At 37.9% G+C, this 121,896-nt stretch overlaps 1 protein-coding gene across 2 annotated transcripts; it reads right to left on the bottom strand.

Moving 5' to 3' along the window:
* Positions 1–399: 399 nt before the first annotated feature.
* LOC109108725 (steroid hormone receptor ERR2-like) lies at positions 400–79,094 on the bottom strand. Of its 2 annotated transcripts, none has more exons than XM_042742850.1 (7): positions 79,032–79,094; positions 51,459–51,880; positions 40,058–40,174; positions 25,380–25,490; positions 16,646–16,807; positions 6,490–6,759; positions 400–3,166 (listed from the first exon to the last, which is right to left on the bottom strand). In XM_042742850.1, exons 2-7 carry the CDS (start codon positions 51,865–51,867, stop codon positions 2,922–2,924), a joined length of 1,314 nt encoding a protein of 437 aa, XP_042598784.1. In that variant the 5' UTR covers positions 51,868–51,880; positions 79,032–79,094; the 3' UTR covers positions 400–2,921. The 2 variants fall into 2 exon arrangements, with proteins under 2 accessions (XP_042598784.1, XP_042598785.1); XM_042742851.1 differs by lacking the exon at positions 79,032–79,094 and adding an exon at positions 75,583–75,645.
* Between the last annotated feature and the right edge of the window lie 42,802 nt (positions 79,095–121,896).

The following is a 121,896-nucleotide window of genomic DNA, read 5'->3' as shown; positions in this document are numbered from 1 at the left end:
GTTTTCTGGGAAGTGTCTGGCCATTAGGAAGCCAAGGAGAGACATCAGCAATGCAGAGGGAGATTGGACCTGGGGTGCGTTTCTCATATGATGACAAATCTCCCTGCTAACAATGCAACTAACTAGTCACTGTTTCCCGAAACTGTATTAACATGGTTCCACCTGTTGTTGATAAAAAAATAAGCCTGTCACACTCAGGTGGTGGAGTAATAACAACTGCTAACCGATTCATTCAAGATTGCAAATAAGATGTGGTCACATTTACTGTTGTTTTTGCGAATTTTTTTGATAATGTAGTGAGGAATTTGAGTTATTGAGATTCGTTCAGGATTATGTGTTTTTTTTATTAGTGAAATTTAAATTTGTTTTTTCTCACACAAATTCACATGTGCACTTCATACATCTCTATACTATTGACAATGGACCTTTTCTGCTAATTTCGATAATGTGACGCACTTTTTATGTCAGATCATTATAGTTAATTTATACAAAAAACAGAAAGCCATTCGCTTTTTAAAATCAAATTAGTATGCAGTGCGTAATAGGTTTAAATGGATTATTATAACTATTTGTGATTCCCATTTGATGTTTGATTTATCGTGGGCTACTCTTATGAGGTTTGCTTAAACTTTAACTTACATGTACGCTCTTCAAAATGCAGCTGATTATTGTCTAACCTAAATTATGTGCTGCAGCAGTGACGCCAAAACCCTGAAGACTAATTCGCCACAGATTTTCCAAAGGGTTTTTATCATGGGATTTTTCAACATGAGAAAAATGTATGTGGTAAATTTAAATTGACAATACTTGGACGTTTTGCTCTACAATGTAAATTATACACACCCAGAATGAAAACATTAAGGCAATTATGTTTATTTTTTAAAATGTATGTTTGCAGTATGTACATAAGAGCGTTTGGAGGCATGAGTGTGTGCAGTTAACATTGGAGAACAAAAAATCCACGTATCATGAATTAAAAAAAACCCATTTGAAAAACCTGAAGCCTGTGATGTCACAACTGCACAACTCGATTGATTTAAATGCAATGAAGGCTATAGAATTCACTGCATGTTTTCTTGCCTAATGTGCAAATTGAGTATGATCTATTGAAGTCCATGTCATACCAACAAAATGCTTCTAACCGCTGGTCAAAAGTTGCTGTTTGCAAACATTTGGTTTTAAGAAACACTAGTTATGCACATTTTGGGATATCACAAAAAAAAAAAAAAAAAATCACGCAAGATGTGCATGAATTCTAAGAATGCACATAAAAAACATATGCGAAGTAGGATAGACTTCTTATCCAGTAAGAAAACATGCGCATAAGCTACGATAGAAACACCTTTACCAAATAAATTCTTTAATGCGCATCAAAACAGACTTGTGACTTTGTGATGGGACAGCATAACTGTACCAACCAGTGGACCGATCTCATTGCACAGCATCTGAAATGCTAGGTTTGTCATTCTAAAATGCTTGCGCAAAGTCTCGTCAAAGTGCTTTGCTATAATTAACTGCGTTCCTAAACAGCATACTCCAAAAATAAGACATGACCGCATTTCGTCTGCGTGCTCTAAAGCTTGTAATTTATTGTATACAGAAATGATTATATACAGTGCCTTCTCCTACTGCAGCAAATTCATTTGTTGTTGGTGATATTTAGTTAATCAAGAAGTGACGATTTTGTACTCTTGAACTCACTGGATGCTTTCTTCACAAGTGTTTTAAGGGATATTCCAGTTTAATTTGTAACACTGGATGGAAACATAGCTACTGAATCGCTAAACTATGTCGGTAACGAGCATAGCTGCTTTTGGGAAACGCACCCCAGGACACAATCGAACCCTCAGTCCTTCAGTATCGAATCCCGACAGCGCCACAGTTCACTTCAAGTAAATGACATCATTAGCGTCCGCAGACGTCTCGGTCCACTCAGTGACACTGCTGCTGTTTTCACAGCTAATGCTTCTCGGGATATTCCTAATGGATAACTCGGACTATGACCACACTGCTGTCAAGTGGATCTAGGGGTAATAAGCTGTTTATAGGGCCGGCGAGATCGAAGGCCATTTCTGAAGTGATGCTATTGTGTCAACATGAGGTCAAACACCCTCCTGTTCAATCTGCTGTCCACTTCCAAGACCTAAAAATAAAGCTGGTGATAAAGACCCGCACCTGCCGCCCACCTTCATTCAGATACATGGCTATAAAAGCAGATGATGACGGGCACCTCGTTTCCTCTGCCGGTGGCTTAACAAGCCCAAAATAGGCCAGTTGACATACGGGCATCTGATTGTTTGAACACGGAGCGTCCTGGACGTCTGCCACACGTCGTAAATCCTTCAATACCTCCACCCGACTACATTTAGGCCGACACAGAAAAAAGCAGTACAGTGCAACTCAAGAGGTGGCGCTCCTCATCGGCTCGATTTATTGCTGAGTTACTAGAGTAAGCTGACTGAGATCCCGGATGAACGCGTCACCATCGCCGTCCTCCCAGGATTCAAGAAGAGGTATTTTCAAGGACGTCAGCAAGTTCACATTTAGGGAAGAACCGGCAGCAGCTTCCACGTCCAGCCTCGGCCAAATCCTGCCATGAATATTTACAAGTCCTCAAGGAGTCCTGGCGTCGTCCGAGGGCCGGACTGAGGTTGTTGGCGACACGTACAGAGAGTTAGCGGAACAAAAAAATGACTACTCGCTCTGAAATGACTTACAGTGTCTTCCATCATATATAAGCACAGATCAAGAACAAAAAGCATCACTGTACAAGTACATAGTATTTGTTATAGATTTTTAAATTATTTTTCCATTTATATTTATGTTTTAAACCAAGTTATTATTTTTTCAGGTCTTTAAAAACGTCTCAAGCCGTCCTCCGCAGTCTCTGGCCCCGATGATGTCACTCGACGAGCGGCCAATCAGACCTTGGCCTCCAGCATCTCCAGGAAGAGTTTGTGCATGGGCACCTTGCCCTGCATCTTGATGCTGTAGAAGTGCTGGATGGCCTTGGTGGCCGTCTGCCGGAGCAGCGGCAGCGTCATGAGCAGCTTCCCCGCCCGCCGAGGGTCTTCTGTGTGCTGACAGCTCTCGTAGTCCTGCAGCGCTTCGTGAAGGGCGTCCTGGAGCTTCTGAACGGACTCCACGTCCTCTATGTGCATGGAGTCTGTCACCAGAACAACAAACATCACACATGCTGAGTACAACACCCACACAGCCAATATTTCTATATACACCAAACAATATAACTGTCTGACGAAGTGTAAAAAGTTATTTTTCAAAGTACATTTTACAAGAAATACCATTTCAGTCTTTCTGCTTTGAAATGACACTTTTTTTTACCATTCATTGTGTTACTTGTCTTTTTTTTTCAACTGCTTGAACACATTTTCAAAACTTCAACCAAATGCCTCACATCTCTCACAAACTGAAGCACACACAAATATCACAAACATCTCAAAAGCAAACATCTGCAAACACCTTTGCCGTAAAATTAATTACCTGTTAGATTTTTTTGTGTGTTGTGTTTTGCAACAAGTGTTTTATGGAATTGAAAACGGAGTCGAAGGCGGAGTGTGATGAGTGGGGCGTGGCCGAGAGCCGTGGGAACGGAGCCCGCCTCCTTCTTCCCGAACTCACGGCGACTGCTGCGCACAAACAGAACCAAAACTAAATAAAGTCCTGGCCTGGTCCTCTCTCGTCTTACACTGTTGTCACTCCTCTTTTATCCTCCCAGAGCTCCTCCGTGGGACTCTCAGCCCTGCCCCACTCGTCACACCGAGAATTAGTGTATGGTTTTGCAGATCTGGTGTGTGTTTCTGCTGTTTGAGTGTCAGCTTTCAGACATTGTGTGACAAGTGAAGATTTTGTGTGTAAGCAGTAAAAAAACAAAAATAAACTAATTATTTGTGCTATTTCTTTGAAATTATTATTAATAATAGTTTAACAGATATTCACATAGAAAACAGCTATTTTAAATCGTAATAACATTTTTTACTGTATTTTTTGATCAAATAAATGCAGCCTTGGTGAGCAGAAGAGACTTCTTTCAAAGCACTGAAAATTCTTACTGATCCCGAACTTTAGAAAAATAGTGTTTATAAATACTGATATAAAAAGTATTTATTTGACAATGTTTTATATTATAAATGTGATCCATGCTACTACTTAGAGAATCTATATGTCAAGTTATTTATCATGTCAATAATTAATAATGCACACAACAGTGCACAAAAAAGAAAGTGACTGTCTTAGTATTTTTGTAATTTTCCAATACAAATATCTAAACATTTTTAAATTAAGATACATTTACTTGAGATGTACAAAGTCTTGTTAACTGAAAATATATATCAAAATTAAGTGATTTCATCCATAAAACAAACAAACAAACGAAGAGTCAGAAAAAAAAACACTAATTCAAAAAGAGATTATTTTTCTGACTCTACTTGCTATTTATCTATTTTTTCCTGTTTTAATCATAAACACACTTAATTTGGATTAGATTTTTTTTTTTCAATTAATAAGACTTAATATCTTGTCATTTTGCTTTTTTGAGGAAGACTCATGCTTTGCAGTGTGAAGCTGAGAGACAGACTGAAGGCCTGGACTCGTGTGTGTGTGTGTGTGTGTGTGTGTGTGTCTGTGTCAGGTGGAGGCTAAAAAAACACATCTGAAGAAACAATTTCCTTGCAATCCATCAGAAAGAGGCTGTCGATACGATTGATAAACTGCTAATTACAAAATCAATGGCTATGAATTTTCACAGCTGTCAGACAGCGGCAGTCCCGCGAGAGCCATCGGACAGAGCGCGTCTCTCTCTCCCGTCGTCCCTCGCGCCCCGAAGCCCACCATCAGCGTTTTCATCTCTCAGCCAGACAAAGAGAGACAGCGGACGAGACGGCAGAATAAAACGAGGCGGAGCGCGGGCCACATTGATCAGGAGAGGAGAGGACGGGGCCTGCCTTCTGAAGAGCCAGCTGTCGATACAGGCCTGTGTCTTCTCCCCCGAACGCTCGCTGATACTCACTCCATTCGACTTTACACATTTTATTGACAGCCCTGGTGTTCCTAATGAAATGCTGAATTTATCTGTGGCGGCTGGGCCCCGTGGCTACCGTCAGAGAGAAAGAGAGAGACGGGGAACGCGGCCACACGGAAGCCGTTCAATTAAAAGCTTGACGGTCTCTCACGCTCTTTCTTTCCCTTCATCTTTACACGAGCTGCATCCGTCCACGGGACTCATGCACTGACTGTATGTGTGAGTGTGCTCGAGTGTACTGTACTGATAAATAAAGCACACAGTCAGAAAGCATGCACCGCAAAAAGAGGCTTATCTTGCTTAGTATTTTTGTCTTGTTGCTTGTAAAAATATCACAAAATTCTTATATAAAGATACATTTACTAGATAAGAAAAATTACTTTTTTTTGGTGGAGGTGGGGGGGGGGTCTAAAAATAGCTTAAAACAAGGAAACAAGACTATATATCTAATGTCCTTTTGCTAATCTAGTACATGCATCTTGATTTAAGAATTGTTTTTTAATATTTTGACTAAAAATAAGACCAAAATACTAAATTAGATCAGCTTTTTTTTGCAGTGATGCATACTGTACACGGCAATTTGGCATAACAGAGTAGAATAGCAACTAAAAATAAAACATTACAGTAGCTATTTTGGTTTTGGCTTGTATGTATTTTAAGTGAAAGATGATATTAACAGAAACAGCCAGTGTAAAGCGCTGAGATTCTCTGTGATTCCTCTCTGTTACTGTAAATGTAAATGTGATGTGGTGACAATGTGCTTGTCTGTGAACTTTTATTTTGTTACTATTCATCACTTATTTTAGTTATCTGAAATGTAGCTTTACTGATTTTCTGTGCAGTTCTTGCCTAACAGTGAAATGTGTTTGAGAGGGACTAAAACATCAATCAAAATAAAATAATAAAATAATCTCAAAATCACAAAAAATGTGACAGTTGGTTAGGTTAATTTGCTATAGAAAAACCAAAAATGCTCATCAAGACTGCATACATTGTGAAATATTATTATAATTTAAAACAGCTGTTTTCTATGTGAATCTCTGTTAAAGTGTAATTTATTTCTGTGATGCGCAGCTGTATTTTCAGCATCATTACTCCAGTCTTCAGTGTCACATGATCTTCAGAAATCATTCTAATATGATGATTTGCTGCTCAAGAAATATTTCTGATTATTATCAGTGTTGAAAACAGTTGTGCTGCACAACATTTTTGTGGAAACTGTGATACATTTTATTTTTCAGGATTGACAGATGAATAGAAAGTTCAAAAGAACAACATTTATTTGAAATAGAAATCTTTTGTAACTTTATAAATGTTTTTACTGTCACTGTGGATTAATTTAATTTCTTGCTGAATAAAAGTATTAATTTCTTACTGACTCCAAACAATCGAAAGGCAGTGTGTGTATAAATGTAAAACAATCAAATCAGTCAATCTAAAGCGGCTGATACCTGAGTTGGCGAGTGCGATGGCCTTCAGCGTGACGAACTCCTCCTTCTCCACCTTGAGTTTCTTGTACTTGCGCACGAGCTGTAGGATGGACACATAGAGGTCCAGCAGGCCCGTGAGCCGCGAGTGCTCCTCGTCCATCACATAGTCCTCCGCGTACACCAGCTCGTCCTCGTAGGGCAGCGAGCGGAAGACGATGCTCAGGATCAGGATCTCCATCCATGCGCTCTGCAGTAAACTCATCTGGTCTCCCAGAGACAGGCTGGAGAAACCTGAGCAAGAGACAAGACATTCTGTACTCAATGTACTGAGTGAAGACAAGATACTGTATACACACACACACACACACAGGGGCAGCCCGGGGCTAGTTGTCACACATGGACATAAGCAGGAGGTTTTCAGTCACAAAGCTGTTTTCTTACAGTGGTTTAGTGTGTCTTAAACTGGACATTTGTTGTGAATTCTGTCCTGCAAATTAATTCAGAATCATCATATTTTTGGTTAATTACACATTAAAACTGCACTACATATATTAAAATCATGCTTCATAATTGATTTACTGTTTGAATGTTGTTAAAAGGTCTACAATTAGCTATTTAATGGCAGATTTGGTTGTGACAACTTACCCCATATAGTGTGACAACATGCCCCTCTGTAAGTTACAGTGTGTTAAATGAACAAATATCATATTTCTGATCAATAATGATGCAAATGTTTGATATTGCTTGGTATAGTGCTCCTGTAGCTCAAGTGGTAGAGCATTGTGTTACGAAGCGCAAGGTTGGGGGTTCGATTCCCTGGGAACAAATGATAGGGAAAAATTTATAGCCTGATTGCACTGTAAGTCGCTTTGGATAAAAGCGTCTGCTAAATGCATAAATTTATTTTGATGTCAATGTTTGAAGTTTTGTTTCAGTGTAGAGACGTTTATGTTTGTGTGGGTTATTTGTTAACTAAAACTTAAACAGAAACTACATTTAAAATCATGAAAAAACATTTTTGTTATTTGGAACAAAATAAACATGAACTAAATTAAAATTAAATATAATTATTTCAGCTAGTTTCCAAGGCAACATTTCTCATTTTAATATAGTTTAACTTAATGCACTAAAATAACTAAAACTAAGACTGAAATAAAAATTAATAAAACTATATAGATACACACACACACACACACACACACACACACACACACACACACACACACACACACACACACACACACACACACACACAAACTACTACTAGTACTAATATAACTGATTCAAAATATTAATTAAAACTATAATAATATCTCAATAATACTAAAATAGCACTGCTCCTGGGTTCCTCCATAAAGGAAAATATTATGCAAGTCAAACATTTAGACGTTATAAATACATTTAAATAAAACATTAGTATGGTGTTTATGATATTTTGTTAGATAAATGTAATTTGGAGACAAAACTGTCTCACTGCAATGCATGAGAAACCACACACAGATACAAAACATGCTTCATTTCCCCACCAGCTGTGTTTAATACAGAAATTCCAGAGTCACACATATTAAAACAGGATAAGGGCGTTATGAACGTGTGCTCCACGAGCCGTTTACACATCACACAATCGCTCCGATGATTAAAATGATTGCTTTACAAGTGGACTAAAGCAGCGCTATCTGCTCCGCTCACCATTAAAGAGCTGATAGATTACAGTATTGATCCACTCGCCCGCCACACCTGACCCCCAGCGCTCATATGAATGCAGAGATGAGCGGGCGATGTCTATCTGCCGCTGGCTGACGCTCGGGAGTGTTTGTGGGCCGAGAGACAGAAAGAGCCGGAGGAGAACAAGAAGGCTGCAGAAAAGAGAAGCTGAGTGTTTAATTTCCTTTATCATGCGGGTGAACAGCGGCCGGGCGTGCTGGAGGATACATTAATTAACAGATTGCCATCAGGACCGAGGGGCCCCTGACAATGTGAAGAGGGATCAATAAGGGCCTCGCAATGGAGGTGCGGGATGAACGGGAGCCGCCGGAGATCAGGTTCATACATACAGTCAGAAACACTTCACGCTACACAAAATGTGAAATGTGGGGAAGACTTAGATGATGGGTGGGTAATGGCTTTGTTGTGGTGAGATTATTAGTGGTGTGATTTTTTGTGTGAATGCCACACGTCGATCACGGCCTTCTTTTACTGGAAGGTCATGATATTAAATAAGAAGGAAACTTATAAGACATAATTTTAATCAAATACTATTTCAGTTTTGCTACTAAACAAATTTCATGTTTAATTAATTGTATTACTTTGATATTGATTATTTGTGAAATTAGCAATTTCTTGTTTTAAAAATGTTTTCTTTATCAATGTAGATATTATACAACGGATTGTTATAATCCAAAATACTGATGAGTCGCATTTGAACTCGTGATGATGCATATTTTATAAGAAATCTGAAAAGTGCTACATTGCTTGAAAAAACCTTATGGTTAGACTATTAAACTATATTACTCAGGGGAAGAATTGTTTATTCTGATTTATTAATATTAATAAATATCAAGTTATTTTTATATAGTGTTTTAAACAATACAGTTTTTTTTCAAAGTAGCTTCACATTAGTAAACTGGAAATTAATTGTTCATGTTATAAAATTCATCAAGTAAGAATCAGCTCTACAGAAGACAACAGCGTCATTATTCAGCTGTTTAGTTGATTGTTGATTCAGTTCAGGTTAATAAAAGTGTTGATCTTACAATGTTAATGCCATTATTCAGATCAAGTTTAGCTCTTATCCGATAGCTCAGTTTCAATAATATTACTGAATATTACTATTAATTGTATTTTGAACACAAAAATACAAAAAAAATACTATATATAATGTTTGTTTGCGACGTGGCGGTTTATGAAGCTCTGCCTCAGAGTGCTGACTTCCCTTCAGATGAGATCTGCTTTATAAACTCTGCTTTGACAGGTTGTTTCTCATGTCCACTTACTCATGTTGAAATGTTTGTGAAATCTCGGTTTTTACTCTGCCATTGTGATCTATCTTAAGCACTAGTAAAAAATGTAATCAGTTTTTAGCTTGTTTTTATGCAGCCTAATAAAATTCACTGCTGGAAACATCTTCTATAACAAAGACAAGCTCGGCCATCTCCCCGTGATATATTTCACGCTCGCTAAATCAAAGCCAGCACTTCTGAAAACAGACAAAAGCCGAAACCTTCGCAAAAAGGATTTTTATGACTCTGGCAGCCTTTTACAAACAAAATAGCCATAAAAACGACAAGTTTTAATCTGCCTGCATTAACAAGCTTATATTTGAAAATGTATCCCTGTCAGTTTATGGCTCTGGTCTCCTCCTGATGGTTTGTTGGTGGAGTTTGTGTGAGTTTCACTGTCAATCAACAACCTCTATCCAATGAACCTCTACATGACACTGAAAATAACAATACATCATCCGTAAGACATCTGCATTGTGCCAAAGTATATGTGATGGATAAGTAGGACATCTGTGAATGTAAGGTGATTAGAGCACCTTATTCTCACGGGAGAACATTTACAAGTCATATGATGAAGTCACGACCCACCGGCCATTAAATAAACACTTCATTTAAGGCACGCGCCCACAAACTTGAAGACATGAAACTGATATGCTTTAGAAATCAAAGTACATAAACTTGAATTACACATAAAGATCGGCATGCGTGGATTGTTTGTACGTTATTACTGCATCAGCCTTTACTGGGATTTCAGATTGAAATATCACTGCACACTTTCTATCATATGCCTTCACTTTTGACAGGAGCTGCCTTCTGTCTGCTTTTTCGTCTTGTTTGTTTTAATAAAGTTGTGTTCCTGTGGCTCAGTGGTGGAGCATTCTGTTAGCAGCGCAAAAGTTTCTGGATTCGATTCCCATCGGCTAAATGCATAAATGTAAATAAAGACAAGATTTCAAAGAGGAATAGAATACAATTTGAACTAATATATATATATATATCACTTTACTTCTACAGTTGATTAATCAACTATATGTAAGTGCTGCTGAAGTGGAGGAAAAACACCCAGTCTTTAAAATGCATAGAAATATAAATGTATATGTATTGACACTGGCTTAATAAATAATAATATCTTAACGAACCCGTAAAAAAGGTTTGTGTGAAGGTCAGAGTGCAGAAAACATCCTGAACTCACTATAAAAGCAGCAGAAGTCTGTGGACAGTCTCCACTGTGATGAAAACAAAGGTGTGTGTGTGTGTGTGTGTGTGTGTGTTTGTCTGATTCCTCTACATTCAGCATGACATCATCAGCTGGGACCCAATCAATACAAGTCTGCTCATAAATTACGCTGCTCCATAAATAATTTCAGCATGCGAGCATTGAGCTCATGCGTCTGTCTCACCTCATCTCAACACAGAGCACAATCAAATAAAACCTAATAAAAGCTTACAGTCCGAGTGTTTATGTCATTCCTGATCTCTGACTGCAAGACCACGGTCAAATCAGCCAGAGAAACACTTCTACAGTCTTATTAGGTTAAACATGTCTAAAATATATATGATATCACATCTTAATAATTTCAAAGATCTGCTTATTCAGAAGCAGAAAAGGTATTACAACATACAGCAAACTTGAAGTTAAAACAGATGTCATAATTCATAATCTTATTGTTATGCAAAAGGTTAAAATATTTGTCTTCAGAATCTTCCTTCAAAGCAAATAAAACTTGCATTTTATTTCTAAAAACATTTTTTTCTCTTGTTATGCGTTAAGGCCTGTTCATACCAATGACGATAACTATAAAGATAACGATACAGATATACAGTAGTTCTAAAAATCTTTCTCAATATAAATGAATAGCAGAGTTCACACCACAGCTATAACGGTAAAGAAACAGAGAAACAATATTGTTGGAATCGCTTTCAGAACAATATTTTTCCAGCTGATGAACGATAAAAACATTGACATCCAATCAGAATCCATCCACGAGGTGGATACGCATGCGCTTAAGAATAAACAGATCTCGTCCGCTAGAGTCGACGCTTATATCGTTATCTTTATAGTTATCGCTCTTGGTGTGAACGGGTCTTTAACGTTAAAAGAACATTCCATTTGATCATTTTGCAAACATTATGGAAACCTCACTTCTGAATGTTCTCTGAGTATTCTGAAACAAGTAAATACATTTAAAAAATGTCAGAGAAATGCCCAACTAAACTGTTTCAATAAAAACATTCCACAAATATATAAAAAAGTTTTTTTGCGCTAACATTTTGAGAACACAATTAAAAAACAGTTAACTGTCAACAAATGTTATATTAATGTTACTTGAAGAACGTTTGTTCATAACTTTGAGAGAACCTTGGCAGAACATTAGCCAAACTGCTGCGAGCGCTCCCTGTTAGCTGGGCTTCTACAAGTCCTTCAGCTCTTCTACTGTGACGTGTATCATGACTCGCATCACAAGTGCAATACTGTACTAGGTGAGTTAACAAGCAAGTTTACTACATCAGAAAAGAAGCCATATATATATATATATATAATAATAATAATCTGCCCATGTAATCATATTTTGTATGAAAAGGAATAAAGCATGTTGTTGTTTTACTGTCACTAGTGTTCATTTCAGCTGGAACCTGCAGTGAATTGTATACATAGGTATGTTTTTGGAGTTTCACAAAAATTAATTTTTTTCTAATGAGCCTGCGTTGTCCATTACTGGGGTACAATGACTTCTGGGTGCCGTTTCATGTTGACTTTAAATGAAGATCTATCTGTTTAAATAACGATAAGTGTCCCATCAGAACCCAGTGCGGGGCTAGAGATCATTTGGTCATTGAAGCATGAACGATATGACGCTTTGTTCTGTTAAATACAGTAATATCCTTGTCTTAATCTGCTTCCCCTGACCTCCTGACCGGCCCGCACCACTGCGTACTCGTCCCCAGAGACACCGCTGGGCCTGACATGAGCCGCTCAGCCTGATGACAGGCCAGGAATGAGGGTTAATCAGTCACGTAATTACACAATTTATTTCCACTGCTAAACAGATTCTGTGGTTAATGAGTAGCCGTGTAGTATTGACGGACCTGACCCTGCAAAACAGCTTCCTCAAGGGATTGACTCGTGAAGTCTTCTGTGTGTCTTTAGTTTTGGATTACAATTTATGATGGAAAAAATTAACGGAATGGAATTATGTGAAAGGGAAAGTACGTAAACTATGAAACACTTGGACAGGACAAGTTCTATTAAGGCCCCTACATATATATACTCACGGCAAAGTTATTTTTCGTTCCTCGCTTAGGGTTAAAAGGAAATTTGAAGTATCAGCACCAAGGACCCTTGGTAGCTCATAGGTGTTTACCAAGCGGAGCTTTCAAACCAAGCAGATCTTTGTTGGTGCACATGACAAATTTGTCTATATTTAATTTATCGGCCGGCAGTTTTCGCTCCATTACAAGGAGATTACAAAGCTCGAGCTGGATCAGCCCCGGCAACACAGTAAGGAGATTTCAACGTTTAATGACAATGAGAAACAGCAAACCCAAGCCAGGGAAGGAGAGATGGGCGGATACAAGCACAATCACTGTATGCACGAGGGGAATTATCTGCCGTCATGAGTTCTGACGTGATGCCTGTTAAATTTAGGCTTGATACTTGTGGTTTAACTGCATATGCTTTGTCAAACTGTTCATCATCAACGCCAGTCCAATAAAGGTGTCCGCTAACAACTTCTGACTCAATAATGGATTGAAGAGAAAAAATATTCAGACACAGGGTTTGGTGGTGGTTACATTAGTGAGATTTCAGGGAAAGGCATAAAAGGTCCATTTTAAATAGTGTAGTGATGTATGAAGCACAGCTCCAATTGAACCCATTGCGAAATCTGCAACTTCAAAGGAAATACCCAGTTTACTCGTACTAAAATGACTGGATTTTGCCCAAATCTTTATTGTGGGCTGTGCATCCTAACTGGAATAACACCTCAAACATATGTCTGAAATAACACATTTTCAATTAGATTTTTTTAAACACTTTTCGCTATTGACTGATTCATGAATCCTGCATTTTGGGACTGAAAAACATTATGCAGTGTGGTCACATTTACCTTTTTGTTTTCTGCACATTTTCATGTTAAAAATCCATTCATTTCCATAGAAATCTGCACAGGAAATTTGCATGAGGTTGAAAAATTTCGCAAAAGGTTCAAGTTGAATTCACTGCATTGACCAACAGAACTTGTTTTAAAAGTGACTTCTGTGTGAGCTGTTTCATACACAACTACACCAGTGACATCAAAGAACGTCTTTTATTCACAAAATGTCACCAAAAATATGTGAACCACAACCTTAGGATTTGGAATGGGATAAAGGGGCAAAAATGCAAGGTCTCAAAACCTGTAGGAGTGCTTTTGATGCCATTGCAAAAGACACGAGTGCAATGATAAAACACACCAGTCATAGAAAAACAATGGAAAGTAGAGCAATGCAATACAGAACGTGTTCTGTCTGAATTTTTCCTAATGATACCTTCTTTTTCGCAAGGGCCTTGGGAAAACAACAAGATGTGCTTCATACATCACTAAACTGTTGACAAAGGAGTTATATGACAACACCTTTAGGGTTTGCACGAAAGGGGGTATTGTACAACACAATGTGATGATGCTTTTCTTTCACAAGCATCTTCGCAATAGGAAATAATGTTAAATCAGAATAACGTTTTTTTGAAAACAAGACAGCTATCATGGCATGTGACTTCCCACATGGACACTGCAGGTTGGGAAACAATTCCACACATCCTCACCGCAGAATTCCCCGCTGGAAAAATCCGGCCCTAGGAGTCAGGGGTCCGGAGGCAGGTGATCACCAGCTGTCTAATGTGACTGGTCTGACTGGTAACGGAATGTAAAGCCTTATTCCAAACCTCATCTGACAGCTCCTGTTGTCCAGAACACGTCCAGATCATCAGGCACTCGTTCTGCTGCTCCAGTGTGAGGTAAGCCATCACATTACACACGGCAGCTTCGTCCGCTCGATCATGTGGGTTTTTGTCACTTGCTCTAGTAGAGTTTAGCTCGTTTGCATATCCGTGAAGCGACGTTAGTGTGAGTGGAGGGGAACTCCAGGACTTAGACAGAGTGAAATGCGATCCGGCCAAGAACAAGAAGCTAGTGCATGTATGTCAAAGGTCTTTAGCACCTTAGCAGAAAAAAAGCTGTCTGTCAACATGTTCCACACATCAGCTTTAATGAGTCATCACTAAAACTATTTACAGTGACCTCCTCTCTCTGCCGTGCCAACTGGAGCCGGGACATTCGGAGGAGGGTTTAATTAACAATTAATCAACTGCTGATTCGATATGGCCTGACCATACCAGGAGGCTGTTTACAGCCGTCTACTGACAGATGAGATGGGAGTCTGAGAGCTCTGTCCTAACATGCACTATAAAAGGCTTTAAATACGATTGTGCTTTGGACAGGTGCGAATGGGGACCTGTGAGTACAGAAGACCAGTGTGTAACGCATGCACACTAATAATATTAGTGGAAATCTCATCTGAAAGACATTTGATGTTTGCCTCCTTCACTTAGAATTAGATCACCTTACAACACCTTAAGTCTCTTGACTTTAGTGAGTCATCTTAAGGTACAGATTCCAGTCTATGTGAAATGCTGTGACATTTTGATAACATGCAGTCTTAATAAATAAACATACAGGGTCAGTTTTGATTTGAGTGGTGTCTGTGGTAAATAATCACAGCATCACAGCTCTGAATCACAGCTGATATACTGTGTATTAGTGTATTACTGTGTACAGCTGAATACTGAATTGCTTAATTTGAATGCAATAAATATGTGCACAATCAAATGTATTAATTTTGTCAAAAATGAGACAGATTGCCAGTAATAACAATGTGCATTAAGAATTTTCTCATCCTAAATTGAAGATAAACATCGCTGATGAAGCAAAGCAAAAATAAATAAATAAATGCATACAATAAATAAATAAAAGTAAATAAACTAAATAAATATAAATAAATAATTATGAAATAATAAATTATAACAAAATCAAAAACAAAACAAAATACTTCTGAAAGGTACACAGAACTGACAAAGCAAAGTAAATAAATAAATCATAATAGTAATAATAATAATAAAACAGAAAGCAAAACAAAATAAAAAAAGTAAATAGAAAAACAAAAATAAACAAATAAAATTCAAACAAAACAAAAATGCACTGTGTGTGTGTGTGTGTGTGTGTGTGTGTGTGTGTAGCAAAACAAAACCTACATTATGATGTCATCAGGATCAAATGTCCTCACAAGTATAGTAACACCAGTAATTTTTGTACTTATGTTTTTTTTGTTTTGGCTTTTTTTTTGTCCCAATGAGGAGACAAGCTTATAAATCACACAGAATATAGTGTTTTGAAAATCTACAACTGCCTGTAGTTTTGTGTGAGGGGTAGAGTTAGGGGAAGGGGACAGAAAATACGGTTTGTACAGTAGAAAAACCATTACGTCTATAAAGAGTCCCTGTAAACCACATATGCCAATGTGTGTGTGTGTGTGTGTGTGTGTGTGTGTGCACGCGCTGAGGAGCACTTTGAGGAGACTGTGTTTTTGGGTCAGCAGTGATCCAGCCGGCTGTAAGCTCCTTGCTGAAAGGCTCTCTGTGCTGACGCAGCGCTCTGTGTGTGTGTGTGTGTGTGTGTGTGTGTGTGTGTGATTAAGGGGGTGAACATCCTCCTAATCTCCTAAATATATAGCACTTCAACCAGCTAATGATTAGCATCTTCCCTAAAAACACAACACAGATGGACGGCACTGAGTCAGCATGTGTACGCAACAGTTACTTTCCCTTTCTTTCTTTAAAGTGTCTGATTTTACCTGACACAGAACGAAACACTTTCACACGTGCAAAAAAAAAAAAAAAATTAATATGAATGAATTATGGATGACTTTATTTGATTTTTTTGTGTTTTTGTTTATTATTTGATTTTAGATTTTTTTTTGTTTTTTTTATTATGAAAGGTCGTAAAACAACAGTAGAATTCAAGAAGCTGAAGTGTCCAGCTTTACCCATTAACTTCATGGCCCCTATTTATTTGTTAGTAAATAATAATCTGAAATGCTAAATATTAATTTGGACAAGCACATGCTTTCTGCACTGCCTCACTGACCTGGGATGTGTTTGGCCCAGCCGATGATGACCACCAGCTCGCGGTCGGCCAGGTCACACAGTGTGGTCAGGGCTTTGATGTCGCTCTCGGGCATGGTGGGGTCCGGCATGGCGTAGATCTTCTCCGGCTCCGCTACCAGCAGATGGGACACGATCTTCGTCACTGAGGACGAGGAGGAGGCACAAACAGAGTTATTCTGATATCACTCCAACACACGATAAACAATATAACATCACTTACTTGTTTCAGCTTCACTGCAGAAATATTCACATACTAATCATAATATGTTTTCTGCGATTGTGTGTTCATATTCAAACTCATTAATAAATCATTATTATTCATTATAGTATATAAAAACTTTCATTTGTCAGTCATGATTCACTGATCAGCAGTTTATGCAGCTTCAATGCCATTGTTTGTGTGTACTGACAAACATTAATAAACCATAATAACACATTATAAAAGCTTCCAACCTGAAGTTATTAATACAAATTATGGTTAACTGATAGGGGTGTAATGATTCATCGATATGGATCGATACATCGATACGATGTCTGATGATACGATGCATCGATGCCACACGTAAAATATTCGATATATGTAGTATAAATATAAAGTATAAGCACCTTTTTTTGCACTGTCCACATTTTCACATAATGCCCGTCTATGCATTATCGCCAACGCGTGCATTCTCACTCAAACTCACGTATCAGGACTCGATATAAAGACTGCCCGAAGGCACAAGGTGAAGCATAAAAGACGCTCGGGATTGTTGGTGGAACAGTCAAGCGCTGTGTGAGAAGTTTTCAGTTTTCACACTTCTGAAGTGCAAGCACGCACACAGACAGCCGCGTCTAGACTGCGCGAATACTAAATCTTCCGCTTTTTGTGCATGGATGAATAAATACAGACAAAATTAAATCTAAATGCACGTTTTGGCGAATATCCTAGTAAACACAGTCGTTAGGCATATGTCTTAACGTAAACAATTGGGAAAGAAAAGGCATGTGTATCAGTATATTAAATCCATGCTTCGTTCTTAAAGTGAAAGCAAACTAATAATAAATCTAATGCTGTCAAAGAAAAATACAAGTGCTCACTGCTCCTGACTAAATAATTGTTGCAACATCAAAAAATTATTAATCTATATTTAATTTATAGAGTGAAAACTGTGCAGTTATTTTACATTTGATTAGCCTTTTACATTTCTGTAGTGCACCTGGAAATTTATTTTAGACTGAGCTAAAACCTGAAAAGCACTGTTTATTGACTTTTGTCTTTGTTCTATTGTAGTTATTTTCTTCTGTTATTGCTTGTAATTTTGTTATCTGTAGAAAATATTTTTAGCACTGAGCCCATAGTTGCAGCCAGAATTGTTTTTCCTATTGTTTATTTTCTTTATTATTAAAAAAAAAATGTGTAGGCCCTTTTTTTTTTTGTTAATGTCCCAACTGAAGTACAGAATGTAAAAATTTCAGATACATGTTCTTGTTATATATTTTGGTTGCATTTGTGTTTTATTAAAAATGAAGATGGTTGTTTAAAATAGATATAAAATATCAAAATATCGATATATTGATCCATATAATCCTGTATCGAATCGAATCGTAATCGTATCGTAGAATTTTTTGAGGTATCGAAAAATATCGTATCGCTGGGTATGAGAATCAATATTGTATCGTATCGTGACGAACCATCTGATTTACACCCCTATTAACTGATGTGTAGTTATGCATATTAATGGTGTTATGCTTATTATAAATATAATATAATGTAATATGTAATAAAATATAAGCAATATAATATAATCTTGATATAATGTTTGTGTGATTTACTGATGAAAGTTTAGAATTATGATGAATGTTTGAATGTTACAAACATTTTCAAAACTTTGCCTCTTTTTTCAAAACTTTACACACAAATCCAAGAATTGCACACACAAAATGCATTGAATGCACTGCATTCAAAATATCAAAAACACATCTCAAAAACAAACATTTGCAAACACTTTTGCCATAATATTAATTCCTGATAGATTTCTGTGTTAGATAACGTCTCGGTTACGTACGTAACCCTCGTTCCCTGATGGAGGGAACGGAGACGTTATGTCGAACGACATATGGGGTCTCACTTGGGAGGCCAATCATCTCTGAGTTTAAGAGAAAACGCCAATGAAAATTGGCTAGTGGATTTAACATACCTGAGCCACTCCCCGTGCCTACGGGTATAAATAGGCGACAGGTGCATCCACTCATTCAGGTTTTACGCTGAGGAGCCGAGAACGTGTCCCGGCAACAGCGAATGGTTCAAGGTTGTGGCATGGGGACATAACGTCTCCGTTCCCTCCATCAGGGAACGAGGGTTACGTACGTAACCGAGACGTTCCCTATCTGTCGGTCACTACGAGTTATGTCGAACGACATATGGGGTCCTATGGAAAACGCCACAACCTGAACACCGTCACAACCCTGTGGCGCTGCAATTGTCGACAAGCCGCAGCGTGTCACAAAAGCTACGCTTAAGGTCGTGACCTTCCCAAAGCCCCAGCGCAAATTCACTGACCTTGGTACCGAAGGGTACCAAAAGGGTGAGTACATCGCTGCTGGAGAAGGCCATGCTGCTGTTCCGTCCACAAAAAGTTTTTTGGAAGGGATTTCAACCTTCAGTGAAAGATTGCTTCAAATCTTCCTATTTGTTCTTTCAGCTTGGCAGAACGATGGGGAAGCGGGCCTTAGGGAAAAAGGTCGCTACAGAGACCACATCCTACACGTAGGGAGGTGACATGTGGAGATGCTGATATTGACTGACCCAGGGAGAAGTTCTACATATGGAATGGGTCTCTGAGGCAGGTCCTACCTTGGAGTAGGGATGGAACAGCTGCCAGAAGAGACTGACAGAGCGGGTCTGTCAAGGGAAGACACGGGTTTACCAAGAGGGAAACCTTACCGTGGAAGAATACACATATGGGATTACCCGTAGGGAATCAAGCCATATGGACACCTAGCCCAGTACAGGGGCTGACCGGAACTCCGGGCATGCTAACACCAGTACTGGGCCTGGCGCCAGACTGCTCCGCCAAGTCTGACCGCCGAGGGTGCTGGAGGATGCTCGACCAGGGTACACCAACCGGGGAACTCTACTGGGAGAAGAAAGGCGCTCGCATCCCCGTGTTAGGGGGAATGGCGCAGCAAGCGTGACACCGAGCCAGTCCTTCCCGCCAATTACCTGTTACCCAACACACGGGAAGAAACTGGGTCTACACGAAGGTTGTAAAACCTCGCAAAGGTGTTAGGTGTCGCCCAGCCCGCAGCTCGACAGATGTCTGGCAGAGAGGCGCCGTGCGCCAGCGCATAGGAGGAGGCCACACTCCGTGTGGAGTGGGCCCTCACCCCCAGGGGGGCACGGCTCGCCTTGGGAATGGTACGCCAAGGCGATGGCATCCACTATCCAGTGGGCCAACCTCTGCTTGGAGACAGCCTTCCCCTTCTGCTGACCTCCAAAGCAGACCAGGAGCTGCTCAGAGCTTCTGAAGCTCTGGGTGCGGTCCACGTATATGCGAAGCGCTCTTACGGGACACAGCAACGCCAAGGCTGGATCTGCCTCCTCCAGGGGCAGCGCTTGCAGGTTCACCACCTGGTCTCGGAAGGGAGTGGTGGGAACCTTGGGCACGTATCCAGGCCGGGGTCTCAGGACAACGTGAGAGAGTAGGCCGGCCCGAACACAAGGCACTCTTCACTTACCGAAAATGTTTGGAGGTCCCCGACCCTCTTGATGGAAGTGAGCGCGACCAGGAGCGCTGTCTTGAGAGACAGGAACTTAAGCTGGACTGAATCTAGCGGCTCAAAGGGACCCCCCTGAAGTCCAGCCAGAACAATAGAGAGGTCCCAGGAGGGAATTAGGGGGGTCCTAGGAGGATTTTAACCTTCTGGCACCCCTCAGGAACCTAACGATCAGGTCATGCCTCCCCAGGGACCGGCCGTCCACTGCATCGTGATGGGCTGCAATGGCAGCCACATACACTTTCAAGGTGGAGGGTGACAGCCTACGCTCCAACCTTCCTTGCAGGAAAGAAAGCACGACTCTGACCGAGCATCTCCGGGGGTCTTCTCGGTGAGAAGAACACCAATTCGTGAACAGACTCCACTTCAGAGCATAGGCCTGCCTCGTAGAGGGGGCTCTAGCCTGAGTGATAGTGTCTACCACCGCCGGTGGCAGATCACTTAGGTCTGCCGCGTCCCATCCAGAAGCCACACGTGGAGGTTCCAGAGATCTGGACGCGGGTGCCAAATGGTGCCCAGCCCCTGAGAGAGGAGGTCCCTCCTCAGGGGGATGCGCCAGGGAGGGGCTGTCACGAGGAGCATGAGTTCCGAAAACCAGGTCCGGGTTGGCCAGTAAGGCGCAACCAACAGGACCTGTTCCTCGTCCTCCCTGACCTTGCACAGTGTCTGTGCGAGCAGGCTCACTGGGGGAAACGGATACTTGCGTAGAGCCCGAGGCCAGCTGTGTGCCAGTGCATCCATGCCCAGGGGGGCCTGGGACAGGGAATAGTACAGCTGGCAGTGGGAGGACTCGTGGGAAGCAAACAGATCTACCTGGGCTTCCCCGAATCGACTCCAGATCAGCTGGACCGTCTGGGGATGGAGTCGCCATTCCCCAGGGAAAGTGAGCTGTCGTGAGAGCGCATCGGCTGCACGATTGAGCTCCCCTGGGATGTGGATAGCGCGCAGCGACTTGAGCCGCGTCTGACTCCAGAGGAGGAGATGGCGGGCGAGTTGAGACATGCGACGTGATCGTAGACCGCCCTGTCGGTTGATGTACGAAACAGCCGCAGTGTTGTCCGTGCGGACCAACACGTGCTTGTCCAGCAATAGAGGACGAAACCGTCGTAAAGCTAGATGCACTGCCAGCAACTCCAGGCAGTTGATGTGCCAAAGCAGTCGAGGTCCTGTCCAGGACCCTGAAGCTGCCTGCCCGTTGCATGTCGCGCCCCAGCCCGTTTTGGAGGCATCTGTTGTGACAACAACATGCCGGGACACTTGTTCTAAGGGCACGCCGGCCCGTAGAAAGGCAAGGTCCGACCAGGGGCTAAATTGGCGGCGTCACATCGGTGTGATGGTGACACGATGTGTACTGCGGCGCCATGCCCATCTCGGGACTCGGGAGTGCAACCAGTGCTGAAGTGGCCTCATATGAAGCAACCCGAGCGGCGTGACTGCGGCTGCGGATGCCATATGCCCCAGGAGCCTCTGAAAGTGTTTCAGTGGTACCACTGTCCTGCCTCTGAAGGAACTCAGGCAGTTCAGCACTGACTGGGCACGCTCGCTGGTGAGACGTGCCGTCATACTCACCGAGTCTAACTCCATACCGAGATAAGAGATTCTCTGCGCAGGGGAGAGCTTGCTCTTCTCTCGGTTGACCTGAAGCCCCAACTGACTGAGGTGCCGGAGCACGAAGTCCCTGTGATCGCACAAACTCCTCTCGGGACCGGGCCATAATGAGCCAGTCGTCGAGATAGTTGAGGATCCTGACGCCCACTTCCCAAAGTGGGGCAAGGGCGCCCTCCGCGACCTTCGTGAAGACACGGGGAGACAGGGAGAGCCCGAAGGGGAGGACCTTGTACTGCCATGCCTGACCCTCGAATGCAAAAACCGCAGAAACGGTCTGTGACGAGGGAGGATCGAGACATGAAAGTACGCGTCTTTCAGGTCGATCGCTGCAAACCAGTCCTGGGGCTGAACGCATTTGATAATGCGTTTCTGCGTCAACATCTTGAACGGGAGCTTGTGCAGGGCCCGATTCAAGACTCGCAGATCCAGGATAGGTCGAAGGCCACCGCTTTTCTTGGGTACGATGAAGTAAGGGCTGTAAAAACCCCGTCCTCATCTCGGCTGGAGGGACCGGCTCGATTGCATCCTTCGCCAGGAGGACAGCAATCTCCTCGCGCAAGACAGAGGCGTCCCGGACTGCCACCGAAGTCTCGAGCACGCCATTGAACTTGGGAGGTCGCCGGGCGAACTGAATCGCGTAACTGAGTTGGACCGTCCGAATGAGCCAGCGTGATGGGTTGGGCAGCGCAAGCCACGCCCCCAAACACCGTATAAGTGGCACCAAAGGGACAGTCGACATACCCGCAGTGGTGCAGCGATGGGGAGCTGTGTCGGATGGCCCAGAAAGCATCGCGTTCCGAGTCATCACAGCCACACTCCCCGTGTTCCCGGAGGAACTGGCCAGAGACGCGTGGAGAGGCGTTGCGTCTCCGAACCGCGACCTCTTGACCCGCTGGCGAAGGGGGGCGTCGTGGGTGAGAATGAGGAGGCAGTGCGTCGCTCATCGTCAACCCACGAGCCTTGCAACTCGGAGGAAAGGGAAATTGCTCTTTTATTGAAAAAGTGGGTGCCGCCGGCCGTTGGACCAGCGGCGGAACAGAAAGAAACGTAAACTGAAGATTCTCCACCCGGCCCTCCTCCGGGGGAAGGAGTGGCGCTGTTTCCGCCAACTCCTGAAGAGCAGTCTCCCACATCTCCGAGTTGCCCGTGTCAGGGCCGCTTAGTCGTCTTCCTCGAGGACTTCGCAGCAGGGAGTGACACGGGGGGCGCCGCTCTCCTGCGCGGGGCTCGACGCGCCCGCCTCGAAGAACTCTCAGCACGGGGCAGAGCTGGTGTGGAGGACGCAGGGGGGCGCCCACGGCGACGAGCAGGCTGAGGCGCTGCCCGCGACGGAATGGTGGCAACCGGAGGATCACGTCGGGGCAAGATGTGTTGGATGGCCTCAGTCTGCTTTTGCACTGCTGAGAAACTGCTGGGCAAAGTCCTCGACAGTGTCGCCGAACAGGCCTGCCTGGGAGATGGGAGCATCAAGAAAGCGAGCTTTGTCGACGTCTCTCATCTCGGCCAGGTTTAGCCAGAGATGGCGCTCCTGGACCACTAACGTGGACATCGCCTTCCCGAGGGACCGCGCCGTGACTTTCGTCGCCCGTAAGGCGAAGTCAGTCGCCGTGCGCAGCTCCTGCATCAACCTCGGGTCGGTACCACCCTCGTGCATTGCTTTTAGCGCCTTGGCTTGATGTACCTGCAGGATAGCCATGGCATGCAGGGCAGAGGCAGCCTGGCCTGCAGCACTGTAAGCCTTGGCAGCCAGAGCCGCCGACAGCTTACAGGCCTTGGACGGGAGACGCGGACGATTCCTCCAAGTGGCGGCGTTTTGTGGGCACAGGTGCACCGCAACCGCTCTCTCCACCTGGGGAATGTCCACGTACCCCCTGGCTGCCCAGTCATCGAGGGTGGTGAGGATGGAAGAGGGAGACGAGCGGCTTCTGGCCGTAAAAAGGGGCCGTCCACGACTTCGTCACCTCTTCATGCACCTCCGGGAAGAAAGGAACCGGAGCAGAACGCGGGGTTGTGAGCCGCGCTCCGCGCCGAGAAACCAATCATCCAGCCGCGAGCGTTCAGGGTTGGGCGGTGTAGTCACCTCCAGCCCGATGCTCACGGCTGCCCGGGCAAGCATGGCTGACAACTCTAAGTCAGATTCGGCAGTGGCGACAACACCCGAGGGGGGCAGCCCCGCCGAATCCTCATCCTCAGAAGCCGATAGCCCATCCCCCGATGCTGCAATCGACATCTGATCCTCGGGCGGCGCACCGAAATACACGCTGGGGCCGCCGTGAGACGGCTCAGCAGAATCAATCGGCAGCTGCACGGGACATGCGCTGCGGGAGGAGTGAGAGGTCCGTGGGGCGTGGCCCGGCGGAGAAGCTCTCACTGTCACCCTCAGATCTCCCAGAGCGCCAGCCGGCGGTCCTCTGCTCGAGCCAGAGAAACCGGGACGGGTGGCGACAGAGGGGTCTGCTGCACTCCCCTTGAGGAGTGAGAGACGCGATCGCAGTGATGCCATGCTCATATGCCCACAATAGACGCATGAGTCATCCACGAGCGCTGCCTCAGCGTGTTGGACGCCCAGGCACTGCAGACAACGCTCGTGACCGTCAACCGCGGACAGGAAACGACCGCATCCAGAAGGACACGGACGAAACGGCATCTTGAAAAAGACGCGAATCGTCCGTGATTTGCTCTTTTAGGAACTGCTCTCTTAGCCGAAGCGCCCAGGGGAATCACTGCTGCAGGGACACCGCTGTAGTGCGCCGTCACGCCGACCAGGAACAGCTCTCCACAACACAAAGATGAAACGGCTTTGTAGTGATATCCCATCAACTACTCGGCTCCGAAGCAAAAATCTGAATGAGTGGATGCACCTGTCGCCTATTTATACCCGTAGGCACGGGGAGTGGCTCAGGTATGTTAAATCCACTAGCCAATTTTCATTGGCGTTTTCTCTTAAACTCAGAGATGATTGGCCTCCCAAGTGAGACCCCATATGTCGTTCGACATAACTCGTAGTGACCGACAGATAGGGAACTGTGTGTTGTGTTTTGCAAAAAGTGTTTTATGAAATTGAAAACTGAATTAGTGAGAATTAGTGTATGGTTTTGCAGATTTGGTGTTTGCTTCTGCTGTTTGAGTGTCAGCTTTCAGAAACTGTGTGACAAGTAAAGACTGTGTGTGTAAGCAGTTGAAGAAAAAAAAAACTGTAAGTGAACATGTATTGCATTCACAGAAGTGTGATGTGTGTTTTTTTTTTTTTTTTTTTTTTTTTTTATTTATATGAAATGTGTGTGTGTGTGTGTGTGTGTGTGTGTGTGTGTGTGTGTGTGTGTGTGTGTGTGTGTGTGTGTCCTCACAGGGTTTTTTGGCTGGCAGTGGCAGTGTGAGCCCCAGGTAGGCTGTGTTTCCTGCATCCATTCTCCTCTTGTATTTCTGTCGGCCTCCTCGTACGCGATCTAGCCGAACACCTGATCAAACACAAACAATACGTCACACACATAAACACACTTTAAAATCAATACACATTTAATCACATCTGTGAACAAAATGCTGTTTTGAGTTTGAAGAGCATAAACTTATTATTATTATTATTATTTAACATATGAAGAGTAATGTGAGAAATCAAACAACCAAAGCCATTTAAAGATGATTGCAAAGATTATGTCTGTGTCAAAGTTCTGTAACACAAATCATTTAAATCATGTCATCATACAGATATGATTTAATGCAACATAATAATATGAGTATATTATTGATATACAGTATTGATATTATTGCTCTACATCATGCTTGTAGGAGATATGGGCACAATTGTAATTTTATTATTTTTTAAAAATGTAATTTTTAAAATCGCAGATTTCAAAGCAGTGTTCAATACTGTAAATAAAAGTCAAATAAATTGTTACTTTACTGTTTACAGTAATCTATCAGGACTTTTGTTGTTGTTGTTGTTGACGACTGATTAACGAAAAAGCACATACAGTATTTTCAAAAACTTGTTTTACTTGACATAAAATAAACTTTAATTGCTATAAAACATTTAAAAAAAAAAAAAAACTTATTTTATTTTAGCTATTTGCCAAGGCAGCTTTTCTCATTTTTATTTAGTTTTTGATGTACTAAACAAATTAAACCAGAAATAAAATGTAATACAAAACATAGACATTAAAAAACTTAACACACAACAAAATTACTAAAGCATTGACTAAAAAACATAAAAAAACACAACACACAACAAAATGCCTAAAACATTAACTAAAATGGAAATATAAAAATAAAAAACAAATTTTATAATATTAATAAGAACTATAATAGTATGTCAATGATACAAAAATAACACTGAAAGATATTAAAGTGGAAGTGAAGCAGTCAGTTAAGTTAACATTATTTAGTAAAGTGATTTCCACTTTGATTAAACAATATATAACAAATGTGATTAATGTAAGCATTTTAAAGAAAAAGGTATGTTTTGTTATAGCTTTTGGAGTTCACTCTGATGGCCAGTGCAGTAATATAAGCATTTCTTTACATTTTCAAAACACAAATGTTATTTTAACACACAAATAATTTGGTTTTCACCATAATGTGGATGAATATTGTACATCAAACTCTCTATATGTTAAGTTTTGATCATGGTATCCCAAACATTGTTTTCATAATGCCAGGTCAGTTTAAATATTAAAGTGTTTAAGCCATTTAATCGTGAGACAGCACAGAATATATTTCAATGTGGTACTTACACGCTGTGATAGATCTTTTCTGAAAGAGATTTAAATGAGTTACTCACGCGTTGTGATAGATAATTTTTGTTCGCACTGCCGCACACACACACACACACTTTTTTTTTTTTTTTTTTTTTTTTTGTGAGACAACACACACACACAAACAAGCCTCTATAGTAACAGTACCAGAATGTAAATAAATAATTTCTCCTTTAAGGGAAATTTAAACCGAGGAAAGAGCTGACAGATTCACCAACACAAAAACTTGTGAGTCCGACAGACGCTAGCGAGGGATCAGCGGGACGAGCTGCTGCGCTCTCAGCGTGTGACGGAGGTGTCAGGCCTCCATATGTGAACACTGAGTTCCTGCCGCACATCTAAACAGATGAATATTTAACACAGGGTCAGTGAACTCACAGACGGACCTGCTCATTATTAAGCTTATCAGCAGCACCGCCGAGAACGTTTATATATTTATATACAGCATCAGCCACAAAACTGGCCAGTTTCCACCATAAAACAATAGATATGTATAAAAGTACCTAAATCAAACAAATGTTATTGAAGTTTAGCATGTTTGTAACACACATGCTATAAACGCCACACTAACACCTTATTTATTAGTCAATTATTTGATAAGAAAGCTTTTACATTTGTGCATTACTCACCACTCCTGAACCTGTAACACTTGACCTGTATGTTTATTGAATCTATTTCGGACAGATGGACTGTACATGCAAACCAAAAATCAAGCTCTAAATCGAAAAACTGGGCTGATTCTTGAGAACTGGGAAAGATAACTGAAACTGCGACTTAAAAGACCAAAGGTTTATGAATTAGCAGAATTATTGTGGATTAGTATGTTAAGCATGTTGTGTTTTTATTTTCCTCACAAAATGATATTTTTAGCTTAGTCTATTGAATTTTTACTATAATCAGACAGGAAATCTTACTGTGTTGAAAAAAAAGACAATATTTTTAATCATAAATTTTTTGATGAAGCATTAGTGTTATTTTATATATTTTATTTATTTATTGCAAAATATTAATAGGACATACAATTAAGTATTTTTACTAAAACAGTATATTTATATTTGTTTGGGGCTGACATGTCATGGTTATTTTTTTCATTGTACATTGTACAAAAACTATTTCAATATTTCTACTTCAAGTGTTACTTGCTTTTCTTTGCAATTAACTAGCAGTTTAGCAAATGTTTGTAGCAATTGCCAAAAATACACTGTATGGGTCAAAATTATAGATTTTTCTTTTATGCCAAAAATCATTAGGATATTAAGTAAAGATCATGTTCCATGAAGATATTTTGTAAATGTCCTACTGTAAATATATTAAAACTTAATTTTTGATTAGTAATATGCATTGCTAAGAACTTCATTTGAACAACTTTAAAGATGATTTTCTCAATATTTAGATTTTTTTTGCACCCTCAGATTACAGATTTTCAAATAGTTGAATCTCAGCCAAATATTGTCCTCCTAACAAACCATACATCAATGGAAAGCTTGTTTATTCAGCTTTCAGATTTATAAGTCTCAATAATAATAATAATAATAAAACAAGACCTTTATGGCTGCTTTTGTGGTCCGGGGTCACATATAAAACTCTGTCATCACATACTATATTTGATCCAAAAAACGAGCAACCAGTTAAAGTTCCCTGGCGGCTAAATGATCTCATCCCTCTACAACTACTGTGTCAGAGAAGGTTTGTGTGCCTCTACAGCAAATTACACTTCCACAATTCTCCCTGCTCCCTCTTTATTGAACATTATAGAGTGTGAGATTAGAACAGAGACGAAGGAGAAGAGAAAAACACTGAGTGGAGGAAAGCAGCCAATAATCAGCCGACTAATGAGAGCGGTGGCGTAAGCGCAGGACACTGTTGCATCATTTACAGACAGCGTAACTCAGATGCAGTGACCGCAGTCTTAAGAACGTTCATCTGACTGTATACGCTTTGCGTTTTAAACATTTCCCAGAAATGTACAACTTCAGAATATGAACTGCTAATTGCATCTGAATTATAATGTCTATTTCATCAAAAAGTGCAACAAAGAGCGGCGACAACAAACTGCATTATCTTTTTAGAAGCCAAATCAGGAGATTTCTTCTCCTTACACAAATTATTTGATTCCCTAGAAACAGAAATCTGATTAGGATTGTCTTTCAATTTCCTGACACTGACAACCCACTAACCTAATTACCCGCTGGTCCCCGTGGTCCTACTCTTCCTCGCAAACTCCGGGAGATCATTTGATGGTTGCTAAGTCGCAGTAAAATCTCATTTCTCCTAACTACAATTTTAATATTTTTATTGATAGTCACAGACGGTGGGGAGCAAGATTAAATGATTTTGAATTATGCTAAAGATTGGATTGACTAAACACACCGTAAATATAATTTAAATCTGGCCCAAATGGTTTGACTTAACAAGCTTATTATTACAACATACCTAAAGGACATTACTTTAGTGCTAAACAAAGGCATATTCTCATTCTTTGTCACAGTCTTGTTGCTGAAATTGTCATGCCGACAAATCTTGAATATAATGCTAATGTTACTAACGTTAAATAGATTAAATACAAAATGGTCTAGTTTTGCTCATGAAGATGGAAAATGTCCATGTTGAAACTAGTTTCAGCTGGTTAAGTTAGTCTCCCCAAACCATTTTAAAACATCAAACTAGGTCAGCTAAAACCGGCAAACCACTTCAGGCTGGTTTAAGCTGTTTTTTTTTTCTTCTGTATTGTATATGCTTTTCTCTAAAGATCTTGTGGACTGTGATTCAGATGGAGAAACGCTCCGTGTCACATGCTGCCGTCAGCCATTGCAAAGCCGTTGTGAAGATTCAGAGGTACATAGGTGCCTGTTTTAATTAGAACAATAACTGTCATAATTAAACAGATGCTGGCAGGAATTAAACCTTGGCACTCTCTAGTTTCCCGTTACACCCGGAGCAAGAGGGGTCAGTGTGAGAGAAAGTGAGGGAAAGAGATGAAAGAAAAAGGATGATTTGTAACGCCTTTAGATTGCAACCTCAACTGGTTCAATCAGTACAACATGTATTGTGAAATTACACCTATACAGTCAAATCAGATCAAGAACGTATTCACAGTTTTATCTGCACTGTGAATTAGGTTTTGTATGTATTTTGTGTTAGTGTTTTTAAATTGTTAAACAAATGTTTGTCTTCAAAATGTTTTCCCTGCATTGTGAATTAGAGGATGAAACTCATTCCAATGCAAAACATATGTTGGTCTTCATAATTTTTTTTTTTTTTTCTCGCTGTATGCGGAAGTGAAATGAGTTATGAATGCCATTTCATGTTAATGTTAAGACAATGAGAGCACAGAATGCATCTTTTGGATGAGTTCATTTGCTGCTTACGCCACATGAGAGGATCTGTCTGATTTATAATGGATGGATCAGTGTATCATGAGGTCTTTCAGACCCTATAGTATTTTAAGGAACAATTCTCACTAAATCGCATGCATATTACTAGCATAGTGGCTGTTTATTAGTACTTATAAAGCACATATTAATGCCTTATTCTGCATGGGCATATTTTAGATCCCTTAATCCTTAAACCTCATACCTAAACTTCACAACTACCTTACTATTAATAAGCAGAAATTTAAGAGTTTATTGAGACAAAGGTTGTGGTTAATAGTGGGAATGGGACCATAAAATAAAGTGTGAACAAAGTGCAGTGTGAACTGGATGATTAATTAGTTAGTATAAGATGAAGTTTGAGAGTTTTTTAATGTGAACTGGATGATTAATTAGTTATTTTTTTCTGAGGGTGAGGTTAATGTGTGTTTTAATTGTTTTTCATTGAACAACTTTTTCTTTCTCACTGTAGTTGAATGTGGAATTTCTCATGCTCCTCGCGCCACATCACAGGATCTGTGTGATTTGTAATGGACGGTGTATCATCTTTAGATCACAACCTCACTGGTCCAGTCAGTACATGTATTGTAAGGTTACAGCTAAACAGTCCATAATACAGTTCTATTATAGAAAGAGTATTTTTCACAGTTTTTTGTAAGTTTTGTGTACAGTGTGTGGTTGATTATTAGTGTTTTATGGTGGTGTTTTTTGAGGAGGATAATGATTGTTGTTATTCCAAAAGAAAAACAAATGTTTGTCTTTATAATGTTTCATTAAACAAGTAATAAATAAAGAATTTTTTTCCCACCAGTATTCAATCACAATTTGAAAGCCCTACGTTGGGCGCCATCTTTTCTGTTTCTTGCTGTAGTTAAGTAAAGTAAAATGAGTTGTGAATGCCTTTTCATATTGACAATAAGAGCAGTGAATGCATCTTTTGGACGACATGCATGAAAGGAATGAACGGCTCAAACTGGAATATCTTCAATGAAACATGAGAGCAATGTATTTCTGAAACCCAGTGTGTTTTACGGCGCTGACCGCCGCTAATTCACAGCGAGCGGATCTCGAATGTCGTTCCTTCAAAGTGAGCGTGGCGGTGTGGGAGAGAGAGAGGGCTTAGAGCCAGCGCGGAAAGCATTTGAGTGTGGATTAGCCCTCGGGCCAGTGACTGCGAGAGGGCCAGCTGACCCCGGGCTCCTTTTCCTCTCTCAAAACAACAATACCCTCTTGAGCAAAGCCCCCAAAAAAAGAGCCTGTCCCCACTCCTATCAGTGGTTCGCTGGACTTGGCAGGGGCCCTTATTTTTGGTTGTCTCACCTGTTCATCTGGGCGAGGGGAAAGTGTCAGCGTGGCTGGGATGGTTGGCAGTGCCTCGGGGAGCTTAGGCTGACCCGTTTTTAGCTAGGAAATTCACAGGGCCGTGTCCTAAGGCCACGGTGAACTCTACCTTTCATGGCTGCCGACAACCCCCATCTGAACTGGCCTCGCGTCAGCACTATTTCAAAGAGCCCTGCGTTTGGCAGCTTGGCATTTTTCCTCAAGAACGGTGACGAGAGATACGGCGAGCCGACCGCAGAGCTGACATCTAACCCAAAAACACCTGTGCCGTGGCTTCTTCTAGCACGGCCGGACCCAATCAGGCACTCTTCCCAAAGACGGTGCCAACAAAGGAGGAAACTCACGCACTACAATCCTGCCAAAGGACAACTGAATGTTGCTCGCTGTGGGTTGATGCAGTTTCTGGAAAAACTTAAAAATCTGACCTTTAGGAGTACAACAACTCAAAGGGATACCTTTACCCCTGCAATATTCATAGTGGTACCTTAAAGGGTTATTTCACCCAAAAATGAAAATTATGTCATTAATTGAAAATGTATTACGGTATACTGTCCATGTCCAGAAAGGAAATAAAAACATCATCAAAGTAGTCCATGTGACATCAGTGGGTCAGTTGTGAACGCACTCACAAAAACCCAGAAGAGAAGACAATGCTGAATAAAGTCGTAATTTTTGTTATTTTTGGACCAAAATGTATTTTTGATGCTTCAACAAATTCTAACTGACCCTCTGATTTTCTGACCCTCATTTTCAATGGAGGGTCAGAAAGCTCTCGGACTAAATCTAAAATATCTTATACTGTGTTCTGAAGATGAATGGAGGTCTTACGGGTTTGGAACGACATGAGGGTGAGTAATTAATGACATAATTGTAATTTTTGGGTGAACTAACGCTTTAAGGGGACATATCAATACTCTATAGTACTAATATGCACCTTTTAGGGGTAGAAAGGTACAAAGTTGTCCCATTATGGGTACTGGCCCAGTGACAAGCTCCTAAAAGTACACATTTTGGGGAATGGGGTATTTTTCTTCTGAAAATTTCTTAAATTCAGCAGTTCTGTTTTTGAAAAATTAGAAGTTGTAAACAAGCATCTGGAACACTTGGAGTGGGTATGTTTTTTAATTGTGACTGTTCGATGATCAGTACAGCATGAGGGCACACTTAGAAGTTGTAAACGAACAAATTTACAGTTCAAGTCATAGAACTTTTCAGAAAAATAAAAAGTATTATAAACATATAAAGTCTTTCAGCCTTATAAATGATTATGCATTACACGTGATTGGTCTGAACAAAAGCGGCAGACGGGCTGAATGAAAATGCAAATTCACTTATGGAAAAGAAGAAATACAGTGGTTACCCCATACACAAAGCAGCGCTATGCTTAAAATGATTAGACATCATACAGCGGCAATGCCATCAAAAACTTTATAAATACAGTTAGTTCCCTTCAGATATACAACTGTCTAGTGGCCTGACTCCTCTGATGGCACATGAATGGCGTATTTTTAATGTCAGAAAGGTGATGATTTACAGGTATGTTCTGAGATAGATCTGTCCAGCGGAAAAGTGTATTCTACATCAAAATGGACTCTGTTTACTTCCTTATTTTTTCCTGCATAATCTCAACATGTTGGCGCACATGCACCATCCACCAGGCCAGAGCTCCAACATCTACACATCATATCTCATTGATAATCTCTTTTTTTTTTATCAGACCCAGCCATCCTTCCCCACACAGATGATTTGACTCATGATCTATTGAATTCAGTACGTGTCTACACTTTTTTTAGACTGTGAGTGTGTGTTTTGTGATCATCTGTCTCCCTGTAGAGATGATCTACAGCGTGTCGTCCTCGTCCAGCAGTGATCTAGGCTCTCTGGTGGAAAACACATGTTCACGCCTGCAGTAATCCTCTCACCTGTTCAGATGAGGCCTCAAGGTGTTCAAGCCTGTGGTAATCACACACACACTTCACACACACACACATGGTTAAAAAAATAGGGTTTATGTATTAGGGTATCTGTCTTAAAGGAATCGCTCACACTAAATAAGCATTCAGTCATCATTTATTCACACTCATGTCCTTCCAAAGTGTTATGTTTGGCAGAATGTCCAACAAACGTGGAAATAAGAGGCAAGATTAAAAAAAGACACCACAGATGGATCGCTGACTAACTTTATCATGGTGTCTTTTTGTTCTTTTTGACAGAATAAATCACTTTCCACTTTCATTGTATTTCTTTGCGAAGAACACAAAAATATAAGGTCAGAATCACATGAGGGTGATTAAATGAAAAAATGTTTTGAATAAACTAACCATTTGAACTTATTGCTGGTGTGTATATAATGTCACCAAACACCAAAAAGTGCAACAGATATTCTTCTGATGTCCAAAGCCAATATATCAGACACATACTGAGGCACGTCGTGCAGGATTGCTAATAGTGCACTGCTGTTCAGATTAAGGTTTATTTGTTTGTCCAGCGGACAAACACATAATTCTCTATAGATTTTAAGGCAGATGGAAATCAGACGTCTAGATGAGGCTTGAGAATGTGAGAGATGTGAGTCTTGTGGGTTAAAGAGTCTTTGGATTACGTCAGTGTAATCTCTCAATAGTATCAGCTCCTTTCTTCCCAGCTCCGATTTGCTTCCATTGATCAGAGGAAAAAACCTGTAGTCCCTGACATCTGAGTCCTCTTATTGATCACTTCCTGTTCAGGACTATGCAGTAAATCTCACGACTGAAAACATCCTGTGCTCACAATACGGGTCCTGCGCGGCTGATAAACTCTTTAGTTTTATCAGGTTTGAAATGATTCTTCTATCATTACTGCTTAAAGTCATTTTTCTCTCCTCTGTACTACTCACTTAATTATGGGTGATAAATACACCTGTGAATAAGCAAACAAAAGAAAAGTCTAAAGAGCACATTTAGTAATAATCAGCTTGTTTATGGGGAAAATAACTGTTTATATTCACACATAGACAATAAAACACCTCAAGTACTGGAAATAAACCAATGTTTCTATTAATTTTTACAATGTTGCTAATTATGCATTGGTTTATTAATATCTTTTTTAATAGTAATTTCTTTCCCCTCAATAGTTAAGAACACAAATTTGTCTCAGGTACAGTTCAGGTACATTTATTTGATCATAAATACAGTAAATACAGTGATATTATAATAATCTAAAATAGTGGTTTTCTCTGTGAATACTGTATTTGTTAAACTGTATTTTATTCCTGATTATGATGCTGAATTTTCAGCATCATTACTCTAGTCTTCAGTGTCACATGATCTTCAGAAATCATTCTAATATGATGATTGCTTAAGAAACATTTTTGATTATAGTTTTAGTTCACGCAGGTGCTGTCCTGTCCTGTAAAGTCATCATTAGGTGGGATGTCTGCATTGAGCACGTGACCTTCGCTCATCTCACAGCCACTCAGCCGTGGCTCCTGTCGTACGGTGAGGGTAGACGTGGACAGACGTGACCCTCTGCCTCTCATTTCCCTGTTGCCTTGAAAGGCCTGATTGATTTGGCGCTCACGTAGAGTCGGATCGGAGACAGACAGTGACCTTGCACTTGAGGAGGGACGACGGATGGCCAACAAGATGCCTGTTCATGTCATCGTATTCATTTGTGCAATGTATAAACATATTTTTATAATGCTGTAAAAGCTGGTTTAACTCTCAACACTAACACAGAACTGAAGTGGTTTTGCAGATGCTCAGTAACGTGTGGACTGACAGTGAGAAAGTGTTTGAGTAGAGGTCAAACCCAGCCAGTGTGAAAGATCTTGTGTGCTTACACAGAGCATCTAAGTCATGTTTAGTGCAGTCTAAAGTTGTCCTATTGTTGTCCCTAAATAATCCGTATTCGTATTATACCAGGGCTATTATCTAGACACAAAAAGTAATTGTAAAATAAATGTAAAAAAAAAAACAAAAAAACAAATCCATCTAATACAACTAAGCATAATATATTAAAACTTTAAATATAAACTATACACACACACACACACACACACAATCTAAAACAACTATACATATATATATATATAATTCCATCTAATACAACTAAGCATAATATATTAAAACTTTAAATATAAACTATATATATATATATACATACTATTTATATAATATTTATTGTTTTTATTGTTATTGTTTGTAGATGAGTATATAATTTTTTTATTTATTCTTTAAAGATTTATTATTTTGATTATTAGTTTTATTAAGTTTATATAAAAATATTGTGCAGCACAACTGTTTTAAGTTTTGATAATAATCAGAAATGTTTCTTCGAGCAGCAGATCATCATATTAGAATGATTTCTGAAGATCATGTGACACTGAAGACTGGAGTAATGATGCTGAAAATACAGCTGCACATCACAGAAATAAATTACAGTTTAACAGAGATTCACAGAGAAAACAGCTGTTTTAAATCCTAATAATATTTAATATTTTTTACTGTATTTCTTGATCAAATAAATACAGCCTTGGAGAGCAGAAGAGGCTTATTTCAGACACATGCACTGCACATGCACTCTATTTTTTGCCTCGACACAGGTGATTCATTTCTGACAATCCCTCCCTATTTTCTGGGCTCTTATTCCTGCAGATAATATATTTGCATTAATTTTTCATCAGCGAGTAATGCGATTCATTCTCGGTGTCTCGGAGAGATTCCGTTACTTCATTCAGCTCCATATAGACGGAAGATCTTTCACAGATGGATTGTGGGTGAACTACACACATTACATTACAGACCTGCTTCAAATCCAGCCTGGACGCACATGCTCTTACGTTACTCCTGCATGCACATCAGTGTGCATAAAAACATGCATTCACTGCATTAACATCAATGCAATGAGAAATGAAAAAAAGGGTAAAGTAAGAGAGAAAGAAATATCTGCGAGCGTATTTAATTGTCACTTATGTCCCACATGGCAGGACTTTAAAAAAGCATCCTCAGGAAGAGAGCTGAGATGTTCTGAAAACATTTAGCAGATCAATACATCGGGGAGAGAGCGTGTGCTCTGGGACAGAAGCCTTTCCAGTCGGAATACTGTTACACTTCTATTAGTCAGGTGCACGGATCGACCTATTCAGCATATTTCTGTCTCTCTGCCCAACAGGCGCAATTATTTACTGCATGTGAGCGCGACTCTCGTGCCAGCAGCCCCTCAGGTCCAGCACTCTGACACCAGCCAACAACATTTACGAGTCTAACATGGCTTGTGTGTCTCTGGCAAGCGCTGCGCTCGGCTCTGATCGCTGTCCTGTGGTTGATGCAGTCAGTACAGACCGTGTGACTGATTTAAAGGCCAACAAATGACATTACAAAGTAAAATGTGACCTAATGAAAGACCTGCTGAGGTGAATGGCGAAACGTACTTCACACATGTACATTAAGGAGAGCGATACGCAAGCTCAATCTCAAACACTGGCATGAAAATAATCGAGAATATGATTTGTAATGAAGAGCAGGTACAGGCGATAAGTTCAGCAAAAAGATGAAAAACTTAGATGAAAAACTTAAAAAAAAAATTATAAGAAATGTTTTTGTTTTAGTTTTTTTTTTTTTGTTACAGGAGTATATCGATCGATATATCGATATTTTGATATTTTATATCTATTTTAAACAACATATACATTTTTATTAACTCACAAATGCAACCAAAATATATAACAAGAACATTTATCTGAAAATTTTACATTCTGTACCTCAGTTGGGACATTAACAACAAAAAAAATAGGTCTACACATTTTTTTTTTTAGTAATAAAGAAAATAAACAATTGGATTAACAATTCTGGCTATTCTATGGGCTCAGTGCTAAAAATCTTTTCTACAGATAACCAAATTACAAGCAACATAGACAATACAACAAAGACACAAGTTCAATAACAGTGCTTTTCAGGTTTTTCAGCTCAGTCAAAAATAAATTTCCAGGTGCACTATACAGAAATGTAATAGGCTAATCAAATGTGAAATAACTGCACAGTCTTCACTCTATAAATTAAATATAGATGAATCATTTCTGATGTTATAACGGTTATTTAGTCAGGAGCAGACAGCATTAGATTTATTATTAGTTTGCTTTCACTTTAAGAACGAAGCACGGATTTAATATACTGATACACACGCCTTTTCTTTCTCAACTGTTTACGTTAAGACATATGCCTAACGACTGTGTTTACTTGGATATTCGCCAAAATGCGCATTTTGATTTAATTGTGTCTGTATTTATTCATCCATGCACAAAAAAGCGGAAGAGAGCTCGATTTAGTATTCACGTGGTGCGGCTGTCTGTGCGTGCTTGCGCTTCAGAAGTGTGCGCTGAAAACTTCTCACACAGCGCTCGACTGTTCCACCAACAATCCCGAACGTCTTTTATGCCTTTTATGCTTCACCTTGTGCCTTCGGGCAAGGGCAGTCCTTATATCGAGTCCTGATACGCGAGTTTGAGCGAGAATGCACGCGTTGGCGGTAATGCATAGACGGACATTATGTGAAAATGTGGACAGTGCCAAATAAGGTGCCTATTTATATTACAGATATCGATATTTTACGTGTGGCATCGATGCATCGTATCGTCAGACATCGTATCGATGTATCGATCCATATCGATGAATCGTTACACCCCTAATAAAAAACTAAGAAAAATGACAAAAAAGCAAAAATTACTAAAATGAAAACTGAAAATATAAAAGTTAAAGTTAATTTAAAATATACTGTATATAAATATTAAAATAACACTTGTTGATGGTTTTTGAGGATGTCACAAAACCTGTCCATGTTCATCTGTCTGATTTAATGACAAAAGATGAATTTTTGACATCCAGTCTTCAACGTCAACAACATAAGATAAGAGACGTGTTTCTCCTCATTATAAAACAGATTCTTATTTTCCTCTGCACGACTATATGCCCAGTCTCTTTTAGAATCTGTGAATTCAAGAAGTTTCAATGGTCATATGATGTGATTTCAATTTTTCCTTTCTCTTTGGAGTGTTACATGCTCTTGGTGCGTAAAGAAGATCTGCAAAGATGCAAAGACTAAAGTCTCAAATCCAAAGAGATATTCTTTATCAAAGTTAAGACTCTGCCACACCCTCCTAAAACGGCTCGTTCTAACACACCCCCACATCTCTACCTCACTGTGTGGAAATATTTGCGTAATGCCGCCCAAATGTTCACGCAAAGAAAGAAGGTGTTGTTTCAGTAACACAGTTAGTGTTGAAGCAGTCATGTCAGGGAGATGTGTGTGTATCTAGGAGAAAGCAAAAGCACTTTATTTTGGTCTTCCGAAAGTAGACGCATTTAGGAAGCTTCAAGATTACTTACAACAGAACAGCAACACATTTTATGGATGAGCGTTTCATGAATCTAGGAGAGGAGGTAATTCTGACTTTGCTACGACAATCTGGCACTTCTGAATCAGCTACTGTAAGTGTGTTTTGTTATTAATTTAAGTATTTGCTATTGACTGTTCAGTCGTGATTATGGAAAGGGGCGTTACATTTCCGACGAGTGCTTGCGGTGTTCGGCCAATCACAATGCACTGGGTCAGTTGGCCAATCAGAGCAGACTGCGCTTGTCAGAAGGAGGGACTTTGTAGAAAATGACACTTTTGAGGGAGGCGGGGCATAGAGGACCTACAATAATGTACAGTATTTGAAAAATAATGTGTTTTTTTTAACAATTAAAGCATGTCAGCATATTCTGTTACACTAAATACACAAAATAATGATCTTTAAAAAAGCATCATATGACCCCTTTAAGAACTCAATCAGATTGTTGCATAAATAAATCAAAGCAACACATAATTTGCATAATTTGATTTTAAGGTTTGGTGTAATTATGGATAAGGTCAAGAAAAGTTTTGGAAAAGCCCTTGACCGGGATTAATCCAACCCTAAGTGAGATACCCTTGTACAAAGCTGAATAAACTGACCAAATATCTAGATCTAAGAAGAAACTATACTAATATAGTTTTTAGAAATATTTTGAATTAATTATATTTACATATTTTTTCTTCTATTTTTAAAATAAGTTAACATTTTAGTAATTTTTCAAACTTTAGTATTTGGTGTTTTATTATTAATTTTTAATAAAATAAAACAGAAATAAAATAAAATAAAAAAAGTTTTATTATTATTATTATTTTATTTTTATTTTTATTTTTTTCAGTTAAAGTTATTTTCATTTCATGTTTCATGTTTAAGGTTTTAGTTAACAATAACAACCCTAGAGCAAATGTTGATAAAAAGGTTTAGAATATTAAACTAAGTGATCTGTTTGAAATCATGTACTAACCAAAATGAACATTTCACTTTTGGTGTGATAGGGCTTTTACATTTGCCAAAAATAGACATATTTATATTAAAAACAAAATAACAAGCCCAGCCCAGATAAGAAAAAGTAATGCAAAAATAATGCAATGCATTACTTTCCATAAAAAGTAACTAAGTAATGTAATTAATTACTTTTTAGGGAGCAGCGCAATATTGTAATGCATTACTTTTAAAAGCAACTTTCCCCTCACCTTCCTTCAGCATGCCCACTTTCAAGCACTTCATGAAGCGGCACGCCTGACAGGACTTGCGTCTTCTTTTCGTGATCTCGCACTCATTGGTGGCCGGACAGCTGTACTCGATGTTACCTGGTGAGAGACAAAGAGAAAAGTGAGGTTCTTTCCACTCGCAGGATGTCGCTCCCATCTGCCCATCCAAAAATAACCCAACGAAAACAAGCTAATGCAGGAGAGTTTTATAGCACCACTGCATCCATCAAAGCGATCAAAAGAACGCTCTATAAATCACTTTATTTATAAAATCATCTTTTACTCAATTTGATAAATTGCCTGTGGCCGCGAGACACTACAGAACAGGGACAGCGTGTGCTGCAAAGATGAAGAAACATGAGCCAACAAAACAGATGAGACAGGATTGAAAACAAAAGATCCCAGCGTGCTTTCAGTGCTTCCATTCGAAACGCACCTCGCCAAATTACATTCACAAATTCAGGCTCGGCCTGCTTTACATAATACCTGACCCAAACCGAGGCCGGTTCTGCTGCTCGCTCGCTATTTACATAGAGAATAACCAGCTACTGATACATTATTCAAGCTGAGCGCTTCAGCTCTTCATACCTGCACAATAAAAGAGCCATTTGAGTCGCATTGTGCAAGTAACAATAGGCAAAGTGCTTGATATACTCGGCCATTCTGCTTGTGTCCGTGTACATTTAACTGTGGCAAGGCATTTCAATTAGGACATGTATGGGTAATGGCAGGAGCGATGGCTAAATGCAGAATGACAGTCGTCAGACAGCGCTCTTGTTCTCGTGCGAGCGTGTGGTTTGAATGTCTATGTGGACGGCGCTCACTCAATTTATTCAGGCTTGTCTTGATCACTGAAGACGTTGTGCTGAATAAAAACAATATGCTCTCTGACATATACTGTACGGCTGAGGAAAATAATACTGAGGAAAATAATACTGTGTATATATATATATATATCAATCACACATGATGTAATTAAATATATATTTATTGGACATTATATTTACCATATTTGAACAAAATAATTTGAAAAATAAAAAATGATTTGAACTTCATGAAATAAGTAACCTGTGAAAAAAAACAGATTTTATAATTTAAAGAGCAACTTTTTAATGCAATTATAGCATTTTTAAATTAAAAACTGTTGGGATCTCCTGTGCATCTGCAGCACTGTTAAAATGAAAGTTCCTTTTCCGATATTATCGGCCAATGCCAAAAATAATAATAATAATAATAATAATAATAAAAAATTATCAACTACCATTCAAGTCAAGTCACGTATTTCTATAGCACCTTATGCAATACAGATAGTTTCAAAGCAGCTTCACATCAAAAAACGGGAAAATAAGAGTGTTAATGTTGCAAAATTAATCAATTATGAAAACAAACTGAATTTCAGTTGTAAAGCAGCTCTACAGAAGAAAATAAAGATGTCATGATCCAGATCAATTCAGTTCAATGTTGATTCAGTTCAGATCAATAACAGTGTCAAGTGTTTTTATCCAGCTGAGTCAATTAATGTGTAATGTAATCAGATTTTTTTTAAGTAACTAGTAAAGCAATGCATTAATTTTAAATTTACAATGATACTGAGTTACATTTTCAAATAAGCAACACAAGTTACTTTGTTTTCCCATTTATTCACTGAGAGTGTTGAATGGAACCGTGAGTAAGTGCAGAGACAGAGATACTTCCTTTAGACTGAGGCTTATTCATTTCACTTTTGGTATAAAAATAAGCAAGCCCAGCCCAGGTGACAGAAAGTAAAGCAAAAGTAACACAGTGCATTACTTTCCATAAAAAGTAAATAGGTAACGCATTTAGTTACTTTTTATGGAGTAATGCAATATTGTAATGCATTACTTAAAATTTTAACTTTACTTAAAATTTAAACTTTCCCCAACAGTAGTTGATAGCTTCAATGTCCAGTAATATGCAATTTTTATCTACTCGGCCTGACCACTACAGATGGACCCATACTAACCCCCCCCCCACCCCCACCCACTAAAAAAAAAAAAAAAAAAAACTTGGGGAGATTATCATCCTTGGAGGCCCTCCGTAGGCCTAACTCGGGAACTGTGGCCCTCCATGAGCTTGACTTGGGGACTGGTGCCCTCCTTGGGCTTGGCATGGGAACTGGCACACTCTGAGATTGGAGCCTTCTCTGGGCTAAACTTGGGGATTGGGGCCCTCGCTGGGCTAAATTCGGGGACTGGAGCCTTCTCTGGACTAAACTCGGGGACTGTAGGCCTCACTGGGCAAAACTCAGCGACAGGACCACTCTCTAGGCTAAACTCTGGGACAGGACCACTCTCTAGGCTAAACTCTGGGACAGGAACCTTCTCTGGGATAAACTTGGGGAATGGAACCCTCCTTGGGCCATTCTCGGGAACAGGAGCCCTCCGTGGGATATACTTGGGAACAGGAGCCCACACTGGAGCGAGCTCTGGCTGGGATGAAGGCTGTGAACCGTCTTTTCCTCTTCAACCTCCTCCCTTGGTTGCGGGTGAATTGGGCGGCCAGCGGGCTTGAGAGAGCCGTGGCTGGCAGCTTGACAACAGCGCAGTAGGCGGCCCTGACACGGGAACGGCCGGCTGGCTCGACACCGGAAGATCCCTTCCCTCCACCAGTTCCTTGGTGTCAAGGAGGTCCACGGGGCGACGGTAGTTGGCCCCAAGCCAGAACAGAGAATTGATGGTGGCGTCATTCCAATGCCGCAGCAAGCCCACAGAATTCCCAAGCGTACTCGAAGAAAGGGAGATCCCGGTGGGCTAAGGGTGGTGAACCAAGTGGCTATCTCCATCAACATGGGGAAAATGGAAAACAAACACAGGGAAAAAAGGCTCTGCTCACTTTCAGTCTTGGTGGTATTCTGACACGGTTGCACTACTGTGAGGAGTGCAAAGCGAGGAATGAAGGAGACAAGTAGTACATCAATCGAGAGACTATAATGAATACAAGGGAACACAGGAAACACACGTAGCACTAGGATGAATATTACCAGACAAAGAACTCAAAACAGGAACCACTTTAAATATACAACTTAATCAGGGTAAGACAATACACAACTGAAATCAAATGAGAAACAATCAGGCAGCAGTAACAGGAAGAAAACCAAATAAGAGACGAGGAAGGCACATGAGAAGCAAAACACAAAAAACATGGGACAGAATCTAACAGTTGAGTTTTGCAAAAAGTGTTTTATGAAATTAACGACCGAGTCAAAGGCGGAGAATTAGTGTATGGTTTTGCAGATATGATGTGTGCTTCTGCTGTTTGAGTGTCAGCTTTCAGAAATTGTGTGACAAGGAAATATTTTGTGTGCAAGCAGTTGAAAAAACTGTAATGAACAGGTCAGTAAACCTCATAAATAGAGGCTGCAGATGAAGCTTCTATTTCAGTGTTCTTCTGCTCTGAAATCTTCCACAAACGCTTCCATCCCCCATTCCCAACTTATGCAATTATGTTAACATTATTGCACAGATCAAGTAGAGGGTCCCAAGATGTTTTAAATAATTAGAAATTCCCCCTTTTATCTGGGTTATACAAATCAGTATGCAAATGTAGCAGATCTCTTTGGGTTTGGGGTAAATAAAGGTGTGAAAATGAATGTGATAAAGTCTGATCGCTCCTCTTCCCGTTTTCCCATTTGTTGTCACGATCAACTAAACAGCACTAATCAAACACATTTCCTGTGCATTTCCAGATAACAGATGCTTTTGATTCATGGTTTTCCCACAACTAGAATGTGCAGCGACTCATTCCTCCTTCATCCTATCATATTTTCTGGAGAAGGAAAGGCTGAGACTTCCTATTCTGGGATGCGTCCCTGAGGGATCATTACAGCAGGATGCTTCTTGAATTGCAGTGTTGGTTAGTGTATCTTGGACGTCTGATTGGCACTCCATCAGGAGACTGACGGCTCTCATTCCCTCTCAGATACGCTGCTAGCCTCACGTAAACATGCTTCTGACTATCAGCATAAGGTCTGGTCCGCATCGCAGCTTATTCTGGCCTCAAAACATGTCAGACAGGAAGAAGCCAGGATAAATCACCCTGAGGACTAGACCTCATGCCAACTAGGGCTGTCATGATTATGAAATTTGGCTGACGATTAATTGTCTAAAAATAGTCACGGTTATTGTGATCAATTGTCTGTTTTAGGGCTTTCATTATATAATTGTGATTAATTTAAGGGTTCAGTAAATAATTATGATGTTATCATTTAATCTTTTTTAAATTATTATTTTTCAGTGTAAGATTACATTTAGTATTCCAAATTCTAAGAATCGGCCAATACAAAAGCACAATAACTGGGTTTGTCTTGAACAACCGCGGTTAGATCAAATAATTGCAATTAGACGGTTATTTAATTATCACAACAGGCCTAGTGCCAACAGTGACTGATATGTTAATCAAACAACCACAACTGGAATGAAAGACTGGTCACTTGTTTTGGATACTTTGGTTAGGGCTGCATGATTTGGGGAAAAATTCAAATTGCGAGTTTTTAGAATTTTACGACTATAAAATATTAATAAAATGTTTATTATTTTTATGATTATTATTAAATATTAAACAAAATTACTATTATAATATGTAAAACTAAAACTGTCAAATAAAAAAAAGTTTATTAATTTTGTATTTAAGAAAATAATAATATAATAATATAAATTTTATTTAAAGTATAACTGTAAATTTACAATAGCAATATTTATGGCTGCATGATTTGGGAAAATCTAGTTGCAATCTTTCTGATAATTGTGATTGTGATTAAAAATGAAACAAAATGTTTATATACTGATATGATTTAAAATACTAATTAAAATAATAACAATACTTAGGAAATATTAAAAAACTATAAAATACTATATATAATTAAATATTAAACAAAAATACTATTATTATATTCTACTGTAAAATAAACAAAAAATATATTTATTTTGTATTTGTATACAAAGTAATAATGTATACTAACTAGTGCCATCAACAAAATTAACTAATCACACATTTTTTCCTGAAATCAATTGTGATTAATCCCACCTAATGATAAAGTTTTTTTATATACTTTTATATTGCAATAACTTCACATTCAATCTTCAAATTAATGTACAAACAACATAAAGACTGTATATTTTTAATATTTGTTTAATGGCAACTTTTTTAATGATTGAAGGCCGGTATCACTGACACCAATTAATACTGATTTCCCTATAAAAAAAAAAAATCCCCCTAATATTTAACCATTTACTATAGCCATTCAACATTACAATTAAGAGCTATCAATTTTAACTATAATTAGACATTAAAAATTATTTCTAATTTGAAGTGAACTTAAAACAATCCTCACATAACTCCATTATAATAAATATCATATTTAGATACATGTGCCCCTCAGCAGAAATATACAGAAATTGAATAAAGTTATAAAACACTAAATTCTAAACCAAATACAGATTAATCCTTAAAGATATAAAAGTTATTGATTTGCTATTTTTTATTTTATTCTTGATACTGCTTGACACCAAGCAGTTGGTTATTAGGTTATTTTGGCTGCTATTTCTTTCTTTATTTTCTCTCATTTGTATTTACCTTTTCTGACCCATTTCAGTGTTGATGAGTTGAACGAGTTGAATCCGGTGTGTAAGATGAGGGAGTCTTCAAAAGCATTTCAGAGACATGTTCTTAATGTAACTCATATATAACATATTACATGCATGCACAGGTTTATGTCAGCCTTAATTGCCTTTTTGGTAACTTCATGCCTTAACTGACCATGACATTCCATGCCTGTAGTTTCTTTCACGATTTGATATGAATTGATACAGACTACAGTGCACGCCGGCACCTTTGTGTGTGCAATTCAAGATCACAGTAGCGTTTCCGCACTTGTTTGACTCGCGCCTGGAGCTGAAGTGAAGTTGGAGTGTCTGAAACGTCTCCGGTTTGATGTGCTAGTAAAGACATTCTGCGAATAAATAAATGCACTATTTGTCAAGAAAAAAGAAAGAGAAGGAGCAGTCATGAGTGGGGTGGCCAACCCTAGCATCTGCCCCTGCGTTAATGGCATTAAATAATTTTAACGCATTAAACTGAAAAAATTATTCATTCAGTCTTCATTTTTAAATTTTCAAACGTTAAACCATCAAACCATTATTTTAAGTGGAAAACACTGGATCATGTGTAAATGAACACAGCACAACAATTCCATGGTATGTTTGTGCAGAGTAAACGTTAAATATAAACAAAAGAAAAATTTAATTCAGATGTAGTAAATAGTTCAAATTTAGATTTAATATAAAGATTTTATTTGCAAACAAGAAATGATGCAATATGGAGGACGAGCGTGCAATCGCTTCAGAAACCTACTCCTACTCAGAAATCCTATAAAAGTTATAATCTTAAACTAAAAAGTCTTGGTACTGGAGAAGACAAAGTTTTTTTTTTATTTTTTTCTCAACATTTATCTGCTTTAATGTCTTTGATGGTTTTTCAGGACTGGTGCCAGGCCATGGTTTGGGGAGAGACTCGGGTCAAGTAAGTAAATTACAGTAAAATGGAAGGTCTTCCTCATCAAAATCTAACCTGACTTTTACAGGCTTACTGTCAGCCTCGATTACTTCATAGAGGAAAGAGATGGTGCTTTCATACACGTTTACACCTGTGTTGAGAATGGGCAGCAGATCGGGGTGAGTCACGGCGGTCAGGAACCATCATGTGATCAGAGATGTTAATTTAGACCGCCTCTCACTGATGGACATAGATTTAGCAGGTTGAAGAATCAAAATAAAGATGATTATGAGTTTAGAGCAAAACTGAAAGAAAAACAGTGCTTTCTGGTCATTCAACACGTTTAGTGAAAGCAAACTATAAAATCATTTCAAAAAGTGCACACCCAGCTAACAGGGAATGTTCTCAGAATGTTCTGCCAAGGTTCTCTCAAAGTTATGAACAAACATTCTTCCAGTAACATTATTAGAACCTTTGTTAGGTTATCGGGTCTTTAATGATGTTTTCAAAAAGTCAGCACAAAAATGCTATTTATACAATGTTCATGAAATGTTTTTCTAAAACCTTTTTTAACAAGTTTCAGATGGTTTAGACAATATGCAAAGGTAACTTTTGTAATGTTTGAAAAATTATAAAATTGTTTGTTAATGTTTTTATAGCCAAGAAAAATTATTTAGTTTCAACCTCCATATACCAAAATATTTTTCAAAATGTATTTCAGGGGCAAGAAAATACATTTCTACATTTCATCAAAGAAAATACATATCTTACAGATGCTAATTGTTATGTGTTCACGTGTTATATACAACAAAGAATTTCTACAAATCTGCTGAAATATACAGAGGGAAAATATATATTTTCAAATGCTTTTAAAAAATATATGATATTTTTAAAATATATTTTCAAAAATATGCAAAAAAAATTGTAAATATATTTAAGCACATATTTGGTATTTTTTTGTATATTTTGAACTACTTTGAAAACATAATTTCTTTTTTTTTAATATTTTTTTTTTTTTTTTATTGTTTTTTTTTATTGATATATGGGTTTCTTTTTTCAGTATCAAATGTAGTATTTTAAATATATATATAAGCATTTATTTGGTTGTTTGCATGTCGGACAAAATTGGGGTAATGGGTGAAAATCTAGCTGCGTCGATCAGTTTATTTTTCAGCTGACATTGCGTTGAAAAAATGAAGTGTGTTAATGTGTTCACATAACTACACACACTGTCGACTCATTATGCGTAATGAGATTATGCATGTAAACACACTCAATGTCTATTCAAACAAGAAAAAGAGTCAGTGCTTTGCTTAGCCTTATTACATGCGTGATAATTGTTTTATCACTATATATGGACTGAAATTCTTGCAGTTCATTGTTTGTTTAGCATTGTAAGACTAAGGAAATTTGGTTTTGATTTAATTTAATGATCAATAGCAAATACTCACAGATCACTTGACTCAGTATTAGCATGTATAAGATACTTTTTAGACCTTTGTTTCCATTTTAATCATACAGTACACAGTATTTATTATACAGACATTTATATTTTTCTGTTTTCTGACATGTTCAGACGTTTGGGGCTGTTTGGTCATTCTCCCTGTTATTTACTTTCTTAATCATGTCTGATCCTCATCTCTTGTGCCTCTTGTCTCGTCTTAAGTCAGAAGCTCCACGTCTGCCCTTTTCTTCATGATCTCAACCTGCCCTCTTTCTTCCACTTGTCTCTTTCTGCCTAAAATCCTCCCTCGTTCATCCAGAGCCGTGCGTCTGCTTATTATGCCATTAGTCGTCCCGCTCCGGCACGAGACAAAAACCAGTCCCTCTTCAATCTAAAGAAAGTCCTGGGTTTCTTCCCCTCCTTCCTGAAATTACCCGGCGACGCGTGCCTGCGTTTCTAATTGCGCCGGCCGTCCCCGGAGACGAGCCCCTCCCCCCGGCCTAATGAAAAGCCTCGGCCTTAATTACTCCTGCTGAACGCTGATTGTTATTGACAAAACTCCTGTGGCTCGGACAAACGGCTCTAGATTAGCTCCATTACAGGCAGCGCTCCAAGAGGAAGAACACAGCGATAGAGGGGGAAATCACCATCTGACAATACAGAGTGAGGAGGAGACGTCTGAGACCTCTTCTCCTCTTAATTGTCCAGCTCCTCGTTCTTCTCAAAGTGCTCATTTGTTCAAGTGTCTCATCGCGGATGCTTTTGTGCATCTGTCGGTGTTTAAAGCTGGACTCTAAATATGTGTTTGAGGGACGCCGTGTGTGTTCCGTCAGCAGTAGGGATTTTTGGACAACTGCTTTGTTTGTTTGATTAAGTTAGGTAGATTGTTTAATGTTTATAGAAGGCAGCCAGTAACAACGAGTGTGTGTTTAAACACTGAGAGCTTTGAGAGTGGAGTCATATTTATCTCCGCGGTGATTAATAATGCATGCGTTATGTGGAAGATGCATAAATACAGTATAGATTTAAGCCTGAAAAGTCTAACATATGAAACAATAGTTTTAAAAACTTTTTTGTTGTTGTTGTTGTTGTTTTTTAAATAGAACAGAACCTTTAGATAAAATATTTAAAACAAAAAAGTTTGCATGTTTGATCCATCAGGTTTTTATGGCTCATATAGTCTGATATAGTGAGAATATGGAGGGAACAAACAGCTCAATTTTATTCAGAGACTCAAAACGAACAAAAATATGCTATTTGCTGCAGATGCTGATATTTATATGATGAAATTCTGCTGCTTGTGATGTGAATCAGTGAGATCTTTATAACAGTAGAGCAGACAGTGACATAAAATGATCTAAATATCAGTGGTCACTCTATATCTCCAGTAATGTGTCTCAGTGAGATGAGATGTAAATGATCCAAACATATAATGCAGTGATCGAGAGATGAAGAAATAAAGTCTCCTCAGAAGATGTGAGATGTTCTGGAGGCTTGTGAAGATCATTCCTCCGCTGAGGAACAGTGAAAGTAAAGCTTCTGGAAACAAACGCTACTCAAAAGATCCTGATGATCAGATTTGAGACTCTAAAAACATGATTGATGGAGAATCAAGTAAAGTCCAGTAAGAGTTCATCTGGAGATATTACTGCAGTTATTCTGACCTTTACTTGATCAAAATCACTCAAGATCTGACACCAGAAGCAGCAGCTGAAGCTGATTACACTAAAAGAGCTTTTACTGCGGCTGTAAACTATCAACCAGACGACAGAAGACATGGAGGAGATTGAGTGTTTAACAACAAAGATCATTTAGAAATTTGTTTTAAAGGGTTTACAACTAATCACTCAGCCAACAATAATATTCTTATCTGTAAGTGTTATATTTCATGTGAGTATTTCCATTTAGAATGGTGTGTCCTATACGTGAAACCTCAGATACTTTATTAATGCATTCATGCGTTTAGGCATGTGTGCCAAATATATGTCTTGTGAGCATTGGGAAATGTGGGGTTTTATGCAATTAATGGATTAATGAATGAAGAAATTACATGAAGAAATACATTAACACTCTTGATGAGCGAGATTTCTACTTGCATGCTGTTGAAGTCCTATGAAAGCAGAGCAGTGCTTTGCACACACACACACACACACACACACACACACACGCACACACACACACAGAGTCCATGTGATTAGTATCTGGTTCAGAACACACTGCTCCTCTTGTCTGTGCCAATCCAATCTGACAGTGTGATGCTGCATGTCTGCTCTGACCTGAACATCACGCACCTCTGCATTACAGCGCTCAACTTGCTCTGCACTCAGCTTAAAACATACCACAGAAAACACAGAATCTGTCCGTAGGTTTTACTAACCTGATGGTTTTCTGTATTTATATTTCTTATTGCCAGTACCTTTGTTAAATTGAATTTTTTTTACAAAAATAAAAATAGTTCCAATTAAAGCCACAGCAGACTGGTTGTGAGTCTCCAGTTTTGTTACTGAATGAATGAGTTGATTCAGTGACTCATTCATAAAGACAGTCACTAGCTTTGTTTCCGAATGAATCAGCTGTTTGAACAAATCAGTGGAGTGAATGATTCAGTGTCTTACTCATTAAGACTTTTAGTTCCATATTTAGAGTATAATTTCATAAATAAATAAATAAATAAAATAATAGCAAATAAAAATAAATAGTTTCAAATTTCAATACCCATTTTTTTCCTATGGTGAATCAAAATGTTTCTATCTAAAGCTACTTTTTTGTAATGTTTATCAATTTAACACAAAAATGACTTTAAGTGTTCTTTTGGGGGAAACTTTTTTTTTTGCCAAAATCAAATTGTGTAATTTCATTTCAGTAAACATTTTTTTTTCAAGCAACATGAAGACCACACTGGTCTTGGATTTTATTTTTTATTTTTGCTTTCGGCCAAAATGAGACACAACGTGGACCAGACTTTGTACCATTAATCAGTGTGAAACCTTTTGGTTTGTCCATTTCTTCTGTGCTGTAGTGAGAAGAGACAGTGATGTAAAGACGCTATTTCATCCGCTCTTGCTGTTCTGGTCAGTGTGGTCATCTTATCATATGTCTCTGTAACAGTAAACCTCTTATAGGCGATCAAATGGATTGATTACTGTAACGTCACTGCTGGCGCCACACCATACATCACCATGTCCATGTCATGATAATGTCAATATGCACATTGTCTTTCTATTGACAGTTGGCCATGCATGGTTCAATGCTTCTCATTCTCAGATCATGTGATGAAATAAGTTTATAGTGACATATGTCTGAAGGTTTGCTTTACATGAAAATATGAGTGATGTTTGCGCCCACTACTGATAGAGTATGAAACACAGACACAAACATTTTCTGTAAAGCTGCTTTGAAAAGGCCTAAACGAAGATAAACTTGAAATACCTTGTATTGTTCTCTTGAAGAAGGCCTTGCAGGCTTCACAGGAGGCCACGCCGTAGTGATACCCTGACGCAATGTCTCCACACACCAGGCACAGGCGTTTTGGGATGGAGTTGAGCATGTATTCGCACTTGATGGAGCCGGGGTCCTCCAGTAACGTGCTGGAACAGTCCTCGTAGCGTTTGCGGCAGGCACTACCCGCTGCGCTCAGCGGCCCACCCACCGTGAACATTGGCGGAGAGTCCAGGCCGTTGGAGTGGCTGTTGATGGCGCTGCCGTAGCCGCCGCTGGCGTCCGAATGTGCGCCGGGACTGGGGTGGCTGGCTGTGTCCACCAGAGAGGACGGACTGGAGGGCTCTGTCTTGATGTAGGAGCCACAGCTGGACGTCATGTGCCGCTCCTCAGCAGCCATCCTGTTCAGCAGCCTGAAACACACACAGCGGCGTGAGACGCAGGACGCAAATGGATAAAAGCTGTATATTTGTATTGTTTTTATATTATTGCTATCGCATAAGCAAATCAAATCAGGAGAACATCAACATAACATCAAAATTAAATACAGAGTTCTGGTATGAAACTCTAGATGGCGCAATAACTCAATCTGACATAATGACATCATTATCATGTCGCACAGCTGATTGGTTCTCTCTTGTATCAGTAGCCAATGAGCTCGCTGCTCAACATTCAAATATATACTAGTGTTTCTTTCAGAAACCCTCCACCTTCCCCAGCTCCACCTATATAGATCTGCTATGGGGTAATCATGTATGCTACTTGGAGTTATTCTATATATGTTATATTTGCAGCAGCAGTATTTCTTACATGCTCACAGCAGCAGCAGCAGCAGCGTAGCAGATCTATTTCGCCAAGACCAAATATATTAACATTGTCAGGTACATTACCATGCCAATCCCTCCAAGAGTTGTCATGACAGAACTGGTTTTACTCAAGTCTAAAATAATATTTAACATCACTGATCCCATATGCAACAATTTATACCAGCAAAATACATGTTTATAAGTTAAATCAGGTAGAAATAGTTCTTTAAACCTAATAGCTCTTCCATTTTGATCCAGAAGAGATACATGTAAAAAATAAACAAATCAATAATAAGGGAATGAAACAAAGGACCCTTAAAATATACAGCATCATTTATTTGTTTGTTCATTCATTTGTTTGTTCAAGAGATGTAACTATTTAAACAAAAATGTGTACAGGTTTCATGTTCGGGTCATTTTGGACCCGGTATCATCTACAAAGTTATATTAATGTAAAATAATAATAATAATAATAATCTATTTCAGTTTTTTAATTAATAAATAGGGGTTAAATGCAGTAATAGCAGTGACATATAGAAAATTCACAATCACTAATTAATAATAAGATTCTGATCAGATACTATATGGTTTTAGTTGAAAAGTATTGTTATAACTGTTTTATAAAATAACAATTCTTCAGGTCTGAAATGGACCCAGAATGCGAAAATAGAATATAGATTTTGATTATAGTGTATTATATGATAAATGTAATATATAGATACATTTTTCATTTGAAAACCAGTAAAACATTGTGAAAACTGAAAAAAAAAAGAAAAAAAGAAATTCCTTAAACTAATTCCACGTTTTTCTTTTCTTTCAATTAAAGCAAAAACAAAAACTCTGTATTGTTGCAGAGAGGTTACATAACTGAATTTATTCAGCAACCACAATCGGAAACAATATAGTCAAGACCCATGTTTGGCTTTATTACAGTTCATCAGTGAGGGACTGATTGCAGATTTAGTGCAAACGGCAGTGTGAAAGAAAACAGACTGGCTGTATCACACTTTCATTTGAGCAGAATATCGCAATAGACTCCAACTTACAAGTTTGTAATGTAGAGAGAGTGTGTGTGAATGGTTGCCAGGTTGGGAAGATTAAGTAAACCACAGGGCAGAAAATATCTAGAAAGTGTCGATTTAAGAGAAAAGATCTGATTGGTGGATTTAGACTCTTGACATCTGGCAACCCCAAGTGTTAAAGACATAGTGGAGGCTTGTTACCAATACAAGATTATGGTAATGTCAAATGAAAACAATGTTTCCAGGATAAATAACTAGTCCAAAATCACAGGAAATTAAGCAGATAAGCAGAAATTATGATTGTGATCAAAATACGATTCATTGTGCACCCCTTAAAAATGCTGCAATTTGAATATGGTCCTTAAAAATAACAATTTTAGCATTGCAAGTTTAAAAACTATATTCAATTTATTTATCAGCATAAAACGCAAACTTGAGGAAAAAAGAAAACAATATAATCTAATGAATCTGATGAATGTAGAACAATCAGACAGATTCACACACTGTGTTCAGGTGTCAGTGAATAGTGAAGGGTGCGGCATCAAGGATATCTTACATAAACACTAATGTCTCTCACACTTTCAGAACATCTGAATATTTACCTTCTTAGTTAAAGATGTTACGATAGTCGTAGCAAATCAAAACTCTCCAATATTGCCCTAAATGGCATATCAATACCAGAGCAGCAGATGATGGCATATCATCTGCTGAAAATTATTTGAGATTCAGCTACACTTGAAGCCTTTATGTATAATACATTATATAGATTTAATGCTTTATAATTGTTTCATAAATAATTGTTACCAAAATAAAACACATGTGAAAATGAATAGATAAATATTATAATGGATTATAACTGTGCTTATAATTATTCATGGGATCATACAACATGTGCATTGCATGTCATAATTAATGCATTAAAATAATTTAATGCATTATATGTAAATGTTTGTGTTACAGCAGGATTCTGGCAGAATGAATAATTCCATCTTCTGAATGCTTCACATTTATAGACATCACAAACATGCAGCGAATTGAACACAAGCATTTGAAATAGACAGAGCCTTATGTATTTGACTCCAGCCTATAAATAATTAACATTACAGAGTGTAGCAGGGGTCATGATGTGGTTACACTCAGCTTTTTTAGCTGTGAAGTCCAGGGCCAGGAGTCCAATGGATTCGCTAGCATTAATAAACCTGAGCTTTCCTTGATCCCATACAAATCATGTCATCAGGCCAAAACTCTGACGGACAACCAGCCCTGCATGTCAGTCTAACACTGCAAACTAGGGCTGGGTAAAAATAATCGATATCTCGGTTTTAATCGATTCTCATTTTAACAAAACAATATCGAGTCTTAAATCTCAAGAATCGATTAGTCTAGCCTGCTTTCAGTTAAAGAACAGGACATTGAAAGGCTCTTCCCATCCAATATATCACAATAAGCATTGTGCTTTGGTACTTTTAATATGAAACAAAGTCTCAGATTTCAAATTCTGTCCATTGTTTTGCAATATTCAAACAATAAATGTTGTTTTGGCGCTGTTTCATGTTTCTGGCGCACGTGAACAGATCGTCTCCTCCACATTAATACCAGCTTCAGCTCAAAAATAAACATGACTAAACATCCGAAGGTAAGTTAAAAGAAAGAGTACAACTTTACAATCCGTATCCTGTCTCATGTAATCACTCAATCACTGTTTGCTCCACGCAAAGATGTCAATATAATGGCTTGTAAACAATATGTCACGTAACGTCATTTCAGAAAAAAACATATTCAGTCACCATAAACTCGTTAGTCAGAATTAAAATTAACTGTAGAGAGGGGCATTTTGCTAAATACTGAATATACACCATATAACATATTCATTATCATTTTTACTTTCAATGTTTAATTTATGTTTGAATAAATTTGTCAAGTTTTTATGACAGCCACAATTTAATTGAAAAGAATTGAAGTAGAAATTTTATTATGTAATTGTAGCTTTATTATAAAAACTTCATTAAGTGTAATTTAAGCAGTTGTATAGCCAACAAATCAGTCAATTTTAACCTTCAGTATTAATGTAGTACCAACTGACTCTCATATTTTACAGCATTAGAGATGTTTTTTTCCTTGAGACAATTTGGCATGTACTGTACCTGAAATATATATATGTATGTATGTGTTGTGTGTGTGTGTGTGTGTGTGTGTGTGTGTGTGTGTGTGTGTGTGTGTGTGTGTGTGTGTGTCTATCCAAAATAATTAATATTGAATCGAATAGAATCAAATTGGTAATAAAATCGAATCAAATCATGAAATTTGTGATTCAAAACCCAGCCCTACTGCCAACCATTTTTTTTTTTTACTTATTTTAGTACTTTTAAGATAGTATTATAGTTTGTATTAATATAATATAAATAATATAATATAATATAATATAATATAATATAATATAATATAATATAATATATAACTTAAAATATATTAATATAAAATATTCATAATCAGATTTTTTTTTCCAGGTTTTATTTTCACTTTAGTTTTAGTTTTTTTTTTTAATCTGTTTTAGATTTTATTCATTTTCATTTGTTTTAGCAGTCATACTAAGTTTTATAACTGCTATAAAACTTTTTTATAGCAGTTTTATTAGTTTTACTAGTTTAGTTGTTTTACTACATGAAAATGAGAAATGACTGAAAATGATCATAATTGAAAAACAATTAAATTAAAAATAAAAATACAACCTCCACACTGTAAGAAAGCAGCGTGACTTGGCTAAAGTGCATGGCTGCATTAAGATGAAAGAGCAGCGAGAGCGCAGGCTTCATTTAGACAGTCTGTTTCTCTGACTGATTTAACTGTAAGTGCGGGTGATGCTGGGTTCAAGGCCGGGGGTCAAAGGTCAACCCTATTTTCTCGCCCTGGTCTCCCGTGCCCATGGAGATGGGGTCAGCGTGTCATATTAAATCTCACTGCAGCGTTTCACTGCCTCTTGTGTCATGTATATTCAACGCTGCGGCAGGTGACACCACCTCTGGAAATCCATAGAAAGGTTAACGGCTAAAATAAATAATAAAAAAATAGCTCCTTATTAAAACACTGACCTTGTGAAAAAAAGGCCTGTGCCAGAGAGCGTGTGATGGCTGTGCCCTGAACACTGCACAGAGACTACAGCCGGATATCAGCAGAAGCTCACCGAGTGCGACATACGACGCCTTTAGTGAGTAAATAAAGCTCGTTAGTCAGGAACCTGATGAAAAACTTCAGCTGAAGGGTAAGAATGATCTGACTGATGTACAGTAACATGCTTATTCAGCTCAGACATACTAAAGAAAACATGCTTGTGTCATTGGAAAATGAATCATCAGTTGTTTATCTGGGATTTTTTTTTTTTTTTTTTGTGGAAGTGTGTGGAATATCTATTGAAGTAAAACAACAAAACAAAACATTGTCACAAATCTAAGAAAAAAAAAGTATATATATATATATATATATACACACACACACACAGTATAATATAAATATAATATATTTATAAATAATGCAAAACAGTTTTATGACTGGCAAAAAATATTATGGCTTGCAAGAGGCAAAAATTTTGGACTGTGGTTTGTCATCAAATCAAGCTCGTGAAAAGCAGGAGGCTGTTACTGTATTGAATTCTTTCCTTCCCAGAGTCAAACCTTCAGCATTTGTTTAGAGCTGCTGAATAAAGATAAATGCGTGTGCACCTTTATGCACATTCATTTCATTTATTAACAGCCATATATTAGCAACAGAAGCATACAGGCCAATTACATTTAGGCTTTATTTCAAACTTCAAGGGGAGCTTAACCCCAGGTCAAAGGTCACGCTGAAGGTGACACTTAGCATAATTGCATAAATGTCTGAATGGCTTTATATTCATATATAAAACATGCGCTCAGCAGAGAGTTTCTTCAGCCGCCAGAGCCGATGAGACTGAAAATATGTCAAATATGACAAAATAAGACACCTGGCACTAAAATATCTCATGACTGTCCATAAACATGAAACAAAATGATTCTGGGCCAAGTTTTTTAAATCCACTGAACAATTGCAGTTCCTTAAAGGGGTCATATGATGTTGCTAAAAAGAACATTATTTTGTGTATTTGGTGTAATGCAATGTGTTTATGCGGTTTAAGGTTAAAAAACACATTATTTTCCACATAATGTACATTATTGTTGCTCCTCTATGCCCCGCCTTCTGAAACGCGTCGATTTTTACAAAGCTCATCAGTCTGAAAAGCTAGGTGTATGCTGATTGGCCAGCTATCCAGTGCATTGTGATTGGCTGAATGAATTCATGAGTGTTGTGGAGGTGTTGTTATGCTCATCATAATGTTGTGATTGTGTGTGTGCAAGATGAGTGAGACAAAACAAATAAAGCCCATAACAAGGCATTTGTTGCATCCAGTGGGGACATAATTATTGATTATAATGAGTTATACGGTCTCTTTACCTGTTGCGTTGCATATCGTGCTGTGTAAACATCAGACCATGTCTTCATTTGTGATCTGAGAAACGACAAACAACAAGCGCTACTCTACACTGCTCAAAACTCGCGTTTAAATAATCAGTGGCAAATTCTTTAAATATGAAAATGTACTTACAGGCTGTGAGTCAGAAGCACCAGACTGTCCTTGCAAAGTTGGAATTTCCCCACTTTATAGAAACAGACACCGGTATTGTAGGCTACTGGTTCAGGAAACAGTCCTTGTCCTCCGCAAAATGTGCTGCACACATCTGAATATTTGGGTTGAACTGTTCTGGAACAGTGTTGAAAAACAACTTAACCACTGATTTCTAGCTGTGTCCTCTTTTGGAAGACCAAACAAAGCAGCTTTGCTTTCACAACGAAACACACAGTGTCTCCACAACATGGAAGCAGCGGCAACAACAATACTACAGCGAGAATTTTGGGCCCTATCACACACCCGGCGCAATGCGAAACAAGGCGCAGCACAAGTGTGTTTGCTAGTTTCAGTCCGGCGCCGTTCGCATTTTCCCATCCAGCCCCACGTCGTTTAATTAGCAATTGCATTTGTGGCTATTTGTGCGCCCATGGGCATGCTGGTCTAAAAAAAGAGGTGTGTCCTGGCGCATTGCTATTTTAAGGAGCTGAAAATAGACTGCACCATAGACCAACTCAAACCTGGTCTAAAGTCTGGCGCAATGTTTTTTCTTTGTTATTTAAAGAGCGCGTTAGTATAGACGGGTCAACAACGCGCGTACACACTGCTTATTAAACAGGGATGCACAGCAGCACACAAACATGCCAAATATTAAAAATTAAATGATTGCAATGCATATGAATTTTTGTAGGCTAATTAAATATAAAAATGCCTACATGTCATAATGGATAGTCATCGCATGTATCAGAATTAGGCTATCTATTTGCTCGCACACGAGCAGATCCGTTTCATCTCGGAGACGCGTTCTGTCTTTGCGCTTGCCAAATTCTGCCGTGTATAGCAAATCCGTCATGGCACGAGTGCAACTGGCTTTTAAAGGGAATGGAAGATGAGACTCTGATTGGTTTATTGCACGTTACACCCAAAAAACACCCATTACTCATTAAGAGAATAGGGACAACCCATTTAGACCATGCGCCAACCATTTTTCCGTCGTTAAAATAGCAAAAGTGGATTTGGACACGCCCTGAGTGCACCTGCGCCGTGTGCTTTACACTTTGCGTTTAGATCGTTAAAATCTTTAGGAATCTTTAAGATTACTAACAACAGAGAAGCAACGCATTTTAAGGACGACGGTTTCGTGAACCTTGGAGAGGAGGTCATTCTAACTTTGCTACGACAAACTAGCGCTTCTGAATCAGCTACTGTAAGTATGTTTTGTTATTAAAGTATTTGCTATTGACTGTTCAAATGCGTAGTTTTGCACGTTGTGTGTGTGAGTGTGTGTGTGAGAGAGAGAGAGAGAGAGAGAGAGAGAGAGAGAGAGGGTGACACAGTGGAGTCAGCTGTCTTTACCGTCTGTGGCTTGTGTACTGCAAACACATAGGAGCTTCATCACTGTGTCTGTCACCTGACTCTATTCCCCTTTCGGTCTTGAACTAATGATAAAACTAAGGACATTATTAACTGTCTTTACATTTATTTTGAAAGATTAAGCTCTCGATTATGGAAAGGGGCATTACATTTCCGTCGAGTGCTTGTGTTGTTCGGCCAATCACAATGCACTGGGTCAGTTGGCCAATCAGAGCAGACTGCGCTTGTCAGAAGGAGGGACTTTGTAGAATACGACACGTTTGAAAGAGGCGGGGCATAGAGGACCTACAATAATGTACAGTATTTGAAAAAGAATGATTTTTGAACATTAAAGCATGTCAACATATTCTGTTACACCAAATAATGATCTTTTAAAAAGCACCATATGACCCCTTTAACATTAGTTGATGCACTGACTAAAATTAACTAACAATGAACAATACCTTTGTTACAATATTTATCTTTATTTTAATGTTAGTTAATAAAAATGCTATTGCTCATTCTAGGTTTTTAACAGACACTAATTTAAACCTGATAACTCATGAGTTGTGATTCATAAAGTTTGTGACTGATTCACTAAAGAAATCAGTTCATAAGGGTCATTGAATCATAAGTCTTCAGTGAATCGGACTACACTGGTATCATTGTGTTTATTGCATGAACCTAAAGATGACGACACAATAGTTAATCTATAATATCTACATTATTTTATCAGTCTTTCCTTCTCAGATAAAGCAACATTTCTCCTGTTAACTGTAGATTCATAACTCGGCAGGAAACTGTGATTTTTACATTTACAAAAATGCATTTAGCAGACACTTTTATCTTAAGTGACTTGCATTGCATTCGAGGTACACATTTTATCAGCTCATGCATTCCCTGAATCGAACCAGTGACTTTGATGTTGCGAGCATCACTGCTCTACTGTTTGAACTACGGGATTGCTGTCGAAATATAATTTAGCGACATGCAAAGTGTAGGCGGTGTAATTCTTGCCATTCCTTCATGTTCAGTGCTGTAGAGTGATCTGAGTTTCTGTTGTGCGGTGTGTTTAACCCTGTCCCGCTGTGTCAGGTGGAGTCAGGGACCCGTTCACTTCCTCGGGCCGATCCCCTCACGTCTGCTTTTGTTCACGGTCAACCCATTTAAATTCATGCTGAGTGGAGCCCACCGAGCATCATGTTCAGTCCGGCCCTAATCTGATTCCAGCCGCTCACACTAACAGAATTTCAGCCGCTGTAATAGAATTGCACTACCGCCACAGCGCTGGACACCAGTTCACTGAAGATCTCAGAAACTCTCAGCTTTGCTCTGAAGTATATGATTCTTAACAAAGGTGCTGTTATAGACCCAAGCGCAATTACTTCCCCGGCAAAAAACCTGAATGCAGTAGCTCTTCAACTGTACTGCATCATGCTCCAAAACCACCGTCAGACTAGCAGAAGGGTTGGGCGATATGACCAATATCACAATATGAGTAATTTTATATCACGATAACGATATATTTTTATAATGCTTGTCACCAATGTCAATATCAACCTAATACAAGCCTAAGAAGAGAGAGAGAGAAAAAAAAAAACTCAAGCTCACTGAAGATAAATAATGCCTAAATAAATAAATTTTTGTATCGCCTATATATATATATAACTCAAGCTCACTGAAGATAAACAATGCCTAATTTATATATATATATATATATATATATGTGTGTGTGTGTGTATGTATCCACAGAATCTATACATAATACACGTTAATTACAGTATATCTATCTATATAGGCGATAGATAGATAGATAGATAGATAGATAGATAGATAGATAGATAGATAGATAGATAGATAGATAGATAGATAGATAGATAGATAGATAGATAGATAGATAGATAGATTGGTTAAGATAATAAAACAGATAAGATTTAATTTTAATTTATTGATTAATATGAATGGCAGACAGGACGAACATTGGACAGCTTCCCCTTTAAAACCGAAGTCCGGATCCAATACTGTAACATATGCATTTTCTTTTTCAGCTGTTTACTCTCTCTTGAGTTAAATCACTGTGTTTATGAGGATACTTGCGAAGCCGGGGATTCTGATGCATATAAGTGTGTTTATGCAATCATTCAAAGCCAGCAAAAAATGCACGCTCCTCACAGAGAAACAGAGATGGCGCACGCATAATCGCATATAGCTCTGTTGTTTGTTTCAACGGCTTAAAATCGGTTGTTTTAATACTGCAGTGCTTAAAAACGCATGTCCATGCTAAAGATGTAGTCCCTCGTTTAGGAACGAGCTCCTCGTTTTGCCCTGGCTGCTCGTTCTTCTCCTGGTTCTGTCTCCCCTTATGCCCCGTGGTGTATTGTAGTTTTTGAGTGATTCAATTTTTGAAAAAGTATTACCGTAAACAATGTATTTTGGGAGACCCCGATATAAATGATAGAGCATAATATGAAACGACAGACTTTTTTATTTCGTCCATCCGATATACAGTAGTCAACATTTGAAGTGGATCAAAACCTTTCATCAAGTTGTCCTAAAACCTAAAACCACAATGCATTCTTGTCTTAGGACAACTTTGATTAACCCTCTATGGCATGGTGTAAATAAAAAGTCATGCCATAGAGGGTTAACTTTTTTGATCCACTTCAAATGCTGACTACTGTATATCGTTATATCACACAGCCCTAACTAGCAATAGTGAACCTGAACATTAAACACACCTGTCTGATCAGGATTTACTAGACTAGAAAGAGAGAAAGAAAGACAAAGAAACAGCAACATTGAATTAAATGTGAAATTTTAAAGTAGAAAGACTGAAATAGTAGGCTATTTATTGTAAAATGCACTTCAATAATCTTATATAATCAACTTCTAAAAACATTTTACAGTTTACTTACACTAGTGTTCAAAAGTCTGGAGTCATGATTTTTTATATATATAAATTACTACATTTATTTAGCAATAACACATTAAATTGATCAAAAGTGACAGTAAAGACATTTATAATTTTACAATTTTGTGATTTTAAACAAGATTTAATTTTTACTCATATTTTTATCTATACTAGTTCATTTTAAATGATTCTATGCAAAATGCAAAAGATTAGGCTAATGTTTTTAAGTAGAAATATTCAGGTAAAAGCATCTACCAAATGCATTCATGTGCATGTTTTTGTATTTGAGTATTTGACACATGATATGTCCATCAATATTTCAGGTTGAAATGCATGTGATTTTAAGTAAAGGTATATTGCAGATTTCATTTGTAATAATGTCATCGATAATCATCAATAATTTAATAAATATCAGTTTATTTTAAATTATTCTTCAGTGTCACAAATGATCCTCTGATTCAAAGAAGATTTCTATTTCAAATAAATACTGTTCTTTTGAACTTTCTATTCATCAAAGAATCCAAAAAAAAAAAAACGGTTTCCACAAAAATATTGTGCAGCACAACTCTTTTCAACATTGATAATAATCAGAAATGTTTCTTGAGCAGCAAATCATCTTTTTATAATGATTTCTGTTGTTGTTTTTACACTGAAGACTGGAGTAATGATGCAAATGTAGAAGTTAAAAGCTGCATTATTCTAATGCAGTGAGTCTCATAGAGTCAGTGGGTTCGTGACAGTCACACACACACACACACACGCACACACACACACACACTCGGTATCAGATGCCCCGGCGGGTGGAGGGGAGATCGGTCAGAGGGCTGCAGATGATGGACTGATAAAGGAACTCAATTAACTCCTGACATGCTCTCGTGCTTGTCTCCCCGTCACGCCGGGCTCATGCAGAAACACTGTTTACTCCACTAACACACATATTTAATTTATACCTGCATTTGATGTCCAAGCAGCAGACAGTTCTGTTTTGTGTGAACAGAGCTCTATTTCAAGGATGCAAATGAAACGCGGTTCGTCCAGGGCTCCGGGCGAGCCGAGCGAGAGCCCACCGAGGGCCACTTGGAAATGTCTGCCCATAAAAAGGCCCCGGGTTAACAGCTACCGAGGGAATACGGGGCTCAGGCCGACCCTGGGGCCGTTCACTCGCGTGTGTGTGTGTGTGTGTGTGTGTACTCGCTCAGGCCCCTGGGAGCCGTTTTAATCTGCAGGCCGCAGTGGAGAGCCGCTCATTCATTAGTGCAGAGATAAACAGAGAGAAGGGGAAAGGTGAAGACGAGCACTTTGTTAAAAAGCGAAGGAGGAATTTGACAAGGATTTATGAGCGACTGATCTAAGGAGGTGGAACACAGCCAATGAGAAATGGACAGAGAGAGAGAGAGAGAGGAAGAGAGAGAGAGAGGAAGAGCGCTTGCTGATCACGACTGTGCCCTTCAAACATCAACAACCGCGTTTCTGTGACGTTCAACATTGTCACTGCAAATGAAGCGGATTTCAATGTAAAAATATCAGCAGGGTAAAGTTAACCCTATCTCATCAGTGCTGTCTCTTCTGCAGCTCAACTGTGTTAGTAATGCAGAGGTCAAGGGTTCCCACAGAAATGTGCAGCTTGGAATAACTGAAGTCACTTCAGATGATCAAATGCATTCAGGGAAATGATTCCAAACGTAAAGAAACATAACATGTCCATCAATTTCAGGTTGAAATGTATGTGACTTTAACTAAGTTGTAAATTTCATTTTACTAATCTTTTTGTCTATATTACATCATTTACCTTTAAATGGTCTTGTCATGTGACAAATTCATTTTTAAAAGTACTTTTTTATATATATTTTTTAAATCTTTTTTTTTTTTTTTTAAATATGAGCATTCACAGTTTTGTCTATGGACATTTTGTCTTTTTTTGTATATTTTTATTACTATTGTTTTTTATTATTTATTGTCTATTCTATGTCTATTTTATTTATTATTTATTCTCTCATTTTACATATGTCTGCACTTTGTTTGTATTTTCTGTACTGGAAGCTCCTAATACCAAGACAAATTCCTTGTGTGTGTGTGAACACACTTGACAATAAAGCTCTTTCTGAGTCTGATTCTGATAATTGACACAGGTTTAAATGTATGTGATTTTAAGTAAAAGCATATTTTTTATTGAATTTTTTTGTTTTTTTTTGTATGAATTTTTTTTATTTTCATCTGATTAATGATGTTCAACCTTACAAATAATTCCATATCACCTCTTGTTTTTTTTTATTTTTTATTATTTTTTTTTTTATTTTTTTTATTGACAGCATAAAATTAAAATATCAGATGAAAGTGGTGATGCATCAAGTGCCGCTGAAACGTTTGGTATTATTTTCTGTTGCAACACAGATTTGTGTAACTCATTCAAAATACATACATAAAAAATTAATAAATATGCATACAATAAATATTCTATAAGTAATTTCTTTAATGTATGTTTTCATAGACATCAAGCTATTTTTGAGTGGGAAAATGAGTTTAATATTCATATTGATTTTAAATATTTATGAATTAATAATATCATGCAATATATTTTATTTACAGTATATTAAATTGACACATTTATTTATGTGTATGTATCTAAAACATTTTTCTTTTCCTTTCTGATTTAATAATTCGCACATCACAAGGTTCACTTCACAAAGAACAAATATTTAATGTCATCTTTCAAGCAACATGACCTCATAAAATCTGCATGCATAATAATTATATAAGAATGAGTTTTAAAACATTTAAAATAGTGTAGCATGTCACACTACAGAACATCTTTCCAATTTTTTTTATTTTATTTTATTTTATTTTTTTGGCAACATGAAATCACAATGACTGATGAAAATCATGATGAATCAAGTACGGCTGAAATGTTTTATTTTCTGATTATTTTCATATTCATAAATATGCATAAAATAAATATTCTATATGTATTTATTTACACATTTTTATAAACATTAAGTAATTTTTCCTGCAACATCAAAATACATAATTTTGGGGTGGGAGAAAAGCTTAAAGTAATTCATGACAACCAGCATCTATTTTTTCCTGCCGTTATAAAGTGGTTCCTGTGGTTAGGGCCAGTGGAAGAGTCTGACTCCTCACCGAATGAATAAGACGCTGAGAGTTTGAGCCGTGGAGGGAGAAAGAAAGAGAAGGAGTGAAGAAAACAACAAGGTGAGAGGAGACAGATGGATATTGGGTGACAGTGCCCGGTTACTGCAGGACGAGAGACCGGCCCAATTAAACTCCGGGGCCAAGGATTAAATTTAGTCTGTCTGCCTCGCACCGCCTCTTCAGACTATGAGCTCACGGCCAGCCTTTAGCGCACCACAGAAACAGATCGCGTCCATCGATCCCGGGCGCGTCCTTCCTGAGCGCAGGATATGGAGGAGGAGAAACACACACGTCACAACTCTAACCAGCGCTCTCCTCCACCACAATCATCTCACTCAGCGGCCAGCCATTAGTCTTTCAGCCCCAGCAAACCCACCTCACGCTCAGAAATGACAGCTTGCTCAAATCAAAGGAAGAACACTAAACCTCTCAATAATTTCATATAAATGTGCACAGTGTTGGACAGTCACTTAGTAAAGGCAGCAACTCTCAACTGCATTGCTTTTCCACTAACAAGACACTTTTCAAACGAATAAAGTGTGATAAAATGCAATATCTCTGTTTTTTGTCACACTTTATAGATGTAAACTGGTCTTATCTTTCACCAAACTGCAACATGTGAGCAAATTGCTTTATTTGGACGATCCGTTTCAATAAACTTGCTCAAAAAAAAAAAAAACTAAAAAACAATCCATTCATTTATTTTGAGTCTTTGCATACATATTTAGTTAAAAGCTGCTGTTCATCATTATATATCTGACTTATAAAATAAATGATGGCTGTTTATACTTATTTGCCACCTGAGTACGTGTGTGTGTACTACATTAAATCAAGAAGTAAAAGGAAATATAATACAAATGCTTATATAATTTAATATAAATAAATAACATAGCACACCAAAATAAGAACATAACTAAAAATAAATAGAAAATAAGTTTTTCTTTCCCCAGAATTAATAATTACATACAGTACATAATATATAATATAAATGAATATAAATAAATTAAATATCAGCAAAATAACATGACAATAACATAACAAAATAAAATAAAATGATAATATAATTAATAACAAATTAAAAATATTTTTTTATCTCTCCCCTAAATTATGTATATTGATGTTGTAGAAAAACAAGATCAGGGAAAAAACAGCCTAATGTTTACAAAAATATCTAAATAAATAAATATAATGCATATTTAGTTTTCTAATATAAAATATCTCAATCTATTTTACCCCATATTTCCCCAAAGTGATGTGTTTTGAGAGTTACACAAACATATATTACAATAGAAAATAATAGATATTAAATATTTATGTGTGTGTGAATATAATCTGTGAATATAATCTGATGGTATATATATATATATATATATATATATATAGGGTTTTTCCTGCATAGAGAATTATAAGGCGGCAGCCTCCGCCAAATTTTGTGCTGCTTCTGGTTGTCGACCAAACTCAGGCAGACAGTCACGTGCAAGCATCACTGAATTGCTTCCATTAGAGCTTTCAGTTCATATTTGGAAAAATACTGATATTTTTATACAAGTTTACTTGATATTTCTTTACACAGAATTATAATTTCTATTAATTTAACACTGATTTATGCAATCTGATGAGCATTAACTCATATTACACGATCATATCTCTGTATGAATGAATGATGCGCGGTTCCGTTTACTAAACACACACACACACACACACACACACACACACACACACACACACTGAAGCGTGTGCAACGCTCGCGGTGATTTCAGCATCTGTCATCTCACTAAATGAGGACATAAACACACAAACAACATCTCCAGAACTGCTCTGAGAGTCACTTCATGAGTATTTTACCATTTCATCTGAGTACAACTAAAACTAACATCATATGATTAATACAGAAATTATTACAACTTTATTTTTTAAGGAATGATTACATTTTGAATGAATCACACAGGAATGAAAACATTTCTTGCATGTTTTAATTTTAATAGTAAATCCCCTTTGTTTGCCAAAAAATAAAGTTTAATGTTCAATAATCTAAAGATAAATTAAATTAATGTTTTATGCCTTCATTTGATAACCAGATACACAACACAGAATTTCTGAGAAAAAAATAAAAAAACCTTTAATAAGGCTATTTTAAGAATAAATGTGAATAAATTAAGTTGTTTTGTGCATTAAAATAATTAGACATGCAACAACAAAGAATTTGGTAACAATAAAAACATATGGTGAAAGAAATCTGGTGAATGTCATTTTTGTCAAACTTTTAATAAACTGATGTGACATTGTATAAGTTCCATGATTTTAATTAATTAGACATGCTTTTTGATAATAAAATGCAATTTAAGTATTAAAAAGGATTGTAGAAAAATTAGAACGGAATTGGGAAAAAAAAATCAAACAGATTACATACTGTAGGGCCCCTATATATTTAACACACAAATACAATAGTATATGGTTTGTATGTTATTTTAATGAGATGTGGGGTGTTTTCTTAACAATAAAGAACGTTTTCATGAGAAATTCCAAGCTGGTAGCTTAGTATACAAACTATAAGTTATTACAAACACTCGATGCTGGACTGAAGTAAATCGAATATTATGTAAAAACTTACGATTCTTTTTATTAAAAGTCTTAGCTTGGTGCTAATGTTAGCTCTAATGCACCTGTTAGCCTGCTGCGAGTGCATTTGATGATGTATCAGAAGAATTCACCCAAGGTTGTAAGAATATATTTTGTTTTCTCGAAAGACACTTTAGGTGTTTGAGTGTATGTTTGATATTTGTTTTTTTGAAAGTGTTTGTTTATGGTGTTGATATTTGTTTTAAGTTGCATGAAATGTTTAACAGCCAGGAAAAACCCTGATATATATATATAAATATATATATATATATATCTATATATATATATATGCACATGATCAGGATGGTACCACCTCTGCCTCATTTTGAGCCAGGAAAAACCCTGATATATATATATATATATAATGTTTTGTTTTTTAGATTTATTTTATACTTTATTATGTATTTTGTGTGTTTGTGTGTGGAGTACGGCGGTGAAAGCGTTAACATGTAAAAGTGTGTGAGCCCGACGGTAAAGCTCCCTCTTGAATTGAACAGTTCATCATGTGAAAAAGTAGTTCATTCCTCGCGCAGAACACACTTGGGAAGGTTTTTTTTTTTTTTTTAATCGTTCCCTTTTTTTCTCTCTTTACACTAGAAATAATGCATATTCCTCATTTTTCTGCTAAATAATTAGCTGCCAAATCAAATAAGCTCCTAATGTAAGACATTCACGTCGTCTGAACAAGACTGTCTTATTCTGTGTGTGTATGGATTGACACAAACACCCTCACATATAAATATAAACCATCAACCCTGCAACTGCACAATGCCATAACAATCCTGAAGCGTAACAGAAACGTCAGATGACATGTGAACCGTATTATGGGATGCGTGTGCCACTAAACGTGTGTGAATTTCAGCTGACGCAATGCATCTGAGCTCATCAAACACAGCCTCATGACAGAGAAACGGACACGTGGAAGCACAAACAACACACACTACAGCGGATGCTGAGAAAATCAGATTTAAACACCATTCTCAACTTTTCTCAAATTAATTTGGGAGAAAACACTCTGAGCTTACAAAATACATAATATTATGATTTTATTAGACATCCTATTGCAGTTTCAGCACTTATGTTATGTGTTTTGTATTGAGGCTGGGTGATAAAGTTATATATATAGATTTTTTTTTTTTTTTCTGGCTAATGTCAGTATTATGTATGTAAGCTCAGAAATGGCTTAAAATGACAATAAAGACATCAAAGATTCAACTAAGTAAATACTTTTCACTTATATGAATCTATACACTAATGCACAAGGTGCAGGTAGAGCAACTTTTCTTTTTAACTTGACATGATGACACTTCTAAGACCAAACTGAATCGCTTGATTAATTTAAACAGACAGTTTAATGAAGTGTTTCTTCTTTAACCTTGTTCCAAAAGAGAGCTTGACATGTTTAGCAGATAACTAGCTCAAACAGCCTTTGTTTGGCTGCGGCCTCACATTTCTGAGGTAGCAGTCTTTGTGTAAATGTCACTAAAACACCAAATCATGTCCTATTTTAATCTAGGGAAGTTAATATCAAAGGTTTTAAACTAATAGATTTATTTTCATTATCACACTCCTCTCTGTAGACTAGCACTACTGTACTCTGATGAACTGCTTTGCATCAAATCCAACAGAATCAGCACCAAGCCATCTTTGTGTTATTTTATTGTAATGACACTATTCAGTGATCAACACATGTGTAGCTCTCATATACTGACACCAGATGATTATTACAGAAAAGACCGCACTACCACAACTCGGTCAGTGTGGAAAATCACGGACTGCAGATGAGCAGCGCATGACAAACTCAGGTGACGCACAAATGCACTGGCGCAGGAGGTTTTCCATGTCATCTGACTGCAGGATTTCCACTGTAACGTCCTCTGATGATCTGAGAGAGTTCACAGGTCAACCTGAGAGCAGCGGACACTGATTACATGACACAGACCTCATCACATCCACAGCAAACACCTTCCCACAGACAGAGACGAGCACATGAAACTGTGTGTAGTTAGAATCGCAAAATAAATCAACTTGTCAACCTTTAATTCTTGTTCCATCGTGTGTCCAGTGAACAGTATTTCGAGACCAGCTGGTGATATTAGACAGATGTCAACATGGAAGGGTTGAGTGACACAGTCCTGAATTAAAGACATTTCAGAAGCTCTGATCTAAAACACTTGCGTGTTAACTCTCACTATTTCTGCCTTGTTGAGTGCAGTCAAGCACTGAATATTCTACCTTGAACTGATAAACAACTAACAACACATCAGAATGACACCATTTAAGATTTAAGAAAAAAAAAAAAACTGTGCTTTTCTGCAGCAAAACTGGACTGCACAAACAACAGAAGGATCTTCCAAACACTCCCCCGTCAAACAGTAAGTCCCGCCCCCAAACTCAGAGTTTGACTCGTTGGGCTTCTTAAACAAACAGATCAATGTTTGTCACAGTGTTTTACTCTTCAGGTGAAACTGTTTGAACATAAACTAACATTTCAAAGTTTGGGGTCAGTAAGATTAAAAAATGCAAAAACTAAATAAAAGAAAAAATAAATAAAGGAAATCCATGTTTTTAAAGGACACATTAAATTGACCAAAGTGGCAGTAGAGACATTTTTAATGCTACAAAAGGTTTCCATTTTAAATAAATGCTGTTCTTTAGAACTTTCTATTCATCTGTGAATCAGAAATGTTTCCTGAGCAGTAAATCATCATATTAGAATGATTTCTGAAGATCATGTGACACTGAAGACTGGAGTAATGATGCTGAAAATACAGCTGCACATCACAGAAATAAATTACAGTTTAACACATATTCACATAGAAAACAGCTATTTTAAATTAAAATAATATTTCACAATTTGTAATGTATTTTTGATCAAATAAATGTAGCCTTGGTGAGCAGAAGAGGCTTCTTTGAATTTTTTTTTTTTTTTAAATCTTACCAACCCCAAACTTTTACATAAAATACTTTTGTTTTGTTAATAGATATGCATGCAAACCGAACACACAGGGACAGAAGATCCAGTCACAAACTACAGAATCCTAAAAGACCGCTGTGCATCTCACACACCTGTGGCGACATCATTTCCTCTCCTAAATCCCTCCCAGTTCCTGCCGCTTCATGACCGTCTCAGCCGTGGCACACTCAGTTTGGCTGTCAGCTGGAATCAGAGCTGCAATGGTGACAGACCGTTTCAATATTGATTTCATAAATAAACAGAGCTAACCATCGATCCTAATGTTATTTTGCATTTCAATTACTGCTCAGAAACATAACCTTCAAACGACTGGCCGCTCAATACCAATACCATTCTCTGATAAACGCCCCGCGGACATTCGGCCTCACGTTTTTTTCTCCGCTCCTCTCCAAAGTGTAAATTAGCGGACTTATTATTTTCCTCCCGCAACATTTGATTACTGAGCAAATCAGGACATGTCACTCAGATCGTTTACTCTTAGTGCGTGCGATTGATGCAAACAGAGAGCAAGTGCTGCGGACGGGCCGCACGCTAGTGCCTTGAGATGCATATTTGCATTCAGTTGCATGTGCAGCTTTACATGTGACCAGGGTTATTACAGCTAACTAAAAAAAAATAATAATTACCTGAATAAATGTTAACTGAAATAGAAAATACATTTAAATTAAAACATATAAAAAATACAATTAATCTATCTAAAAATATATATTAAAAAGCTAACTTATTTTATTTCAGCTAGTTACCAAAGGAAAAATTTTTTTTATTGAGTTTTAGTTTTTTTTTGAGTTTAAGTTGATTTACTAACATAATTATTTAATAAAATTATTAATTAATAAAATTATTAATTAATTAAAATAACAAAATTACTAAAACTTACTAACTAAAAGAGATGAACACTGAAAATAAACAAATAAAAACTAATTCAAAATAAATGCTGTAAATATGCTAAAACTGCCATGCTATTGTATTGTATTGTTTCAGACAAGCCCTGCTGTCTATAGCATCACTGCTTCCTCTGAGTGAGCGTGTGTGTGTGTGTGTGTGTGTGTGTGCGCGAGACCCCCCATGCGGCATGCGTTGGAGGGCCATTATCCTCAGCACGCTAACGGAGCTGGGTTTATTTTTAAACCTGCTGTCACGACGCGGCCAGGATGCCAAGGTTACCTCGGTGAGAACTGGGGGACGGATGGGCGACGCCGGGCGGCTCGGTCACTGCCGCAGGGTGTGAGAGCACTGAAAGTGACCCTACGGTGAAGACACGCTGAGACCACAGCCCTCATGCCTCAATACACATTCAATTCAAGAATTTACACATGCTTTATTCAGAAATTTTCCATTCTTTTAATGTCTGACAGCTACATGACACACTACACTCTTCAAAATAAAGGTTGCAACATGGTGTTTTCACAGCGATGCCATAGAAGAACCATTTTGGTTCGTCAAAGAATCTTTAAGCAAACAGTTCTTAATTTTTTCGGTCACACTTTATTTTAAGGTCCAATTCTCTCTATTACCAAACCATTAACTGCGACTTTTGCCTCAGTAAATTCCTCATTTAAATCCCTAATTAATACTTAAGGTTGTTGGGTAGGATCAGGGATGTAGAATATGATCATGCAGAACATGTGCTTTACAAGCACTAATAAACAGCCAACATGTTAATAATAGGCATCTTAATAAGCAACTAGTTAAAAGTGAGAATTGGTCCCTATACTAAAGTGTTACCATTTTTTTCTGATAATCTAAAGAAACCTTTTCTATTATAAACAGATAGCTTCCACTGATGTTAATACTGTCTCCTGAAACACAGTTGTTATAATGCAAGCTTATGATCCATAAAACAAGCTGGTTAGAGAGAGTTAGAGGTGTTGGAGTGTGATTATATGTGCACAGATGACAAATATAGAGCACCAAAGACCCTCAGCAGAGCATGTGTTGATAATAAACACGCAACGGAAAGATCGCAGGTGAGTGACACGCTGCATGTGCATATAAAAACATTACTCTGCGCTCACCAGAAACAATCCCCCGCTGGTACCCAGAGCCGGTGTTTGTTTTTGAAAAACCGTGTGGCGAATCGAGAAGCGTGCTAGTTTTGGCCAAAGGTCAGCTGGCCGGCGAAGGGCTCGCGGAGAGAATCGAAACCCTCTCCAGAGCTCATGAATATGTGGGCTGACCACAGCCATGGATCTGTGTGAGTAATGTTTTCTGAAACCAAATTACTGTAAGCTGATCCCATCTGGATAGTGTCAGAGCCGGCCGCTTTGGTTACCCGCGATAGCATCTCCTCACAGACAGCAAAAATCTGATTAACCCAACAGCACTGAAACACTTGCTCAAAGCCCGCCGAGCTTTTAACTTAAGATGCACTAATGCAATTCCCACAGCTGCTTTTGTCTGAACCTAATGCGATAAAACGGAAGAGGGAAAACGGAAACGCCGGAGATACACGCATTAATGCACTCGATCCGCCAACTCGGTAATGAAGTCAAACAATTGTTCAATTGAATTTGTCTGGCCGTGCTTATGGAGGTTTTCTGCATACGAAGGTAATCCAGCTGTCATCCCGACCGAGAGCCTGAAATGAGGCCGCAATGAGCGAGAATACGTCTAGTCAGTCTTCGCTCCGGGTCATATTGAATATCCCAGCTGAGTAAAGAAGACGTCAAAGTGACCGGCTGCATCGCTACGTTTCCAGATCCCTCGGATCTACACCTGAATACTCAAACACGCAGCATGCGGTTTACAAACAAAACCAGCATCAGTCTCACCGCACGTGCCAGTAAACATTAACCGCTGGCATTTCACTGTGAATCCAGTGCTGCGGTGCATCTGAGGACAGTGTGTGTGACAGATACTCAGTTCACACACATGCAGTGTCCATCACTAAATGAACAGCAGCGGCCAGCCGCTCATGCTCGTTTTAAAATATAAAACAAATTTTATTGAATCACTACAACAACACTTCAACTAACTAAAATTATTTTTGGTGGTTTTTTTTAATAAGTAAAATTAAATTTATTGGTTTTTTTTAATGAAAGTCATAAACTTTATAGATGCTTAATCTGTTCCAAACACACACACACACACACACACACACACATAAAACACTCTATATTAATATAACATTTTAGATGCTTCAGCAGATGTGTTAACATTTTTTAATTCATAATATAAAGGGTCATTTATTATTTTCTATGCAAAGAGATTCAAGATATAATTACGTCACTACTACACTAAAATAATTTGGTACATTAACAGTAGGTCAAATAAAAATGTAACATGATGGTGTTTAAGCAACAAACCAGCAGTGACGCTCAAATTTATGAGATGTGTATTTAATGACAGACAAATAAATCAAGAAAAAATATTTTGTATCTATTAAACATTTTAAAACCTCTTCATCACTAAAGAAAATCTCACTGTAGTTTTACACTATTTCAGATTGTACATTTTCAGCGGAGCTAGAGTAATTTACACAAAACGAGTTGCTCTTAATAAAACTATGGATTTTAAATATAAATGTTTTAAATGCATTTGAGACTAACTAATTGTAAATAAAGGCGACTGTGGAAATGCATACGTGGAGGTGTCAGAGCAGCTGAGCTCTATTGAACCTTTGTAATCCGTCTTAGTGTAAAACTACAAAGCAGCTTAGAATATGTGTGTTTAAGATGACTAAAGTGTGTAGAGTGTAATCTAGTCTAATTTACCCAAAACACACACACACACACAGAGACAGTCTGCATTCGGCCCATGTCAGAGCTGCTGGTGCGACACGTTACTGAGAGTAAATGAAAAAATCCATTACCAAAAATCCATCGGTGGATCAACACACATTATGCTTTTTGGTCAATCTTTTAAAATGTTTTTTTTTTTTTCTTATAATAATCCAAGCACAAGCCAAGCATTTACTGATTGATTTTATATGTTGCTGTTTTAAATTAGAACAGATGACCGTTCATGCCAATAGATAATTTAAAAACCCTGTGTAAAATAAGAATATCCAAATGCAAAATAAAGATGTGCATCAAGATAATTTGGAGTAAAAAATGTGTTTCATGCAGAATTATAAAAAATAATGAATGTCAAAGCAGCTTTATTCTGGTGAAAATTAAGAGTAAATCTTTTGTGAGTTGCATCCTCCTAGTCTTTCTAAAGTGAGCGCATTATTCCACAGCCTGGCGTGAGATGTGATCTCAGACGGCCCCGGGACACCTGGACCCCTTCAGCCGCTCCTCCGGGGCCACTCCACCATCCAACAGACCCTCTCTCATTCATTTCATAAACAAACATCCGTCCCGTGCCTTTTGTCCCGCCTGAACCCTTCAGACTTGTTTCCAAACACAAACGGCTCTAGAGAAGCGTCCGACCGCTGGGACGCATGCGTCACACAACACACTACAACAAACAAACAACCTACACTGAAGCTGTGTCTCTAAACCTCACTCTGCTGACATCAGGAACATAAATTTGCATGGAAAGTAACACTGTGTCCATGCAGATGAAAGCGCATCCCTGTCGCAGCAGCAGAAAGTTCAGCCAGCGTAAGACAACTGTACTATCGACATGCAAAGAAGAAGAAAAACAGACAGACAGAGAGCGGTGTTAGTGCGTGAAAGAGGAAGATGCACCTACTGGTTATGATAGCTGAGAGGATCAGGGATGCAAAAGTTCGGAAATGTCCATCAGCCCAGTTTTTTTTAGCATTCCAGGAGGAAGAGAAGAAGGAAAGAGGAGACGCCGGACACACTCGCCTCTCCCCCCAAAACCACGAGCGAGCACCTTCAGAAAAGTTGCGGCGAAAAACCCCTCCAGCAGCGCAGCCCACCGCCAGCTCAGGTACACATGTGTGTGTGTGTGTGTGTGTGTGTGAGTGGGGGGAGGGGGCTGGTCGGGGTGAAGCGGGGAGAGAGAGAGAGAGAGAGTGAGCGAGGAGGCAGGAGAGCGCGGTACGATGAGCGTGTGAGCAGCGGAGAGGCAGAAATGAGTGTTTGCATGCTCAGTGTCGGCCTCTTTAAGACCGAAGAGCTTGATGAATATGGAACAGCTGCTGTTTGGCTGCTGCCTCAGGGGGGCGGGGCTTCAGCACACCGATGGGGTGGGGCTACACTGGGGAGGGGGAGGGGGAAGAGAGCAGGAGGCGGGGCTGATGTGCAGTGTGCTGAAATACTCCCACAGACATTGCACACACAGACACAGACTGAAGCAAATATATACGAAACACATGGAAAAAACACAACTTAATTGTCCTATCTGAGGAGGAAACCTTTTATTATCCTATATTATTCTTTTTGTTTTGTTTATTTTAGAACAGGATTGTTATTTACAATGACAGTTTGAAAAATCTGTTGTCATCTACCTATTGTGTTAATTGTAAAATGTTATTAATTTTTTTTTTTTAACTACTGTAAAGTAATATAAAATTACAATTGTAATGTAAACATTTTTTCAATCAAACACTAAATATATATTAAAGCAAATGTAAAATATTATTCAAAAGCATTTTTTCTAAAAGGGGGGGGGGATTAACATTTAAAATCTTTAGTAAACTAGTGCTCGTCTACTTATTGTGTTAAATGCAAAATTATATTCAAAAGCATGTATGCATATAAATAAAACCATTTTCAGAAGTCCACTTATGAAATCTGTAAAAATGATGCAAAACATAAGTGACAATGTTACAGTAACATTATCAAAGTTATAGTTTTGATGCATTTGTTTTATTATTTTGTCATTATTTTATATATAACAATTTAAATAGAAATATGCATGCATTGGTGTTTATGTTATAAATTATTATTACAATTATTATTACAATTTATGTTATAAATTGTTATTACATTTTATGTAAATGTAAATGTTATGTGAAATGTAACATTATAAACAGGAGAGATGCATTTGACGAATGTGACATGCAGTAACAATCACACTGATGATTCCTGCAATTTATTTCTACTTTAACATTTTTCTACCTCATTATATCATTTGAACATTTGTGAGCAAGTGCTGGACTGTTTCAAGTCGCAAGTCAAAGACGGGACACTCAGAAGCATACAATCGCTGTCTGTCTTTTGAGCGTGAAGCTTTATAATGACCAGGGTCTCGTGTTGATCAAGCCTTGAAGAATGCAGAGAATGCAGATATAGCGTTTCACAGACACTCACGCTCCTCTATAGAACTTTATAAGCAGAGAATCAGAAGAGAGCCATAGCGAAAGCACACACATGACAAGCGGCCAGTTTTAACAGCTGCCTGAGTGTCACAACTCCACAAAACACACACACACACACACACACACACACACACACACACGGCTGAAGCATGCTGGGTAACAGATATGCATTGCAAAATAAATCATTTTGATGAATCTACATCATTCAGATGTTAGGAGAGCTGATTTGTGTATTTTTATTGGTCGACATATGCCTTTGATTCCACATGACTCCTGAACCCCGCCCTGCTCTATTCAGAGGCTCGCGTTTCCATAATCAATACTAAAACATCACACGAGCCCTATTGATCATCACAGGACTCAGAACTCAAACCCTACGTGTTCAGAGAGAGTCTGAATGCTCGTGTATTTAAGGACAGACGAAATGAGTGTAAATCAAATGCATATGTCGCCCCATCAGAATACTGTTAAAAATAAGAAAAAATAACCTCTGTGTTCCCTGTAACTATAATAAATATTCTTATTTCTCTGACAAGAAATTCAATATATGGATGCCTGTAAATGTGCGCGTACAGACACATAATAAGCCAATAACAAAATACAAACATGAGTGTAAAAATACTTGTGAGAGAATCTGAATCTGCTTTTTTTTTAACTCTATCATCGTCTTCAGCGTGTGGCTGATACAGAGTAGATGATTGATGTCTCTGTGGTTCGGGAACATACAGTAATTTAATTGAAAATGTGGAATTAAAGGTCATTCATCCACGAACCTAATCCATATGATTTGCGTACAATCCCTTTGGAATGCTTATTACGGTCTGGTCTTATGTTACACAGGATTTGATATCAAACGCTGATATTGTGCTGGTGTTAAATGATGAGATATCTCTAGATTTAATTGCATCTGTGCTCTGAGAAAACAAACTGCACATGATCATGCACTGAAGAATTTAAAACAAGTTCTAGATAAATTAAAAACAAAATTGTCCAAGTAAAGCTGATTCATGTTTAGAATGGAAATATAAAGGTTGTCACTGTATGTTATTCTCAAGCTCAGTTCGGTCTATTTCTTAACAATGACTTTGTACAAGCAAGTATTTTAGTTATAGTTTAGTTTATGATTCTCATTCTCCATGTAATATTTTTGTCATATTAAATTCTTCACAATAAAATCAGTAAATGCAGTAAAGGTCTACGTGTGTGTGTGTATTGTGTTTCAGTGAGTGTAGTCTCTTATTCCAGCTCTCAGCAAAAAAGTCAAGCTGTTTTATTGATCACAGTGTGTGTGTATCACTGTTAACTAACTATACTCTTTATTAATAAATGACAGTTTTTTCTCTGTTTGCGCACGTTTATCCAGTTATCTAGATTTCTATTGTTTTTTATAGCTATAACACTACAAGAAAACAGCATTTTTAGAATTTCATTTCATTTTACGTATATATAATTTTCCAAATGTCCCCAAAAGGCGATGCATCTCACTTCTGAGGGCAATTTTGACTCTAAACTACGTAATGCATAAAAATGTAGACGAGAGAAAGCGGAAAAGACTCTGATCAGATTGTAAATGCGTTGATCTGAGATCGATCTGAGTCTAGTTTCAGTGACATTCGGTGTGTGTGATTCGCTCACTTGTGTTATAAACATATTTAAAAAAAAAAAAAAAAAGAACAGATCAAGTGTGTGTGTGTGTGTGTATCAAGTGTGTACCGCAACAGATCAAGCAAAAGCTAATCGATGAAGCTTTGACAGATAAAACACAACGGTGTGTGACTGTGAAAGTTCCCAACACTCCACAGGCTTTAAACAGCGCGATAATTCACGGACAGCAAGAAAGAGAAGGTCAGAAAAGATATTCGAGGATGTCATGTTCCAGAAAAGAGGAGAAGAGGGGAGATATTGAGTGTACCTGCAGACACAGACACACGGAGCTCGTCCTCAGGTGCGTCTCCATCTCCTCCCGCGCGCGTTTAACGCGGAGCCCCGCTGGACGCGCATTTGTATGAGCTCCTCCTCCCGCCGCTGAGCGCTGAAACCGGGATAAAGTCTGCCGCTTTCAGGGGAACAACTTGTTTAAACCGTTTGAACTTATTAAAGTCAGTTAGGACACATAAACCAAAACCAGTCATAAAATAAATAAAAAATAATAATTATTTGAGATATATTAATCACCTGAAAGCTGAATAAATAATCTCTCCATTGATGTATGGTTTGTTAGGAGGACAATATTTGTCTGAGATACAACTATTTGAAAATCTGGAATCTGAGGGAGCAAAAAAATTTAAATATTGAGAAAATCACCTTTAAAGTTGTTCATATTAAGGATTACCTTTTACTGTGCCTATTACTAATCAAAAATTAAGTTTTGGAAAAACTTAGGTAGGAGATTTACAAAATATCTTCATGGAACATGATTTTAACTTAATATCATAATGATTTTTGGCATAAAAGAGAAATCGATCATTTTGATCCATGCAATGTACTGTTGGCTAATGCTAGAAATACACCCATGACTGGTTTTGTGCTCCAGGGTGACATGTTAGTTTAATCTGAATCTGAAAAGTAAGACTGGTCTAAACAGTTTATGCAGCTGGTCCTTGGACAGACTGGCTTACGGGACAGTTTTATTCCACAAGCTCTTACAATGATCAAAATCCATCCAGCAATCACAGAACGTTAACATTAGCAAAACCTTTAAAATCATGTACATTTTATAAGCAGCATATACTAATTTCAATCAATTCACTTTTTTTTTTTTTTTTAAATCCTGGCATTGCAAAGGTTTCCGTTACCATGAGAATCCTGACCAGAGGCCAACGAAAGACTATAAACAAGAACATTTGGACTCGAGCACTAGTTAGTTGTGTTGGCCGGGTGGATTACACTGATGAATAAATCAGAAGAACAACATGAGCGTCTGGACTGAGCTGAGATCACACCGCTGTCTGTAATAATCACTGGCTGAAATGTCATGACTAGCATTTTTAAAGGCCTAAAAGGCTTTTTTTTATGACCATAATGTAGTTTAAATTAACATGCAGGTTCATTTGCAGCTACTGTAATGAGATTTAAAAGAAAATGTTAAAGTTGTTGTGTAGAGATTTATCTTTTTTTTCCATATATTGTTAAAAGACAGACAGTGAAGCAGATGAGAAGAGCTGTTTCAGTGATATGGGATGAATAGTATTTTCATAAATCCTGTATTAAACTCAAGCCCATTATTGGGACATCCCAAAGGAAGAGATCTGATGCTGAGTATGAAGCTGTGAATGATTCCACTAGACTCCACTAGAGGGAGTGCTGTTTCACCACAACTTTAACACCACTGATCACTGGAGCCAGGACAATCACTTCATATGTTTTTGTTATAGCCTTACATCTCATTTCAAAGATATGCTGATAGCAGTTTGTATATAAAAGCAAAACATATTAGCTTTCCATCAGCAAATGTCACATTTGAACTATTATTATTATTAGTAGTAGTATTTTATTTTTATTTTTTATTATTTTTTATTTTGCAAGGACTGGCTAAAAGTAGGCACTAGAGACCTTAGGTTATAAGTGAACTAATGATTCCACTTGTTAATGATGTTAAGTGTCACTCTTACTGTTCCTCTTACCTGACCAGTAACTCATTTGTGCTCCAGACGTCAATGATTCCTCAAAACCTGTGCCTGGTTGAGGAGAGGTGTGATGTTACTATTGGACAGCATTTGGACATACAATAAAAATGGACACGTAGATTAACACTGAAAAGGGGCCAAAGTGGAGAAACATTTGATCGCACAATCACACAAGAAACCCAAGATGCTCTCAGAGCCACAGAAGATAGTGTAAAGACACTAGAGTTAATAAACGTGGATAGCCACTCATCATGTTGATCCAATACAGCTGGAAACATCATAGAGTGTGTTTGGGGAGGCTTCCCGGGGTCACAGGTGCCAGACAGCAGCTTCTCCTCCAAACTCCTGATACCTACTTATTTCTCCCTGCAGTTGCGGGCGGCTGTGTAAATGAATTAGGACATCATGGCAAACCTGGTTACAGTCACGGGCGTTCAGAGCAGGAGACAGACAAGACCCAGTGAAATATGTCCTCGGATCAAACAGGATCAAGCATTAATCTAAACTTCTGTCCCTCTGAACATGCATAATTCAAAACCCAAACATTTTTCTTCCCATCGCTAAACCAAATAAGAGTCCATCCACCCTCCGGTGCGCTCGTTTCTCCGTCCGCTCCTCTCGGTCCACTCAGTCCATCCACCCAAATTTCATTTGGAAGCCGCGGTCCGGCTGCAGATTTACTCACTTAACAAAACTGGACAGGAGGCCGTAAGTGCTTTTTGAATCTCTGAATGGACGCCGGCGTGCACGTGTGTGTGTTTGTGTGTGTGTGTGTGTGTTGTGTGTGAACGGTGGGGTGACAACGGGGGGTGAAACACTCAAGAAATGAGGATGTCTACTTCATGGGACCTGACAGGAAATCTATACACTGCAATGTTTATCATTCAGTCATTATCTCGCCGCCAAATGGAAGGACAATAATCCAATCATTTAGGCCGGCTTTACCTGAGGCTCTTTCGCAGGTTTTTTAAACAGTAACGTGTCTAATGTGGCAATGATAGAGAGAAGAGTCCATGAGTGTCACTGCATACATAAAATCAGCTCTGTGACAGAGCAGCTGCTCTGCTGAAGCCAAGCGCTCTTCATTTATGGCTCGTGCTATCAAACGGGTGCCTTTTCCAGCTCAAAAGGCAATTAAACTAGATTCCAGTAAGATTTCAGACATTCTATCGTGTGGATAAAATGTGTTTGTGTGCTAATAAAGAGCAATGTACCAACACAGGATACATAAATACATTTTAACTATCATTCCAGAAAGTAACAGGGTTGCCTGTTTGTTCGTTTTCATGCCTTTTTGTCATTACTACACTGTAAAATAAATATAAAATAAAATAAAGGATTGTAATTTTAACAGTAAAAACTGTAAAAATGCTACAGTAAAAACCTATTAAATGGTTAACAGTAAGTTATTATACAATATTCAGGAAAAAAACTATAATAGATCGAACCTTACACTACCATAAGTTAGCAGTAAATTACTGTTAAATACACAGTCTTTGGAAGTAAAAATAATATTATTTATAATAATATTTACAAGTCGTTCTGTAAATATGTTTACATTATTACTGTATTGTTATAGAATCATTCTGGCCACCACAGCTGGGAGTTTTTTGTTTGTTTGTTTGTTTGTTTTTCTGTGAAAACCTTATGCTCAAGGTCATGACACTACAAGCATTTTACATTTAATGCTGATTAATTTACAAATACACAGTTTTCAGTAATCATTTGACATCATATTAACAGATTTGACTGTTGATAGCTTATAGTCAGCTAGTGATAACCTAAAATTATTTTGAACTTTCTATTTATTGGTGAATCCTTGTAAAGTAAAATGTATAATGGTTTCCACAATAATATTGGGCAGCACAAATATATAGTTCAGACATGAAACTCTAGATGGCACATGCACAGAGTTAAACGATTTGGCAAAAGCTGATTGGTTGATACTGCATATGCAGCCAATGCATTTATATGCTGGCTAGCATTCACTAGAAATTCTTGCAGCACGCTTTCAGAGTTTCTCTGAAGCCCTCCACCTTCCCCAGCTCCACCTGTATAGATCTGCTACAGGTTATTTTATATGCTGTTTGTGCAGCAGCTGTATGTCTTAAATACTCACAGCACTGTATCGCCGTATGCATTGGCAGTAGCAAGTTCCTGTACTTGGAGCAGCAGCAGCAGCAGCAATAATCTACAACTACAGCAATAACCAACAACAGCAGCCCAGTCCAAATACATTAACATTGTCATATCCATCACTATGCTAAAATCTTCTGAGAGTTGTCATGATTGAACTGTGCTCAACATTGATAATAATCAGAAATGTTTCTTGAGCAGCAAATCATCATATTAGAATGATTTCTGAAGATCATGTGACACTGAAGACTGGAGTAATGATGCTGAAAATACAGCTGTGCATCACAGAAATAAATTACACTTTAACACATATTCACATAGAAAACAGTTTTTACATTGAAATAATATTTCATTGTTTTTACAGTATTTTTGATCAATTAGAGCAGCCTTTGTGAGCAGAAGAGAATTCTTATAGACCACAAACATTTGACATTTTTGCAGGTGTCATGTGACCCAGTGTTTATTTAGGTTGTTTTGTCTGCTTCTGTGTTTAGTTTCTGACTTCATGTAAGAGAGTAATAATGATCTCACTCAGACTTTAGCATGAACACATGAAGGCCCCAAAAATACCGACTACTTTTTTTTTTTTTTGTAATTTCTCATTTGCTGTAATTAAATTGTATTTGCCATTGCTCTTTTGTTTCAGACATTGAAAAACTCATACGGTCATCCACTACCGAGTCTGTTAATGCTGCTCACATCTGACACTAAAACTGTTAATCCCATCATAACAAGCAGGTCATTAGAAAGTCTTTGGTGGACAGTAAGCGCGTCGGACCCTCTCCACACCAAGAGGCGGCTAAAAGGAAGTTTATCTCATTTGGGAAAGTGAAAGGAGCGCGTTCTTATCTGTCAATAAACAGTAATTAGATTTGGTGGCCGATAGCGTCGATTGCTTTCTAATCTAGCTGTCAGCTGGGATGTGTATAATTAAAATCCTGATTGATAAAGGGGTCTGAGACTGGCCACAGTACCGGCGGCGCACGCCTCCTCTCCTCCAGACACATGCATGTACTCAGATCCTCATGATGACTGAAGGAGCAGCAGAAATGAAGGCCTGAGGAGAAAGAGAGGAGCAAACAGCTTTTATTGATCAGGGATATCTGCTATCAGTGATGCTCCTCAACAAAAGAGTCGTGGACGCTTGAGGGACCTTCAGCCAACACCACTGACACTTTACTGCACCTGCGTTCAGCTTCATTTTCATGACTGTCCACTTTATTTATGGAATAGTTCAGCTACAGTTCATTGATTCATTGTCATTCATGTTGTTTCCTTCCTCAATGAAACACAGAAGATGATGTTGTCTGAGCTTTTCCATGCAATATAGTGGTGATTTTTACTGCCAAGTTCAAAAAAAGCAGCATAATAAAAGTATTTAACAGTAAAAATAAAGATAGATGACAGAATGCAGAACTTAGTTGATTAATTTGATGCTTTGTGTGAGGAACAGACTGAAATGTCATTGATGATTAACAATCAAAAATGGCACCTTTAGGTGCGTTGATATCAATTTGATATTTAAAAATAAATAAATTAATTAATTAAAAATGGCATTGGTTCTCAAAACAAAATACAAGGTTATTATCATTTAATGAAAAAGCATTTTCATTACTTAAATAATACTATATATATTAGCTGAATATATATATATATATATATTAGCTATATATATATATATATATATATATATATATATATATATATATATATATATAAAAGAAAACCTTTAAGTTTTTTTTTTTTTTTTCGTATTTATATTTAATCTAGTAGCCAAGGCGACATTTCTCATATTTGTTTAGTTTAAGTCCTAAAATAACTGAAAAATTTAAAACTAAAACTTAAATCTATACAGACATAAAAAAAAAAAATTAAAATTTTTTTAATTTTATTATTAATAAAGTGATGAGAGTGGTGAGAGTGGCGAGAGAAATAAATAAATAAAATTCAAATCCAATTCAAAGTCAGATGAACATGTCAGGTTTTCATGAGCTGGGAAGTATGAAATGTTCGTGATTTCTCATGTGCGAACACTGGCTTACACAGCAACACATCCTAAATGGAATGAGAAGACAGTGGAAAAGAAAAAATGTAAAGGAAAGAGGGAGGTTTATTTATCTCTCTCTAGAAATCATCTAGTATAGAAATCTAAAAAATCTGAAAATGCACATGATACAGACAACATAAACTTACCGAAAAAATCACACAATAGAGGATGACAGTGCCACTCAAAACAACACAACAAAGATATCTCTTATGCACAATGCATGGTAGCAGAGGAAAATATCATTTTACACAGATTGATGGAAAAAACATACAGAGAGAGACAAGAGTCTGTCGGTGTGTGACCTTCACTGTCCTGCTCTGATCACCAGAGTAAAGTTGACCAAACACTAGCATGAAGGATGGCTGTGCACTTCTTTACCTCAAACACACACACACACACACACACACACACACACACACACACACACACACACACACACACACACGCGCACACGCACACACACACACACACACACACACACTGATTTCCATTTTTTTGTGGATTAATTCCATAGACGTAATGGTTTTTATACTGTACAAACTGTATTCTCCTTCCCCTAACCCTAGTGAAAACACACACACACACACACACACACACACACACACACACACACACACACACACACACACACACACACACACACACACACACACATGCACCCCTTTACTCTGCTATCTAAATGGGGCATTGCATAGACTTATAATGTTTTTATATGCAGCTAATTATGAATACTGAATCCTACCCCTAAACCACACACTAACCCAAACAAAAACCTCTTTGTTTTGGGAAGCTGAGCTGACTTCTGGGTATTAATTTGTGCCATATTTCAGTGTTTTATTCACCGGCCAGACGTTATCTGCTCTTATATAGCGCTGCACTGTGCATATTTAAATTGAAATCACTGTTATTTTATTCAGTGCCAAACATACCTCTTTTTTATTCGTAAAGTATTCACAAGACAGCAATCCTTCACTCACACATAACACATCACACGTTTAAAGAAAGAGTTCACCCAAAAATGAAGACATGCTCAGGACATCCCAGATGTTGATGAGTTTGTTTCTTCATGGGAACAGATTTGGAGAAATTAGGAAAATTGAATCCATGATCCATTATAACACTTCCTCCAGTGAAAAAGTGGTGATGTTTGAGACAACCGGAGATGGACTTTTTCACTGGAGGAAGCGTTATTGTGGATTATGGATTTTAGCCGGAAGCAGCAGTTTGAAGTTTAAAACGTCTTAATGCTGGATGTGTTTCAGCTTTTGTCTTCTCCAGATGTTATCGCTGGACTGGACTAGTGATGTGGATTACTTGTGGATTATTGTGATGTTTTTATCAGCTGTTTGGACTCTCATTCTGACGGCACCCATTCACTGCAGAGCATCCATTGATGAGACACTGATGCAATGCAACATCTTTCAGCATCTTCTGCTACATCTTTTTCTGCTATATCTACATCTTCGGACCTGAAAGTAAGCACATTTTTTAGCAAATGTTAATTTTTGGGTGAACTATTCCTTTAAAGTGTGTCTGGGTTTATATGAGTCTTAAAGCAACGGTCCAGCACTTAATTTACTTCTCACTGGCAAACAAAATTTAGTCAGGAACACTTCCATTGGGCACAAAATGACTTTCTTTAGTTTTCAATTTGCGTGTCTATGTTGGCGATTGAGATTGATGTGACGGCAGCTCATGCACGTCTACTCTGAGCATTTACCTCATTTAACTGATTTGCATCATTTCCTCACCAAACAATGTCGTTTATTAACTTTAATCAGATATGAAAAAAATCAGTGGTGGTTTTCCTTGGTGTAGCTCAGATTAACACAAACATGTTCATACTGTTGAAAATAAGTGATCATAAGTGATACAGTTTGTTATTAATTCAAATGTCTCTGTGTTGCAAAAACTTAATCCTTCTCTCTGGTTAGGCTTCAAATGTGTTAGGATAAAGCTGTGAGACATTCAGCCGCACTGAACAGAGAGTTCAGAAACTGTTAAACGCACAGAAGTCAATCTCCCTGCTGATTAAAATGGATGTTCCCATGCTGATCCTTCACCGTGGAACTTTGCGGTAAAGAAGCTCCTTAATATTCCCGTCCATGCCTGGCTAATGTGTAAAAGTGATGAATCGCAGGGGGTCGGAGGGCCGCTTGATTGTGCTTCATGGGCAGCCCGAAACACTGAGAGCTGGACGGAGTCCTTCAACACATTTTTTGTGTGGCGTTGATGTAATGTTATTAGAGTCAATGTGGCATGGCTATAACTGCTCAGAGATCAGTAATGCTCTTTGTGGACATTATAAGTAAATAGTAGCATGTAGTAGAAAATACAGTATAGTGCTGTCAAACGATTAAAAAATTTTTTGTGTTTTTTATAGTGTTTTGTTTTTAAAAATCATGTAAAGTTACTGTAGCTATGTATATTATAGTATGTATGTGTATATGTGTATTTATTTTATATATATAAATACACAGTACATATTTTGAAAATATTTATATGTGTATACATTTATATATTTATATTCTTATATTATACATAAATACATTTAATATATAAACAATTTTTTCTCATATATTATATATATATATATATATATATATATATATACATGGATGTGTTTGTATTTATATATACATAATAAATATACACAGTATACATATATATTATGTAAACAAAAACTTTTATTTTGGATGTGATTAATCATTTGACAGCACTTATTATAAATAATGACAGAATTGCAATTTTTGCTTGGACCATTCATTTAAAGCGAAAGTAAAAATTGAAAGAAAATATGTCATTCTCAGAATAAAGGTACAAAAGCTGTCACTGGGACAGTAAATATGTCATTCTCAGAATAAAGGTACAAAAGCTGTCACTGGGTCAGTACCCTTTTAAAATGTACTAATATTTAGTACTAATATGTACACTTGAGGTACTTGTAATAATATGCTCTCTTTTAGAACCAAATAAGGTACATTACTGTAGATCGTCCCTTTTGAAAAATATAGCAGGTAGTATCCGCACAATTATTATGGTATGTATTTTTTATGTATATTTTGGGTAGATAGTGTATTTTTCTCTGTTGAATAGGTAGCTCATTGTGTTATTAGAATTTGTGATTATTGTTATGGATCTTTTGCACACACTACACACACACACACACACACACACACCACACACACACACACACACACACACACACACACACACACACACACACACACAATGTTTGTTTTTGTGAATTGTGGGGACTTTCCATAGACTTCTATTACTTTTATACTGACCAAATAATATTTTCTATCACCTAACCCTCACACACACATATTTTATGTCTTATAGATATCCTGTTTGTATTCTTCCACTTTCATTTTAGAGTAATTTTTTGTTTTTTTTATTATTTTTTTCCTCGTGGGGACTGAATGTCAAAAAAATTTCAGGTTTTACTATCCTTGTGTGGATAGTACAAAGTAGCTTAAACAAGTACACACACACACACACACACATTTTTCCACACACACACACACACACACACACACACACACTCATTGAGAATAAATGTCATTGAGGGATGTGAGATATCTGATCACATCTTCTGAAGACACAAAACCCAACGCCACACAAAGCCAGTGACTCCTGTGACTGCTTCTCAATCACTTCTATAGTTTCATCCCATCCCCGTTTGATACTCCCGCATCATTTCTGCACGCCGCTCTCCCGCAGTTTCAGGCGGCTTCTCTTCTTCATCGCGGGCTCGTGTTGTGGCGGCAGTAAAGGGCCGCCCGCTGTGGGAGAGATCCTAATTAACAGCCTTTTCATTGGAATGGGCTTTCTGTTGCTGTGCTTTGCGAGCGCTTGTTTTATGGCAGCGTCGGGGAAAACCGGGCCCCGGTCGGGGATTTGGAGAGGGATAATTGCCTTTATGCCGCAGGCTCCAGTAATCTGGTGGGCTAATTCATTATTTTAATAAGTTAGCTTCTCCTAGGGGGCGAGTGGCTCCGCGTCGCACCTCAGAACTCTGACAGTGGGCCCTCGTTATCGCGCCGCGGCCACGTCTGCACGGGGTTAATAACAGTTATTAGCCCCTCTCCTCGGCTGTAATTTCTGCCCTGACTGGGGCCATTCAGACCGACGTCAGATGCTGATCAGCGCTGCGCGTCACGAGTGTCCGCTTCACTGGGGGTAAAACAGTGGCTAGATCCGAGCGATACATCCAAACAAGCGCTCGGTCGTGAGGTTTGCGTAACTAATGACTTCATTTTAAAGACAATCTTCTTCCTGCCTTGCTAATGGACTGCTGGCTGGCTTTGATGACTGCAATTCACATGGACATTTTACACCGTGCCTGATTAAAAAGCATGTCATTGTCATTTCAGCAAGGGGGAGGGTGGTACAGATACTCTCTCGATGCATCAAAGTATCAGAAAAGCCTAAGAGTATCCACATACATCAGCTAATGAATCAGAAGTCTTGCACATTCACAAAAAACAGCTTGCTTCTGCGTTGCAGTGAATGGTAAAACCATATGCGCTATAAACCATGTGTGTTTAAGATGCTATATAGCACCATCTTTAAAGATAGGCCTATAGGTCCTATGTAGCACTCAAGCGGTAACCTCCCGCTCTCTCTCATGAAGCCAACACAGAAGTGACTAAAACTGTAATTTATCAACTGGCCGCTTGAAGATGGCTGCAAAAGGGAGTCAGTCCCATAGACTCCCCATGTTAAAATGTTCAACTTTACAGCAGAAAAAAAACATGTTTACAGCCTGGTTCAAAAAATGATTTTGATCTATATAGCTAATTTTGCCCTTCATGACAACTGTGAGGGGGTGAATTTTTTTTATAACTCATCCGTTTAAATTATATTAAGCCTTAAAGTTCTGCATAATTAAGGGTGTGGCCACTTGAGTGACAGGTGGATTTCCACTGCTGACACTGCCGTCGAGTTAGGTGGGCGTGGCTTCAGCAACCAGCTCCCGCCTTTTTGCCCATTTTCGCTGTAGGCTGGAAATTATGAGTGCAAGCTTTGTATGTAAGCTTGGCCAAAAATGATGTCCACACAATTCGGCTGGTTTCATTTAGTTTTCAGTTGAAGTACTGAAATAATTAACAAAGCTAAATCAATTAAAACTAAAATGCTTCTTTAGTACAAAAAACATATACAAACCCTAATCAAAAATCATAATTAAAAAAGATAAGGTCCTTGTACACACAAACAAAAATACTAAAACTTGAAACTAAAAAACTAAAATGAAAAACAAAATATAAAAATAAAATCTAATTTAAAAAATATTAACAAAAAAAATAGCACAAAGCCTATCAAATCGATACTAAAATAACATTCAACTCATAACACGTGAGGGGGGTGAACTATGCAATATGCTTACAAAATGGTTAAGACATTAATTATTAATAGGGTGTGGAATAAAGGGTTTTTTCTGACACTGCCGCCGAGCTACGTGTACAGTATATAAACGGTTGCCGAGCTGCATTTTGAAGCTGTTGTAAAAATACAGACAGACAGAACAGAAGGGAAGTTTGTAAGACTGAAAAATAAAAAACTGCCAATTGTCGATCTGAACGGTCATGAAACGGTACAAATGTCATGGAGGCAGATTCTGTGTGGTCTGATGGTCTTTAATACTGCAGAAGCTGTCGACTGCTCTCATCTCTCCGGCCTCTCTTTGTCAGCCTCAGTTATTTCAGCTTTGAGTCTAGGATTTATCACACACAACACTGCAGGAACTGAGAAGGACCCAAAATACATGAATTTCTAGCAATGGCCCTGCTTTAGTCAAACCTTCTCCAATCTGCTCATTTCATCAGCGTGCCTTCACTGTAATTTGTGCTTGACAGCAGCACTAATGTGGAAAGTCTTTTTTCCAAATTGATTCATATTGCTTGAGTATTCCCGTGACTGATTGCACAATGTTTGTTTAAGACGGAGAAGGTCCATGAATGGTGCAGATACGCATCTAAAAGCTCAACCATCCGCTGTGAGGAGGAGGATGTGGTCAATAACCCCGCATGTGATATCACTAAACTAGTTGAGCATTAACCGCTTAATGTCTGCCGTGAGCAGCCACACGTGGAGAGCTGGCAGCGCAGAGACTGCTGTGAAAGCCTGAGGCGTGCCACGGGCCGTCGCATTCAAACACATGCGATGCATCTGCTTTTACCACTGAATGTTTACGTGCCCTCCATCAGCTTAACCGGTGAACTATCGGCTGATCGGGTGCACATGGACATCAGAGACAGATTCAGTATACAATTATACAATTGAACAATGATAATCATTTTAAAACCTGTGAAATAAAATATATTCAAACATCAGACTGTTTGCATTTTAATTCATGATGTTGTTCTATGGGAAAACTGCATGAAAGTCAAAACAAATGTACAGAAACAAATTCCTCCACTGGAAATATTTTACATTTGGGGGTTTTTGTTTTCTATACACAAATGGATCTAATTGGGTTAATATGACAAAAATGTGCCATTTTACCCCAAAATCAAAGGAAAAATAAATATTTAATATAGAGAAAATAGTCTTTTCCGTCCAATGTTGCAAATTAAACTAGTGCACAAAAAAAATGGAATATCACATAAAAAAAAAAACTTTCAGATAAAGCACTGTTTCCATCCCATGTGTTTAAGAAAACAAAATCTTCACTTTATGGGAAATTGGTGCAAAGTATCAATAATAAAATAATGAAAAGTTGCTGCAAGTGGGGAAGCCACTGACTATGTTCTCCTACATAATGATTTTTGTCTCAAAGCATGCGTTTGGAGGGGAAAGATGGTTGAGAGTGCAATGCTGTGAGACTTCTGGGAGGTGATTATACCAAATAATTCTGATGACAGACTTTGGCTCAGGCATGTGATTAAAACTAAAATATTTTAACACAGTTAACGCACTGGCCCCGCCCCCAGACCTGTCTGTATGTCATCTTACATTTCATACAGTGACTGTTGCAGGGCAACAACTCAATAAATGCAATTATGCCCAAAAATTCAAGATATTGGGGCAAAGACGCTTCTGAACGAGTTTTTGTCTCATATTTACCTATAACACAGGATAAGCGATATCACACAAGCAGCGAGAGCAATTTCACATGAGTGCTGCTTGTGTCCAAATAACACGAGTGCAAATGTGATTTTACACAACAGTTCAGTAAATAAGAAGTTAATATATTTTAAACACAATGTTGTCTGTTTTTGCTCAGTTTTGCCATCAACAATATTACCTATAAAGTCACAGCGCAGCAAAAAGATTGGATGTCTCAGAGCAAGCAGTGTTTAGTTTCTGAATGAATCCGCGTTTTGAACAAATCATGTGAATCAATGATTCAAAGCCCTATTCATAAAGAGAGAGCTGTTTACTGCATTACTGAATGAATCAGTTGTTTGAATGTATGAATGGCTCATAAAGACATTTATTGCTATCTGCTAGCATTTTTAGTTTCTTATTTAGAGTATTATTTTGTATATATATATATATATATATATATATATATATATATATATATATATATATCAACTCAGTTGAGTACAAACAGTTTTTAACGCACATTTAAGATTTTATGCACATCCTGACATTTTGATCCATCATTCTTTTATATAATATCCCAAAACTGCCCGAAAACATTTCCCCCAACATTTTAATAACTGTCTGTTTTATGCTTTGAGGTTTTCTCTTTTATGTTGATTCAGATCGGTATATTGATTATTTATAACCAAACTGCCACTACAGTTATCATTTCTATATCAGTATTTTATATTTTCAGGTTTCATTTTTACTAATTTTGTTAGGTGTTTTTTTTTTTAGTAAACATGTCTATAGTAAAGTACACAATTAAAACACTAAGCTAAACTTTGTAAAGTAAGAAAGCAGTGAAAACTGTTGAGCTGTAAGCGAGAAAGCCATTGACTCACCTTGTACTAGCGTTGTCTGTCAGGCCTTCAGGGCATTGACTGACGCAGCGGCTGGCGTTTCATAGCCTCAAGGAATCATATGCTGCCTTCTGTGGCGTGTCTGTCCATCTGTATCTGTGTGAGTGTGTGAGTGTGTGTGTGACAGCAGGACTGTGTGTATCTCTGCATGCATCAGGTGTAACGCGGCACCCGCGAGGAGGATGCATTCTTGGATCAACATCTCTTGCTCCACCTGGAATCACAGAAAACCTGATCCAATTTCAACCCCATTCTATAATGAAAACAATGGAAAATCATTTATGCTCTGCTTTAATATATTGCATCAGTTAGAAATTGCTTTTCGTGGGTGCAATCTCTGACCCTAGAAAAAAGAAGAAAAAAAAAAACTCATCCAGAAACCACAAGGAACTGGAACGATCATGGAAACTCATTGGTTAAAAGGTGTGGAAACCCTGTGAAACAACATTTCTGTCAAATAAACATAGTCTTAAGAATATCCCTAACGAGGTTCTGCTGGTTAACATGGTCCCATTAACCCCTGCTAATACTGTAACTACACAAGCAGGGTCTACAAAATAAATAATCAAAATAAAGCTTCTTCATTGGCATTAGTGTTTCAGTGAAAAATCTTCAACAAAAACATTCATGGAATCCTTTCATTCCACTAAAGGGTGTTTATAGTGGAAAGGGTCCTTCAGATCATTAAAATGTTCTTCACATTAAGAAACACTAGATCTTTTAAGAACTGTTCACTGTAAAGTTCTTCGGAAACCAAACATGTTTTTTCTATGCTCTTAAAAAATTAAGGCTCTTTATTTGCATGGATGGTTTCATGAAAAACCTTGAACATCCATTTGCACAAAAGGTTATTTATAGTGTATATATACTGTTCACTGAAAGGTTCTTCTATGGCATCATTGTGCCTTTTTTAAAAGCTCTCTGAGATGAATGAGAATGTGAATGGGTCGCTCTCACCAATTATAATACCTGACAACCCTGAATTCAAGAGGAGATGACTCTTGTTCAGCTTTTGAAAGAGGTTTGAGACGCTCGCCCATGATTTACTTCAGTTTACTCTGAGTTTGGAAACACATCTTTTGACCAGTGCCGAACCTGGTGACCTCTAGGTAAGTGACTGGCAGGGCTGTCGCAGTGGCACAGATGTCTTTTTAAAGCAATAGGTTTGCAATTAGCTGACACAGCGAGTGGGTTTTGCAAGCTGTCCTATTCTGGGATGTGGGCGGATGGGCTGAAATGGGAATGGAACTATTGATCCGCTGGTCTGGTTGAGATTATGCACATGGACTATTTTGGGGGCAGAGGGGAATTCGCTGCCGTCCAGAACATTATGTTGTGTGACGTAGTCAAGCTCTTCAAAAATCAACTCGATATTTGCAGCAAAGCAAAATGGCTGCTACATCTCATGACCTCTGTGCTTCATGAGCAGTAATACATTGGCCTTTGCACTGCTGCTGTTGATGTGGGATGACTGTAGTCACCCAACACAAACCTGAGCCAGCAAGCTAAGCGTGCAAGTAGGAGTCAGCTGGAGCTATATATAACACTATCAATCTAGTTTTACTTCATTTTGCTACAAGCAATAAATTAAAATAAATAAATAAATAATTACAAAATAAATTAGCCAGCAAGCTAAGCGTGCATATATATATATATATATATATATATATATATATATATATATATATATATATAATATACACATAAATAAATAAATAAATAACCATGGAAATCAGGATTACTAACGTAAACTCTGGGTGGTTTCTCCAGGTTATTTTTTAAATGTTCTTACAGCCAGTAGCCAAAGGAGCCAAATGCACAAATGCTCTGCCTCCTTTAGTGGACTTTGTCAGGACTTTGTACTACCAAAAGTCCAGATTTTTGAGACCTTTAGGATTGTGATAGATTGTAGCATGACAGTAGAGAAATAGAAAATTACTGGTCATCTGATCTTTTATATTTTTAACACACCCTGTTACCTTAGATAAACTGTTCTTGTTGAAATACACAGCTGAGTATCATCAGCCTAATAATGGAATCTAATGCCATATTTTCTAATAATATTACCAAGGGGCATCATATATATTGGAAATATCAGAGGGCCTAAGACAGATCCTTGTGGCACTCCATACTTTACCGGCATTACATTTAGTTTAGCTAACTTAAATTTTCATACATTAAATAAAATAAACATTAGCTAAAATAAAATAAATTTAAATAATAAATCAAATTAAATATAAAAATGTAAGCTTATTTTATTTCAGCTAGTTGCAATTCTCATTTTTCACTTTATGTACTAAAATGGGGTAGATATATAAAAATATAGATAAACAAAAACAAAAGAATCACAAGAAAATTAATAAAACTTTACAATTTAAACTAAATTACAAAAATTAAACAAAATTCAAAATATTACAAACTATAATAGCATCTTAATGATAATAAAATCATGCTGATTTATTGCATTGTGTTAGGCCCTCTTTCGTAGGGTTCTGTTTTATGTCATAAAGGTAAATCCTCATAATAAGCCATTGTCAAGTTTACGGAGAATTCCTTTAATCCTAAAACACAACAAAGTGCAATGTGTAATAAAAAAATAAATAAAATAAAAAACACCTGGAAAAAGTCGATGCATAAAACACTGATTACTGCATTCAAATATGCACACGATTGAACAACAGTTCAGTACAAACCATCAAATTTTCTAATACCCATAGTTCATGAAACCATACGTTGATAACTGGACTCTCTAGAGACATCTAACCAGCCCCAATCCCACAGTCACTGCTCAGCCTGTAATTTCCATGCCCTTAAATCTAGTCAGGCACCTTCTATCGTGTTGGTGATCAAACAGGCTTTTTCGTCTCTCCCTCTCCTCCTGATTCATAGATGTAGAGAAATCCCTGAGGGAAGGCGATTAAACTGTAGCGGACTGAAGTCTGGAGTGATACCGTGACCCTCGCCAACATTCACTCCTCTGATCCTCACGGGAGCGCGGCGGGAAATAACACAGATCGGACTGGGATAATCTGTGGCGTTACTAAAGCGCTTCTACTTATCCTGTCAAATCACAACCTGTTTTTGACACAGCTAAGCCTCCAGAAAGCAGTTGCTTCAGAGCACTAGTAATTAACACCTTTTAGAGCGCTACTTTAGGAACACTTTGATCGTATCTCCATCCCTCAATGCGACTGTCCAAACACAATCAAATGCAATGCGATCAGCATTGGAGAATTTACATTTTATTGACTGACTAATGCCCTCTAAATCTAGACCGCTAAAGATGACAGGATTCTACGGTTCATTTCACTGAATTCCTGCTTTAATTCAACCTGAGTGTTTCTAGTTCAAATTTTACCGCAGCTCCCCTATGGGGACCTTAACTCTTTCTGCTGTATAATTTCAATTGCTTTCTTTTTGTTAAATGTTTAACTTAAATTGGGAGCCTCATAAATATTCTGAATCACTCGCCTAGTGTTTGATGAGGAAATGAGAGTCCTACCCACCGAGATTCCCCAGGCTAGGAGATGAAAACCAGAGAAATCCCCTACAACTTTTCTCTTAGAAGTAGACCTGCATGCCACGATGCTGGGCTGCTGCGTAGAGCGCCTGTTCCAAACACTAACGGCTTGTCTGGTGCACATTTTAAGGGTCCATTTAAGAGCTGTATGCTTCTTCTGATTGTTTTATTAACAAATAGTTGATGTGTTTTGGTCTGAGTACAGAACTAATCAATGTTTTGGGATTCTTTGATTTAAATGGCCATATGATGGAGTCTTAAAGGCTTAGTTCAGCCAAAAATGAAAGTTCATGAATGTTCAGATACACTACTTTTCAGAAGTTTAGGGTTGGTAGATGTTTCGAAGTTTTGAAGAAAAGTCTCTTTTGCTCACCAAAAGTACAGTAAGTAAGTGTTTTCTATGTGAATCTCTGTTAAACTGTAATTTATTTCTGTGATGCGCAGCTGTATTTTCAGCATCATTACTCCAGTCTTCAGTGTCACATGATCTTCAGAAATCATTCTAATATGCTGTTTTACTGCTCAAGAAACATTTCTGATTATTATCAATGTTGAAAACAGTTGTGCTGCTTCTTATTTTTGTGAAAAAAAAAAATGATTCTATGATGAACAGAAATTTCAAAAGAACAGTATATATTTGAAACAGAAATCTTTTGTGATATCATAAATGTATTTACTGACACTTTTGATCAATGTGTCCTTGCTCAGTAAAAGCATTAATTAAAAAAGTTTGACCCAAACAGAAGTGTATAAACACCGATCAGTGCACATTCATAGAGCACATCGATTATGGTAAACACAAGCTCAACCACAGTTGCTTGATGTGCTACGAGAAAACTCATTGGCTCTATGTGAGAGGCAATGGAGTTTTGACCTCAGTGAAATCAGAGTTTGCGTAATGTGACAAAACACCAATATCTGACCTCAAATACCATTGTACGGAATTGTATTTTTTATTTTTTTGCAAACTACATAGACCATAACAAACTATACTAAAATGATCTTTTTGTTTTTACATGAATAATATAATATATTTACTGTACTGTATATTGTGTGGGTTCATAAGAAATTCGTAGAGAATACTGCCCCCTGAAGCAAGCATTTGCATTTAAAATACAAATGCATAATATGCTCACATCCACATGCTAATTAGCTTGTGCAATGCATTTTTGTCTCTGAAAAAGTTCTTCATCAGCAACACGTGAGAGGGAGCGAGCGGCGTTTCCTCCTCTTTTATTACTCTCTTTCTTTCTCTGAAGAGCCCTCGACAGACAGGCAGACAGACACGCGCTCTGTGCCATGTTTCGGGGTCGCAACCTCGCTGTGGCAACCACACCAGGAAGTCTCAGTTAGACACCGCAGGAAGTCTTCATTCAGCGGCCTCTCATCGCGCTGGCCATTTACATATGCAACGTTTCAGCAGCGTCTCTCACACAACATGCACTACAGCTACACAGACTATCAGAATACAAATGCCATTCAGGGCATGAGGAGGGCAGGAGGAGGCATGTGGGTAAACTGTTAATTTGCTCTCTGGGGTGGACGTCGTGGAATAACAATGCAGTTAGAACAATATTCATATACAGTGTGTGCATTTGTATAATGTTTCATCGGCTGGAAGACAAAACAAGTTACTGCAACTAAAAGCACAACATGTGTAAAAAAAAATAACTTACATATTAATTACATGCTTTTACAAAATATTAATATTATTATTGTTATTATTAGTTTTGTTGTTGATAAATAAGGTTATACTTTAAGGTGACATTGTTACAGTGTAATACGTGTACAAGTAAGTAATGAATAATATAAATTATGATCACGTACTTACTATAGGGTTAAGATTTGGTTAAGGGTTAGTTGCTGTAATTATGTAATTATGCATAATTTATTGTTTTTACTGTAGTAAGCACATGCAACAAGATCACAGCAAATAAAATGTTAATTATGCTGTAATTATGCATAATTTACTGTTATTACTGTTGTAAACATGAAACAAGATCACGGCAAATAAAGTGTTAATTATGCTGTAATTATGCATAATTTACTGTTATTACTGTAGTAAACATGCAACAAGATCACGGCAAATAAAGTGTTAATTATGCTGTAATTATGCATCATTTACTGTTATTACTGTAGTAAGCACATGCAACAAGATCACGGCAAATAAAGTGTTAATTATGCTGTAATTATGCATCATTTACTGTTATTACTGTAGTAAGCACATGCAACAAGTTTACAGCACATAAAGTGTTACTTACAAAAATATATTACTAAAGGAAGCAAAAGGCGTTTCCTTCTCTATTATTACTCTCTTTCTCTTTATAAATTATTACTTATGCTGAAATCAAGGGTTATCTAAAAGTTACAAACATTTTTTGGGTCAATCAATTGAAAGTATATGTAATCAATCTTTTCAAACTTCAAAATGTACACTAAGACATTGTAAAAGTAATCCATATGAATCATTGGATTTAATCCAAGTCTCCCGAAGAGACACAATCACTTAATATAAAATATTTAATTATTTCCTGTTTCCTTAATTTTCCCTTTTTTGCCTTTAAATCTAAACAGTTCACTGCTCAATTTAGCTAGATCTTATCTCCAGTTTTGACAATCATGATCTTAAGCACTAGAACTTTGTCTCCAGCAGTGACTGTGGTTGTACCGCAGGGTTCTGTCTTGGGCCATATTTTATTTTTGTATTTATATGTCTATTGAGTTCTTGGTTGTTGTTTTATTGTTTGTTTTGTTTTGATTTTTCCTGCTAAAATGTAACTTCTTTTAAACTGATGACATACAGTTTTATCTTCCATTCAAACCCAGTCATTCTAGTGTCTGTTTAAAGGTAATCATGCCTTGTCTGTTGATGTCCCAAGGCTGAATTCTGAAATAATTGAGCAATAGACAACAGGCCAAAGGTGCTAATCAGAAATTATACTGTACATATAAAAACTCAAGAGTTTGAGATTGATGAGTTTGAATTCCTTGTCAATTAATTGAAGTCTTTTCTAATTGAAGTCAAATTTTTCTTGAACAATTAATTGAAAAAAAAAGAAAGAAAAAAAAACTGCTAATGAATGAATGTAAAGTGGGACAAATGTTATTCAGGGAAAAACAGTGTTAGTCACATATTTATGCATGGATGTGGATTGATTGCTTTCTTTTAGCTTCTCGGTGAGGTCACCCCATTGGTATCGCAAGCGCAGCAGTCACGTTGTGGCACAATGCAGACAGATTGCTTATAATAACCGTTAGAGACCTTTCATTTTTCATTGTCAGCGATTTGCAGGATAATTTTGGCACCCTTTAAGGAGACAACCTTCCTATTAAGAAGATAAAAATAAACAAACTAGTTGTGAAAGCTCTATATCGGGATGAGCTAATCCTATTTACAGATCTCTGGCGTCGATACGGAACTATGGAGACATGCTCACATGTGACGATTTTTTTGCTATTTTTAAAAGCAAGCTACTCTTAACGCCAAAAGGTTTCTGGTGCCAGAGCAACTAAGGGGATAAAACGTCACAATTAAAATCATATTACAAAGCCTGTATGAGAAGAAACACTCTGACCAGTTCATCTAATATAGGAGCACAGTAGAGATGGCTTAAAAACTCAATTTTCTATATATATATATATATTGCTATCACTGATCAATATTTTTACCAAGTAATTAAATGAAATGCTCCTAGGCTCTCAACATCTTACAACAGTGTTTTATCTCAACCCCAGCAGGAACACTGAACCTGAAAAAGTGGTGACCACACTATAACAAGACAAAATAATGACAAAATTCAGTGGATGAATGATAAACTTATCTTGATATAAACATATTAGGAATAGGTTTAAGAAATATAATTTTTAACATCACTGTATGAACAAAGAGAGCATCCCAGGAAAAGTCTGTCTTGTTTGTAATTACCTCTGATAGACAAAAAACAAATCATCACCCTTTTAATATCATCCAGAAGTCAATATTAGCCAGCAATTAGTTTTTGTGTCTGCTACGCTTGTCTTGGTGGAGCAGCCGGTCGAGATGTTTTTCATACAGACTCTCTTCCAAAGCCAAAACGAAATAAAACCAATGGCTTTTTTTTTTTTTTTTTTTTTTGTCTGTTATATAGGGCTACTCCCTATCTTGCATTCTTTTTATGTATCTAATATTTCTAATTTTACCACCAGCCAGGAAAAATGACACATGAAGCCGTAAATTTCCTACTATTCCGAATAATTCTGATTACATGGACGAGTAGTTTTCAATCAGAAAGATAATCTTGGTGATAGATGGTGGGATAATTGGCTGTCTCGGCGACGTAAATATTGTGTCGTTCTATTAATCTTGCCGAATGAGGTGTCAACCTGTCACTCATTCGTCAAACTGAATAAGAAAACATAAGAGATAAATAAATGCATGCAAGTCAGGATGTGCGGATGTGTGTGAGAGTCACTCTCAAAAAGTGTCAGAGTGCCATTCCCTGAATGCAACTAGCCAGAAATGTAAATCTTTTATGAATGTTTGCAATTTGGTTTTGCTTAAAGATCCAGATTTTACATCAGACATCAATTGGACACAGCTTTACACACACTCATATAAAACCAAAAAAAAATCTTCTTATAATCCAACATGCTGGTTATTAGTATTACCATGAACTGTGTAAAAAATGATTCATATGCAAAATTATTTACATGGCATGGACTGAGTTTGATAAAATAACAATAACAGATTATGCCAAACTGCTTAAAACAGTTCAACCAAAAATGTTCATCTGCTGAAAATGTGTTCACACTCAAGCCATCCGAGATGTAAATGCTTTTGTTTCTTTATTAAATTTGGAGAAACGTAGCATTGCATCAGTGTCTCAACAATGGATGCTCTGCAGTGAATGGGTGCCGTCAGAATGAGAGTCCAAACAGCTGATAAAAAAAATTACATAATGATCTATAAGTAATCCACCCCCCTCCTGTCCATTAATTCTAATGTCTTTTCCAGATGTGAACTGATGGACTGGAGTGCTGTGGATTACTTGTGGATTATTGAGATGTTTTTATCAGCTGTTTGGACTCTCATTCTGACGGCACCCATTCACTGCAGAGCATCCATTGCTGAGACACTGATGCAGTGCTACATTTCTACAAACCTGATGAAGAAACAAACTCATCCTGATCATGTATGAACTGAGAGGGAGCACATTTTCCTTTTTGGATGAACTATACCTTTAAGGGGTTTCTTGTCAAATATTTTCTTTTATTAAAATATGAGAATTCTTTTAATAAATTAAAAAAGGTAGGTCTATTTATATTACTGTTTTAACTCTGCATGATTATTATTTGCATAGCTTTGTAAATCATCTACACAAGCAACATCCCTGCATTTTCCCACAGTTCTGCCCGGAAACCGTTTCCTCATTTGCAGATGCGCAGTTAATTCACAGGACGGTCATAAACAGGGTCTATGTCGGGTTTGTAATATTCACTAATCTGTGATCACGATAGTAGATTAAAAAATAGAGTGAATCAAGCACTGACATCTTCTTCATTTAATTTATAAAGATGATAATTAATGACCTCCTGGCAGAAGAGCACCCTATTTTAATGCAAAGACTAAAAAGCCTCCATGCTATTCATGGAATTCGGAATTAACTCTCAAATATCAGTAATTTAAAGGAAAAGGTCAGCCCTAATGTAGTCCCTCCCCGCTTTTTTAATATCCCATAACTCTCTTTAAGATACTCACCTGGCATGGCCGTGCACCAGCTAATTGGAGGCAATTAATTAATTCGGCATCAGGTGTTGGTGAAGGCAAACAAAGCGGTGGATATGGAGAGGCGCTCATGCCCTTCGACATCATCATTTACAACCACCATGTGAGCGAGCGTCGCTTTGACGCGTGACAGATTACATTTTCTCTGACGACAGGCCGCAGATTTATCTGGGTTATAAAGTAAGTGCAGAGCGCAGCATTCAATCACAGCTAAGGGAAATTAGATTAACGAGCTCATGATCACAACAACTCTGAAAGAAACCAATGAGACGCCATTAAGCTCTGATGTGTGAACTGCAACATAAACGGGTTCAAATGTGCACCTTTGTTTTTGTATCGCAAGAGTGAAATTGTTGGTGTTTTTCCAAACAGATCAATGTTGAAACATTACTTTAATGCATGCTTCAGGGTTCAAAAAGACCAAAGATTGGTCTTTTGGACCAGAGAGAAAAGCTAAAGAAGCCAAAGGAACCACATGTTGGACGTTTGAACCTGTTTTTCAGGGTCTGGACTGAGATTCAACCCTGAATATGAGGATAATGTGAGACCATTTGCCACAAAACAACATCAGAGCCCAAACTCTAAAGCAAATCCTTTAGATTTGTGAAAACGGTATGTTCACATCTTGGAAGTCAGGACATCAAACTCTCTGAACCCATGTTCTCTCTCCTATTGTGAATGATGGTGACCAGTTATTCGGTAACACTTATAATAAAGCAGCGTTCTTATCATTAACTGTAACTATTAACAGCATTTTGTTAATTGAAATAAAGTTAAAATAAAATAAAATATAAATATTAAATAAAAAAATAGAAATGTTGCTCTCACTGCTAAATGAAATAATTTAAGTTGAAGCACTAAAATTACTAAATAAATAAAAATTAAAACTGTAATAAAAATAAATTAAACCTAAATACTGAAGTAATATTTAAAAGACCAAAAAATATTAAATTGCAAAAGCATATAACAAAGACTACTTAAAATGAAAATGAAAGCTAATGATTTTTATTTGATTTAATTTTAATAAAAACTCTAATAGTGTATGCATCACTGGCTACTGAAATAACATTGTAATAAAATTACATTTGTTGACATTAACATGAGCTAACATTGAAAAATAATACTTTCAATGCATTTAATAATGTTAATATTAATTATAACATTTCTAATGTTGTATCAAAAGTTGTATCTGATATTATTTAATGGACCTGCACCAACATTAACTGACAATAAACAGCTGTATTTTTTTTTATCAAGTATTATTAACAAAGAATAAGAAATAGTGTAACACTGCACTGTAACAACATGATAGTTATTGCATCACATTATACATTACACAGACAGTTATTATATCACAAAGAGCTGTGTACACTAATTTATTGATTACATCACTTTTATCTAACAATATCTGTAATGAGATCAAAATTTAAATAAGTTGTGGTTTATTATTTCTGAATCACAATGATATTTCTCATCAGAACAGATTATTAATACATACACCTGACAGACATCTGCAGGATCTAGATGATTGTTAAATAAATAATTATATAAATAATAATTATTTATATTTATTTAGATTTTCTCCACTTCAGGTTACACTAAACAATTACAGATATAGAATGATTGAAGAATGATATTGTCATGGTCTGTGTCTGAGAGGAATGATGGAGACATGGAATAAATGAATAAACATAACAAGCAGACCCGACAAACACAGAACAGAAAGGCATAGGCTTAAATACAGGGGATGATTGGGGTAACACATGTGCATGGGATCATAATCAAACTAATAGATTGAACGAGAACAGGAACATGACCAAATAAGGGAAAACTGTAACATAAACGGGCAAAACAGGTCCATAATCCTGACATATAAGGAGCCAGGAAGGAGACAGGAAGTGCTTGAAGCAGGAGGAGCCAAGCAGGACCCAGGCCACAGCCAAAATGTCGACCCCAGGCTGGAGCCGATGGAGGAAGCAGCCATGGTGGGGGTTGACCAACAGCGGCAGAGCAGATGGCGGAGGACCCCAAGGCGGAGACGGAAAGCTGATGAGCCAGGGCGAAGGGGAGGATCCGGAGGGCCAAGGCGGTGGGGGGGGTCAAGATGGCCGCTGTGGAGCTGGAGTTACAAAGGACTGAGAAGGAACCAAAGGGATGAAGGAGCCTGGTGGAGCCGGAGGGATGGAGGGACGAGGCTCAGCCAGAGGAGTGGAGTCCCGAGGCGCAGGATGGTCAACAACAGACCAAGGCGGAGCCGGAGGGATGGGCCATGGAGGAGAGGAGGGAGTTTTGAGCCATGGTGGAGCCGCTGGGTCTACGGGCCAAGGTGGAGTCCTGGCCTCGGAGGCTAGAGGGATACTCCAGCCATGGCGACACTGTAGGACTGCAAACAGACTCCCCCTTGAAGTCCAGCATTCCCAGATCCATAATCAGCTCACCCTCAGCCACGGTGCAGGGGGAAGTCCAGCAGTCCCAGCTCTCACTGTACGTGGCAATTTCCCTCATGGTGGGAGTTTTAGCCAGCTCTCGCACCTGGTCCGACGGATTCAGCAGCTCCGGCTCCGTGGCGATCCTCAGCTCTGTCGCTCCTTGTGGCGATGGCTCATCAGTCACGGTGGGCGATGGTTCTCCGTCAGTGGTGGGCTCTGGCATGCACTCTGCGCAGCAGGCAGGAGCGTGTATACATGGTGGCCAGGGGTGGCACCGGCCCACCCTGAAATTTGGCTGACCACCCCAGGTTCCCCGCCACCAGATGTCTTGTGATAGGCTTGTTTTTAGTTTTTATAACTGCATCTGACAGTGGCGGATCCTAGCATAGGCAGCTGCCTAGGCCCGCTTTCTTCTCCTCTTTATACTTAATTTTAGGCGGTTTCTATAGCATGCTCTTAATGACAATGTCGAGCACATAATGTTACGTGTTCCATGTTAATGCGCGAGCACAAATCTCCACTCGCAAGCAGATTTCCTTCACTCACACAAAACTGGATGTGTGCTTTAAATATACATTGCTCTTTTGTGAATTGGCTATGCTCTCGCTCAGAAATTATATGTACCAACTCAAATGTTGTCCTCACGTCACTGAAGACCAGAGGAGCTTTTTTTTTCTAATTTAGGTGAAGAGTAGGCTTTTCTCACTAAATGGAAGCAAGCTGAATATAGTCAGCCTTTTCTAGTTATTCATTTTATTAATACTTAATTTAAAGTGCTGAAAATTGTAAATATGCATTTATTAAATTATTTTATTTAGTGCATTTGTATTTTTTGTTTTTTTGTATATAGTTTATGCAATAAAATCGTATCAACCAGGTTCCAGAAATAATCACTGAGGGTGCTTCTGAAATTAATGAGGGTGCTCTAGTCTATTGCTATGGTTATCACCATGTCCATGTCACTGCCACACACTGCGACTTTGAGAGCTAATACTGCATAATTATGCTGATGTCATTCTTGAAACTTTGCAACGTGTGTGTGGCCAAAAAAAAAGTTCCATATTTTAAATTGACTGCCTAGAAAGCTTGCAAAGAGCGCTCATAATAACCATTAAAAAGCTGTCACTCTTTGTTCATCGTGATCTCACAAAGTTCTGTTACCAATAAATGTCACACTGCGCAATTATAATATTATTAACATGGTGTACACACAACCAAATCCAACCCCCCACTCCCCTCATCGTCGTGGCCACACTCCTTTGAGGTAGTGACCCAGACTGGCCCCTCTATTTAAAATGCTCTAGACACGCCCCTGGCAGCGGGGAGATGGTGGGCTGGGCACTGGGTCAGGGGTGGCACTGTATCTCACCAGTGTCCACCCCACAAAAGGGGTGGAATTTGCTCGAGGGCCTTCCTCGGACGACGACAATCTGTACGCGGAGTTTAAACTGGTGTCATAGAACGCACAGAGTGTGTCGTCTGGGTAGCTGGAGAGGTTGGCGAGCAACAAGAACAGTCTGGTGTGGCCCTCGAGTGAGCTCTCCCTCTGCTCCAGCAGGAGGAGGAGGTATTCCGGACAAAGGAGGGGATCCATGGACACAACAGAAACAAAAAACACTGGGGGAAAAAATGGAAACAAAAACGGAGGGAACACACGGAGGTAACTGTTTAGGTTGGGTCTTCTGTCACGGCCTGTGTCAGAGAGGAACGATGGAGATGTGGAATAAACAAAACAGTCTTTAATATAATCCAAACTAGGGTACATCCAACACTGGGAATGGCAGGAAACACACAAACATAACAAGTAGACCCGACAAACACAGAACACAAAGGCATAGACTTAAATACAGGGGATGATTGGGGTAACACATGTGCATGGGATCATAATCAAACTAATAGATTGAACGAGTACAGGCACTTGACCAAATAAGGGAAAACAGGAACAGAAACAGGGTCCATGATCCTGACAGATATAATGATAATCAAACTAATAGATTGAACGAGTAAAGGCACTTGACCAAATAAGGGAAAAATAAAATAAAACCAACAACAACCACCAAAAAAGGGTATTGAATAATAATATAACAACATAATGATTTAAAAATAAACAGTTAGATAAACAAAAAAAAAAGGCCATAAAAAGCTTGGCCAATTTAAATGCAATTGGATTGCAGATATGGTCCAGAAGAAGCAATCCCTCAGTAGAAGTTAGCTAGTTTTGAGCCATTCATTATATTTGCCATGAATAAAAGAAAATAATTATTTGACTGTTTGACAAATGCAGTGCAGAGGTACTTGTCTTCTTGCGATGATGACTTGAACTGAATGTATTGTTTTGATTTAGAAACAGCTTTTATTTCTCTCTTACGGCACATTCATCAGAACACTGAGGCATCTAGACTCACATTACCAGAAAACTCAGTATGACTGTAACAGTGCTGGTCATCTTTAGACACACCTGTTCCTGTGTGCACCCGATCCGATGTTTGAAGTGACGATCCTGATGATCAGACGCTCAACCGCGCTCTGATTATCGCCTCCTGCTCAGCCTGTGGAGATGCAGCAGTGTCCTGTCTTCCGCTGGGCTCCGGGAGCTTTCAGCAGCTGTGCCGCTGTCACGGGGTTTCATGTTTCCGGGGCCCACACTGTCCTCCACTGTGCTGCCCGTGAGTCTGTCTGAATGGGGCTTTTGACGGGCAGAGCCACGTCTCTCAACGGCCCCGGCCCGGCCCAGAACACAGGAGCACTGGTCACGGCTCACACACCTGGCAGGTACGGCTCACCACGTGCCACCAGCGCAAACAAAAGCTGCTCTGTATGATGGTTATTGCGAATTATACCATCCGCTGCACTCTCTGCATTCATAAAGAGGAGGATGAAAAGATGAAGATGAAAGAGAGAGAGTGTCACGCACACACAAATAAAGGTGCTTCATGATGCCATAGATGAGCCTTTTTATCTAAATGGTTCCATAAAGAACCTTTAACATCTGAAGAACCTTTCTTTTTCACAAAAGGTTCTTTGTGGTGAAAGAAGATTCTACAGATTATAAAAAGATAAGAAAGAGATGGTTCTTTAAAGAACCTATGACTGAATGCTAATTTGTGGAAATAAAAATGATGGTTCTCTGGCATTGCCTTTATTTTTAAGAGTGCATGCGATACAGGGTTAATCTGCAGGACGCAGGGTAATTATCACGAGCTAAAACTAAAACCTTATATTATTAATAACTGAAATTAAATATTTGTAATTATTTTATTTTTTACATTTTTATTGCCAAAGCAATATTTCTCATTTTTGTTTATCTTAAGTTGAAAATAACTAAAACTGAAAAAAAAAAACTAAAAATATGTCTATAAACTATATAGACATATTCTAAAAATACAATTACAGACAAATAAAATGACAACAAAATTACAAAAAAAATTACTAAAATTAAAACAAAAATATAAAAATAAAGTTTAATTCAATATAAAAACTAAAATAGTATACCAGTGATACTACAGTAAAATAACACTTCACAAAAATGTCACATTAAATTCTAGTTTCAAATGGCAACAATAGCTCAATTCCAAATTTCACACATATTTCTATTCTGTTTCTAATTGTTAATTTATGTGCTAGTGTCAAGTAGAAGTGTGCTTACAACTGTAATGATGTGCACTTGTAGTGCACTTCGAATCTTACCTCTATGTCTAACAAACTGTACTTGCAGATAATATATTAATGCAATAAGTGTACTTAAAGTTCACTGTTTCTCAATACATTTATGTGCTTTGTAACTTCAAATGAAAGGTTCTACTTTAAATCCTTTGTTTTGCTTTGCAGTAAACTTATTTTGTTGACTAACATACTAAAGCACATGTAAAGTAGGCCTTCTTGATTACAATTTTAACTGTAGCATGTTATTAAATATTACAAGTTAATATAATTTAAATGGGGTAAATTGCAACTGTCTCATTATAAATATGTAATTACAAATATATTTAAATATATGACAAGTTTCAATCGAAATGACATTAAAGTATATTTAAAAAAAAGTGACGTGACATACAGCCAAGTATGGTGAACACACACCCAGAGCAGTGTGTATCATTTATGCTGTGGTGCCCGGGGAGCAGTTGGGGGTTCAGTGTCTTGCTCAAGGGCACCTCAGTCTGGTATTACCGGCCTGAGACTAGAACCCACAGGGTTAGGAGTCAAACTCTCCAACCACTAGGCCACGACTTCCCAGTTTACCATAGTTTCCTTAGTTTACCATAAATGCATGCCAGTACATTTAGCAGTACTTCCATTTTCCTTCTTAGTCTCATTGTTTTCCCTTTCTCCTCTCATCTCTCTCTCTCTCTCTCTCTCTCTCTCTCTCTTTCTTTTCTCTCTTTTTTTTTTTTTTATGTCTCTTATCTCTCTCTCTCTCTCTCTCATCTCTCTCTCTCTCTCTCTCTCTCTCTCTCTCTGACTCAAATTTTTTTGTACCTGTCATTTTCAGTATAGGCATACATTTATTTAGTTAATCATCAGAAACCATTACATTTAGTTCACACTTATGTATATTATTTCCATAATAAATATGCTTTTTAAAAATATGCTAAAGTGTACTTCTTTTTCAAACACATGTACCCTTATAATGCTGTCTAGTTAGGGAGCACAGCAGGTTTTGGACCACACTCCCGCAGCCTGTCGGTCTCCTCCATGCTCTGTTCAAAGGCTGATGAGTGAATTATCTGTGACAGGAAGTGCATGTCAGCGTGTCAGTGCTGCGGCACAATCGCAGCTTAAAGCGGCCTTTGCTTCTAATCCACCTGAAGAGAGATTGATAGAGAGCAGGAGAGACTCACTCACTCCAGGCTTTTATTTCTCTCTCTCACTATCCTTCAGCCTGTATCAGAGACTGGAATGAGTGTTGCGGATGAAAGCCGTGTCCCTTTCCTGACCAGGTCATGATGGCCACACAGACATCACAGTCAGACAAACGCCTCAGACGTCCTAACCTGCAGTGAAATCGTTCAGATACGCCAGTTCCATCACTATGTACTCCCCTCATGCTGCTCTAAACTTACATGTTGATATTTTCTCCAAAAACAAAAAAGGTACTTTCAACAAACTTTCATGCAACAGTTTTCCAAAAAAAAACTAGAGTTTAATAGTAACCATGACTGTCAAACTCCAAAAAAAAAAAATCATTAGAAAATCCTACGCAAAAACTGTGACTGGACTTTAACAGGACTTTAAACTATAGTTGATGATCTTAGTGATTTAAGAACCAGAACAAATGCAAATCTTAAGAATAAGAATACGAATAATTATACAAATACAGCAATATATTGCTATTGTAAAATTATTGTAGTATAAAATCATTGATCATTATATATTGCAATACTATCAATGTATTGAATTATTTTACTTTCAAGTGTTTAAACCCTTGAGTGTTTAACATTTATAACACTCAAGCTTTTATTTTGGCAGAATGCTGGGAAAATACAGTAAATATCTGTCCACATTTTGGACATTATGCAAATGTGTAAATAACAAACCTAGCAGACACTCTAAAATGCAGATTAAACTCACAATGCATGCAGAGATGAGGTTCTCTGTGAATCTAGATGCTCTGAAAACACAGGATCGTGAGCTGCACGTATCTAAATGAACACAGTGCTGTGCTTCACGCTGAAACACTCAGTGCATCCGACTCTGTCAGTTATTTCATTAAAGTCCCCTAGTTTGCTCTCAAACACTGACAAAATTCACATTTAGAAGCTAAAAGCATTCAAAACGTGCATTTCCGCCAATACAGATCAATATCATTCTGACATTATTCTGCACTTCAGCTTCTCCTCATTCTCTGACCAATCAAATGTTTCTCTAGGATCTGAAAGGTCCCGTCCATTACGTTATAAAACACAATAAAGCTACGGCCTAAAACTGTCATTTATTCACACATTTATTACATAGCAAATACTACACTATATATGGGATTTTGTTTGATTGTGAGTGATTAAATATATTTTTTGTTTGTGTGAGATTAATCAGGTTTCACCTCAGTGTCACGCAAAACCTCCACAGCGTGCACACAATGTGACCACCAAATGCATCTGATCTGAATTCTACACAGAAAGATGTATATTAAAGTGCAATGGAGAAGACTGAACATTGCAAATGGTTAGACATCCTCAGTATTTTAAAAAGAAGGAGATAGCACAATCACCACCATATAATATGCATTTGTCAAACTGTATTACTAAAAAATATTACCTTTTTGATGGACGCTGCTGTGATTTTGGTTAAAACTGTATAAATACTCATATATAACAATCTGTTTAACAAACAAAGCAATGGTGATCATGTTATAAATACAGTTACTCACACTAGTGTGTTGCAACATAACTGTTGGATCCAATATAGGGCAATATAGTAAAATTAGTGCTAAAAAGATGTGGACAGTTATTTTTGTGCCTGAACTTGAACATGCATTTGAAGGAGGGTAGTTTTTTTTGTGAATGATATTGGGAGGAGAGTATTAAAATAAATCACGCAAACCTGCATGTTCGCCTCTCTCTAAACACTACATGCGTGAATTTGGTGGGTGGGGCTAAACAGGCCATGATTTAGAATTGGTGGGTGGGGCTAAACAGGCAATGTTGTAAGAATGGTGGGCGGGGCTAAATAGATTGTGATGTGGAATCGGTGGGTGGGGCTAAACTGGTCGTGATGTAAAATCGGTGGGCGGGGCTAAACAGGCCGCTATGTAGAATCGGTGGGTGGGGCTAAACAGACAATGAAGTAGAATCAGTGGGCGGGGCTAAAAGGCAGCGCTGTAAAAGCAGGCCCTGATCTTCTGTGGAGGCAGTGCTTATCCACACTATTACGTCATAGAGTAGAACATTCCACAAGCTGTCAACATAAGCAATATAAACTGTTTTCAGACTGACGACAAAGTATTGAGTTCTGAAAATTACAAGATGTTTTCATAGTCAAAAGATCAAGGGAATTTGGGTTTCTCAGATCATGACCCCTTTAAAAGACAATATTTTATATGATAATTGAAGAAAAAAAAACTCAATGGCAAACAATTTTCAAAAATGCCCCCCAAAAAAAATGTTTTTAATATATGTTTTTAATAGAGTAACAAGAGGCATTGTACAAGCAGATCCTCAGACAGTGATGTCCTGTAAATCACTGATCATGTTTTAGAAATCGTCTCAAATCGTCCCTGAGCCCTTTGTGGTTCAGTGTTGAGCTCAGACCACAGACTGATCTCCATCAGCCATCAGTATCATCTCTGACATGCAAGGTCACCCAACAATGAGTCTCCATTCTCTAATTAACGGCACTGATAGACAGTGCTAATTGGCAGGATTTATGGGGCTCTTTTATTGGGTTTTATGAGAGAGGCAAGTGGAGGACATTAGCATTTATGGGTCATGGGGTCCATGCTGGGAACACAGAATTGCATGACTGCGGGAGAGAGAGAATCAGGATGTGTTTCTAGCATTCAAAAACAAGAACAGAACAGAACAGAAGAGAACAACACACCTCAAGACATCTCTCAAAGTCAAACGGTTTCAACTCAACAAACACATGCAGCAAGATACTGAAAAACAGTGAGATTTAGAGAGAAAATATTAAATCCAGCAGACAGACTGCATACTTTTTCTTTTTTGAAGCCAATCACCTGAGCAAGAAATGCCATGTGACTAATTACCCTGAAGTTGCAGGAACATTATGTCACAATCCTCCATCCTTTCTTTCTCATTTTAATCACTGTTTCAACCGTGGAAAGACATCAATAAAACAGCTTGTAAACAATGTGACACGTAATGTTACAAAATCAGCATTTTACTTCATATATGCACTATATTACATACTTTAAATTTTAATTTAACGAGGAGAAACAATTAAAAAATGATAGGGGGGATTAAACAATCCTTATGTAATATAAATGATTGTTGATTTTAAATAAATTTGATTAATTCGTTATTAAATAAGCATTATTTTTAGTTTTGGTTTTCAGATCAAATAAAAACTTTAATTTCATTTTTGATTTTCAGGAAAATAAATTAATATTCAGTGCATCACTAAATTGAATATTTGTGATTTATTCAGCATGTAGCTTGAAAAAAAAAAGAGAGAACACACAAGTTATGAACAGTAGGGATGATTAAATAACTTGTTTCCCGTTTCTCAAAATAAAAACTTACACTCACATAAATAAAAACACACACACGAAAACAGTTCACTCAAATTTTCATTTTTGTGTAAACCACTCCTTTAATGTCTAAACGTTATTGACTTAGTTGTCATGAATGGCTTTAAACTGTTGCATACATCAGTGTGTTCTCAACATCCAGTTTACGTTGAGTTTGACAATGCCTGGAGGTTTTAAGGCCCGAGGAAAATGCGGGTTCAGAAATGAAATGTCTAATCTCTGATCGCGCCGCATCCCACAGTTGTTGGTGTAGTTCTACACACATATAAAGAGCGGCTGCTGGCTGAAGGTTGATATGAATCTGCTGGCGGTTTATTAGACGGGGCAGTGAGCTGTGACTGACGGTATTGTCCACAGATGGACTGAAGTCCACGGCACACAGGACCCTGCGCGGCCTCGCTGACAATACAATCAATAACCACACGCTTATTACATGACCTCCCTCTCTCCCGGAGCGCTCCAGTGCCTCTCTTCCTCTGCTTCCGCTTCTCCTGCTTCTTTTTTTAACCTCTTTTATTTCTCTTGTAACCTGATTGCTCTCCAAATCTTGAATGTCTTGTCTCTTAGGCCAGAATCAAACTCGCATGCAAACAAAAATGCTTTTAAAATTCAGGGTTTGCCTAGTTAGCATAGGTTAGTTAGGCCATGCTGGCACATGTCGTAACTGCACAACTGTGTGGCCAATCATCATCTCTGCCATTCAGATATCACAGTTTCTCCTGAACCAACAGAGCGCTGTTCTCCACAATTGAGATCTTCTATACTTAGACATAATTAAGTGCATTTTTTGTTCAATTAAGCTTTTTTGCACAAAAAAAAAAAAAAAAAATCAGACCTCTAGATAACTAGCCAATCAGAAACAGTGTCTGCCTTCCAATCATTTTGCACGTCCATGATCCATGTCGTGTATTTGGAGTTTTAGAGAGATGGTATATTAATTGCAATTAACGAAACGTCTAAACAGTTTTGTTTTTATAACTTTTAATAGCTTTTGTGTTAGATTTCTCTGCTGATAGACTGTGAGTTTAAAGAAATATTCTAGGTTAAATTAGTGAAAGACTCACCAGCATTGGGTGTAAATGTATATCCAGTGCTTTAACCTTTTAAAACCTGGTAACTTTTGATACACACGAAGACTTGACATAACTATCTGTAAAACTCTTTTTAATGGAGCAAACTATAAATTATGTTGATGTCACAACTACATTTACATATACTGCTTGTATGACTCACTGCAAACCTGAATATCAGTTTAACATTGTAAAAGATAATGATTTTCAGTGCTACAGATGCTGTCTGTAGACCATAAGTCATATTTACCAGGAATATTCCTGTAACGAGGCTGATTGGCAGATTTCTGGCGGCTCGTTTGGAAGCGCATCAGCTCTCGTCTGCGGTCGGGAGCTTCAGGGTCCGGGTCGCCGCAACAGCACAAGCGATTACACAGGAGCAGTCAGCCAAAACACAAAAATCAATAAACAATCTCAGCGTTTTGGTGGGTTCCGTGTCTGACCTAATAAATGTCTCTATTCGCTGTTATGACTTCATTTCACTTTAACGTCTTCTTCATGTGCATCACACACCAATCAATTAGAGAGTGGACTGAACTCGTGACATCTCACAGAGGCCTAATCCCGTTTTTTCACTTCATCACACTTTCGAGGCTTCTCAGCTTTAGCGCTATTTTCAAACGCATGCACACATACACACACACACACACACACACACACACACACACACACACACACACACACACACACACACACACACACACACACACAATCAGCTATTACCCAACATCCAAACATTTCTCTTGAGATACACTATGCAAAGGGGTAATTAAATGTAGCAAATAATGTAAAAATATATCAGGTTTAATTGGAAAATTGTCAGTTTTAGCAAGTGAAGAACAAATTTATTCTCACATGTGTTATGTATCAGGTACATTATCATTTCTGACAGACAGCATGTTGAAGCCGCTCAAGCCATCCTTTTCTCCTTCTTCTCAGAAAGCGATGACTTAATCAAAACTTTCGGTAGTGTACGTAGGTTGTGCTAGGCAATGCGTGTACTTTCTGAACTTCTGCAGCTCTTAAATACTACTGTATATCGTGCGTTATTTTTTGACAGACATCATTGTTGTGATATTCAAATGATGTGGATTTGAAAACATGGATCGAAAGGTCATAATTATTTATTTCTTAGTTTTTTGACAGATGTTATAATGTGCGTGAGGGGTGAAATGTTTAATTTTTGGGTATTGCTGGAGAATTCGCATTAAAACAAAATGCTTATTATATAGTTAAACATACTTATTTTACTAAATTAAATTTATGTTGTGGCATAAATAAAAATACATGTTACTCAGAGACTGAGATGATTGGTTAGTCTAAGATGTTACTTTCAGCTGTCGCAAATTTTCTGAGTTTTGAAAATCAAGTGCTTCCATTGGCTATCACAGGACTCATATCAGAGGCAGCCCGGTCAAGAGTCATAGATATCAAACATGTTTGATATTCACCATTTGAGATTGAGGGTCCTTTGACTCAATCAGGAGCAGTTAAATAATTGTAATGACACCATACAGTTAAGGATATTTTTTTGGACAAAACTTTGTTTGTGACATTCCATGAACCAGGCCAAGCCCCCGATTGCTTAGGGGTGCAAATCAGGCTGAAAATTAGCCTTAAAATCTTAAAGATTGTTACCAGCCTTAGTAGATTTTGGGTGAACTTATGCAGTATGCAGTGGTTAGTACTTAGCAAAAGTGGTGCAAGGAAAGACAACCAGCGTCAGGGTTCAGGATCCTGGTGCTCTGCATTTGGGTATCATTTGAATGTTATCAATTACAATTCTTATCAAGTCAAACATTTAGATATCAAACATATTTATTCTGTGTCTCTTTTTGAAAACATTTAATAGCTGCTGAATACCATGAACAAAAATCAGCAGGCTACGTAAAAACTGGACTCGATTTTAATTTTTAATTGTTTAATTTTAAATAACAACGGAGGTTGTAGTTCTCTCACAATTCTAAAGAAAACATATTATACAACTAAATAAAATCTCATGGAACTAATGAATGGAATGATTCAATGACTCAAGATTTACTTGTTTCATTACTAGATGAATCAGTGGTTTTGAATGAATCTCTTGAATGAATGATTCAAACACAAATCCATTTTAACAGCCCCTTTTCACCACCTAAAAAATAAATAAATAAAAAATAAAAATAGATGTGCACACAGGAATTGATAGGCGGAAATGAATTTTTAATTTTACAACAGGTATCCGATTCCTGACCTTAAGTATTCAATTCTGGAACTGGAGTTGATTTTCGATTCCTAACCCTACTCTTCAGTCATTTTACAATTTTTTTTTTTTTTTTTTTTTTTTTTTTTTTTTTTTTACTTCATTGCACAAACACTGCATACACAATACTCAGTAGTAAAATTCATTAACATATCTTGACTGGAAACAATTTTTTAAATGGTCCTAAAATAAATTATAAAATAAAAATAAATTAACAAAAATGCATTAATTAATTAACTATATATATATATATATATATATATATATATATATATATATATATATATATATACTAATATGCAAGGAAAACAGAGCTAATCAACCTGGTTGTCTTAAGGACAAAATGGTCTTCTGAACAGTATCTTTCCCTCCTTGTCCTTTCCTAACCGCAGTTGTAGATGCTCAGAGCGTCCGTCCCAATTTCTTCTCATTTTTTCTGGCACTCTAATCAGAACAGTATGAGCTCCAGCGGGTGAAGTACGCCAAAAGCTGTGTTTCCTGACAGCCAATAAAAACCCAATAATCTCCCCTATTCAAGTGGCCCTATTTTAAAAAAACACTAACTAGTGCTATTACTCAGGTGCCACTGCCTCTCTGCTCTCTTACCTTAATGCTCTTTTTATTTAATATATAGCCCATGAAAAATGACACACTCCCGTCTCGGTGTGTAGATATTTTGTTGCTGATGATGCGTGACGAATTTCCATCACGGCTTTGTTTCCAGCGGGCAAGCAGATAATCTTTTACAGCACAGAGGGAGTGTGCCACGTCCATCAATCTAGTGTGCTTATGGCTGCCACCCGCCACTGCCAAAAGAGACCAAAACTCATGCACACTGGCGAGTCAAGGGGACAAAACGGCTGCGGGTCCACCGTGCTGTAATGCCATGTTGATTAACAAATCATCTGCATCTAAATAACTCACTCCTTCAGTATGGCACATTTTATAGGTTGTATAATATAAGCAGCACTGTTATTTCAACCTTGTTATAGACTGTTTAATATTCTAGCTAGCGCAGATATGAGTAAATTCTGGTCACTTATTATAAAACACTGACACCATTGCAGTGTTATATTTAGATGGTTTCATGGCTAAATCAGTGCACAAATAAAAAATATTATGTATTAGTTCAGTGTAGGCTATACTTGGAATTTATCATTTGAGTAAACAAGTAAATTCTGATAGTATCGATCAGTTTTAGTGTACACTGGGAAAAAAATATAGCATCATTATAGCAATTAAAAAAAAAAATTTAGGTAGCATTATTTGGTATTTCTGTTTCAAAAGATGCTTTGTGCCAGTTACATAAATTGGTTTGGAGTTGAGCATATAACATGACACTCCAGCACACCACATTTAATACATTTAACTTTTTTTTTTTTTTTTTTTTCTTTGAGCCAGTACAATTCAAAAGTTCAGGGTTAGGTTTTTTTTTTTTTTTTTAATCAAAAGTGACAGTAAAGACATTTATAAAGTTTCAAAATGATTTTTACTTCTAATAAATGCTGTTGAATGTTTTAAAATTGGCATATATGATAACTGTTTCATGTGACGAAGAATGGAGCACTGAGTAATTAAACTCAATCACATGGTAATTTGTAGCTATTTTATATTTTGGTAAATTGGTGGCTAATTCGTATTTTGTAATTTATTTTATTTTATTTAATTATAAGATATCACCAGTACGTCTTCGTACATCCTTTTTACACCTCAGTGATGATTGTTTAGGGGTGGACCTTTATGCTTACTTTTTTTTTTTTATTGTATGTTTTGTACAATTCACATTATGCAAATTCATACAATACTAAAGTCAAGTTGATCATACTCTCAAATATGAAAATGGATTTACATTTACATTTATGCATTTAGCAGACGCTTTTATCCAAAGCGACTTACAGTGCATTCAGGCTATACATTTTTTTTTTTTTTTTACCAGTATGTATATGGATATATTTAAAGGGGGAAATGTTACAGCATAACAGGGTACAGAGGAACAGAGAGATGCATACTGTAATGTAATCATGGACAGTCCATCCTACAATATCAGACACCATCAGGGCCTGTATTCACAAAACATTTTATCTTAGCACTAAGAGTCCTCCTTAATAGCAGTAAATGTTTTTAGCTAAGAGTTTTCTCTTAAAACCTTTTCACAAAGTTTCTGAGACAAACTTTTACTAAGGAATAGAGAGAAGTGTTAAGCTCAGAGTAAGGACGGGGTTGACCTTGTTGCTATAGATGATGTTTGATGATGATGTTATGAATCTAACTATGCACACAGTGATTGGCTGATAGGGTGGCTGATTCATAGAAGTATTGTAGAGCGCAATATTATTTTGCCATATTCAAATAAAGGTTTAAAAATAAAAATGTCAATTGCCACATTCAAACAAAGATTTTAAAATGCAGGCTAAGTGTCACTTATTAAACAATATAATATATTTATATATGCTCAGCTAATTGTCAGCCTGTATGCTTCTTGTAAAAATATAATAATAAAAAAATATATATAATAATAATAATAACAATAATATATGAATATGCATATAAACAGCCTTTTAATAAACAGAGTAGAATAATCATGACTGTTACTTCTTGCCCATTATTTTCTCCTAAATTGGCAAGTTATGCGCTACTTTTAGCCTTAAGATGTTTTTTGAAAAAGGCCCTGATTCATATGCACAGCATCGTTGACTCTGAGAATGTATTTACAACTCACCTATATCTGATCATTACATCAGAAAGGTTCAGGAATCAGTTTTATCACATTTCTCACTGATTTTGTTCACAAAGGAAAGCAGCGTGTCCGGCAGGCCTCAGTCATGCTCCAGCGGCACTGAATTATGGAGGAGTAGCAGCGTTCATGACTCTCTGCAGCTCTTTTCAGCCCAGATGCAGAATGCCTGATTGACAATAATAGGAAGTGGCAAGATCGATGAGGAACAAACGAGAGAGATCGTGTGCACGAGTGTGTGTTCTCTACGCTTGGGAAGAGTGGGAGTGGCTGGCATCTCTGTGAGCGCGGGACAGGAGATGCAGAAGGCAGAGCTGTCAGTCTCCTCGTTATTCCCGCTTCACAGATAAACGAGGAGCTTCTGGAAGAGGGATGATCTGACCGTCACTGTCACACTAATGCTGCGTAGATCTGATGTGTGTGTTAAATTATCCTTTATTCAGCCTCATGTTGTTTTCCAAGAAGAATGTTCAAGCAGTTTTTTTCTGTACAGTTAACATAGACAGTGACCAGCGGCTGTCAAGCTCCAAAAAGCATGGTGAAAGTAGTTCATATGAGTTGTCCACCATACACTGATCAGCCACAGCATTAATAATATTGTATCCTGCCTGCAGCAACGTGTAAGAGCCATTAACTTTTGTTGGTTACAGAGCTTATTTTCTGCAATAATTCAAAAGCCAGTAGAAAAGTTGGCCTACAAAAACGTCACTGCTGCAGATATGGGATTAACAGTAACTAATAACTAAATGTTATTTCTATAGGTGTCAAATGATTAATCGCGATAAATCACATCCGAAATACAAGTTTTTGTTTACATAATATGTGTGTACTGTGTATATTTATTATGTATACATAAATACACACGTATATATTTAAAGAGGTCATCGGATGCCCATTTTCCACAAGTTGATATTTTTCTTAAGGATCTTAATGAAAAGTCTATAACATACTTTGGTTAAAATTTCTCAATGGTAGTGTAAAACAAAACCCTTTTTACCCTGTCAAAATCAGCTCTGTTTACAGTGAGACGTTTTAGTGCATGTTCCTTTAAATGCTAATGAGCTTTGCTCATCCCTCCCCTCTCTTCTGTGGGGTGACGAGCCATTCTCTGAGAATGTAAACTTTAGCTGTGGAACTTGATAACTAGCACATACATTTTACGAAAGGTTATTTGCAAAGATTCATAAGAAAAAGTACACTCACTTCTTCTGTAGGTGAAGTTGGATCACGAATGATTCCCGTGAACATAGACACATTTAGGTAGATCGGGGGAAACATTCCCTTCAAAAACAAAAGTAATCCACTGTGTCTTCAGTGACTCAGATGTTGGGAGTAAATTCCGACTTCTATGTTCATTATTACATCCAACAACTAAGCACTTCAATCGCCATTCTTGTCTACATCTGCTCCAGTGGAGAAACAACGGCAGACTGAAGACAGCTCACTCAGGGCGGGTCTCGTGGGAGGGGCCTGGGTCTGTGTGATGTCACACTGTCAAGAATCTGAGATCAGCTTGATTTATGAAAGGGGTTATCATTTATAGGGATTAAAAAAAAAAAAAACTGTGGATTTTTATCATTATTGTGTGGGTTTGAACGCACACTGCTAAGACACGTCAGTTCAAACAACATGTAAAAGTGAATAGATTAAATTATAACCTAAGTTCCTAACTGATGACCAATAATTAACAGAGCAGCCATCAAGTGTTAGACAGAGTTCTAGGACTCAAAGCAGAAATACAAAGAAATACAAAAGCTGAGTATTATCAGCATAACAATGAAAGCTAACACCATGTTTCCTGATGATATCCTCCAAGGGTAACATGTAAAGCGTGAAAAGTAACGGTCCTAGTACTGAGCCTTGAGGTACTCCCTATTGCACTTGTGATCGATATGATACCTCTTCATTCACTGCTACGAATTGATGGCGGTCATATAAGTATGATTTGAACCGTGCCAATAATTGTGAGGATACTACCTTTTCTAGAATCTTGAACAGAAAAGGGAGATTCGAGATCAGTCTGTAATTAACTAGATTTTTGGGGTCAAGTTGTGTGTTTTTTTTTTTTTTTTTTTTTTTTTATAAAAGTTGTTTTAATAATAACAACCAATTTGATGGTTTTGGGGATGTATCCTAAAGATGGTGATGAATTAATAATAGTCAGAAGAGGATCTATGACTTCTGGAAGCACCTCTTTTAGGAGTTTAGATGGAATAGGGTCTAACATACATGCTGTTGGTTTAGATTATATAGCATGAAAGGCTAAGCATGCTGGCGCTTATGAGCATTGAGCATAAGCTGCTGCGCAGTCTTGACTTCACTGACACGATCGAAGAATTTGCGCTTGCTAAGGCTCGAAAAACAGCAATATAAGTAAGCAGCACTAGCACAGTAGTAAGAGTGACAATATGCCTAGGTTAAGTTGATCTGGTTTAGCCTTTTCTGCATTTAGTGCATTTTTCAGACAATTGCTATTGAATGTTGATGTTACATAGCTTGGTGTTAGTCTTGAGTTGTTATGATAATATGTCATTATAATTATTCATGTTCAATAAAGGTTGGCTCGTTGCGTCGCTTCTTGGTCGGTCTGAGTGGGCATGTACGGTGAGTGTAGAATGCAGATGCACCAATGCTGAGAAGAAATAGGCCCTTTTTGCGATGCAGCATCAGGCCCAGTTTGGTCTTAATCCAGCCCTGCCTAAACCGTTCAGTGGTGATAATACATTTAGTTTTTCCGCCAAAGCGCATTTTTACCCTCATTTGGCATTTGCTGGATGTTAATTTTGAACCCTGAACAAATGAGCATAGCAGCGAGTCACTGATTAAAGAAAAGATGAATGACATCAAGTGCAACAGGCACTTAGTAAGCGTATAATTAACCATAAGATGACAAATAGGGATGAAAGTCATATTCACAGAATGTCTGAAAATCACCGCCGTCCTGAAGAAAACAAGTTAAGAGATCCACTAACACAGAGAACATTCACTTTCATCTACTACCTGCTGTCCAATGCCCAAAAGCAACAGGAAAATCAAAAAGAAATC

This window comes from Cyprinus carpio, chromosome B17 (assembly GCF_018340385.1).
Source record: "Cyprinus carpio isolate SPL01 chromosome B17, ASM1834038v1, whole genome shotgun sequence".
NCBI classification, from domain to species: Eukaryota; Metazoa; Chordata; class Actinopteri; order Cypriniformes; family Cyprinidae; genus Cyprinus; species Cyprinus carpio.
Note: the sequence above shows the minus strand (reverse complement) of the source record. Positions and strands in the feature narration are given on the sequence as shown.

Coding starts and splice junctions, on each gene's coding strand:
- LOC109108725 (XM_042742850.1), bottom strand. CDS start 51,867: ATGGCTGCTGAGGAGCGGCACATGACGTCCAGCTGTGGCTCCTACATC. Junction 25,491..40,057: donor AGTGGGCATGCTGAAGGAAG/GTGAGGGGAAAG, acceptor GTGTTTGATCAG/GTGTTCGGCTAGATCGCGTA. Junction 16,808..25,379: donor ACTGCCAGCCAAAAAACCCT/GTGAGGACACAC, acceptor CCTCGTCCTCAG/TGACGAAGATCGTGTCCCAT.